Genomic DNA, 144,179 nt, shown 5'->3' with positions numbered 1-144,179 from the left:
CTACCAAATGTATACCCATACCTGACCCTGATCTCATCAAATCCTGCTGCCACCATCTGCTGTTTTTAATTCCTCTGCAATATTTGTATTTGCTACCTCCCTCCTACAAAGAGAGGGAGAAAAAAAATGTTCCCTGCTTATGAATGGTGTGATCTGGTTGTACTGGCTGAACGCTGGCCAGGAGGCATCTGTTGCTTATAGTCCTGACAGCATCTGCTACTATTTCTCACTTTTCCCAGCATGCTGTGAGATATGGTTTCTCCCAAAGGTGGCCTTTGTATGCACCATTGTCAATTCCATCATTGTCTGCCACAGCCTGTTCCCACGATGCAGTGGTAGTTATTACCACGCTGCAAAACCTTTTCTTGCAGGCTATCTGTAATCTAAGATATTGTGTGATTGAGTTATGCAGTTAACCCTTTTCCTATGCATCAAACCATTAAAATAAAAAAAAAAACAGCCTGGACCATTTTTGGAAGGAAAACCTTCAGGGCTCGCAAGGGATGGGAAAGTGAAACAGATTTTTTTTTTTGTTGGGTTTTTTTTTTTTGCTTTTAAAATAATGACAGTTTGGCATTAAGTAAACTCGAGGTTTAAAAACAAACAAACAAAAAGACAAAAATCAAAAAATGTCCTAACTAGCAATTTTAATTCCTTTAAAAATGCTATAAAGGATGCATTGTTTTTTCTCCTGATTCCTGATACGGCTATTAAGCATTGTAACCAAATGTGTGTGAATGCTATTATTTATGTGTCTGATCTTTAAATACCCTCTGCTAGTGGGATACAGACTGAGACTTCTGATGGACATAGGCGTCCCAAGCTGTCATCTTGCCTTGTCCTTCTGTCAAACAGTTAGTGTGTCAAGCGCTTCTCCTGGGAACTTTTAGAGTAAGAGACTGTAAGTGCAGAACAGTCCGGTCTCCAGAGAGCCACTTTTAACTCACGACAATATCCTTGGTGTCAGCTCAGAATAGCCCACTATGGGGCAAGGAGAAAGAAAGCGCAACAGATGTTACTAGTAAAACCATGTTTACAATTCTGTAAAGTTATTGCCCTTATGTACCTTCTGACCAAAACCCACTTAAAAGACAGCTAGGTTCGTAGCGGTTGGATTTTTAAGTCAGTTCTGTTCACATAAATCTTCACATAGAGAATTAGTCCGATTAAAATAGACAACACATCTCTCACTTGTATGTGCCACTCCCATTCTCCCAAGATCATTTGTAACAGTGTGGACTTTCAAATAATATCGTTATTAGTTATCACTTCCAGCTGTATTTATGGTAATTTGTATATCTGCATAAGAATTGTAAATATCTCTTCCTAAAATACATAGAGCATGAGTGATGTTTTATCTCACCAAAGGCATTCATACATCTTTTATCCTTTTTTTCCCCTTCTTTTAACTTTTCATTATTTTGGGGCTACTTATTATGTATTGAATCATACCTAAATCCCCTCAGAGGTACTTTCACAGTTTTGTAATAGTTAAAGTAAGGAACGTGGCTGACTCTGGAAGCAATGTTGATAATTAACGGATTTTTTAAATCCATCTCAGAGGAGACCAAAATACTGGAGAGACAGGGGGGAGATGGGAGGGAGAGGGAGGATGGGAACAAACAGGGAACTTGTGAAGAAGGCTTTTAAAATTAAACCACTCCAAAATCCTCATCTCTCCTTCTGCCCAGGCCTGAGGAACTGTCAGGCAGTGCAATAGAGCACTGGTGACAAAGCAAATACCAGGGCAGCATTTATAAGACTACATTTGGCTAATGTTCCCCTATTAGCCTCCTTTGTATTATATTTTGCATCACCTACATTACAGTTACCCCAGAAGAGGGCTTCTGAGGAAGGGGGAAATTGTGTTATTTTATAATCTCTGTGATTCTTATTTTCAGTGGGGATTCGTGTTGTTTCAACTGTGTTTTTACCTTGTCTGCTCCAATACTGCTGACGGTAGTACTAGCATGGAAGGAATGTAAAGAACAAGTACTGTACAGACTGACTACTCTCTTTGGCACCAGTTCATCTTGCCTTCACACTTTTTCTAGTTATTTAAAGTCCATATTCACTGTTATCATAAATTTAAATGAGGAAGTCTGATTTAAAACTGTTTCACATTCTCTCTGTGCATGTAAAAGGCGAGGGAGAATACGGCATTTTATAGGCTAAGCCAGGTATGATGTTAGACAACAGATCTGCCAAGCTGCTGTTGGTTAAGACCATTAAAAATACATTGCTGAATCCAAGATCAAGTTCCTCTTTGCACTCTGAAATCCTTTTTCCAGAGGCAACAGGTAACAGAAGGAAAACCATGGCTGGGAACTCACTTGCAGCTTTTCTATTGCTAAGACAGGACGAGCTTGGGGAAACAAAGAGTACCTAGAGCTGGACCTCGGTACTTAACAGCACCTGGTCTCCACAATGGCTGCAAAATCTGCACAGGCAGTTTTGCATCGAGAAATTAGTGATTTCTTTGGAAAAAAAAGATGGAAGATGTGCATGTGAAGGAATCCACAGGTGCAAACTCTATGTGACCCACTTTTATAAAGCATTTAATATCCATAGATGGAAAGCAATAAAATTATCCTAGCCGCCACATAACATAACTTGTGACAGAATAATTGAGTGGGATCACAATATACAAATGCTCTGAACAACAGATGTCAAGCTACAGATTCCTCCCAAGTTGGCTGTGGAAGCTCAACTGCTGCAAACTTACCACCATTTCTGAGTCTGTAGTTCCCTGAGGCACCACCGTATCCTTTGCTATTTCCATCACGATACAGGATCCTTTACTGGCAGCTTTTTTGCAGGAGGATCTGTGTGCTTATTTCTTGTGACAAGGTGAACCAAGGTAAGAATTACTACGAAGGGCACTATGACCTTCCTGAGATCTTCAGTAGAATACAGCAGATGTAAGGAGGCACAAAAGCACTGCTTTCAACAGCAAGAGATTTGCACGCTGATGGCATAACATCACTTCAACAAGCCTCACTGGATAGTTCTTCCTATTTCAGGCCGACCATAGGGACTCTGTTGTTGCTCTTCATTTTCACTCCTGTCTGAGGTCTGCCTGAAGTCAGTGAGCAGCTCCTGCAAGAGGTGGTGGGCACACCCTGCCCCTCAGATGCCAACATGGGGCCCAGGCCTCACCAGCGCTGTCAACCAGAGCTAACTTCAAGCCCGCCAGCAGCTTCCCTGGCTGAAAAGCAGCGGTGGCACATTTGCAGACAAGCATGTGTGTAAACATTTTCCTGAATCAGGAAATATTGCAAGGCGGCAGCGATATTTTTTCCCGTTTGTCTCAGCAGCAGCAACAAGTACGGACAAAATTCCTTTATTATGGGCAAGCAGGGTATTTAGGCTAGGATCTGTTGTCTCTTCTCCTCCCTCCAGCATTATTGTCAGCAGACCTGTCTGCAAACCAGAAAAAAACTTCTGCAGGTAGGTTTTGATAGCAAATGTGAGCCGGAGGCTGCCTCTCACTGACCCACTGTTTGGTGGTTTGTTTTTTTTAATTTAGCCAAGCAGCTAGAGCTCCCACCACGCCAAACAGAGATTTAAATAAAGCGAAGCGGTGGCAGGAGAGGCCTGTACTTCGACCGTGAAGGGGTCCCTGGAGGAGGAGGTGGCACGCCAGGGGAGATCGGCCACCCGACCCCACCTCACGGCCACGAGCCACCTCCTGCCCATCGCCCACGAGGCGCCAGCTTGCGGCCTCCGCCCCACCACCCTCCGGCTGGGTTTGCTGGGATCCAATCCCTCCGCCTTCCCCTGTCATCCTGGCCTCCTCCAGCCTCCCGTGGCCCTTCCCCGGCCTTCCCCGGCCTCTTCCCGGCCTTCCTTCCCCGGCAACAGCGGGGCAGCAGCCAATGGGGCCGGGGCGGGTCAGGGCGGCGCGGCGGCGGCGGCGGCGCGGGCCTTTGTGCGGGGTGGCAGGTGACCACGGCGGGGGAACAAAGCGGGGTCAGGGCGGGAGCCGGGTCCCTTTTCTCAGGCCCATGTTCTCCACTCCTCACAATCTGTCTGAATTTAACTTGCCATTGAGGGCCCTGGCTGTAGAAAACAGCTTTATGTCGACTAATCCAGGCAGAAGTAAGGGTAGACACAGAGACAGGTTTGAAGGCGGGGACGTGGCTATTCTGCTGCCTTTTTTTTTTTTTTTTTGGCTTTTTTTTTTCGCTCCCCCTCCCTTCCCCTCTGCCTCCAGTGAAAAGTTTTCTGAACAAAAAAAAAAAAAAAAATGGTGACAAGATTAATCAGCCCGTGGAGCTGAAACACATGCTTGACTTAAACAACCTCTTTGCTGTTATTAACAACTGCTCCAGCATTTCTCTTGTTATGCTAATGGTACAGATTAGAGTAAAATCTATTCCTTCTTTGCTGAACAGGCCAATTGATAGAGGCCGATCTATTTTTCTCCCCCGTTTTAATTCTTTTTTTCTCCAGGCACAAGTGTTTGTGTCAGCAAGAACAACAGAACACAGAAAAAAAAACCAAAACCGCACACAAAAGTGACTAGCCCTCACATACACTAAAATCATTAATAAATACAAATCTATATCGGTCTCCACTACAGCCTCAAAATAATGTCTGGGTGTTGTAAGATAGGCTGACCACAAAAGACAGGAAATTCAACATAGTGGCCGGTGCCCTGCCTTTAACTCATTCATTTTTTTTCCTGCGCAGACACAGAGTGCCTGGCAAAGGACATGGCTTTGATTACTTTTAATACGTTCCTGGGATGAAAAATGAAGGAGAAGGGAGTGTTGCTGCCAAGTCCCCTGGAGGGGAAGAGTGCAACTTGACTCAACACCACATGCTGGAACGTCATTTGGATGGAAGGAGTCAGTCCTGTTGCCATCACAGGACATAGGGCTGTTTGCTTTGTGACAAGAAGGGGAGCAGGAGAGGTGCCTGTGTGTCAGTCTGGGCTTGGTGGTTAGTGCCTCCGGTTAGCCTGGGTCAGACTTTAAATGCTCTTTAGTTTTTCTATATTTTTAGTAATCAAAGACTGGGACCTGTTTCACAGATAACAGCAAAGATGACATTGCAACCTATGAGTTTATGATATGCTAAATATTTAAAAGCTAATATGTCTGCTATCTCAGAGAAGAGCTTTCAACAGGCAATAGCCACTGAGTGAGAGTGAATGCAGCATCAACTTCCATGTGCAGCCTGTATATAGTATTTATATTAAACCCTGTTATCACTTCCTCTGGATTTGAGTTGTTCGTATGTAAATAAGTGGAAACATCACAACCTTGGTGCTTCCTAAGGTTGCTAGGTGCTGCCTAGGTTGACATCCTAAGTCAAGTTAAGTCAGTGAGATTCCTTGCGTTGATTTTGCTGATTTCTAGATTTGGCCATCTCTGTATACAGTCACTGCTTAGTGGCAAACATCTGCTGCTGTTTACCACCTTCGTCAGCCTCCCCAGACCTAATCACAGTTGGTTGGTACTGCAAACTTATGCAAGTTCAATGTTCCATAAATTCAATGAGTTCAATGAGTTCTATGAACTTCCAGGATCCACTTGTGAAGCCTGCAGTAAGAGCAGGCTGATCTGCCTGGGTCCAAAGACGTTAAAGACTCTCCTGGGTCAAGCCTGGATGTGGAGGTCAGCACTTTGCTAGCACTAAATTTGATTGGACAGATTTCATAATTTCACAGAGTCAAAGACCACAGGGATTGTTAGATCATCTGCTCTGACTTTCCGTGTACCATATGCCATCATATTTCACCCAGTTATTCCCATATTGAGCCTAATTACCTGTACTTGATTAAAACAGATCACCCATCCTGTCCTAATGAGATGAAATAAAAAAATGGGTAACTACTACCTCCTGTAGTAGTTTGTGCCAGTATTTTAATGACCTTCACTCTTCAAAAACGTGCATAGTTTCTCATTTGAGTGGGCCTGGCTTCAGTGTTCAGTTTTTGCCTGATTAGGCTCTACTGGAGTAAAAGAGCCTTCCTGAACCTGTTTTTCTCATCTTGTGAAAGTGTGTAGATTTCTTTGCAATCTTTGTGTCTTCATGTCAATTTTTTTGACATTATAAACTGGTTGAACTCCTTAGGGTGTTCACTGGAAGCCACTTCCTTGATCTTTCTTGGCTGTTAAATGGGGATTACCAACTCCCATTTGCTAATCCCATGCAGGCACCCAAGAACTGCTTTGACCCTTTTGCCATAGTCATGCTCAGGCAGCTTGTCCACTGTGAGTGCCAACCCTCTCCAAAACTGATATATTCCAGGAGGTAACCCCACTTTCTCAAGGAGTGGCCTGCCTTCTTTGCTCCTAAGTGTGTACCATTTTGCAGTTTTAAACACATTGTGTTTGTCTGACACATGATCATAGTGCTCCATATGACTGCTGTGTCCTCAACCATTCTACTAATCTTTCTATGTAAATCTATCTTTAGAAGGGCATTTTATTTTTACTCCAAGATGAGCAAGATGAGGCGTGCATCTGGCTGCTGTCAAGCACACTAGGAAAAATCTCATTGAAAGATAACTACCCAGGGACAACTTCTCTTCAATACAGGCCAGCATCTAGCTATTAATCTTTTTATCACACTATCTGGTGGTATTTTAAAGAACTTCAGTCTTAATTAGTGTCCCATAGCATGAATGCTGTATGAAATACATTAAATCTCTGTAGCCACCTTTAAAAGTTGAACTTTGAATCTTATTGAAGAAGGAGTTGCAGTTATTGGATAAGATCAGCTTTTTTTGGTGTCATTAATCCAAAGATATTTCCATCTTCTAATTCTTTATTGATTAGAATCTATATCAGTCTAACCATTATTTCCCCTTAGATAAATGGTAGGCTAATTGAGCCACTGTTACTTGGGTCATCCTACTTGCCCTCTTTGAATATCAGCAGGTCATTTGCACTCTGTACAGCTGGAATATCCTTGGTATTCTGAGATGAATTGAAAATTAATGTCAACAAGCTGAAGATTTCCTCAGTCAATGGTTTCTGAACTTATGATTATAAGTTACTGAGCCCTGGTGGTTTATAAATTATTATCACTAAAAAATGTTGCCTTGCTTTCCTTACAGTGACTCAGTCTCCGAAAGGAGCTTCTATGATCTTCATAAAATAGAAGTACATCAAGAAAAGAAAAAAAAACATAGCTGTGAAATACCTATTTTTCCAGATCCTGGGAATCCTCTTTTGTAATCTCCAACTGCTAATATTTATATCCCTTCCTTAGGATTTCTTTTGTTCCTACAGTAGTTAAAAAATTGCTGTTCATTGTCTTCAGCAACTCCAGATAGGGTTTTACCCAACTTTGGCTTTCCCTTATGAATTTTCTCCATTTCATCCCTTGTTATATCCTTTGTTACCAATTTTAACTTTTTCATTATGCTTTCTTATTTATGACTGCTGCTTTCAATATTTTGCTAATGCTTTGTTGTTTCTTCCTATGATAAGTGCACAATTACAGTAAAATATCACTTCTATCCAGAGAAAATATAAAGATGTACTGCATTTTTAGTACATCAACACTGTGATTGGCTCCCTGAAGGAAATCTAAGAAATTGTAAACAAACTTTTTGTTAGTTTGTGCAAAGAAGTCCTCTTTCCAAGAGGAAAGGAGATATATACCAATATGTCGATAACTTCTGATGCAGTCCCAGGTTAGAGCTGCAGGCTGCATCACTGCATTCTCAGGGCTGTGCCACATTGGCAAGAGCATGCAGAGGAAGCATCAAAACCAGTTCAAGAAATCCCAGGCAGAAATATGGGGGTGTGTGGCACATGGTAGGTGTGCAGTTACCGGCAGGACTGTCTCAGTACACTGTGAGCACACGTGAGCAATGGCCCAACATCCAGCCAGAGGCACTGCTCTGCTTGGGCTGACGGACATTGGGAACCCCCTGTATGTAAAAAAGTATGAGGGAGACAGGACCTACAGAGTGTACTGCAGCTTCTTCTCACCTCAAGTAAATCTGCAGGTAGGCTTAGCTTCCCTGGATAATTCTGTGTGAAATGAGCATCAGAGCGCATATGGTGTTAGCTGTTTCTTAAACAGAGAGAGAAATCCAGGCATTTTGGGCCACCCACTAGGTGAAAGAAGTTCTTACTCTGCACTGAAGGAAGTGTTCCTGCGAGAAATATCCTCTGCTACACTCAAGTAAGAACTCAACAACAAAAAGAAAACAGAATAAATATTTCTGATTTTCACCCATATACCTTAATGATTTTTTTAAATGGGATTTCAATATCTACTTGCAAAACAAATATTTCTCTCAGCGAGAATTCATCTCTACACAGCACAAGGACTGTCAGTCCTACCATAGGGCGCATTTTCCCCCCCTCACTTGGAACATGTAAGGATGTCATTATTTCTTGTTCCAGTTTAGCTGGTGGGGAGCAGTGGGAGAAAAGTGAGAGGAGAAACATGTTGGGCTCTGGTGCCAAATCCCTGAGTCTGAGCTTCATGGAAACAATGCCAAAATACGGATTAGGCAATATAGGAGCCAAGATGCCGTACAGGAACTCATTGCCAAATTTTAAATAAAAATACTGCTCTTAGAGAGGAAATTATTAGATTTTAAAAAAAGTCACCACATTGTCCAGCACTAATGCCTCTTATAGCCAATGTCTGCAACCCAACACAGTATTATACAAAGGGTTGAGGCCAACTATTCTTGCAAATCAGTGAGGAAAGAGCAGAAGTGGTATAATTGCTGCTATATTATTATTATTATTGCATAATTTTCTATTCCTAATACTACAGCCAGAGATACTGAACTTCTTTTGCAGCAGACAGTCAAGAAAGCTGAACAAAAATCTGCAGTTTCCATTTACCAGCATTCACACAATTTGCTTTGGTCCACATACCATGCAATCCCTGGTTTACCCAGAAATATCTTGTAGACAGAAGCTGTGGCTAAAAATAAGCCAGCAAAGGAACTAAACACAGTAATAAAGAGACTTTGTTGATACGTGAAACATTTTCAGAGAATTGCACAACATCTAGCAACTTTTCCAAGCTTTAACTACTCCATCATTGGTTGTGTTGTGCAGTGCCTCTTCTGTTGTTCATATTTCTGCAGCATTACAGAGTCCTATTTGTGGACCCATTCTATTTAGGCATCAGTACTCTGTTGAACAGTACCAGATTTTGTGGTCTTTCAAACCAGCTACTGGTTGAAGAAGATGTGGTACAGAGTCTGGAGACTTTCTCAGTATGGGAGTTATCAGGCTTTCTGGATCAGAGACTTGCGACAGCCATTCTCATTTCTGTCAGTCACGAGGTACCTTAAACATTCACCTTTTAGCTGAGTGCACTCTAAAGGGAAGATTGTTCTATAAACTAGCTCCTTGGACAGCCCATGGTGTACTGCACTCAGGCTGGGAAACAACTGGTTAGACAGTATTTCAGAAAAGCTCCAGGGGCCAGAGTTTCTGAAATGAATCAGAACGTATTAAAGAAATACCTAGACTCTGCATCACTCTCTTAGGGTTTGGCTGCAAAAGCTTTGTAGGCTGACACAAGCTTACTCTGCCCACACTCCAGGCAAGCACAAACTCTTTCCACCCTAGTCAAAACCAAGGAAACTTTGTTCTAGCAGCCATGCAGCTGTGTTAGGGCTGCATGGATCCAAGGTGGTTTCTCCTCCATCTCCCAGCAGGACTTCCTAGCAAAGGCTCAGCACCCCTCTAGCCACAGCTTCCAGTTTGGAGCTGTCATGGGTCCAGCTACCTCACTGAACAAGTAGAGTATCACACAGCCATCGCACCATACAATAATGCGTTTGGTATACTCTGTGTGCATGAGAGATGGGGAAAAACACTCCAAAGTCCATTGCCTGAGACCTCTCAGCAAAAAATATTGCTGTACAACTCATCAGAAACAATCCCATTTCTAGAATTCATTCTAGTTAGACAAAAACAAGGGTCAAAATCTTCTAATACTGGATGTGAATTCTCCAAGGAAAGAGGCAACTTGATTTAGCCTAGAAGTTTGTCAAGGACAGAATAGCATTCTTCCAAAGAAAAACAACTGGCAAAGCCACAGATGTGAGCCCCATGCCCGGATAGTGCCAGACTGCAGTTATTGTATGCTCTTAATGAATTATGCCACTGCTATATTAATTTGGCTTGTATAAATATAAGAATATATTCTAATTTCATAAATATGTGTAATACTATAATATATGTTATAAGCATATATTGACTTTACAGCAGGTATTGTCAGTGTATGACAGTCCTGTACTTGGCTCACCATTGGTGCACCATGCAAATTTGAGTATCACTGTTGAAGCAAGATGCATGGCAATTGGAGGAAGCCCAGAGGAGATGACAGAAGGCTGAACAACTTGGGGTGACCACATTCAGAAAAGTCCGAGGGACACCAGGATGAAGTCTTCAAATACGTGAAAGGCTGCCAGTAAAGAAGAAGAGAATAACCTGCTTTCCTTATCCACAGGTCAGGAGCTCATTCTGACATTAGGAAAACTTTCTGATAGTCGTGACAGTGACCAACTGGGTCAGTGTGAGTGGTTGCAGCGTCTGTGTCACTGAAGGTCTTAAAGAAACTAGAACTTCTTAAAGAATCTCTCAGGAAGGGAGATATATCACATAGGTAGAGCTGATCCTGCCTTCGTGAAATGCTACAGACTTGATGACCTCCAAAGATGCCTTCCAGGACTGTTTTTCTGGGGTCCATGTTTTAAGTATTACCACTTGAATGAAAAGGGCTCAGTCTCAAAAAAGGGAAAGAATTCTCCCTCTAAAGACCCGAAGACCCGTACTAGCCAGATCCAGGTTGTGAGTGGTAAAAGCCTCAGAATAAGGGCTGGTGCCTGCAGACTTCTGTGGGTTAAATGCAAGTGTCTGGAGGAATTAACTACTGCCCATTCCTGGTCTTCAACCATCACCCACATACTGGAAATGCAACAGCAGACATGACAAAGAAGCAATTATCCCAACAAAATCAGTTATTACCAGCGATTCATATGGTAATGATGGTGGTGAGGATGATGATGATACTGCTCAACTGTAGCAAGGATGATAATAACCAGTGTTTTAGGGGATGGATTACAGGTTTAATCAAAATGAATAGTGTATCACAGATAATGAATTTTACAGGGGAATATGGTCCTAGGAAAATGCCTTGTTCTGAATGCCTGAAAATTACATTGATTTAAGTAGTGGGCTACCATATTTGCACTATTCATGTAGGAGAAGAGAGAATGTAGCATTTTTATGTAGATACTCTTTGCCATCCTTAAAAAATGGGTGTTAATGTCATGATCATGGTAAGGAGAGCCATTACAGAGTCCCACATGTTTATTGGTATCATTTTTATAGGCTCTAAAATTTCACTTGCCGCATTTATATCATCGTTGTTTTGTCCCTGGCATAGAAAGAAAAAACTATGCACGTGCTAAAAAGAAACTAAGGTTTGTGAGCATCTTGTGAAATTCATAAGCAACAAAGATCCTAATTCAGGAAAATGTTGAGAGTCCCGTTATTACAGTGGGACTTAAACACAAGCATAGATGAGAGGGAAGCTCTCTCAAACAAAGGATAAATGGAGAAGGTCTGGAACAATAAATTAGCACTAAAAAATTTGTTAAGTATATTCATTTCCCAGTACGTGTCCTTCTTTATAACATAAAAAAAGGGTTATAAACTTCATTAATATGTTGTAGGGAGAGGCTAGAAAACAAAACCTGAGAGAAAAGGATGTGATCAGATAGAATTAAAGAGTTGCACACGTTTTAAAAATGGATAGAGAAATTTCAGACCCAAGAGAACATTACTCTATTCCCCAAAAGAAGAAGATCTGGGCTACCAGTATTTCTCCTTTCCCATTCATTTAACTTTTTCTTGTATAGTTTGCATGTTGAATTCTCTATAAGATCGTTCCTGATACTGTTAATGCTATTTGCTGTCATTCTTGATTTCAAACCAGGCTCTGCTTTACTTCACAAAGTGCCCTCCAAACTCAAACAAGCTGCAGAAATGCTGAAATCAATACATGCCTCTTGAAGGATAGATCTTTTGTAACACAAAGGAGAGAATGACTAATAGATTACTGAAGCCTTAACAAAACCTCAACAGATCCCCATATGGTGCATTGCAATTAAAAGAGTAGAGGATGGATTTATAATTTTTGGGGTGGAGAAAAGAAAAAGAAAAGAAAGACTTTTGGACAAGAAAATGAGTGAGGTGGAGACAGAAGTGATGTGTGACCATACACAAAATAGAAACCCTTCTTTCTGAGCCTTTCATCTCTGGGTCACTGGTTCCAATCGAGCCCAGGTCGATAGCGAACAAAAATCATTTTAATCTGATGGCTGTTTGCTGACCTATGTGAAATGAACTGGTTGTGTCAGTCCACTTCCCAGCTGACAGCTCTCCCCATCATCAAGGCCATTGCTACAAGTGGCAGTAATTGGTACTTTTTTGAGGCCAGCTCAGCTAAAAGGCTGAAGAATGGAAAAAGCAGTAGGGCTGAACCACCTCCTCCTCTTGTCCAGCTGCTCCCTCCAGGTGAGTGCTGGGGGAAGCTGGCACTGCTGTTGCCTGCGCCACATCTGCTCTTTGAACCAACAAAAGACTTCGGGGCAAAGGGGAGTCCTCTGAAGTGGTAAAGACCTCTTGTGAACACAGATTTCTTGGGGAGGATGTGAGGTAATAAGGCCCCAGGCCTGCAGTGCATTGCAGGTGGATACCATTGTTTGTTGGTGGCCCCATGGGAGGGTGTCTGTGCAAGCACGAGTCTCTGAAAGGACCCATCAGGCTACTGAGCCCGGTCTCTGGGGCCTGAGGGTTTATAGCTACAATTCCATCCACAAAACAGGAGCAAGGAGGCCTAAGTCCAACTTCCATTGATGGCAGTGGAAGGACATCTGGCCTCACTCACATGTGCATATGTCCAAAGGACATTTTCAGAGAATTTCAGTTTTTAATGAAGCAAGCTCATGTGAGGGGTGACTTGACACAGTGAGCTGAATCTAAGATGGTAAAATAATAAAGGAAGAAATAAAATATGAACGTCAAGAGGTTAATAAAAACTAATGCCCTAGAGAGGAAAATTTTAATCATGAATTTTATCAGTGTTTCTCTGAGCAGCTGATACCTCCGCTATTGTGAAGAGATAATGTACTGTGAAGATAATATTACGAGGGGGACTTTCAATTACACTTTAAGCCACAGACACCCTGTCTCCCTTGGATGCCCCCTGGGAATGGTGACTTTGCCATGGGAGATCAGAGATGCCAGGATGGTCTAGTTAACAGGGGGCACCAACACGTGCTCCAAAGCCTGCACAAATAGTTCTGGCCAGTGACATTTTCTACAAGGTAAATCTGTGTCTGCCGCTGCAGACAAGAGGGAGAGTGTCCCGAGTGGGTGAAGGAAGTTAGAACCGCTGGCAGAGCTCTGAAACGAAGCCTGAAAGAGTGAGAAATTCACCTTGTGAATATCCATTGCCCCTTTCAGGGATACACACAGGCGCATAAGAGAGTGAGGTCCCATCATGCATTCTCCAGGTAGAAGGATCCATGCTGCAAGTGGATTTCCTGACAACTGAATGAGGTGCTCCCAACACTGCACTTCACAAGCAGATCGTGTTATATTACAACTATGAAACATAGGTGTATGGGATAGGAACAAGAAAGAAAAGAATCCAGAAAATATTAGGAAGAACCTGGGTTTTGCAAGTCATGCCTTGTGCAACTAAGTCTTTGCCATACATGATCTTCTTTCACATATACACAAATGTCCTTTCCAGTACCCAAACCAAGCTGGGTGCTAGGGAAAGCAACACCTCAATTCTCAAAGTAAGGGCAAGAAAAAGGTATGATGCTCTCTCATGTGGTATACTTCTGAGCTGCTGCCGTTGTCAGATAGACCGTGGCCAGAGCTGTGTCAAAGGCTGGCAGTGGTCCTCACCAACACATGTACACTCTAGTCCATTTATCTAGAGCTGGAGAGAAAAAGGTGATGTGTCTGCATGGAATAAATTCCTTTTTAGTTTGCACTGGTGATCCCCCATATCACTGTCAAGAAAAGAAAATTCTAGCAACTTCAGTCTGGGCACTAATGAATATTGACCACTAGTGAAGCTGACTGTGGACACTGAATTCCCTTGTAGCTCAGAACCTGAAGAGTGGGAATACTCAGGGTATCTCCAAAATCCAAAAGGGAGCTGTTGCCTTCCTGTTAGCGGAAATGATTCAGAAGGCAGTGGGAAGAAGTAATGGTCTGACAGGCACTCGTCCCACCTCAGCCTGAGTCAGTCCTCAGGCAGGAGGAGGAAGAGCAAGCACTTAGAGGGCTGCAAGTGGGAGATGTGTGTTATGACAACTGAGCTAGCTGGGTTTTGGATGGAGTCTTACACTCCGTAGGATCCTTTTTCTGTTTAATCCAAGCTAAACTCACTTTTCCCAGAGGTTTACCAGTGGGGTAGGTGCAAGATGAATTCTCTTGCCACATATGAAGAGCTGGGGTCACTGTCCTGTCTTGGGCAAGGAAGAGAAAGGGCAGAGCCGAGATGGAGAACTTGTGGGATGAGCCCATTTCCACCGTATGCTGTGGGATATAAGGTTTGTGATTCTCAGAAGGGTGAGGAATTATATTAAGAGGAAATTCATTCATATAGAGTCAACTGTTAAACTAAAATGCACGTGTGTTATATGATAGTCCTCATCTCTGAGAATACAAACCAGAACAAAATGTTCGGGGGCAGGTAGAAACATGATCCAGAGGTGAATTGCACCTGTGAGGTGTCAGACCTTCCTCTGAAGAATTTGGTCTTTTCGGAGATAAGATCAACACTGGAATAAATAGGCTGCAAACAGAAGAATCCAGAAACTATTTCCATAGTGGCTCAGACTTCTGGTCCGTTTAATTGAGTACCCCAGTGCAGCCACCAGCACATGCTTGTTCAGAAGCTGTTAAGCCCCTGTAATAGACAGTTCTGTGAGGATATACCTGTTTTGAGCTGTTTCTGTCTAAATACTGCAGTATTGTCACCTCCTCAGAATTTGGGTGAGCCTCCATGAATATTCATAACTTGTAAGGTATGGGATTTAGGGGACTGGAGTTTTGCAATAATTGGGAATTACATGAGACCACCTAGTTCATTAAAACAAAATGAAAGACAGAGTCAAAGGCAGGCCTGCAAAGGTAAACAGTGCATGAATTCACTGCCTCCATATTTAAAGCCTTCAAAGCCTTTCACTTAAAATCCTTTTCCGCTCTGGATCTCAGCATGAGTCTGGCTGCCGGGAGGTTTTGTGTGGTGGCCTGTCAGCTTCCATCTCCAACACAGTGAAATTCAACTAATTGTAAGCGCACATTGCTCCAGGCGTACACTGCAGACTGCTGCTCGGGCCACGCACACGCGCCGAGACCCCATCCACCTACTGTAAAATACTGTGTTCTTTCCCCCCACCCACACTCTTCTTTATTGCTACTTGCAATCACTGAAAAGATGACAGGCCAGAGCAAGGAGCAAGAGATCCCCGTTGTGTTTCTGCAAAAATCGGCGCAGAGGGATTTAGTCCCACGACTGCGTTATGTGCCAAGAATTGCAGCAATCGTTGGCCTGTGCCTCCATTAATGAAAAAGGGTTGGCCGGAGAGCAGTGTGGGGCTGCCTCTGCCGTCGGACTTTGATCTTACCTGCTGAAGCTGACCTCACTGCCATATCAGGCTCTCTGCGTTGCAGCTGAGGATCAGAAAGCATCAAGAGGAGTAGAAAAATGGGAAATACCTCACAGTTGAAGATGCTCCGTGACCCAAATAGCCTCTGTAAGTGCTAATCCTCAGTTGCTTGTGAGGTTCTGCAAGGTCAGTAGCCGCACAGGCCTAATTTGCTCCTTAAGCAAAACTGTTTCGTTCCTGAGCTTTCATGGCGATCTTATAGTCACAGATTACTGGCAAACTGTCCCCGGCTGGCTTTTTTTCAGCACATTCCCATTCCTTCAGAATTTTCCACCTGAACTTCACAGAAGTCATCTGAGTTTGGTTTGGTTTCTGGATTGGATAGGCCAGCGTTTACTTCCATCCAAGTAGGTTTTGTTTTCTCAGTCCTTAAACTAGAACTTTTTTAAACTTAATTTTGGCTATCAGCTTGGCCATCACAGATTGAGAGTGATATACTGCTTGCGTGAATGCCATCATCTTCAACTGGACCCTCTTCTGGGGGGACAATACATGAGTACATTCACCTTTGTCCCCCACAAATTTCCTAACTCCCCAGTAAAAAGCCGAGAGGGTTTTTTTGCATCACTTTTTCTGCTGCCAGTTGATCAGCAAGCTACTGTGGCTGCAAACGGTACGTTTCATTCTTCTGCACTCACTTTTTTGTCTAGCTTTGTGCGCTCAGGTGAGCAGCTGCTTGCTCCACCACAGCTAGCACCCTTTCTAAGGGCCTCGATGCTCTTGGGGTGCATTAAGCAGGGTCAAGACACACTGAGAGATCAGCCCTGTCGGTGCACTCAGGCAGAGCATAGGTGTCTCCAAAGTTCCATGAGCTTAGCCTGGACAAATGTCTTTCCTCATGACCATATAGCTCTTGTGGCAATGGAAGTATTTCAGGGAACTTTGTGATCGAAAGCTCAGATGCTAGGAATGATGCTAGGTACCTCCCCAGCAATGGGGAACTGGGTTTCTGAATTAATCTGTTTGTGCCTCAGTCTTGTTTAGCTTTTGTATACGGTGCTGGAAGAGGTGATTTCAGTCTCGCCCTATGCCTTTATTGTGTGTTAGTACCTGATCCTTCATTGGTGACTCAAGGTACTATAATTGAATAAGTCATGTAAATAAGATTAATATTTGGTTAGTTGTTAGCACACCTTTCAGGCTGATCCTCATGAAGTTAAGTTCAGTTCTGAGCAACCTTCCTGATGTGACTAGCTTCGTTTTCATTACTCTACTGCAGAAGTGTTTCTTGTCCTTCAGATCACCTGCTGACTCTGCTCTCATGTTCAGTCGACCTGTGACACTCTATAATTCAATGCTGCTTCAGTGATAATAACACTGAAATTCAGCCACACAAGATCAACAATTTAAATGGTTCTAACTGCTCTCAAAGAACTCATAAACTGAAAGGCTTTCACTGCCATTTACCGCTGAACCTCACCGCTTATGCTCACCTAATTATGCAACACTTTGCTTCCTAAGCCATTGCACCTGAAGTGCTGATTATACTGTACTTGGAGTGCTGTGTGCTCTCTGAAGGGCTGTTTTCGGTCTCTGTGAGGTTGCCACTCGGTTCCTGATAGAAGTGATCCCATTTGCTATTTCCTACTTTGTTTTGGAGGCAATTATTGAAGTGCTAATGTTCAGGGATGCATCCACAACACTGCAAGAAGTAGAAGCACAACGATTCCCTTTTTGGAGATGGGGACGTTGGGGCAAAGCAGTTTGCCAAAAATCTCACCCTGATTTCTGGGCACTGTGAGAACTATGGTCCAGGAGTGCCAGACCCCTCTCCTGACTCTGAGGGCACACTTCTCTGAAAATAAACACTAGGCAGGGGAGGCCTGAGGAAGATAATAACTGCTGTTAGCTGCCTCAGGAATTAATTTGTTAGATAAGACAGTCTCAAAAATATTTGAAGGAACAATTCAGTTTCATTAAATAAAAAAGTCTTAGAGGAGTTAATAGGAAGAAATATAATATGATGTTGTGTGTGGTGTATGTGTGCATGTCTGGAGGCAGAGATAGACATAGAGATAGAGATACAGATAGAGATGATAGACATAGATACAGGTACAGGTACAGATAGATACATACATACCCAAGTGAAGTATTCTCATCAGTTTATTGCTTCATTCCTTTATTTCTAGGTGTTTTAAAAAATAAATTAAAAAAAAAAATAGGTCGTACCAAATACTAGAGTCAAGGAGGGCTTTTTCTTGGACCCTTTGATGTTGATTCAGAATGTACTGGGTTTTTCTAATAGAGCAAAGACAGCCTCTGCACATACAGCCAGAACAAACCAGCGTGCCAATGAAGTCTTGTTTTGAGGACTTAAGTGCTAAGAACCGACAGCTTTTTACTGGTCTTCTGCAAGACATTAATTTCTTCCGCAAGACATGAATTTCATCCACAAGACTTCGCAAGGTAAAAAGTGGCACTACAGCAAACCGGAGACGCATGTATACCTCTTCTCACTTGGCCTTAAATGCCTTACCCATTTGAACTCACATTTACAAGAAAAGATTACAATTAGGAAGAAGCAGATTAGATAGAATTGAGTGGCCCAGTTGATCCTGATATGTATTCTGATAGGTTTTGTGTTTCTGGAAGTAGCTATTCAAGGGAGTTAGAGCTCCTTCCTTTAATGGAGACTCTAAGTCTATAATATCAGATGGGTTGTCTCAGAGCACTTCACCCACCTTGCAGGCAGAGAGCCAGTCTCTAACACCAAAGTGCAGAGGGAAATGTAGGAGGCACAGCCCAAAGGAATGAAGAAAATAAATAGCGCGTCCTCGCATGTCCTTCCTTGCTCAGGGACTCGAGAAGGGCCAGACCCACCATTCTCACAGATTTCTCAGAGTCTTGACTCCCATCTCCTGCTTTCACACTGCTTTCTGCAAAAGAACATTAAATTTTACCAGCCAGGAAACTCGCAGAGGGCAGCTTCTTCTGCCCGCTGAGACAGTGCTGGGGAGCAAAGAGCTTCCCGCACTTTGAATTCACACATCACCTGCCTTTGTAGGGGCCTGGATTTTTCCTTGAGCATTCTGGATATCAAGGCAAAGCATTTTCTCCCAGGAGGGCAATTTTGCTTGCATGTTCTCCCCTGAGTTGCCCTATGGTTTCTCTAAGAAGCCAGAAATCTCTAGAGCAATTGCTAGTATGGTTGATTTTTGCCATGTTGACAGTAGTCATCAGTAGTAAGCAAATACTGAATTCCCCATTGCATCTTTCTCTTGCAGCTTAAAGACATTATTCAACTCTACTTTCTTTCTTACAAAGCTTCTTCTAAGATAACTGTATGGTACAAAACTCACAATTATTTTATGATGCTTTTATTCCTAATCTTAATAAGCAGCAATGGCTGAGGTGTAGGGATTATTTTTGAAGCGTTCCTGACAAGTGAGGAGGAGTTGTTGGTTCGAGGTGCAGCAGAAAATCGTTAACCTTCAGCTAGTCATTAATCCCCAGGAAATGTCCACCCTGCAGTCAGTACTGCTCGTAGGATGAAAAGTGTTATATAAGAGCAGACTATTATTATGAGGTGAGAAAGCGGGGGGGAAAGATGTTTTTCTGAGAGTAAGTGCCCTCCGAATTTTATTTGGTTTTGATTTCCTTTTCCTGACAGTATTGAACTTCAGCAGAATGAGCACTGGGTTGCTTTAAACCATTGCTTCCCTCATACGTAACTCAGTTTGTCCAGGCGTGTATTTTTTTATTTTTTTTGTTTCTCTGAATACTGTTTATTTAAGTAATTGTTGGCTCTTTTCCTGTCCTTTGTTGACCCCAGGAAACAACTTTTTTATGTGTTTCCATTCTGGGATTTCTATTATCTACTGACTTGAGCTGGGTGTACTTCCGTGAAAAGGCCCAAAAGAGAAGGAGAGAGATGAAGTTACTTTTGAACTAAAGTCAACTTGTCTTCCAGTCTGAGGCCCAAGAAAACCATCACTCAAAGCAAAGAACTTAGAAGGTAGTTTACAAGTCTACTTCCCAAGAACAAACCAGGATGCAGTGTTATCACCTTTATGAAGTCAAAAGAGGTGGTTTTACAATTTGGTGGAAAAAAGTCATGCTGTTAATTAGTCACATTAATTTGACAAAAAAGTGGGGGAAGGTGAAAAGGGGAAAGGAAGTTGGGAAAGCAAAACAGAACAGAAGGGAAAAAATCTTTATGGTGAGGTGCTCGGCAGGATGAAGGAACAAAAGGAAGGCTTTCTGCCTGTCTCCTGATATTTTCCAACTCAGCAAAAAAATCCATTGTGTAGCTTAAGGGGAAAAAAAAAAGTTAAAGTTGAAAGCTTAGTGTGTGAAAGCAACTGCTCAACCATTGTGTAATATGGGCTAATGTAATGTCACTGTTTCCCCATGATGTAAGTTGCAATTTTTGTTCCAGTTGCTGTGGTCAATGTTATCGCTTTCACTTTTCAAAAGGGGGCAAAGGGGTGCATGGAGATGGTATTTCTCTTTGCCCCCACCGCCCCTTCCCCACCCCGAAACAAATACTTCTGTTAGGAAATATCAGTGCTGACCAGATGTCACTGACTTTTTTTTTTTTTTGCATGTGTCCCTTAACAGCTGGCAAGAATATCAGCTCAAATTATTCACCACAAGCACACTCTTTCTGTTTGTCTCCAGATAAAGGGATTTGAAATCCTGGTTGTCAGAGAGGGATGCTGAAAACTGTGGAATGGATTTCTTTGGGCAGAGGGAATACTTCTTGAAGATCTTTAAACCAGTCAGGGATGGTCAGGACTAGCATGCAAAACCAAACAGATCCATTAGGGCTGGCACTTTGTGTTCTCAGAAACTGTTTTAGCAAAGGATGTTTTCTTGGAACGACTGTGAAGTGGCTTGTTCATAATAATCAGCAAATCTAAATGTAGAGACAGTTTTTGTTTCAGTCATGTCAGCTGAAAAAAAAAATCTTAGCTGTGGTTACAGATGAGAAATACAGTGGGTGGAAGATAAAAAGAGACTGCTGTGCATGGATGCTCTAGAATTGCTTGGGACCATAGCCATGTGTCTGCGCTACCTTGAACTACTTGAACTCCCTACACCTTGCAAATGGGCTGAAGGCACACGACAGCACTAGGTTTGCAGTGGGACTGCTCACACACAGCCCTGGTGTCGCAGGGCTCAGGAGGTGGCAGTGGTGATGCAGCGAGTGGCACTGCTCCACCTGGAACATCACTCAGTGGTACCCCCATGCACAGTGCAGAACAGGGGCTGGTTTATCCTTATAGCCCATAAGCTAATGGCCCTTGCCACCTATGCCAATAAGGACCATTACCTTCTGCCTAACCAAAACGTTCTTCTCTTCCCCTCATATTTACAATTATATCTGCTTTTCTCTTCAACCTGACACACCTAACTGGTGCTGTACAAAATAGTGCTGTGTTCTTCCCCAGTGATGGCTCCGTTGCAAAGTAAGTTTGTTTTCTTTATATGAGCAAAGATAATTAAGGGGCTCAGTACATGGAAGTCATAGCATGATAGTGTTACTTTTAACATTATCTTCAGATGAATGAAAAACCAAGATCAGATGAAGATAACTCAGAGTTACTGAAAACTCCCAGACAGTGGGGAAGCAACTCTCAACTCTTCGCTTCAGCTCTCTGTCTAAACCAGAGCAAATTTCTGTGTTTATTTAATACTGCATCTTGTCTTTGGCGATTGTTTTAAACAGTCACTTTAAAAGAAAGAGGCAAAGATTTTCAATGAAAAATAAGGACAGCAACTAGCCTTGGAAGAGTATGTAACACAAGACATGTCCCAGGTATGATAATGTTATCCTTCAGTATATAAAGGCTTGTATTCTATTACTTGTGGTCTCTAATGTAACTGTAGAGATCCTCACTATTGATATGAACAACAGTGCTTTTCTAAAGCACGCTAAGCTCATGAAATGACTTCAAAGTTGTTCATAGGCTCTGAATTCCACTGGTGAACTGTAAGTGGTGGTTTCAAGTCCTCTTATTTCGGCCTTTTCCAGCAAGCAAGTAGGAGAAGCCAATTCACTGTTCCATGTTATGTTCCATGTTATGTTCCACCTTTACTTACCCTTTAGTAAGGAAACCCTAGCATTTTATCATGACATGGAAGCCTTTCCATATGCCTCATCACCTCCACTGTTAATCTCTGCAGTCCATTCAGTTTTGAGCCTACCTGTTTTGAAATGGGAACTGACTGTGGCTTTCTGACCATTTTAGGATACAGGAAGGTGGGTCTCTAGACTACTGGAAAGGCAGTCTTGGGTGACCTAGATTTCTGTAAGAAGTCCTGGCTCCATCTGAGTCAATACCAGCATTGCCATTGACTTTGAAGGGGCCAGGATAGCAGCCCCTGTGCCTTCATTTTTGTGCTGAAAAATGGGATATCATGGTACTTGCCATTGTTTCTGAAGTGGGTTTAGATGTATATAAAAATTAAATTATTAAATACAAAATAATTATAATTATTACTGCATTTTCCATATTGTTTTCCATCACACTATTTTGTTTGCTTCTCTGATGGCCCGAAGGCACAGAGCAGATGTTTTCACTGAGCTGTCCTCAATGACTTTTAAATTACTTCATCATTGAAAAATGGCAACAGTGCCAGTCTTTCTTGTAACATTCAATCTCATCATCCCTCATATGCTTACAAAAAGACAACTTCAGGGCCAAATATACATGGCATTGGAACCACTGTCTCCAGTTCAGGCAGACAACAAGAGGGAAATGGAGAGGTAAAGAGAGAAAAAAACAACAGGAAGGGTGAGAGAGCAGAAGATGGGAATGAACAGAATGAAAGAAAGGAAAGAAAGGGAGGAAAGAAAGCAAGCTTATTTGTGCAATTGAAAAGCATTTATATTTTGGATTTTCCTCAACTATTAATGGCCTGAAACTCAATTATTAATTTAGCTTGATTCTTGAATCTGTTCTGCCTTAGAAATAATGGGGAAGCTCTTTATTAGAAAAAGGAAAAAACATTCCTCAAATATCTGACAATGAAGCATTACTGAAAACTTCTGATTCCCCCAACAGAAAACCTATTTAAAAAAAGACAAGTCATTAATCAGTAACAGCTGCTCCCAGCACCTGTTATTTATTCCCGTCATTAACACTTCCTTTAGCATTTCTGACAGAAATGGGTATCTTTTCCATCTGAACACCCTGTGCTCTGTGAAACACCCCCAGAACTCAGTGGCTGTATTTGATCAACAAGGTGTGTTTATGGCTTCCCCCAACATGGTGTCGCAGCTTTTCTTTTTCACTTGTGGGTTCTTTCTTTATTCTAAACATAGGTTTAAAAAGCCCTGAACATCCCATATCTTTTGCTGAATACTTGTGCAGCCTCTAGTCTTTGGTATGCCCTGGTTAATTGGCCACAGGGGCAGGGGCATGCAGTGATTGCGGGGTGTGTACAGGTGCCAAAGGATTACCAACCACCACGTCCCCCCTATGCCCAATTCTCACTGAGGCAAATGGGAACTCGGAGGGCTTACAAGCTGGGATTTCAGTGCTACAGGTGGTGTAATGTTTCTGTGTCAGTTTTGTCTTCTGTCGGAGCCTCCATCTCCCTGCTCAGAGCAAGCCCAGCCAGGGTCCCCTGCAGAGCTGGCGAGGAGGTTCCTCACCCACCTTCCCCCCCCAGCATGTCTAGGTGACCACCACTCCCCCAGCTCCCCACCGCCATCTGGAGGAGGGGGTATCCCCAGGCAAAATCATGCCCAGGTTTACTTACCTCTTCCTGCAACACCCCCTGGCTGCCTCTTGCCCCTTCGTTTCCCAGTGCAGGAGGCACCCAAACCTGTTCTCACGTAGCAGAAGAAAACAGGGGAGATCAAACAGTGATGAGCATCATTTAGAGGCACTTTTCCTTTATATCCATTACCTGTAAGCTCCCAGTGCCAAAGCTTGGTGTGGGAAGTCCTGCTTTCCACCATCATCCAAAACCCTCCTGTGCACGCGCAAAAGTGAGCTCTGAAAGTCCAGCTGGCTCTGGCAATCCTAGTTTGAAAACCTTACGGTAAACGCTAAGGTATAATGTAAAAGTCATGTAGATGTGGTGCTTAGGGACATGATTTAGTGGTGGTCTTGACAGTGTTAGGTTTACAGTTGGACTTGATGATCTTAAGAGTCTTTCCCAACCTACATGATTCTATGATTCAATGATTCTATATTTATGCACATAGTTAAACACAGCAGCAGTGAAGAAATGCAAGCATACTGCTTTGCTTTTCCTGCTTGTTCCCCACACTCACAAAAAGCATTGCTGCTTTTCGTTTCCTTTTTCTTTTTCCAGTTCTCTCTTTTTCATTAATAAGTATCCATTAAATCTGTTTCATGCTTATTCACAGTTTAAACACTGAGATTTGTAGTGGTTTCCTACCACCGTTAGATAATGTTTTTCATCTGAAAGCCGCTGCTTTCATTTAGGACTGGTGAAGTTCTGGTGACATTTCTGTTTGTTAGTCTTGGGGTTTATAACATTGTTTTAGTAAAAAGCGTGCATGGGGTTGGATTTAGGAGAACATTGTTTCTTTAATACAGATAGATAAAGAAAGCAGTGTATTGTATTTATCAAAAGGAAGTGTCAGCAGAACTTTATAGTCTGGTAATTAGATAACGCAGATAAGTCTGCTGAGTTTGTGTGCTCACAACTGCCATTCCAGATAACACTTCCTGAAGTCAATTAGAAGAACTTACACAACATCATACATTTTCCACTGTTCCTTTATTAAACTGATACAGAAAGAAAGGGAGAGAGAAAGGAAGAGAGAAAGAAGGATGGGAGGAAGGAAGGAAGGATGGGAAAAAAAAGAAAGAAAGAAAGAAAGAAAGAAAGAAAGAAAGAAAGAAAGAAAGAAAGAAAGAAAGAAAGAAAGAAAGAAAGAAAAGAAAGAAAGAAAGAAAGAAAGAAAGAAAGAAAGAAAGAAAGAAAGAAAGAAAGAAAGAAAGAAAGAAAGAAAGAAAGAAAGAAAATTAAGATGCACGCTACAAGCAGCATGATACATAGTTGTTCCACGTTAATTTTTGCAGCATGATACGTAGTCATTCCACGTTATTTTTTGCTCTGAACAATCCAGCTCACTTTGAACCAGAGCGCTGGGCATCTGACTTTTCCAAAGACGCCCGCAATCACGGCAGCAGCAGCAGCAGCTGTGCCAAACCATCACCACTGTGGGTCAGTGGAGAATTCCACGGGCCCTTTGATTCAGACCAAGGTAAAACCAGACCCAAGCAAAGAGCTTACATTTTTCAGACAGGTGGCCTTTGTAAACACCCATGTTTGCATTTATGAAAAATCTTGTAAAGGAAAATCTCTTACTGCCTTGATAAGAAAAGCACGCAAGTAATAGTCAAATTATCTTGGATGCGGAATTGCATCCAAGTGTTGGAGGCCCGATTTTCCTATGTACAATTTTTATTTTAAATGCGGATGAGGTATTTTGACTCTATGCCTGATGAAAATGTTCTGAAGCGGTTTAATTTATTTATATTAGTGGTAAAGTATTAACCTTTTATGCTAGGAGTTCATATCTCATAATGCATTGTGCCTCATGTAATTAGTTGTTCTTGAGGATACCAGTTTTTCCTTGTGCAGTTTACCATTAAAAGTATTTTCTGACATATGGTCAAATCCTGAACTTTGCTTGTGTTAAGTACAACCTTCCTCAGGCCACTAAAGTGCTACTTAGGGCCTGAAAATGGGGTGAGAGGGGTGAACATCTTTAAAGATGTTCACATTCTAAAGCAAAATCAGAAGTATAATATACAACTTTTTAATGAGATAAAATTCCCAGATCAATTCTATTTTGGGTAAAAAAAAAAATAAATAAATAAGGAAGTTTTCAGCTAATTTGGTGTTTGTCGGGAAGCACGCATTTGTCATTTTGCTATCTTGCTTCACAAAGAAAGTGAAACTCATGAGAGCTTTTCAAAAGGGTGTTTCAGTTTACCATAGCTGAAAAACAGTTTCCTGACTGAAAACGTCCTTCATAAAAATACTGACATTCAAGTGTTGTAGAAAAATATAATTTTCTGCTAAGTAAAAATTCTGATTAGAAATTATCATCAGCCACCTCCAGCATGAACATCCTGGTAGTGGTGGGACCTGGATGCAGAAATGGCTCTGCAGCACGTATCCTCCCCGCACTAGGGGCTGGTCAGAGTTGTCTATCTCTCTGTCCTTTCCCACAGAAAGTGCTGTCCTTACAAAGTTCCAGTTTCGTGTTACGAAAGAGAACACAGGGCACCCCTGTCCTCATCCTTTCGCTGGCTCAGCCTTCAGCAGCCTGGGAAATCACCCTGTGGAAGACACACGCACTAACCAGCAATCCTGACCCTGCGCGGCTGTGAGCGCTCAAGCCTTGTCTGAACAGACACGTATTTTCTGAATTATACCTGTGTCTTTATAGCTGCATGGCCATGCTCTGGAGAACACAGTGGTATTAAGTTGCTTTTACTAGCGTGGTTTAGATATACAAAAAAAGGAAGGGAAGGTATCTGCACTGATGTATGTGACCTTTCTTTCAGTGTAGCTGCATCCACACTGGCTGTTCAGCTGGTATAGTTTTATATAATAAAAAAATCACCCTGGTCATATATAACCCATGCATAGAGTGGACTTTAAAGTAAGCAATTCCAGTTTATATAGCTGCCCCAGCAGGTGATGTGACTCTGCACTGAGCTTCACGGTTATCCCCACAGCTGACACAGCATTCCTCGTCCAGGCCAAGGAGTAAGGCATTCCTGAAAATGGCACTAAGATGCTCTGGATACACCTGTGCTGAGAAATTAAGCAGCTCCTGGTCTCTGGAGTTCAATCATGTGTATAGTTGCATTGCTACAGTGGTCCCTGCCATGCTTTTGCCCCCACAGTTAGCAGCGTCCCAGGCTGTTCCCAGGCACAAAGCAGGAGCCGTTCCCCACAGGTGGTGTGGATGTAAGAAGTCGGTTCAGGACAGTAAGGCAGTTTAACACCATGGATGCAGACGGGTCCCTACTGACTGGATGCAGGGCCAGAGAGCAGCCCCAGCAGTGCTGAATTTATTGGTGCAGGAGATGAGGCCGTAGCAGCGGGAGAAAAGACCGGGATGTTTCTTCTGTTTCTTCCCTGTCACAAGGGTGCTGTGGCCTCCAGCCTCATCTCCCCCGCCTGCCTGCCCCGCTGACCAGGCAGCAGCCCCCGCGCAGCAGTGGGTCTGTCGTCCACCTCTGCCTCACCACGAGCAGCAGGGTTGGCCGCCACGTTTTCACAACAGCAGGCCCCATGTTTCATCTGAAAATTTGCCTCGTAGTGCATATTGGGTCTTTTCCGGCCGGGCTCTTGATTTCTCTGACTTGCATAGTAGGTAGCAGAGACACAGGTCTTAACAGCCAGGTGAAAAAAGTGGCTCCCCAGGAGGGAAGAGAATGGAGAGTCTCCCCATTCATCTGACACAAGTAGATCTCCGGCATCATAACAGATCACTATTCAGTTTGGGATTTGGCCTACGAGAAGTAGTTCTCAGGTCATTTTCTATGAAATATATGACTTTGGATGTTACACCATAACAATAGGGAGGTTTCCCATGGTCTGTCATCAGAGAATTCCCATCTGTATCATTCCTGCAGCTTTCCTGTTTGCCCCCCACAGTCCCAAGCCAAATTTAACCTGTACCTCTACCTGCAAAATGGTTTTGCTGGAAGAGAGCCTGCTACAGCAGAGAGCCAGCTGCAGACGTTGGTTGCAGGTGCCGATCTGTGAGAGGAGGCTGATGGCACTGTGGTCCCCCCACATTAACACAGCCGTGAGTGGCATCCTTTCTGGCCCATGGGCACGCAGCTGCATCACGTTACCCCTGCACAACGCTGCACACACGCTTCTACCACCGCAGCTGCATCCATCCCCCCGCCAGTCTGTCTCCTTGCTGCCAGTGCAGGGTTTACGTATCCTCTCTGAGATGATGGATGTGTCAATTGTGACAGGGGTCTTTATTCCATGCAAGAATCTCCAAGCGCTTTACAAAAATAGCTCGCCACCTCGCAGACAAGCACTCTGACATGCAGAGATAGGAAATAGCCTTACTTGCCTTGGAGGGTATTTTAACATTCCCCACCACTGCAGCATCCTCTCAGAAGCACAGATGACCTTCTCCCTCTTAGCACAACCAGGAGGCCCCCATTTTCCTAAGGCCCTGGAAAGATTAAGTGACACAGGTCCAAGGTTGCACAGGAAGTCTGGAGGGAGCACTGGAAATAGAAGGGGGCCCTCCTGAGTCCCTCCGCAGTGCCTTGACCACAAGACCATCCTTCCTCTCCCAAGGTTACACATCTAGTCTGCGGCCGAGACAGGAATAGTACCCAAGTTTCCTGACGCCCAAAGCCGTCCTCCCGCACTGTGTGCACAGTAAGCACAAATATCGATTTAAAGCAACTTATAACCCCATGTCTTGCCATTAAACCCGAGACATGCCGTCTGAACCCAGAGCTTCTTACGTTTCGAAAGCTGTGACACGCCTCGCTTAAACAGACCCCTTGCACAGACAGGGCAGCTAATACCTCCCTGCATCTAACCTCTCCTGCTCTCTCAGTGCCTTTGAGCCTCTGACGTGTCCTATCCATGCCAGCCCTGCAAAATACGTTGCTGATTGCCACAGAGAAACAGGTTTGCAGGCAGAGGCACAGGCTGAGGGGTGTCCTCTCCGCCCACTCTGTTGAGACCTGGCACCGAACAGGGCCAAGCCCTCCCTGGGCGGAGGGGAGGGGAAGGTGCAGGTCGAGGTGGGGACATGAAGGGATGGTGCCACAGCGATGGCCTGAGGAGGGACCCCAGGCCCCCAAGGTCCTGGCATTGGGGGGATGAGCCAGCTAGACCGGGAATGGGCTTTCACGTCCCCTCCTGCAGGGACACGCGCTGCATCGGTGCGTGCAGCTTCCCCGGGGAGAGCTGGAGATGTGCTGTGTCAGGAGGGGCACGGTGCCACGTGTCCCTGCAGCTCGTTGGAGCCGTTCCATTAATTTTAATGGACTTTGGATCAGGCCCTGAATTCTCAGCTGTCCTGGCTAAACGGCCTCCCCAGGCAGGCTGTCCTCTCGTTTTAGACCGAGGAGGCCTTTCGGAGACCCTGCTGACAGGCAGGTTCCTGCCGCTTTTTGGCAGCAGCGCTCCCAAACCCGGGCAAGCGCTGCCCTGGCAGGGCCAGGGAGGGCAGGCACCATGGCTGCCCCTCATCACAGCCTGCATCACCTGCACACACGGCTGGGCCTGCCGGGGCCACCCGCTCCCGCCCAAGCAAATGCATACAACACTTCCACCCCCTGCCCAGATCGTCCCCTTTCTTTTCCCAGAAAGGCCCTGGAACTAGAGGTGAGGAGCATGGATCCAGTGCTCCACACTACACACCTCAACCTGCTCCAGTCACCAAGAGCCCCAGTAAACGCACACACACTCAGGTTTTGGGGGACTTAGTATTCCTGTACAAGAAATAAATGCTACATGTGGTGGTAGCCCCAACACTGCTCAAGGCAGAAACAGAAGATGCCATTGGGCTCATATGCACAGCCATCATTTCAGAAGGTGCTTCAGAAGGACAAGACCATGCCCTTCTCTTTGCCCATAGTACATTTTCCTTCGCTCATCAAGCTCAGCACTTCTGGTAATTAGCACACTTGGACAAACTGAGCTTTCTGAAGCTGTTTTATTTTTAAGCGAAGTTAGGTAGACGCCAGTGCTGTGCCTCTTTACAAGAGCAAGGAGCTGTGTGCTTTTCCAGACCTTTATCTGACACCATATTAAAGTAGTACTTGCTGCAGCTCTAAAGACCTGACATTACAGAGGCACTCAGCCATCAATGACCTTCCGTTAGTGATTGCTATTTCTACAGAAGCAGCATTAAGAGGGCCCAGCTGAGACCATGGCACTGACTGTGCAGTACGTCGTAAGAGACAAACCTGCTCCAAAAAGCTTGGGAAGAAGAGGAAACAGAGAGAAATAAAGTGATTTGCCCAAGGTTGAAGAGCAAGTCAGCAACAGAGGTGGCAATAAAACCTACCAGGGCTCACTTGTTTGCCTAATCTGTGAAATTATGTTGCTCTGAACACCTGGTGCCATACACACCTTCATGCCTCCTTTAATATATGATGCATTGACTGGTTATTGGCAGGTTGTTATGTTACTGCTCAGATTGAAAATGCTCTTCGGACCATCGCTGACACTCTGGTTTTTAATACCTCCCATCACTCTCCTCATGCAAACTCTCCCTAAAAAGACACTTTGGGATAAATGAAGAGGATTACCCTGGTGAGCCACTTCATGAGAAGTGAGTGAGTAGATCTTGTCTAAATTTTGGCTTAGCAAGGATCTGTAAGGGCGGACAAGCCCCTGCTGTCAGCGTGATTTTTCTATTGATCTCCCACCAACTACAGTTCCAGTGGTTCACATACTTATGTACACTAAAACAAGGGGAGCACCTATATACTTTACAGTTATAGATCACCAGCTGCGATAATCGCTTGATCATATCTTCTAACCCATTCTTTGTGTTTAGGATTGCATCCCCCTCCCCTGAAGGGAATGAAAACAGCATATTTTCTTCAGGTCCCAGAAGACGCAGGAGGTGGCCCACAATGATTGGGGTGGGTTCAGCTTTAATGAATCAAAAAGTAAATTATTTATTTCCTAGATTTTCCTTTTCTTCCTGAAGCGGAAGAACACTTCTCCTGTTTCTGTTTTAACATGCAGCACAACCTGAAGGAGAGCTAGTTGGGGCAAGTTAAACTGGGGAAATTGCCTGAGCATTCGGGGCCAAGCCAGGGGATGGGATCACACCCTGCCCCAGTATGAAGGCAGCAGGGACCAGGGGCAGAGTTGAAACCAGAGGTGCAACTAATACTTCAGGCAGGTATCACAGACAGGAAAGCTGTGGCCACCGGTCAATTCAGTGTCACCCTTTCCCAGGGAGGAAAGTGCCATCCCCCAGCAGGTGTGACTGGGGGACCTCACAACCCATGGGTGTGCAGCAAAGGCCTGAGCCGGGGGGCCCTTGCTGACATGCCCTGAGTGTCCCAGACTCCCCTGGGCTCCAGGCAAGTGAGAGAAATGAAGAGCTGAGTCACGACAAGCCCCATGTCTGGATTGCAATGCACTGCGCTCATGTTGCTCTTCCTCGGGAAGTGATGCCGAATGTGTTTATATATACACAGTCCAACATGACTGAGCAAACATTATTCGAGGTTTTGACCGGCACTTGCATTTGGGGTAAGAGTGAGTACAACCATGCAGTCAACAGTTCAGAAGCTTAGGAGGGGAAAGAGTCCGGGGGGGGGTCTACACAGAACAAGTTGTTCCCCAGTCTTTGTGATAGGTCTCAGACCTACTCCATCCACCCATGAGCCCACAGAAGCCTGTCAGATGCCTGGCTGCAAGGTTCAGTCAGTTTATCATTGGTAACAGAATAAACATAGCACTCTGATCATCATTAATAATATTTATTTTGGAAAAATATTTTAAAAATGAATTTCTTCATTAACAAAACGGTAAAAAAAACTCAAATAACATTTGCACAATATTCCATAAATACATTTATATACAAAAAAATATAGTCACATAGACCCGAAGTGCCTTTGTACATATTTACCAAAAAATTTAAATTATAAAAAAAATGAACATCACAAAATACTCAAGCTTTACAATTATCATGAAAATATTTTTACAGATTCAAAAAAATAACACACTTTTTCTCACCTAGTAAAAACACATTTTAGTATCAAAAAAGACAATAAAGGCAGTGTTTGTGTCTCTAATTCAAGAAAAGACTGGCTCATAAGAATCCAAAATATACACTTCAGGCAGTGCATGCTTCTTATGTAGTAATTAAGTCCATTCATTTAAATATATATAGAAAAGCAACTGACCATAGTGCAATGATAAAATTCGTAAAAGGCAGTGCAACAGTAATCCTTGAACACAGACCCTTGCCTGGTGTCCATCTGGTTTCTTTATTTTGCAGTCACTTTGCTAACTTCAGTAGAGAACCAGCTCAAGCCTGAATTTAGTTTCTCAGCAGCAGTCAGTGAAGGAATCTATCTCCCATTCCTCTTTCAGCAGCATTCATCGGGGCACGTCTCCTCTGAAATTGTTCTGAACAACCACCTTGCCATATCGCCTCTGGTTTACACCTGGTGAGAGAAAACATGAGCAGAGATCAGGAGAGGTTAACGGAAAGTAAGAAGAGGGCTATAAAGCTGCAGAGGGTTGGGACTCTCTCTTTACACCAGGCAAGAACGGGCTCTCCATGAAGGACACTAAGGGGTAAGTCTGCAGACCACAACCACACTATCATTGTACCCTTGTGTGCAAAGGTCATCGTACCCATAACTGCCAGTGCAGCAAGTCACTGAGCTTGTCTTTACAGTATCCACAGCACGACAAGCTCGAGCTGGCTGGATTTCAGCAGGTACAAATCACCGCGGCACCAAGGAAAACAGTTTAGCTGCCCTGACGTGTGTTAGATGAGGGTTGCGCATCGAGACTTTTCTCTGCTGCTCCAACTGCCAGGCAGTATACTAACCTCAGTTGCTATGATGCACTCATCTTTCTCTTCTGATATGACATACACCGACTGGTACTTTGTGTCCTTTGACGTGGAATATACTGAATCTGGTCGTTTTCTTTCAGAAGTATCACTATGGAGGACAAAAAAGAGACAACATAGGTCACATGGCTGTTGCTTAATGCTACACACACACACCCTTCAGAGTCAAGCTGCCCCCCGCGCTTGGATGTGAGAGATACCTCTTTAGTTGTACTGCACTTTTCTCCTCTGCCTCTGAATCATACGTTTCACACTTGGCTTCACATTTGCTGTGCTCCTCTTTAACAGAGTCCTCATTCTTGAGTTCATGCACCAAATTGTAATCCACTGATGGGTATCTGACTTTGTAGCCATTTTTATCAGAGTTATCGCTGTGAAAGTCTACTTTCTTGTTTGTGTTTTTAATCTGAGTGGCACCAATGACACTTATGGAAATGTCCTTCTCGCGCTGGCAGTTCGCTAGGTTGTTCATGGTCTCCGTCTCGCTCCTGCAGGCATCAGGCTGGTGGTGCCTCTTTTGCACCCTGAGCCTGACGCAGACGACCACAGCTGCACACCCCAGCAGCAGCATGAGCACCAGAATAATCCCGGCGCAGACAGCGATCCAGGGGAACTGGGCGTTCTGGCCTTCCGTGTACTTCTCAGTGAAGTCAACAATGACCGGTCCCTGAGGCGGCTCGGGGAGCAAAAACTGGCAGTTGAGCCCGCCGTACCCCCGGGCGCACTCACAGACATAGCGGTTGTTTCTTTCGTGGCAGGTGGCCCCGTTGTGGCAAGGGTTGTGTTCACATCTGCTCACCGGGGTGCTGCAGTTCTTCCCATTGTATCCCGGGGGGCAGGTGCAGGAATAGTCATTGACGCCATCCTGGCAGGTCCCTCCATTGACGCAGGGAAAGGAGGCGCAGTCGTCCACGTTATCATCACAGTGTCTCCCAGTGAAGCCAGCCTGGCACTGGCATATGTAAGAGTTCCCCAGATCGACGCACTGGGCTCCTGCAAGACATCAAAGGGGATGAGCACTGAGTGGTGGACAGGCAGACCCGACAGCCTCCCACCTGTTGCTCTCAGGACAACCATCGCAACCGGCAGCTGAGAAAAGTTTTCTTTTTGAGAGGTTAGCTCAACCTTTGACAAGTCCACTCCACCATAAAAAGTATGGGTTTTTTTTAAGGAAGATATTTGTTAATCAGTTCTATTTTTCATTCTCCATCCTATTCCCTTTTTGACATTTCACTCAGCTTGGACAACAAAGCTAGTCCAGATCAGGTTAATACCACAACTTCATGTTACAGAGTTTGAGTGATGATGAATAAGGAGGACTGCAGTAAAGAAAGTCTTCACTAGTTTATTCAAAACAGGAAGATTACTGTTACCAGATTGCTAGTAATAATATTTAGCACTCGTATGGCATTTTGCATCCACAGACCTCAAAGAGTCTTTGCAGAACATTTTTAAATACAATCCTCCACGTTTTTATGCATGAAGCTTCAGGCCAAGTTACCTGGCCACAGTCACGCCTTGAGAAAATGCAATCTGCAGCAGTGGCCCAAACCACACCATTACTTTTTAAGTACAGTTCCTCCACCAAGTCAACTATTGACATCACATAGACCATGATTGATCAGTGGGCCTTGCTATGAACAGACCAGAAGCCAAAGTAACTGGATGGTCTCATTTTAGAAGCTCACTGTAGCATCTTTGGCCTTACCATTAGCACAAGGGCTGGAACTGCAGTAATCGATTTTCTTTTCACAGTTGAACCCAGAATAACCCAGTGGGCAGCGGCAGCTGTATCCCCCATCAGGGTTGTCAGTGCATCTCCCACCATTGAAGCATGGTCCATCAGCACAAGTCATTGCGCTCAGCTCACAGTTTTTACCATAGAAGCCCGGGGGGCAGGTACAGGAATAGCTGTTCTCGAGATCCTGGGGGGAAGAAATGAGAAACGGTCAAAATATTTATCTGAAGTTGCTTTGAAATCCAAAAAAGGATTTTGGAAAAAAAAATAAATCGGTAAAACTGACATTGACTCCACCCTTGTGGTTTCAAATGGCACAAGCAACTCAAACTTACAGTGCAGCTTCCACCATTCTTGCAAGGGTTGGCGTCACATTCATTGATTTCAATCTCACAGTTGGAGCCTGTGTACCCGGGTCGGCAAGAACAAGTGTAGCTCCCCTGACCAGTGTTGGTGCATGTGGCACCATTCTTGCAGGGCTTGTGGTGGGTGCAGTAGTTCAGGTCTGCAAAAGATTTTTTTTAAAAAAGAGGGCGGTCAAGGTACTTGCTACTTTGCAAGGCTAGCACAGGGTGGGTGAGCTGGAAATAGCCGCTTGCTTTCTGCGTTTTAAAACAGACGCTCAGACAAGGACTGAGAACTCACCCTGGTTGCAGAAAAGGCCACCCCAGCCTTCCTGGCAGTTGCACTGCCACGGCTGCTGACAGGTACCGTGAAGGCAGCCTGGGTATCGGATGCACTCATCACAATATCGCCCCTGCCAACCCACTCTGCATCTGAAAAAAAAAAACCAACAACAAAGTCTCGTCAGATTTAGACTTCTCACAGTTGGAAACCCTATCGCAAACTCTGCAAACACACTGATGCCAGGGATCAAGTTTCCTAAAAGCCCTCAGTGATCCTTCATGTGAGAAAGTCACCGAGTCCAACCGTAGCATCAGCTTTCATCGGTCCCAGCTATTTCTTCCACTTCCTTAGATAGAGCCATGGTTCCAGGTAGTTAATTTGTTTACTCTGGTAACAAACAGCTAAACCTTACACACAGCACTGTAAACTCATTAGGTTAATATTAATGGCACTGATGTTTGACTTGTAGATTTATACTTTGATCTGGCATCACCTGGATTTCTCAAATTACCATCTAATATGAAGAAAAGGCATTTAAACTGACCCTTCCAATGACCAATGGTTTACTTAACACCAGAGCATCAACGTTAAAGACAAAGAAGGGAGCAGGAGGAGAGCTGGAAAACTTACTTGCATTCCCCAGGTTTGTCGCAAAAGCCGTGTTGCTCATCGCATCCAGGCAAACAAATCGCTGTAAACAAACCAAGCAGAGAGAGACATCAGCGCTGGGGCCGAACGCTTCCCTTTTACAAGTCCGATCCCGAGAGCACCTTGCGGGTGGGGAGCAAGCCCTTTTTACTAGGTCGGGGCAGTTAAGCGCAGCTGAGTTAATCTCTGGAGTCTGCAGGAGTATTGATCTCACCCCGTAACTGGGCACTTTACTTATCGCCAGGGATGAGCATTCTTCTTAATACAGTTGCACACAGACAAAAGAGGGCTCACAATTGCTCCCTTCCCCACAGCCCCTCACCCCCCCACCCCCCCCTTCCCTTCCCAGTGAGGGTCAGAAGTCCTTTTTTCCAATTCTATGCACACAGCTCCACCTCTTAATATCCCCCGAAAGTGTGTGTGCAGATAAGAGTGGACAGCTGGTGTGCAGGGTGCCAGTGCAAGACAGCTGCTCTATTGTCTATTCTCTCCCAGCAGCTGCCCCACTGCAACAATACCCCGGCCCCGGAGCCAATGGGGCCGGCGGCCGGCGGCCGGGCAGCCTATCCCTGCCCACAGCTAATCTATGGCACGCGCGTGATTTCGCTGCAAAAAAACTTTTTTTTTTCTTATTCAAATAAATAAGTCTAAAGTTCTTCCTCCCTCCTTCCCCCCACAGCCCCCCGCCTCTCCATCCTGCTCCGAAAAGGGGCGGGCGGGTGGGTGCAGCCCTGGTAAAAGAGGTAAGCGGGCCAGCGGGAGGGAGGATGAGGGAAGGGAAAAAAGGGACTTCTGCTCATTACTTCGCCTGGTTATGGAACTCATTAAGCAGGCACTGCAAAGTTTTAATTCAACAAAGCCAGCCGGAGACAATGGCATGCGAGGGGAAGGGGAGGGGGGGAAGAAAAAGAAAGAAAGAATCGGCGCTGATAATCAGATCGCCTCCAAGTTGGAAAGAATGGAGCTGGGGGCAAGGCGACGGGAAGCAATCTGCGACTGGCAGCTCCGCTCGCTAACGGCAAAACATTCTTTTTGCATGCACACATAAACACATCTCCCCTGCCTAGTAGGTTTGCCTCGCTGTTATAAGCTTTTTTTTTCTGAGAGGGAAAGCAGAGCGAAGAGCATACGTAACAAGTCAAGAAAGACGGACAGCCTTCTACTTTGCTATGGGAAGAGCAGCGATGTACAGGCATCCAAAAGTGCTGACAGCCCCAAAAGAGCTCATTATCAAAATGCTTCCTTTTTCCCCACCCCTTGACACAACTGGGCTAGGCACTTTTGATCATGGGAAAGGTTGTAGTTCCTATTTAAAACACTATCAAAGGAAATGCGAGCCCCTCTGCCTGCTGTTTATTGTGCAACATTGTACCATGAACTGCTAAAAGCATCCTAGCAGTCACTAACAGTCTGAATAATCAATCTGGGGTCATTTGGTAGCAGCTCAGCTGAGACCACAGTGTAGGTGGGCTTTAAGAAAAACAAAAACACAAGAAGAAGAAAACCAAGAGGCTGCTTTGTAGCCTGTAACTGTTTTCTCCCTGCCTGCCTGGCACTTTGATGACTGGGGAGGCGCACTCACCCAGTTCGTCATCTGCCAGCTACTTCAGATCCGTGTCTACACACAAACAGAGAATGCCATCACATGCTGCTGCAGGAGCAATGTGTGCATGTTTGGGTGTACACTGCTATGGATCTACAAAGGGCAGTAATCTTGTACAAAGCTGGAGGCATCTGACATCTCTGACCATCCTCTCTCTGATCTGCTTACTGTCCCAGCTTTTCCTGCTGTATCAACACACCCCATTCCTCAACAACTTCAAGCTCAGGTGTACTTTAAAACTCATGTCCTTCACTACTTTATTAGTGGTAATGATCTTGACAATGGCACAGAAGAGAGATGGGGAAGAAGCTGAATGTTCTTGTGGAACAATCTCTGTTACTGGCAGTTTATGAGTACCCCAAATGAGAAACATATGGTCTAGAGGCCACAAAGAATTATCTTGTACCTCCCAATACTTTTCTCAGTGCAAGGTGGCAAGACATCAGACCATAATGAGCCTACCAATAGGCCTGCCACATGGATGCTGCCAAAGCCTAGCTCCCTCTCCTGAAGCCGTGCATCATGTAGATGATGATATCAATATACTCTGTTTGAAGGGGTGGCTAGGTATAAAAAGCAGTCCCGATGTATTTTAATAAATCTTCAAGCAACTACTGAACATTTTTCTATCAGATTTGATGTGTACAGCAAATGAGTAAAGAGTGTAATGTTGACACTGACATTTTATTAGCTTGAGAAGGGACTGTCTGCATTAAGTTTCTCTGGCAATGCTGAAGACCTCCTGTCCCTGACATCAGTAAAGCTTGTACACAGCACCAGACCTCCACCCACTGTAGTTCCCCCTCTCCCATGGGGCCTGATGTCAGAGAAACGTGTGTCATCCCCCCTCCCCGAGAGCTCAGGGGACACTGCTGCAACCGGGGCCCAAGGAGACAAGAAGGTGGACACTTACGCTCAGTGCAGTACTGGCCTTTCCAGCCCGGGTTGCAGACTTTCTCGCCACGCTCTCCGCAAGTGAAGTGACCAAAGGCATCGTCCCGGGGGCGACAGAAGACAGAGCAGCCTTCTCCGTAGTAGTGCTCATCGCACACGAAGCGATAGGAGTACTTGAGGTCAGTGCGGCCACTGCTGTGCAGGTCCTGGGACCACTCTTCACCCACCGCCAAGTGCCTCTGGGTGGCCAGGCGGCTGATGAGGCGCTCGGGGTTTTCTGTATGAAAGTGGAGAGGGGAAGTGTTGTCAGAGAGCCCGAAGCCAGCAGGGGTGTAGGAAGATGCTCAACGGGGGATTTCTGGTGGGACGGGAACCACAGGGACAGGATGATAGGGCTGTGTGCCAACAGGTTGGCCTCTCTTCCCATGGTCTCCCAAAGAGGAGCAGGGATGGGATGGGGCAAACACACTGCACACTGCAGAGAGAGGGGTTGAGTGGGGCCACGGGGTTGGGTTTATTCCGGGGAAGGGTCTGTTTCAGGACAGTTACCTGTGGTGAGGTCGTCAGGTGAGTCCGTATGCAGAGCCTCGATGATGAGCGAGAAGGTGCCCTGGGGAAAGAAGGAGCAGAGACAACCCACCGGGAGAGCGTGAGAGTGGGCAGGGCCGGGAGGCAGCTCCCCCAGCCCTCCAGGGGTTAGTCATACACACATTCCCCCAAGAGACCCTCGGGGGCTTGGCGGCCCCTCGGGTGGGCGTTCGCCCGGCTGGGGCGGCTGGAGGGTGTGGGATGGGATGGGATGGGATGGGACAGGACGGGTCGAGGGTCGCCCCCCCACAACCCTTGCTGCTCCCCCACTTACGGGCCAGGTGAAGCCGAAGGGGAAGCGGATGGGGTTGCTGAAGGCGGGGTCGGCGCCGCCCGCGCCGTCGGGGACGCTGAAGGAGTTGGCGCCGAGGACGGGGGTGATGGCGCTGCCGTAGGTGCAGGGCGGCTCGGGGGAGACGCTGGCCTGGTAGTGCTTGAGGCAGACGCGGAAGAAGGTCTTGCAGTCGCACTGCTGGAGCCCGCCGCCGCCGGGGCCGCCCCCGCGGCAGCAGTTGCGGTTGCTGAGCAGCCCCTTCTTATTGACAAACTCCTGCAGCTTCAGCTCGAAGACCCCGGAGCAGCCGACCTGCGGGGAGGGGACAGCGGCCGTCAGCCCGCCGGGCAGCCCGCTCCCCCGGCCCGACCCCAGCCCCGCCGGGCGTCCGCGGGACTGACACCCCCCTCCCCGAGCCCCCTCCCTGCTTCTCCCGGCTGCAACAGGCAGCGACAGTCCCCGGCACCCCCGCGGGACCCCCAGGTGCAGGGACCACCGCAGGTCTTTCTGCCCCCAACCCCGCGGGCACTTACCTGGCAGTGGCTCAGCAGCACCGAGAGGAGGGCGAGCGTCAGCAGAAACCGACCTCCCATTTTGGAGGGGCAGCTCTGGTGCCCTCGCTTTCCTCCCCCTTGTCTTCTCGTCCGAGGGGAAAGGGGAAAGTGTCTCTCGGGGGAAGAGAAAAAACACAGCGGCCAAAGCCGCTCGCCCCAGCAGAGCTGGAAGAGTTAGTGTCACGGTCTCCTTCTTTCAGGAGTGTCTCTGACTTTTTTTTTCTCCCTCTGTCGATGCCTTTAGGTGTAGCCTGTCGGCGACTGACAGCTCTTTCGGATGGCAAAAGGAAAAAGAAAGGGAAAAAAGAAAAAAAAGAAGGAAAAAAAAAAGAAAAGGTTAAGATTAATCTGCTAAACTCTTTTTCTTTCCCAATCCACGGTGCTCCTCCTTTTCTCCAGGAACAAAAACTTAAAAAAAAAAAAAAATAAAAGCAACTTAATTCCCAACAGAGGCAGAGAAAAGGCTTCCCAAGGAAGATTAAAAATCGTCGATCTGGCAATCCCTGCAGAGGCAGCGGCGGACGCGGCGGCAGCGGCGATAATTCCCGGTGCGGTGAGATGCGGGAGCGGCTCTGCGCGGCTCTGCGCGGCTGCGCTCGCCCTGCGCACGTCGGGGCTGGTGGGTGTCAAACGGCAGCGGCGGCGGGCAGGTCACGTCGGAGCCTTGATCCCCTTTCTTTTCCCTTTTTTTTTTTTTTTTTTTTTTTTTTTTGCAAAAGAAGCGAAGCTCTCTTCCCTTGTTGTGGGCTTACTTTTGTTTTTAGAGGAATCCCAGCCAACAAAAATAAGCTCGTGTCTCAATAGCGGCGCACTGAGCGTGTCCGGGTGTGCTCCGACGGGGGAGGGGGGTGCCTGCTCTGCTCTGCTCTGCCCTGCCCTGCTCCGCTCCGCGGCTCGGCGGCTCTCTCCGAGGGTGAAGCGCTAAGGATCTGCCTCTCCTTGGGCGCCTGCCTCCCTTATATCCCGCCGGCCGCCTGCATGCCTAATGAGATGCAAATGAGCAGCCCCCCAATCTGGCTAGAGCTGTCACAAAGGAGCCACTTTTCCAAACCCTCCTCTCAATGGATCGCCAAATGGTCAGTGAGCTGTAAAATGTGCAACCCTCCTCCCCCTCCCCTCCGCGCTCACAAAACGTGCTCATTTACATTCCTGCAAATTTGGTAACCGCAAGAATCCCCCTTCTGCTCCGGGGAGAGGGTAACACCCCCTCTGCACCGGGGAGAAGGCAGCGCAACACGCTCCGGCGAGAAAACAACCCCGGGGACGGCGGTCTGTAATTACCTCTTGAAACGTGCAAAAGCAACCGCCGTGCCCCCCAAAAAAGTGACTCGGTGATCATGACAACTTCCAAGGGGCATCTTCGGCTTTAAAGGGACGAGGGAGGTGGGAGCCAGCGAGCCACAACAAGGGGAATCCGATCCCTTGAAATTCACACCGCGTTTCCCCTTGGCGTAACCGGGATAACTGGGGAAGGGGGGGGATGAATTTGCGCGCACCGAGCCGAGGCTCGCCCTTCCCTCGGCTCTGCTTGCCGCGCTCATCCCGCCGGCGGAGGGAAGCGGGGTCCCCGGGGGTCCCGGCGGAGGGAAGCGGGGGGGGTGTCCCCGGGGGTCCCGGCGGCGGGGCAGGGCGCGGGCGGGTTCGCGGAGGGGACCTGTGGAGGGGACCCGTGTGCGGGGCTCCGCGGGTCCCGTCCCCGCCACCACCGCTGCCGGAGAGAGTCACCCGCTCCGCCCGGGTCCCGCACCGCTCTATGATTATTATCATCATCACCAGCAACCTCTCCCTCTCTCTCTCTCTCTTTTTTTTTTTCCTCCTTCAGTTTAGTAAAAAGTGAGTTTGGTGTGTGTCGTTCGCGTGGCTGTCATTAAGGCCGTTTGTTATTGTGTGAGGGCTGAATCAGTTAGCTCTTTGTGCTCTCAGCTGTATGGTAATGTAGACAGCACCTGCTCCCTGCACAATGCGAGGGAGAGAAAGAGCTCCCCTCGGCGCACGCTACTGCCTCTACAACAATGTCCGCACATTTTTTAAAGAAATCCCTTCCAGCACTTCCCCCCTCCGTAAAGAAAAAAAAAAAATCCACCACCACAACCCAACTTTACACCAACCGTCACCTTATTATTTTTTTTTACATATCCATCAGACACTAGAACTTTTGTTTTGATCTTAAAAACATGGAAAGGAGTTTACTGGTGTGGTGAAAGAGGGATAGAGATGATTACCATTTGAGCAGTTTCTTAATGATGGATGGAAGCGGGGGATAAAAGTTGGAGGCTGACTCTGGCATGTCACTCGAAGCGGGGTTTTCCACTTTGTTCGGGCCCTCTGTTTAAACACCTTCGGTAGGCGCAGGCGGATTCATTAGGATGCAAGGTGTAACTGTCTCTGTAAATGTCATTTTAATTGTAACAGATCATTTCAGCACAGATTAAGCTTGTGTGCGAAAGGAGAGGATTTGGCTACAATAACCTCACTGTAGGTATGCCGTGCTAAAAGCCTTATTATGGCGACTTTATTGGGTTGAAACGTGCATTTGCATGGCAAAATGTGACTTTCATTGAAGCAGATGTCTAGATCACAAATTATCTTACAATGCGCTAGGAAAAAAAAATCTTAAAGACTTCTTAAAGTAAAAGCATTGGGTAATACCAATTAAAAGAAAATCACTAATGAGTTCATTCAGCCCAGCACTTCTTGACTGTTCCAAGACTGTGGCTGCCCACGTTCATTTACTGGGGACTTGTGGCACCTACCCCAAATCCAGGCAGGTACCCTCGGTACTTAAACAAGCATCCAGACTGTAGCAACGTTTCGCCACTCAACGTGTGCGTTCTTTACATCTACTTTTGGTCGAACGAGCCACCTACATCCAGGTACTCTTCTTCTCCCTGCCCCTCGACGCTTAAGCGAAAGCTTAAATGTACAGGAATGTTTGGGGGTTTGGTATTTTTTTTTACCCCGGGGTTATCTCTGGGCAGAGAGGGGAGCAGCGATCCCGCATGCACGGTGCGAGGGCGCAGGGAAGGCGGCCGGGGAGGGAGCGGAGCGGGCGGCGGGTCCCCAGAGGACCGGCCGCCCCCCCGCCCCGGAGGTGCCCGGCCTCTGCGGCGGGGAGCGGGGAAGCGGGGGCGGGGGGGACCGCCCCGCAGCCACCCCGGGTTTAACTGTACATTACTTTTGCCACCTAGCGTCAACATCTTTTCAAGTGGCTTGCCGCTGCTTCGCAAACTTTGATTCGGCGTTACCCTCGGGAAACGGAGAAAGAGGCGGGGGAGAAATCATTTCGTATCGGGTTTACTAAGCGAGTGGGTCGGGGGGCGGGGGGGGGCAATATATGTCTTGAAATTTGGGGGTAGCCCGTGGGTGGAGGCGAGAAGTGATATATCACCGCGGATCTTTTAATCTACGAGAGACAGAAAGTTGGTCCATGAGCATCCCCTTGCTTAAAAAACTGGAAATAAAAAGTTACACGCGCGAGGGCTTTAACCTAGCGATAGGGAGAGAAAAAAAAAAAAGACCCGAAAAAACTTGCCCCCAAATCCTTAACAACCCCCCTTCGGTACCGGGTATTTGTTAAATTGACGTGGCACAGATTTCTCGATTACCGCTGCTGAGCGTGACTGAAAGGCGCCGTGAGAGCCGGCAGGATCCTGCCCACGGCGCTCATTCTTCTCCGGCTTAATTTATGCCACGCGATTCTGTATTGGGGAAATCAAGCAGAAAGCTCCTTTTTCTGCTTTTTTCCCCCCTCTCCCTCTCTCTTTCAGATGCTGGGCTAACGGGGAGACTGTTTAACTTAAGTGTTTCTATAGGAGGCTGTTGTAGTTTAACTCCTGCCCACCAGTAGCTGAGGCGAACAAAGGAGGGACTCGAGGTCTAACTATTCATCCATTCTCTGCACTTTAATTTTCATTGATTTCGAAGACAAGGGGAGCCCTTAGGGATTCTCGCTGAAGGGGGATGACACGCCTTTAGACGCGATCAGCCCCCCAGCCAGCCATCTGCTCCCAACCAAATGGCGCTTTTTCGCTCCCAACCGCGTGTCTCCGCACCGCGCTCGCCCGCCGCCCCCCGCCGCCCCCCGCGCCCGCCCCCGCGCTGCTCACCGCGCCCGCGCACCGGGCCCCACCGCCCCCGACGGGCGCCCGCGCCCGCTCCCGCCCGACGCTCTGCCCACCCCGACGGGGCGAGCCGGCGGCGGATCGCCCCCCCCCGGGGGCGGGCGCTGTGCCCGGGACCCCGCCGGGGCGCGGCGGCGACCCCGCACGGCCGGGACGCGGCGGGCCCTGTCCCGCCTGCCAGCGGCTTGCCGGAGCTGGTGGGGTATTGTGCTCCCCCCTCCCTCGCCCCTAATTGATACCCTTCCCGCAACGCCGCCCCCCCCCCCCGCTCCTGCCCCGGCGAGGATTTACGGTCCCGCCGCGCAGCAGCGCGGACGAGAGCTCCCCATCAGCCGCCAGATGATGGGAAAAGTCACTTCAAAGCGGGGGGGGGCTGTTAATTAGGGCGACGCGCTGCCATCGCTGGCGCGCAACCCTGAATTTTCCCGGGACGGCCGGCTCCGGGCATATGGCGAACGGTGCGTCGGCGGAGGGACGTGTACGTGTGTAGCTATGTGTAGCCGAGTGTGCATAATATTTTAATTAGGTCTATAGTCCCTACGGAGGTATGTGTTCGCGGCTGCCCCTCCGCCGCAGCCCTCCCCGCAGGCCCCCTTCACCTGTCCGTGCGGGATGGGATGGATTGGGATGGGATGAGAAGGAGATGGGAAGGGGAGGGGAGGGCAATGCTGGGCGCCGCCGGGCCGGAGCTCTGGCTGCCCCGCTGGCCCCGGGCTCGGCGGCGTGACCGGGGTGCTGGCGGCTGCCCGGATCCCCGCCGCCGGGCGCCCCGACCCAAGGCGGGTGGGCGGCGGGCGCGGAGGTGCCGGAGGGGCGCTCCGCCGCCCTTGCCGTGTGCGGGGAGGGGGATTAAGAAGTTTAGCGTGTAGGTTAGCCCAAAGTTGCAAAGGCATGTGCTGATTAGAATAAGAAAGGGCAGTCGCGTGGCTCAGCTGGCACACAGCGAGGCCAGATGATAGATAAGCAGCTCTGGGCCTTCCCTCCCCCCAAGCCCCCTTTTTCAAATCGCAAATCATCTGCTCCGGCCCTATCCTAGCCCCTCATTTTCATGACAATGGTTGTGTGTTTACCTGTGATCCTGGGACGGGGCATTCCTTTGTCTCCCGAGGAGATTACCGCAGCCAGCTGCTCTCCAACCCTTCCCTGGGCAAATCCCGAAGTGGCCCCTATATGTGTTTTACTGATTGCACACGAGGAGAAAGCGAGCCCCCCCCTCCCCCCCTCCCCGCCCCGCTCCCTTGCGCTTCTTGTTTGTTTGGGTTTGCTCCCTGGCTTGCTTCCGACGGGATTTTGCTTATGGGAAACTATGAGGGATAAAATTGGTCACTCGTGTGCGTAAACTGTCGCTGCTCCCAAAGTGAAGGGAAAGGCGAAGGGCTGCGTAGCCCTGCCAGGGAGCACACCGCCCACCCGGAGGGCAGAGCCGCGGGGCCTTCCGGGGACGAGGGGCCCGGGGGAAGGAGGCTTCCCCCTGCCTTGGTCTCCCCGGGCCCTCGGGCTCCCCCCGGGCGCAGAGAGCACCTTCCCCCGAACCTTCCCGCGGGTGCCGCGGGCCGGGCGGGTCCCGCTGCCTCCCCTGGTCACAGCTCGGGGACACCCCGTGTCCCACTGGGGAGCAGCTCGGCCTCGCATTCGGAGAACTGGCCTCTTTGCCCCCCTTTAACTCCATGGAGACGCTCACGATCTTTGCCACACTAGAAACCACGGATCGCGTTTGTACTAGATGACCTTCTGAGGTCCCTTCCCACACGAAATATTCCGTGATCCTGAGATTTCCCCTGTGCACCAGCACCCGTCTGCCCCACCAGGCAAGCCCGGTGTAACCCCACACAGCACCGAGGCCTGGCTTGTCTTGGTGGAGTGTCGCAGAGTGGTGAGGGCGAGCGATTGGTCTCAGATCATGTACACGGGGTAAAAAACATGACAGCACTTCTCAGAAAAATGTTTTTGCATTCCGGCTACGAGGTTTCACTGGATGGCTGGAAATATTCCCTTCTGATATCGAATTCATCAGCAATATTCGCTGCTTTCACCAGTTCTCATAGGGAAAACCCCTCTTCTCTTTTCCCCAGTTTCATTAAGCCAGCAGTCTAAATAGTAACGGCAAACTACCGCTCCAGAGTAGTTGCCCAGACTGCTCTTCCCCTATGACAGCCAGCGCAGCGTGCTGCTGTACTGTACTGCGTTTCATGCATGAAGGGTTTTTCTGTTCCCCTGTGGCCTGCAGACCCCTTTGCCCGGTGTGCACATCTTGTCCATTGTCTGCTGGCTGCGGCGCAAAACCTGCTGCTAATAAACTTTGGAAGGGGGGGGGCAGTTCGATCGTATGTTTCCAGGGCTTTCCGAGCCACTTCCAATTTGCGTCGTTTTTATTTCTTTCCACATCTCTCCATGTGCAGGGAAAAGCAGGGGGGGAGGAGGGAGAAGGGGGCAGAAGCTTCCTCTGCAGAAGGTGATTATGAGAAAGAGGATGGGTATGGATGGGGCGGGCCGGAGCTTTTGGAAATGCTCTCCCCTTTTCTGAGAGCATCTGCCCGGAGACGAACAGATGTGGGCACCTGCGGTGACAGGCCACATATGCTCCGTCCTATTCACAGGCATTCAGACACAGCTACAATGGTGAGCCTTTGTGCGCATGGAGTCACCAAATATATTAATCTGTGCTCCCCAGAGCACCACTCTGTTTAATTTTTTCACCGGCAATAACATCTGATCTAATCCTCCCACCGGCTCCCCCATGTCCCTCTTTACCTCCCCCTCCCTCCGCGAAAAGATGTGAAGTTATTCAGGTCCCCACCTGTTGCCGGCAGGGTGGGAGCAGGTCGTGTTGCCATCAGGCCTGCAGCCAGGCCCTTAACCCGGGCTGTGCCCCGGGGGAAACGGGGGTTCCCCCCAACCGGCAAGCGCCGACCAATGCAAAGCAAACTCGGCCCCCTCCCCACTCCGGGACGGGTCCTGCCCAGCCGCCCGCCATGCTGCCCCAGGCCGCTTTGTTCCCCCACGGCCAGCGGCCCTCAGGGGCCACATAAATCTCCCGTGCACGACTCGGGCGTTTTCAAGCAATTTCGGTGCGCGAAGCTTTCATCTCCCCACGTCCCGGTCCCCCGCCCCCGTCCCGGCTGGGTTTGTTCGGGGGCACAATGGCCCCTCCGGCCCCATTGTGGCCGTACAAAGCCGAGGGACACCAGGCCGCGGGCGGGGACAGCCGCTGTTCAAACCAGCCCGGCCCCCCGCCGCTGTCATGCGAAGGACCCCGCTGCAGCCGGCTGTCCCCGGCAGAGCGGGCAGGGAGGACGCTACCAGCGGGTACGGCAGGGGCGGGCAAGGACAAGGACAGGGACAGGGACAGGGACGGCGAAGATGACGCGGCCGCTCGTGCGGCCGCTCCCGCAGGGCCGGCCCGGCCGGGCCGAGCCGCCGGGCGCACGCGCAACCCCGCCCCGCGGGAAGCGGAAGCGCAGGCTCGGGTCAGTGCTGGGGTGCCGTTAGGAGGGGGCGGGCGGCCGTTTAACGGCCACGCCGCGCGGGGGCGGGGGAACGGGGCGGGTAGGGGGAACTCGTTGCGGGTGAGAGGGGATAGAGCTGCGTTTCTGGTCGGCGGCGTGGCCTGGGCGCTGTACGGCCTCCCGAGGCCTTCCCGGGGATGAAGGCAGCGGCCCTCCCAGGTCGCCCGGTGCAAGTCCCGGCCCTCCCCTCAGCGGCGGGAAGATGCCGCCGGCCCTTGGCCTGCCCGCGGCCTCCCGCTGCCCTGCCTCGGGGACAGGCTCCGGCCTTTCAAGGCGGCGGGGGGCTGCGGGCCTGTCCCGGCGCTGCTGCACGTCGGAGGACTTTGCTCCTAGTTCCTTGTGCTGTGGGCCTCTGGGCTGTTGCTGGAGTGGTTATTGCGAACGTTTCTCCTAACAACCCGTTGCAATGCTGTGTGTTACTGTGGGCATAATAAAATTTGTATCGTGGTGGTTGCTTGCAGGCAGGATGAAGTTTAGTGGTATCAGCTGTTATAGGGGTCATCTCTCTGAATTTTTGTGTCTGTATAAAATGGCTTGAAAACGTTTTTTGGTTATTTTAGTTTGTGGAGAAAACTTTTTTTTTTTTCACCTTGCAGATTCATGCAGTTGATAGTAATGCAGTTGAGATCCTATGGTAACCCGAGGTCTCCATTTCACACAAGTGACATCAGAAATAAGCATTCAGTCTTAAATTGTTTGTCTGTAGCACAGAATGTGCATGTTTTCCACTCTTGGGAAACTTAGCATTACAACATAAACCATTTTAGTCTTGATTCTGCCAACATTATTGAGGTGCTTCTGGTGAAAGTACTTCTCAAGACAGTAGATAGATCTTACTTGTTCTCTTTTCTGTTACTCTGATGGATTAGAGAGCGATTTCCTTAACATGACTGTTACTGTTTAGTAGTGAAACAGGACGGTTGACAGAATATAAACTGCATTTTTTATCATGCTTTCAACGAATGTGTTTGATAGTAATATGAAAATGCTAGAAGCGGCCAAGGTGCTTGCTTATGTGTTTGGCTGTGAACTTGCTATTGATTAAGCTAAACTAACACTGGAAAATTTTCTGAGAAACTCTGTATTGTAGACTTGGTTAAATTGTTAGGCAAGAGGAATGCTTCAAAATACAGGTGTGAGGAGGTGGGGAAATTTTGTTTCCATTTGTTATAGTACAGTATAGCTAGTAAGTTGCTACTTACTAGCACTTCTTGCTCTAGGCTACTGTGTAGCCACTATCTGAACAGTGTAGCCACTGTACTGACTCATAACTAAAACTTGCTTGGACGCAATGCATTTTTGCAGAGGTAAGACCTGCCACGATATACTGCGTCTGTGTAGCAACCTCATATCATTTAGTCTGACCGCACGTGTTAGTGATTGAAAGATAAAGACCTTCACAGACACATTGCTCGGTCTCCATGGAAAGTAACAAAAACCGGTAACCTCCCAGTGACCAAACCGTTTGGAATCAGAGATGCGTCTTTCCTGGAAAAGCAAATGGCTGGAGTCTTAAGGGCAGCCAGGTAACACTGGAAGTAGCATCATAGAGAGAGCAGTGTCCTACCTTGTATCCATGTGCAGCAATGAAGCAGATTTATACACATTTATTTCTGATTTTATAACAATGTGGTCTACTGTATGCACTTAGCTTTATTTTGTATGTATTTCATATTACATTATATAAGAAAGACATTTTTTACAATGAGGGTGGTGAAACACTGGACCAGGTTACCCAGAGAGGTGGTAGATGCCCCATCTTTGGAAACATTCAAGGTCAGGTTGCACGGGGCTCTGAGCAATGTGATCTAGTTGAAGATGTCCCTGCTCATTGCAGGGGCATTGGACTAGATGACTTTTAAAAGTCCCTTCCAACCCAAAACATTCTATGATTAAAGAGGATGCTATTCAAAACCTGTATCTGGAGGGTATTAGATATTTAAACTCTGAGGCTGCAGGAATACTTTTAAAAGCTGTCAATTCACAGTACTTCTGTGAATTCAACTTCCTTTTTTTCTTTTTGTATACCATAAGCATGTATATTGTAATGTAACACCCCTGAGACAGTCAGTAATTGAAATGTCAGAAATCAGCAGTGTGAAAAACAGGAAAAATTGTACCTGTTTAATTAAAACATAGTGAATTTCTTCACTGTTTAACTGAGAAGGGATTTAACTGTCAAGTAAAATCAAAATAAAAACAAAACAGATTTTCTGAGAATAAAAAAGAAAACAAAGCTTAATGGAGCTTGTTACATCCATTCGTCATTAGAAGGTCCTTTAAAATAAAATGATGCTAAGGTAGAGGAAATTGATGCTGTCGTAGGGGAAAGAGCACTTCTGTCCTACAGGCTATGCCAAAATTCTTTGCATTGAGACTTCCAGAAATAAAAATGGAGGTCATCAATGGTTTTCATTTTATCCCACAACTCTCTCTCTAAGGAATATGTAAATTGTTTCATTTGGTATGCTATAAAGTTCTGCCACAGAATGTGGAGACTGTCTTCTTCAATATTTTGGTATTTCCTAAACTGAAAATAGACTTATACCATTTTAATTATTTAATGTCTAGTTTATGTTTGCATGTGTGTCTTCTAAAACTGACTGGTTCAAAATTGCAGTGCATGTTAGAAATGCCATTTAGTTTATTAACTTCACTATTAATGATGGTCAGATTTGTAGATTCACAAAATATAGGTAAACCTCTAATTCTTTAAACAAGTCTTGAAAATTATGTCTTCAAATGACAGGAGGGTAAAATGGATTGAATTTCTGATTCAAAGCAGAACTGATACTACCAGAAGCATTGCAACTGTTGCCCTATCAATGAACTATTGTCTATAAACTCAGATGGTAACTGAACCATTCACACAATCAAGGTGCAAGATTGATTTCCAAAGTTATTACGTATTTTTTTCTGCTGATTTCAATTAAAGACGTTCATATACTTTTAGTGTGAAAATCAAGCCATTCATTCCTGTGTTGTACACTAAGAAGTTATAAAGCTTGTACAGCTAAGATGTTATAAAGCTTTTAATTAGGTCTATACTTGTTTATCTAGCAATGTGTACTTTTCTATATGTTATGCTATTAACCAGAAATTTTTAAAGTCATATTCATGAAAACCTTTTGATATTTACAGTTTTCACTGATATAAAAAGCAGAAGTGGAAGGCAAAGTGAATGGGCACTTATTTTCAGTTTGTTGATGGGAAGAAAACTGGTTCAAACTGTATAAAGGCCAGGACAATACAACAAGCTCTCAGCAAAAGCAGAAAAATAACAGTTCCGTTCCCAAGCTGCTTTTTTTTTTTTTTCCTGATTGTAGAATTTCATTACTTTTCTCAGTATTGCATTTTAGAATGCTGTTTTTCTTTTTCTTCTTTCAGACTGCTGTGGGTTTCAGAGATCAGCCATGGGCATTAAAGGTTTGCAGGGATTTGTGGCAACAGTTTGCCCTGATGTATGCAGAATGGTAGATCTGAGAGAAATAGCAGAAAAACATCGCATCGATCACCCTGATTTCCCACCTGTTATCGTAGTAGATGCCATGAGTTGTGTTAGATACTGGTACACACCAGAATCCTGGGTATGTGGTGGACAGTGGCGGGAGTACCTTGCCATTTTAGAGGATTTTATTAAAGCTTTTATGGCAGCTGGTATCAAGTTGGTGTTTTACTTTGATGGAGTGGTGGAAGAGAAAAAGAGAGATGAATGGATCAAACGGAGGTTTCAGAATAACAAGGAAATAGCCAGAATTTTTCAATTTATCAAGACTCACAGGAAACAACCAGGGAGAGGAATGTTTGTTGTTCCCTCAGCTTTGCCTACTTTTACGCGTTTTGCCCTAAAGTCGCTTGGTCAAAAAACAGTATGCACGTTGCAAGAGGCAGACTTTGAGGTGGCTGCATATGGTTTGGAACATAACTGCATAGGAATTCTTGGCCAAGATAGCGACTACCTCATCTATAACACATGCCCCTACTTTTCCATTGAGAAGCTCCGTTTGGACAGACTGGTCACTCTTATGTACTCTCGAGAACATCTTTGCCATGCATTGGGTCTTAGTTTGACACACCTCCCTCTCTTTGCTTGCTTGCTTGGCAATGATGTTGTTCCAGAAAGATTGTTGGAAGGCTTTTGGCATAAATGTTTAGTCACCAGTCCCCACAAGAATAACAGCTACAGCAGAAGAGCAAATGTAATTCTAGCCGTAGCAAATTACATCTCAAAAGTTCCATGCTCATACAGCAGCCTGGAACACTTGAAAGAGGTGCTACCTTTGGGATCAGACATGACATTACTTTACAGAGGAGTGCAGTCCTATCTTTTGCCCGGGCAGCGGTCTCCATGGATTCCTCCCAACGTAACAAATTGCCAAACGTTCTCCCTTCAAGAACAAACAGCCATGTGTCAAGATAAGGAAATCCTTCAGGTACCTTGTTTTTTAAAGCTTAATGGTCACTTTATTGCTATGACTGCTTAATGGAAGTTGGTAATGAGTACACTGAACCTATTGATTTAAATTTGCTTGAGCAAAATCTTTTGTCTGTTAAGTACAGCCATGGTTAGGACTATTACATGCATCACGAAGAGGGCCAATGCAGCACATTTAATTAAAAGCAGTTCCTCTCTTGCTGAAGCATCAGGCAGGTCAAATAATGGGGAGCAGCTCCTGTATATGCCCATAGCTGGGCATACAGATGTAATTCCTGTGTATTGCATGGTGTAATTACTTGGGGTTTGCTTTGAGAGCACGCAGGTCAGCTACAGCTATTTAGCGGTGTGCTTGGCTGTGCCTGGCACATGCAGTCGAGGTATCAAAGGGAGCTGTGCTAATGCAGAAATTGAAATTGCTCTTGTGGAGGAGATGAAGAAATTTCCTATAAATCTGTATCTCGTGGGTTTTGGATCAGGTTAATTATCCTTCAGATTCATTGTCCCTGGAGGAACCAAAAGCACTTCAAGTGGCTTGTTAATTCTTAAGGGCAGGGCTGCACTAGCTAGTTTCACTCACAGTTTCCCACATGGGCAGGGATGCGCTAGTGTTGGGGTGAGAAACAGTACTGTCAGATTGGGTCACTCTGGGGATGTATTAGCTAGGGTAGCCTACCTGGCTAATAGAAAACTGAGCTACCTTACATCAGAGTTTATACAATAGTAGCAAGTCCGGAGTACAATTCTGTAAATTTGTGGCAAGTAAGATAATGCATTGAGATTTGATTAAAAAAAAGTATATACAAGGTAGTGTGTTTTAGACCCTATATTAGCCATCTGTTACTCCCTATTTTATTAAGCACCTACAGACTTCAAATAGTCTTTTTTTGTCTCTCTTACTTATCTTGAGCATTTTCTTTAAAACTATTTTTCTGTTTCCTCATATTACTCTAAATTAATAATGTAATTTATATTTTCCTTTCCTAAAAAGACTCTAAAACATTTAAAAACTACATTGTAACCTGTGCAATTCTCATTTCAGCTAAACTGCAGATACGTTTGTGTTTTTTAATTAACCACACATAGATACAATACGTGTCACTTTTGACTGTAGTAGTTAAATAGAATATATTATTTAAAAAAAACCAACCACCCTACATCCTAACAAAGTGTTGAAAAATATTGTTTATGCTTGAAGTGCAAGTTAAAATTAACCAGAATGTAATTATCTTGGTTGGATTATGGCCAGGACAATAGTGGTAATATCCTTGCTCCTTAAGAGAATGTACCATGCGGTCTTTATGACAAGTGGTCATTATTTCTTGGCTAGATCTTTCATTTGAAGGCTTGCAGTTCTCTAGCGTCATGCTGAGCTACTGCTGTAATAAAATAATAATGTTTAGAAACACTATTGAAGAATGCCTCACTGTTGCTGAATAAATCCTATGTTAAGCCAGTCCCAGGGCCAAGGAAATTACAGTCAAAGTTGTAGAAATGTTAACTTGTCTTTTGGTTTTGTAAAAGGTGTTTAAATATTTGTATGTGTAATGTGTGTGCTTTGTGTCGTATTTTGAAACCTACACGTATTTCCGCTTACCTTGCACATAATGTAAACTGCACATAAATGACATACACAGCTCACTTCCAACCTTGAGGACATAGCCTCAGGTTGCTGCTTCTCTAGAAAAGGAGCATAACTTTCTAGCTGACTGTATGTGTAAATCAGAAATATTTTTAAAGATACAGCACTGAATACAGCAATGCTTCTAGAAATAGCTTGTGTCTTTTTCAGGATGTAAGGATGTACAGATTATTGTCAAATTGCAAGAAACTAGTATTTTCAAATTATCTCATATCTGTGATAGTGGTTTGTATGAAATAGTTCAATGCTTCATTCAAATCATGCTTAGAAATATTTAACTCTTTGCTTTTGTATTATACAAAAGTAGATTTGGGGAATTACATTGTTTACGTATATTAGGGGATATTGAAGTATTTCTTTCCGGGCAACTATTAATTTATTGCTGTAAGAAAATACTCTGTTGATAGGCATCGTACACAGAAGCCTATCATTGATTTTATGCTCATGTGAGAATTTCTTCTGAAAGTATGACATTTCAGTAGAATTAGTTTTGATCAGTAATGACCTACTGATTGACTGCAGCTTTGACCTGTTGAGTTCCCAGGTTTGCGGATACTGGAATTCTGCAGAACTGGCGAATTTGGCTCTGGCCAGTGGTCTGGTAATTCCTAGTGAAAAAGGCTGAGATAGCTGCATGGATAGCACAATCCAAATCATGCAGATAGCGTGGCACGTGTAGGGAATGCAGAGCAGAGAAACATCAGTGCCTCCTCACCATACAGCATGGAGAGCCCAGGAGAATTATTATTAGTGGCATCTCGTGGAAATAATTGGCTCTGCTCAGCTGTTTGAACACCCCCACAGTTTTGGTCTGATGTTGTGAAGTAGAAAGTCTGTCTGGTTTTGCCCTTGGCCAGTCTAGGTTACAGGTGTTACTGGTTGAAATTCTGTGCTGCCTGAGAGCAGCTTGGTTGCTTCTGCATCTAAGCGGCTCCAGACTGGCTGTCCCTGTTGGTACTGAAGCTGCTTATAGCCTGCTGCTGTAGCCAGGTGCGTCTGCATACAGTGCATGGTTAGTATGCAGCCTGGGTGATGCTGTGATTCTACTTTTCAGCAACAGCCTGCAGACCCCTCACTAGAGTAGACTGTATTTCTTTTCTTGAGGAAGAGCTATTGCAAAGTAAAAGTGTGGTGAATTTAAGTATTCTAATTTCACCACAATGTAAACTATGCAAAGTCAGCTCCTGAAAGAAATGGAGCTGTCTTATGTAGCTCATCTTGCAATAAAATTAGAAGTTTGGGGTTTGTCATGCCTTCACTCACTATTTAAAAAGGGAAGGTATGTTTTCAGGTGACTAAAGGAGGGCAGCTCATTTTTCTATTTCTGAATTCAGAATTCATTTTTAAGAATAATTACTCCCTAAAAACTGTCATTAAAAATGCCAAGTTTTAAGAATGCAAGGAGGGGCTAAAAAAGGCAATGATCCCCAGGGTTTCCTGGGGATTCCTGTCCACAAAAAAGATAGATGTCTGAAAGTATGCCATACTACTGTTATTTGAACAGGCACTTTTTCTCTCCCTGGCTATTCCCTCCATTTCCACTGATAGGGAAAGTGCCATTTCCTTGAACAGGTTGTTGCTTTATGATCCTTTTTAATTTTGGAGATAATGCCCTCTTCCTTCTTTGAACAAACAGGTAGCTAAAGAACAGCATATCCGATCTGAGAATTATACAATCTTCAATATCCTGAGCAGTGGAGAGACTGAGTGCAGCAACTCTTTGGAAGATGACCGTGATACAGAGATTCCCGGACAGGCACTTATCTACCGTCCTGCTCGTCAGCATATTTATTCTGTCCTGTTGGAATCTGGAAAAGGTAAGGATTAAACTACTTACACCATTATTCAAGTATGCTTTCAATTTTGAAATATGAAATTTTGAATTAATTGTTTCAGTGGCTACATCAGCATGACATTTAGGATAAAAACTGTGGGCAGCTGAAGTGTACTTCTTAAGGAATCAGGAGAAAATGTGACAATGAAATTGCAGTTTTTCTACATGCTGTTTGATTTCAGTGCTTTTAAAGAGATTTTCTAAAAATTGGGGTTTTTTTTCCTTGTTAAGTTGTGAAAGTTGTTAATGATCAAAGGGTAGAGCAAAGCGATAACATTTAGAAGATTTTAAAAGTTTGAGAGGATGTGAAACCTTATGTTACTTTGCTAAGTCTAGCTCCTGATGAATTAGTGAGTTGTAACACAGTGTAATGCACTGTTACAGTTTTACCTTCTGTTGGTTTTAAGTCTGCAATTTTAAGAACAGTGGATAGTCAAATATGGTTATAGTAGTAATACAAATGTAAGTAGTCATGCCAGTGATTGTTAGTTCTTTCATCAAAGTGCAAGAAAATATGATTTCTTTATCCAGTGGTGTAAACAGATTCTGTAGCAGGTATAAGTATCTATGCTTACATTCTTCTGTTTTAAGACAGGTAATTCTTTATTCACATCCTTGGACAAATTTTATGTTCTAAAGACTTCCAGTAGTTAAAAGTTTTCTTTAGCTACAGTGTCTTCTAGGCAGTGAGTTGAAAATTAAAAATGTACTGAACTTTTATTCCTTTTAATATGTTGATTTTTCCTTGGTAAAAAGGAAATCTTTACTGATGAAAGTGCACCGCCATCAAACCTAATATTGAACCTATGTGCTTAGAAGGGCACAGAAAGGTAATTAAGTACCTGACTTCTTTCAGCAACTAGAAGCTGAAGTTGTGCCATAATAGGAAAAAAGAAATAGGAAAAACTGAATCAGAGTTTACGTAGTCATTTGGAGAGAGTAACAAAAATCTCAGCAGTAATTATGCACATCTGTCATTTTTCATTTTTTCGGCCTACTGCCTCTAAGTTTTGTAGACAATTATAACTTGGTTGGGGTTTGTTTATTCCTCTAAGCAGCAGGATATTCATTGATGTTTTCAGAAACACCCAGACCAAAACTTCTAATTAACAATTGTTGCTGCAAGATGGCAGGGTAGTAGGCAGATTTGCATTTGTGTTACAGTGTTTGTAGTACTCAGATGAAAAAGATTAGAAATGAAATCAGAAACATTAATTTATAATCTTATTGAAAATGAAATTTGGACGTGAAAGAGGTCTTCTTTTAAGAAAGTGATTTTAGAATAAAATCACAGATAACATGTATTATTTATTCTCAGTTCATGTTTCAAATTTCAGAGATAATTTTCTAAAGTAAATCATAGTGCATCCTCAGTCCTTAACCCTTCCAGAAAGGTAGGTAGAGTGTGTCTGCGTGGGCACCCCTATTAAATCTGCATTTTTAGTGCATGTGTCTACCTCTAACTGCTTTAACCACGTCTTTTCCTAGTAGTTCATGGGTTGGTATTTTATCCTAGCATATAGTTGCTTCTAAATCAAGAGTGTAGACCATTAATCACAGTCTGTATGGGAATTCATAAGTAAGTGTCAGCATTATTTTTTATGAATTTGTTGCTAGACCTACAAGGAAGTTTTGTTCTTTACAAAGTAAGTAGAATCCTATGCCAGTTTCCCTCAGATGAGGTCAAGTTGACTGTTTTTTGCAATTTGATGAGGGGTAGGATAGGAAGAAGTAACCTACACTGTATGTGGGTTGTAGGATAACGTAGAATTAATGCGCCTAAGAGACCCAAGAATCCATAGGAGCTGGATTTTGTCATATCCTTTGAAATCACCTGCATAGACCATGCCACTTTGCCTGAAGCTATAGTGTGACCAGTGTTTCTTTTGCTGTCAGTGCCAGTTTAGGTAATTCTCTTGCAGAGCCACTCATTTCAGTCCCTGTGCAACCTCTCAGTTGTGCTGGTGCAGCAGTTTGTGCAGCTGCTTGGTGGCCTAGTTTGAGATACTGAAAATAGCCCTCTCTCTTCCTTCCCTTTCTTGCAGTCAGGTAACTAACCTGGTTCTGTTTCTCCACCTGACTCTTTGTGTAGCCACAAACAGCTGTGGCGAAACAGCCCAAGGGAATGGCAGGGAGTGGCAATGAGCAAATCCATGGTCGCCTGTAAAAGTTCGCAGTGCTGCTGAAAGCTCATGCAGCTATGCCTTTGGCATAGTTTGGTATACGGCGAGCATGTGCGTACCTTTACTCATGGAAATGTTACTAGAATCACAGCCTATTTTTGACCCTGCAAAAATATATAGAGGGTTGATGGTGGTCCTGAAAACATGGCATTTGTTGCCTGTGTATTTTAAAAGCATTTTTATAATTAATTGAACCGTTTCTGATCATTAAGTGGAGTATCGCCTCTAGTGACATATAAATTGTTAACTTTTAGCATCTTTCCTAGAAAAACAGTACTATTGGAAAAATTCAAGAAGGAGGGGAAAATAACAGTAATGCAGCTTGATAGGCCAGCCAAGCTCTCTTTTGTGTGCTAAGATTTCAGAACAAAGCTGGCAGGTTTTGGCACTAGCACAGTCCATGGAAATACCTGCACCTGCGTGACTGTTGCCAATTAGGAGGTTGTGTAATGTAGCCTAAGCCTGTGGCCAGCTCCTGGAAGTCCTGGCATCACTCCCAGTTCTAACATTAGCAGGCCAGACTGACCCTCGCTTTGACTCTCTCAAAAAAAGTCCATTAGCAGAATTTTTGCCAGTTATCACCAGTGACCACTCAGGAGGGCTGGCATTGTTGCAGGCATAGAGGAGCACACATAACAGCATTTCCAACTGTCTCGTGTTTTGGGTGTTTTGTACATAGTTGAAATTTTCCTTAGGCTGCCTAGGTTGTTCAGGTTGTTCCACAGGTTGTTTGGAATCTATTGAAACAAAGGAACTGCTATATTTCGAATTTGACTGATGATATTCTGTATGTGCATTGTGGGGAAAAAAGTTTGAAAAGTTACTGGTTTTTTCCAGAGACATTTCCATGCAAGGAGGGTTGGCATTTAGTAATTGTGTCTCCATTTTTTTCTTGGTATGTTAATGTGCTGTCAGTTTGCAGGATCTTGCTTTCAGCTATATTTGTTTGGCTACTTATATGAATAGTCATATACTTTTGTTGCTAATGGATTATAATAGTGAAAAGTACTGATGTGGTGCTACGTCCTGTACTAACATTCACATAGATTAAAAGAAAAAAAACTAGAGGTTTCCTATTGACTTCTCTCTTTACTGTGCTTGAGCCTGATGGGTGATGTAAAGGTAGTGTTTCACTGCCATTTGGAATCAAGTGACATTTTGATAAGTTGTTCTGTGAACTGTGGAACTCGGAAAGAGTGATTCTCCTCGCCAGCTTCCCCTCAGCAAAGCTTTTATATTTCCAGGCTCCTTCCTAGCAGCTCTTAACTTCTTCCCATGTCCTTCACAACTCCTGCCTGCAATATATGGTGTTTTCAAGTATGTTTCCTATTGCCTTCTGCTCTCCCCACGTCCTGGCTACCTTTTTATTCAGCTCTAGCTCTTCCATAGCTACTTGTGTATTGACTTGCCATCCAGTGTGTTCAGATACAACAGGTAACTTGAACTTTCATGTCTGTCTTTCAGTTGGTGCCCTAATAGCATCCCTCTGTCAGCTGAGTCACTAGTTTCACAAACTGTTTAGGAATTTAATACATTTGAAATCTCTTCTCCTCTGTCAGATTTAGTTGAAACAGAGCAGTGCATCCATGAATTACTTATGACAGATGTCCTAATTGTATTAGGCTTTCTTCCTTAAGAAGCCAGGCTAAAATTTGGGAGGCTGAGCTGAATAGATTGAATAAAGCAGAGTAATTTACATAATAAATCTTAAAACAGAATGCTAAAACATCAGAAGCTTTCTGAAAGTGACTTTGGGATATTAAATTGGTGGGTTTTATTCATGAAATAGCATTATCATAGGCAATGATTTATAATCAAGATGTGAGACTATTCAGCTACTGGAACGTGCAGTTTAAGGTTTGGTTTTTTTTTCCCTAGTATAGGCATTTTTCATTTTGTTCATAATGTCACCTGTTTATGAACAGTGAAGCATGGCAAGGCAACTGTAATGCTGTCCCGCATAGTCCAGCTGTTGGTTCTTTAGTCCCTCACCTTTATTGGGAGTTTGTGCTGTAGGTCCATGGGTAAGGAAGGAAGAAGAAGCAGGGCTGTAAAACAGATATTGTCATGTTCTTTTCCCCCGCTCTTATCGCTGACACTAGCATCTGAGGAATTTCTGCCATTGCACCATAGCACACTACTTGTTCATTCGTGCCAACAGTCGTTTGCAGCGTTGAGCTATGAGTGTGATCAGGAAATTAATGTGACCAAACGGTTTGGCGTGGTATAGGGAAGGGAAGGGGAGCATTGGAGAGATCTGATTGGTTTGTTTTAAGCTAGATGAAGTTTTTGATTAGGGTTCATAATGTGGCATCAGAAATACTTGTGCAGTAAAGTGCAGGGTGATTGGAATTGATGACAAAAGGTAGGAATTTTTAAGAACAGTGGCTTCAGCCACTGGCTGAGAGCTGGAAGGAATTAGAGATGCAATTCTGTGAATCTGGAAAGGGACAAAGGAAGGAAAAAAAAGCTTTGAGATTTGCCTGGAAAAGATTTGAAAACACTATTCCAAGCGCCCAGGACTGGCTAAATCTGTTTACTTCATACTGTTTACCAGACTGCAGAGGGTGGAAATTTAGGGCACTATGACATGGTTACCATAAGCAAAATCTGGACAGAATGCAGAAGCACCAGGTATAACAATAACGAAGGAGGTTTTTTAAGACTTGCATTGGAATGATTATGAGCTGATTATTGGAAATTGGATAGACTGCATTTCAAAAATTCTGAAATGCTTGAGTTTTTTCTGAGGGCATTTTCATTTTTAGTTTGTTTGTTTGTTTGTTTTGAAGCATCAAGTAGTTATATGCTAACTCAAGTAGTACAATTTTTAATTTAAGCTCTTTACTGGGAGGCGGGGCGGAGTTGAGGTTAGAGGGTAGGAAGCCACTTGAGCTATTATGCATAAACAATCCCTTTATACTAGATAAAAGGTCTGGAACAATGGGCTGTAAAAGCTCTGCATCTGATGGTGGGATGACTCCATTGCTGTCAGCTTTCAAATAGCCATCAAGGCCTCCTTATAAAGATTTTGCCTCAAACCCTGACACAGGAAATGTCAGGGCAAGTTGGGAGGAGAATCATATTAAGGACTGCCTGCATATGTGGCAGTGTGACAGCCCTGAGAGACTGAGGTAGCTCATGTAGGTCCCTAAGCTATGCCAGATGCCTCCACAGCTTCCTGAACTGCCTTGGAATGGGAAGGCCTAAAATTGGCTGAAAGCCATTTTAGAACGCTTTCCACAGGCACTTGTACTTACATTTTTGGCTGCAATTCCCGACTGCAAACTCATGTTTATAGTACATAATTCAAACTCTTCTCATTTGTTCTGATGATTTGTCATAAAGATACTAAAACTAATTTTTCTTGGTTGGTTTTAAAGAAGCTGAGCAAACAAGTCATTATGAAGTGCCTTCTATTACTTTACAGTCCTGATCACCACTGCTTCCAACTTTTACACTACTGTCAATGCTTGCATTTGACTTACTGATGCAATTCTGTCTTTTTTTAGGTGGAGCCTATCCTTTGGTAAAAGAGTGGTTTGTCTATTTTGGCAATCCTCTCCAGCAGCCAGAGCTGATACAACCTGTACAACCTTCTGTTCCAGGTAGAATAAAAATGTGTTTAAATCTGAACTGAAATAATGACATCACTAAAATCAGGTTAGACAATCCATCATCACATATTTGATATGGAATGCAAAACAAGTGTGGAGAACAAGGAGCTCAAGTAGAAATGCTGCATGCTTGTGACTTCTTTTTTTAATTACCCCATGTAATTATAATAGGATTCAGCTTTGAGCTACATGTTATTACTATGTCTTGTTAAACCCAGTGCTAATTCAGACATCAGTTCTAAAATGCAAACAATTTCTTAGAGGTTCTAAATATTGCTAAATACTGCTCTGAGGCCAGGATAAGTGGTTGTGTAGGGCCATACTAAAATTCTTCTATTAAACTGTTTGAGAGAATGCGTTAACGAGATTTGTGGACAATATAAAAAAGGACCATTTTTAGATCACCTGTGACAACCCAAAAAGAGAATCCAGCTTTCAATAAAAAATAAGTAGGCTGTCTGTTTCTGTGAAGCTGTTTCTACTGTCTTAAGCATCAAGTGTTTTGTGTGAATTTTATCTTCTTTCCTTTGGTAAAGGACGCATTCGTGAACGCTTTTAGTGAAATTAGTGTTACAAGGAATGTGTTACATTTACACGGAAGTATCATAGACTTTAGTGAAAAGATTGGGCACTGTATATGTCACTCATCTCTTTATCACTAAATTATATCATGCAATGTAAGTTTAAGATAGGGACCAAACAGTACTGTATCAATGATGTTATTTCAGAGGGTTTATTTGTCCATGCTATTGTAGTCATAACCCCTCTATCTTTACTCTCACAGCTCACTCTCTGTCTAGCATCTGCTGTCATGTGGATCAAGAGCTCAGAGGTTTTTTTAGTCTTTCATATGAAATGACTTATATGCAATACTGTTGATATCTTATTAAGAAAAATTATTATCTACCTGATTTTTCAGAGTAATTACCAGTTCTTCTTCCCTGGAGCTTTCTGTAGCAGTCCTTGTTCTGATCTCATCTAAGTCCAGATTCAGACGATGAAAAACATGCACATATTTTTTATATTTTTATTTTGGTTAGGGATTGCTTTAGAACCTACTTGTTTTTAATTTTCTAGGGTTACAGTAAATTTTCTTTTAAGGTATCCTAAGATTGTACATTTATCTTCATATTTGAAACTCACATATTTAATAAGAGTCTTCAAATTCAAGGACGAAGGAAAAACAGTTGCTCTTTAGAATCAGCCTTTTCAAAGTCCTTTTGAAAGGAACTGTTTGGAAAGAAATGAGTTACATAGACAAAGTACAAACAAGGTTTCATTTGATATACAGTAGTTGCACTGTCCAGTACCCCGATATAATATTAGGAGAGTGATTATCTGATTGACTTGATGATAGCATGAAATTGCTGTGAAATTTTCCAAATGGATATGAGTATGCAGGGTAAAAATTGATTGTACTGTACAGCTGTTTTACTTCAGCATACAATGGTCTGGGAACATGCATTTGTAAAACAAGCAAACAAAACTCAATGAAGTATAAACCAAACCTAGGTAGTTAATTTCAGTTTGCATGGCAAATACACTGCATTTATTGTTATGAAATTTTCCTTCCCAGATAGTATAGTACCTTACTCCCTTTCTGGAGAGGAATCCACTTAATCTCATGTACTCTGGTTCTACTGCTCTGCAAACATGCTACACATAGAACCCATCTTCGTATTGACGATAAACAGGATTTAAAATCACTGTGTGTGTTTGTTTATAGCAACTGTACAAGAGGAGTTTATAAAAACAGCATCTTCTCAGCCATAATCTTTACTAACTCAGTAATGAAAGGCTGTTCAAGCAGACTATTAAAAAGGGGGAGGAGGACTTCTAGTGTTTATTTTTAGTGCTCTGTTGTCATTCCTTCAGCGAACAAATATTTTTCTAAAATTTTTGCAGTCCATATTTGTATGCCTTACATTCGCTCATGCATCTTTTATTTTCCACCGCATGACTTTCTAATTCACCAAATAAGGTTCTCAACAGCGCATCACATTTTTCAGACAGGGATCATACTTAGAGCTAAATTTAAAGAAGTAGTTATAGGAAGTTAAAGTTCAAAGCTGTCAATCAAGATCAGGTTACTCAAAAAAGAGAAAAAAACCTTACCAGAAATTATTTGAAAAATCACAGGTGCAATTAATCTGGAAAGGTTCTTTGTTTTATCTTTTTTTTTGAAAAAATAACCTCATCATCACAACTACTTTAGAAGTGTACTGAGAATATATGGGAAATCCTGACTCTTGAAAGTGATTTAGATTAAAAAGTCTGAAGAAAAAACATTTGATATGAACTTTGAACTGTAATGTGCGTAACCATAAATGTTTCAGATTTCACATTGATATTAAATAAATTAAAAAAAGTAGAATTCCCACTGATTTTTTTGTGGGTGTATAGAACAGCAGAATTGTCATGCATCTGAAAAGCTTGCAGGTAACTTATTGAATGTTAGCTTTTTTTAAAAAATGAAATACTGAATCCTAAAGGCTGTAAGATGATAGCTTAAAATATATTTAAAATATAGTGTATGTTATGTATATGTATTTTTCTTGAGAGGCAGTCTTCTGAATTAGCATCTGCGCTTGCTCACATTCTCTGTCTCTCTTTCTCCCTTCTGGAATGTTTCCTTTCAGTTGAATGAATGTGAACGTGATGTTTCCCACACACTGACAGAGCAGCACTTAAATTGATAAAAAATGTCTCTGAGAAATGAATTTTGTTACAAGATCTGTGATCCAAGAAAATGCTGTTTAACATCCATATCTTGTGAACATTGCTGATCTATTTGGTGTGTGTGTGCAGTTCGTATGGAACAGAGGAAGTTTTAAAGTCTTTACTGGAAATGTATGGATTCTGCTTTTCATTTTATTTCTGAAAATGTGTAGGATATTGTAGCTTCATACCACAGGAAAGGTTGTTGAGGAATGCCTGAATGCATTCCTGTCCAGCCTGCTCTATGTGAACCTGCTTTGGACTAGATGATCTCCGAAGGTCCCTTCCAACCCCTACCATTCTGTGATTCTGTAATATTAGTGTATTAGTGTATTCCACAACTTTTGTGTGCATTGCATATTCATAAATCAGTTATTGAAGTTCAAACAAATGGGAAAAAAAAATATGTATTCCCTTGAAGTGCTCTTGTTTATCATGATGCATTCTACATGGCAATGTCTTTAAATGTGTGAGTGAAAAGGAAAAAAGAAAAAATAACACAATCAATGCTTTTTCTCTTAACTTGTTGGTTGTCCATTTTTGTGCTTAGGCAAGTAGTACATCGACCTCCGTGGAGGTCTTTGTGATGATCCTCTTCTTGGACTTCCCAAGGACTACAGTTTACATGGTACTGAATATGGTTTTCACACAGTTTTGTGCATGTTGAGAATAACCATAAGCATATGTAGTGTTTGAGTATCTCTCTATAATTCACGGGAACGTGTAGTTCCTACGACCCCAGTAGGATAGATCATTTTCTCGTGACTAATCTTTACAGTAAAGATGTATCAATTGTATATATCTAAGTATGTTTTGGTGTGTTTCCCTTTTGTTACTCAGTTTTGGGGTTTTTTTAGGTTAATTTAGCAAATATTTAGATGTGTTCAGAAATTAAAATATTTCTCCCTCCTATCCCAGAAAACTTCTGTTTTTCAGGAATGTTTTCTAGTTGCTGTGAAGTATGTTGTGAGGATTAACTAGAGCAGAGAACAGTTTTGTAGGTCTGCTGTATATGAATCTTAGGTCCGTTGACAGGGGGATTGGAACTAGATGATCTTTAAGGTCCCTTTCGACATGAACCATTCTATGATTCTGTCACTGTATGCATGATGAGAGAGTCATTAAATTTCAGTGTGTTTGTTTTCTTTGTTTTACTTATCTTTCATTTAAGGGTTAATATAACGGCTCACTCTTGGGTATCACATGGAATTTAATTACTTATAGAAGAGATCCTTTCAGAAAAATTATGCTTTTGGTTGGCATGTTTTACAAGGAGATAGCGTCAAGTTTTCTTTCCCAGAGTGAATAACTCATAATTCATCAGTACCTCTTTTTTTTTTTTCCCAGGCGCAAGTAGATGTTGTTTCTGAAAGTGTAAGAAAGTGTTTATGGAAGAGATGTCTTGAATTTTTTGTTCAGCTCTCTCAATATAGATATGCAATCTTGATTATTGATGTAGTTCATGGTTTTACTCTGAAGAAAGAAGGATTTCTATTATTGGATATACCCCTGGATGCAATTCATTTAAAAAAACTTTACAGATGGAAAGACTACTTTCCTTTAACTGATTCTTGGCATATCTGTTCATATGCAGCTGATTGGGAACCTTCTAGAAAGCAGAAACCATCAAAACTATTTGAGTTTACCTATGTAAAAATTGTCTCACACATTAAAGTTGCTTAGCCTTGGTAGGAAAAGTTGACTTTGTTTTGGTTTTATGCATATTATCTTTGCTTTTCTTCCTGGAAGTCAGTCTCTGCTGTTCTGTTTTTTACTTAAGGCAGCAATTACCAGCATGCAAACCAGTAATCCAAGTCTTATTGTGCTGTCTGTACTGGTCGGCTCACTGCCAGCATTTGTGTTATCGTTAATTTGCATTTCTAACTCCAATCAAGAAACTGGCATTTTTTCTTAATATATATATATATTTCCCTACAAACTAAAGTTAGAAACTTACAGATTGTATGACGGGAGTTCTTTACATGGTTAAAACTTTTGATGGCAGTTAGTCTTAAAAATAGTAAAAGAAACATCCATCAGGGAGATGAAGAAAGAAAATACTAACTTCTCTTCCAGTTTCCCCCTCTCCAAAGAGTTAGTACCATTTGGTTAATGGGCTTTCTTGGTTAAATAAACATTGTCTATGTAGATTTCGGCACCGTGTCACTTTAACCATTTATTATCACCAAGTGTTCCTGACTGGACTACAGCTGCTGCATGTCACACAAAAAAGAGGTGTTACCAAATGTAGCTTAATTAGTCCACATTTAAAATTCACACCTCGTTCTATTTAACTACAGAAGCAGCAGTACTTTATGGGAGGATTCTGTTTTTAATTGGGATTCTTAGGCATAACCAGTTAGCTGTTCTGTTATTTCACGTGCATTAGTGTTTATTTTGATAATGGATTAAATGTAATTTCAATGGGGAGCAAATTCTACATTAGTTCACACGTGTCACAAGTAGGGAGATGGCAACATGAGGTAAATATTAAGGATTTAGAGACCAGAGTGGAAGATACTATAGAAAGTCTGGGAAGATACATTATACATAACTGATGGCAGTTCTTTTGTGTGTGTTTGCAACAGCGTTTCATACAGTAGTCTAAGGAGTGCAAAATACTAGATAGCCTTGATTTTTGTTCCCAACCTGGAACCTACTGCAGAGGAGTCATACCAGCACAGTGTTTTGTGGAGAATGCATTTGCCAGTAAATGGCAGAGGTGACCGGTTTGTTCACTGAAACAGATGATTATATGGGAGGCAATGCGAGGATCCCTCAAGGACTCCTGATACGCTAGCTCTAAGAGAGAGAGAAGAAACAGGTATGGTTGTTTTCTGCTAAATCGCTATTTTATGACGAAGCTAACTTCATCTAATGCTGTGGATTCCCAAGGGAAAGGACACACTTGTAGGCAAACTTTGTTCTTGCAAAGGGTAAAAGCCTGATGTCTCAAAGTTGTCTATATTGTTGTAACAGTTGAATTCAGTCCACTCTGCTTAAACATGCCTGTATTCCATGCAATTTGTTTAAATTATAGGCCTTAATTTTTTTTTTTGTTAATTTTTTTTCAAATGCCAAGTTTTGTCAAATACTTTTTTTTTTCAACTCTGTGGTCCTTGCAAGTGCCAAGAGCAGATCAGTTGTTTCCTTTCAGATTGTAATGAGGTAGGCATGTTTTATCTTGTTGCTGCCAAGATAAAATAATGGATTTCTTTTCTAGGTGGAACACCTGATTTGAAAACACTGTGGTTTGCCAAAGGCCCTGATGTGGAAAAGCAACGGTATAGTACATTTCTGGCATGCTTTCACCTTCAGGACGGAATGGAAGAGCTCCAAGCTCTAGAAGCACCTGTTGCAGCATTCTGCTGCTTGCTGGCCTATCTTATGATGCAGGTAATTCAGACAGTTGCTTTTTCTTCCGCTGTCAGCCCTGATAGGTGTGGTGGACTAATAAAATGTTTCTTGCTAGACTGGGCTGGATTTTTGTCTTAATCTTTACTGTAGGCATAGTTGATCAAATACAATAGCACTGCATTACAGTATTTTTAATTACTCCACTTAACATGCGTCATCCTGTTCAAGAAACGCTTGGGATTTTTTTAGTAGTTAATCATAACTCTCGCATGCCCATGACAAAACCCCTTGGGCAGTTTAACAGAATATAAACTGAGGGTTTTCCCCCCCACGTTTTGGGACCTGTTTGCAAATTAAAGCTACTCTTTTTGTGTTTCCTTTTTGTTGTTAAAAGAAAACATTCCCTCAGGTGACTATGCAGGCTGTGCAAACAGACAATATAAATATTTAGTCAGCTCTCACTACTCTTTCATGCCATCTTGTCAATCTACTCGGTTTCAAGCCAGAACTGAGGATATGGCCCTTCTCATTAAATTCTGAGTAATAGGTGATCATTAGGTAGCAGTTCTGTTATAATTCCAAACGTTTGGCAGCCTGCAATCTACCTTAATTGTAATAAAAAGGAACACAAGATTAAATACAATGTTGCTTCATTGTTTACATTTCTCTTAGGTGTTTAGTATATTGTCTGTACTTGCCACCTTTCAAACGCTGATCTTGGAAGCAGATTTTCCTCTCTAAGAATGGGGAAATTATAATGCCCTTATCTAATCTGATAAGCTCTGTTGCATTTTTACTTACACCGAACTACATTTTGTCTTTCATTTTGCTTTTTCAGATTTCACTTGCCTCAATAACAGATTTATACTGGTGTGTGATAACACGAAAACAAGTTCTCCCTGACTTTTCCTTTCTTTTTGCTTCATATGTGTTTGTTTGAACTTAGATGACGCATTGAAGGAGTACATATGGGAATTATACAAATGATCCATATAGCTATTTTTTTTCTTTAATTTTTGTATAGCAAAGGAAATGGAAAGGTTTTTGAAGATGAAACTCATGAAACATCATTTTATACCTTGTGGTTTCTATTCAGCAAGATACATATCATGTACTTAGCTTTAAACAAACTTTTAAGTGTTTTTCATATTTGGATATGAAATCACCTTTTGATTTATCTGTCTGTTTCCAGTTTCATTCATTTATTGTGCTATATAATTTATTTATTGTGCACCCTTCCATAGCATGGTTACTAAATTATTTGAGAAGTGTTTCTTTAGTGGGATTAAGAAGAGGAATAACAGAACACCTACAGAAATGTGGATTTACTGAGTCTTGATCACAGCGTATTAATAAAATGAAAAAAAAATTCCTTGTTAGGGATATGGTTTTAAGAATTTATTATCCAATGGCTAGTGTTAAAAACAGAGATGAAAAGAGTTTTGCAGCTCATGTTTTCAACAAGAATAATAGCAGAGAGATCGTGCAACGGGCTTTGTTTGATAGAAGGTTTTTCATGGCAGTTTTTCTCAACACGTGTCCTGTTTTCCAGGTTCTCTTCTGCCCTCTGAGTTGCAATGATAAATCTACTCTGTGAACCAGACTAGGGAATTTATTTGCATTAAAATGTTTTTCATTGCTGAGTTCTTCTAAACTTTGTTAGTTGTCTGATATTATCCATTTGTTTTCTTGGAGCGTTTGAGAGGAAAAAATGAGAACTAGAGTGTCAGCAACCATGCTTTGAGCTGCCATACTGCTTCCATTTGTTTTGTAGCTGGGAAAACAATGCTTGTCTAACTGTGGCCTAATTTAGTCTTACATTTGTATTAGAGAGGGAAAGTGGATTGTTACCCTAAAGGTAACGTTAAGTTGAGCAATTGGAGGTTGCCTCGAAGCAGACTGACATAATTTCCTTCAGGGAAGGAGGGAGAAATATGCTTCTTAAAAATTTCGTTACTTATCATTTAATCTAACCTAAAACTTAGGTTTTTGCAGGAACCAGCATAATGGACAACCCATCTGGTTTCCTCAAAATTTATATGCAAGTATTTAATGAAAACTTCAGATGCAATTTTTTTTTTAAAGTGAGAAAAAATTTCCAATAAGCAAATCTTGACTATATAAAGAAAGTATTGATTTGAAGAGTAATCTTTTGGGTGAGGGTACTTTTCAAATATCCTCCATATTTAAGAATAAAAATAGTGAAAAAACCCAAAAATAATAGGTTAGGGAAAGAAGTAGATGAGTTCAAATATCAACTTGTGGAGCCTCCATAGAAAGGGGGAATTTCTTTTTCAAGATCTTACAGTTTTGGAAGTCTAACAGTGGATGTGTGATAACTCACCAAGTTTGGTTACTAAATAAAGTATTTTTCTTAAAAGTGTTTTGACATTCATAAGCATGTTGGCTGATCTGCTCTGTTGGGGGCATTTCCTTGCTCTTGTACTTGCAAGTGATCTTTGACTTACTTGTCTCAGTCCAAAATTCTGCAAGTATTAAGAATTGTTTTGTAGATGAAAGTCTCTTTTTCTGTTACTGCAATGTATGAAATATGCAGGTTTAGTAAATCTATCTTGTTGCCATCTGCACAAAGGCGACACCTGACTTGAAATACAGGGTAAAGTAGGGCCATTATCAGATCTTAACAGCCAGGCGGAGTTAATGAATACCAAGGAGCATTTTGAAAGCTTAAAACTTTTCTGATACCCCTCACATTCTTGTACTTTATGCAAGTTTTAACAGAGACATAGGGGGCAAAGTATTTTACAGTGGGACAAGCAGCAAGGCCTGATTCTAAAACAAAAAAAAAAAAAGGGGGAAAGAAAAGAAAAGAAATTCTCAGTAGTGGCTGAATAATTTTTATCTTGAGGAGGAAAGAATGGTTTACTCCTCCTAAGCAAATAAATAAATGAAGTAATTATAAACGGTTTCTTAGTGGTGTTTTTTTTTTTTTCTCTCCTTCATTTTTATGTCACTTCTTGATTTTTAGTAGCCTTAATAGAAACTCTTAATGGATTGAACACAACATTCCCCGAAAATCAAGGTGTTAAAAGAAAGGCAATGCAGAGTTCTAGGTGGCCTTTTAACTGTACCGTAAGCCCACAATGCGCATTTCCATGCTTTGCAGGAGACATCTTCCCTCCAATTCCAATTCATAACAAATTGTAATGCTTTATGGGTCTCACTTAGAGCCCTCTTTACAGCATCAACATTTGTAATAGGTATTTGGTCTTGGTGCGGGTGTATAATCAGTAGTGTTCTTGTAAGAGGAAGCAAGTGATCAGAACTGCACTGGTACTGTCAGGGAATCAGCCCAGCTGGTTTAGAGACACTGTTTTTCTCCTGAGGTGACCATGTGCCTCTACAGAATCTCAGAATACTTTTTCACAACAGTAAATGCCCCCATTCTCCCTTTTCTGATAGAAGTATTAGAGTGAACTGTTACACAAATGTAAAATTTTCCTTTATGTTTTCCCAGGCTTAGTTTTCATATAGTTTTGAGTTCTTCACACTTCAATATGTAACCTAAAAAACTAAAAGAATACAAACGTGTTTTGTTAGATCCTACAATTTAGCTTAAAATAGGTAGTTAAACTATTTTAGATTGTTTTTAAAGTTTCCAACAGATAACTGTGTAAACATTTGAAAGAAATCCTAATGGTCATCACATCTGTGGCTCATTGAGGTGGGTTTTTATTCTAGGTCTTGATTGTAAAGCGATTTATATTTTTTATAAATGCTTTTTACTGTGCTTAGTACTATAGACATGAAGAAATTTCCTGTTATTAAGAAACAAAAAGGGAAGAGGAAAAGGGAATACATGAAGGGTGGGCATTTTGTTTGGTGTGTGAAAATCCATGTATATACACTATATACGGGTATTGGGATATGCACTTCATTCAAGTTGTGAAAGTAAGTATTTTTTTTCCCTTTAATGTCTTTTCCTAGATGATACATTCACGGTGGTTGTAACATCTCAACATCATTGATTTAAGTTTGATGTGTTTGAGCAAGAGAAGCCAATTTTCAGAAAGTTTCTCTTCAGAGTCTTCAGATAATGTGTTATTTCTTCATCTATTTTAGGTCAGCAGCCTTTCTCTGGAGGACTTAAATGCATTTGTGGCAGTCATTCTCTGCCTCAAAGGGAAGTCAGCTGCTCAACTAGCCGGTTTGCAGGTATGGACTGGAATAATTGAGTAACATAAAATGTTCATAGTAACTTTGGAATAAATATTTTTGGGTAAAATTCTTCTACATTAAGTTTTTTCAGTTACGGGAACTGAGGGTCATGGTAAATATATGCCATTATATACCATATGGTATACCAATATATACCATACCAAATTTTAATGTGCTGCAGTTCATATGGATACTTAAATTTGTTAATAACTTTAAAAAAAAATAAAATAGAAAGGACATATTCTAGTGGTTGCAGTCCTAGGGTGAGCGAATTAGTCTCAAATTTCTTCCTGGCTTGGCTTCCAGACTTCCAGCTGATGGAAAATTTGTAATGGTGAATCCTGTCTTGCAACATTGCTTCATTCTTTTTTCCTGAGGAGGATAGTGTTTTGGGACATAAGTTTTATGAAAATCACTACATTAAATGAAGTTTAGTATTACTGCCTACGGGAGACCATAAACATAACATGAACCTAACCAGAAAAAAAAAGTCTTGTTACCTAATGTGGCCCACTGTAATGAAGACTTTTTGGATCACACTATTCTGTACTTCTTCAGGAGTTTTTTTAAAAAATTTTATATACTCTGTGCAAATCTGGTTTTTTTTTTTCCTTTCCTATCTTCTTGAATCCGCATGTGGAAAAGCAGGTTCCCTGGTGGTTATTGCAGTAGAACCATCTAAATAGTTTGTGTGCTTCACTTGTGTTGTGGTTCTATGAAGCTATAGATGAGTGTTGCATCCAAACACATAATATTAATCAATGTATACTACTTATCATCAGCCATTCTACTAATTCAAAGCTGTTCACAAAATTTTGTAACATTCCCACAAAGCTTATGGCAGATCAGATATTGTCTGCTCTTCCACTGTTGACATAAAAGTATGTCTGGGGTATACTGTGTCATGTATCACCCCAGAAAGTGGACAGTATGTTGTTGGAATCGACTTGTGTGTGCTATTGGCAGGTTCTTTCCAAAGTTACATCACTCTGCCACTTGTGTAAGCCCTTCACGCGCTGACACATAATGCTTTCTGCTGTGCTAAAAACCAAAAAAAAGATTCGTATAATGCAGTTGAAATTTTTGTACCAGCCTATTTTGTAGAGCACTTCCTTGTCTTATTCTATTGAAATTCATGGTAGTGCCTTTGTTAGTAGTTTGAGCCAGAATAAATCCCTCTGAAGAGAATAGTGAGGAAAGATTTTGGCCTCTTTCCCTTCCGAGGTTGTGAATAGGTGAGTTCCACAATTTTCCCTTCTTACCTTCCAGTTAACCTCCCTTCCTCTGTTTTAATGACTTGGATCTCCCAGTGGCAAATAGTTGCTGTTTCTCAGTTTGTTGTGTATCTCTGACTGGTCAAGCTATATCAAGAGAGGATGTTATGTTGTATTAATTGCCATAGAAGTACTTTTTTTTTTCTTCATATATAAGCCACCTGTAATTTTTTGGTAGCACCAGGATCAATTTGAAGATTCATATGAGGTTAATCTTTCTTCACAGGAAGAGCGTAAAATGGTCTGTTTCTCGTTTCTGTGCTTATGAAATGGGGTGTGTGGATGAACTTAATGTCCTGTGAATTTTCTCTTGTAAGGGCAGGGGACTGAACTAATAGAATATCTTATATGAATATTCTAAAAATAACGATCAATAAAGCAAACATACTGAGCATTTTAATTCAAGTATCTTATTTTCAAGATTCCATTTCAAATAGTTTAAAATGGTTTTACTCATTACTGTGTTAATTTAATAGTTTTACAAAATTGAGTTATGATGTTAAGTTATTTTAATAGGTAGTAAGTAGGTTATCAATAGATATTTAATAGCTTAATTTTCTAGGTATTTGTATTTTAAATCAGTGGAGAATCCAAGTGCAATGAATTACACTAGTATGTAGCTAATTAATATATGGGTTTTATAGTAGGAAAACAGAGGAACAGAGTTTTTTTCTTCTCTACTGAGAAGTCAAACATGATCCCCAGAAATAATTTAATAACAGAGCTTTCAAGGAAGTTATGTTAACTGTAGCGTCTGCCAAATTTTATGAAAATGGTCATTTGCAATTTTGGACTTAACACCGTATTGTTATTTTAAATGTAGAAGTGTTTACTCCTTGTAAACAGTTCTGTGAAGAACACTGATTTGATTAAAAAAATAAATTGCTCTGTTTCTGCAAGAGAGTCAATTAGCAAATGTGTTTTATCAGAAGAAAACTTAACTTCCACTGTGAAGTATGAGAGAAAATGGAAATAGAGCCTGTTCTTCTCATAGGATGAAGAGTTCTTTTCAGCCTTCACTTTCAAATCTGCTTTCTGATATGCTATCCACATTTCATAGTTAATGATCCATAAACCTGCAAATTTATGAAACAGAAACGTCCATGGTTTGAATAAAGTGGATTAAATCCATAAAAAATATAGTTTGTCTCATGCTGAAAGAAAACGGGCTGTGGACATATAACTTAAATGCACATTAAGTAGTTACTTTCTGAGAATAACATAATGTTTATACATGAAGATTTGATTATTTTTCAAGACCGTAGGTTTCAAAATACCAAAATGTGCACACGATAGAGAAGAGATTTTATACATTGGGCTTTTTTTTTTCCCCTATAAGTTTTTTTTCTAGTTTCCTTTTGCCCCCCCCCTTATATGGTAGATTAACATTCTGCTTTGCCCAAACCTCCCATAGAACTTATACATAAGGTCAGAATTAAATTTTGGACCCCAGGTTGCCTGTTTCCCTTCTTTCTATTTTAATCTGGTGTGTGGTTTTGGCAAAAAGCCCGGAGAGCCATCAGTCTAACTTTGAGGCCATTGTAGAGAAAGAGGCACCAGCAGTCATGCTTGCAGTCTTGTTTCTTATGTTGTCCTGGCCTCTGTTGTTTACAATTGCAATTATAGATCATCTTTCACCTGTAATGCATGTAAAATGCTGTCCAAACAGGAGAGGCCATAGTGAATTATAAACAGAAATATACCTCTTCTAAGATTTTTCTAAGTGTGTGAATATATGAAAAATTTATATTTATTTGAGGTGTAAAGTTGTGAATCATATCTTTTTCGAACATTGTAGCCAAAGATAAGATAGAAAAATTTGGTTAAAGAGGAAATACACCTGGAAAATGGTAGATGAAATTTGGATCCTGTTAAATGCTTTTAAAAGTGAAATGTATGTCAGAAAATATGAACTCAAAGTTTGTAGCAGATGCATGGCTGGACATACACATCACCTACTGCTGGAATTCACGGCATTTGCAAGCTCTTTATAGCTTTGCCATAAAATATCCAGTTATGCCAGAATACCTGCTTTGAAATAATTATATCTTTTGTGCCACTTGTAAAAGGAAGAGTTTGACTGTGTATGAGGTGTAAGAAAGTCAAGCGCTGAATTGTATTCCTTCAATTTTTCAAGTGCATCCAGTTACTTAAAAAGTATTACTGATATGAAATGAGCACAGTCATTTTAGATCTTAAATGATAAGCTCCAGAGAGTCTTTGCAATTTGATTGCAAATGAACTTCCACAAAATGCATATTAAGTATTACTTAATTAGCTTTTGGAATAATAAAAAAATATTCACCAAACTAGTTAACTAGTTTGGCAGGCAGAAGTAGCTTTAGCAAGAATTGTAGTTGCATGGAACCTTTGAATGTTTTCCATTGTCATTGAAGAGTCACAGGGTCATAGAAGCAGAATTAGCTTGGTAATAGTATTATACCAATATTACACAAGATATTTTTCTCTGAATATTTTCCTGAGGGATAGATAGCTTCATGCATGCAAAAACACGATATGTTTTAGTGTGTAGGTATCTTGGTTAGGGTCTCGCAACTTTCAGAAGGATGTTGCTAAATCTATTCTGTATTTTTAAACTCAGTATTTTTTCTCCCTTGCCATGCAGACAGAAAAGCATAAATAATATCCAGATTCTGAACATTCCAGAATTTCAATCTTCTGACCTATTTGGCAAGCCTAGATATGTTTGTCAACACCATTAGATATGATGCTTTTCAGACAGACTCCGAACAGGCTTTATGAGCTCTCTCTGTTTTTCAAAATATAATTGTTTAAAAAAAAATCCTTTCTCTCCCAGGGGGTGTATGCTTATTGTGCCTGTGTGACTGTTTCCTAGTAAATATTAGCTTGAAGTCTAATTGGATTGAGGAAAACATAAAATACAAGTAAGAATATTGTAAAGATCTTAAAGATAAACTTCTCTTACATACTTGGGACCTGCTTCTGTGATGTACATTGATACTAACTAAAGCGGAATTTGAGTGTATTCCCAAATGCTTTACTGAATCAGGGTTTTATATTCCCTCAAAATTTGCATCTGTCAAAAGTGGTTTTAAAATGATAGGTGAGATTGTAACTGGCAGGGAATGGGGAATGTGGGGGTTTGAGATGGGTTACTGATCTTGGCTTTGCTTCCCAGCCCATTCTCTCATCCACAGTCTTCGGGTTTTCCCAGTGTTCTGGGCTAATCTGGAACAAAAGTCAGCAGTAAGAGATGTGATTGCAAGATGAGATTGGTTTAGTCCCTGTTCAACCTCAGAAATATAACTTTCCTGTCATTTCCTCAAGATAGTCTTAAATGAACTAATCCAAATAGAAACAGTTAAAGTCCTCGAGCAGCTAAATTACTTCTGGTTTAAAACATTAAAAAAAAATTACATGATTAATCAAGAGGAAGTTGCATCAAATGAACCTGCTTATATTAAATCTGTTCATTAAGGCTGAATGTATTCAGGCTTCCATACTCTGCTTGTCTCTTAATAACTGTGTTTTGGCCTCCCAGGCCTCCATGCCTAGTTCAGTATCGCAGCATCTATTTAGTTTCTCTGATGACTTTGAAGTGGTGGGTATGGCTCCCCCATTGTGTTACTGAAAGTAAAGTATTGCATTTGCATGGATCAAGCATTGCAAATACAATTATATCTCTGGAGCTGAAGTTAGTCACTGTTTACAGTATTTTTTTTTAAGTCCCATCTCTAAATCTGTTGCTATTTTCATAATAACCTTCTGAAGTTCTGAAGAAATTCGAGTTTTCTTGGTCCTGCTGCATGGACAGCTGGCTCTATCTTTCCTTGCTGCTGTTGGTTCATAAATATATAAAAAAGACTTTCTTAGGCTAACATATTCAACTTCCAGACGAGATTGCTCTTCTGCCTCGCTCTCCCCCATTTTCTTCTTTATCAAATTGGGTATATTTATTAGTATTATTAGAGTCTGTTTCCCTGAACGTTTTTTACATTGGCATCAGCTCACGTATCAGAATTCACATAACCGTGCATTCTGTTATGTGTCACTGGCAAAAATACAAACCCCAGCACGACTAGATCAGCTCTTCTACCTTCTGAGAAAAATGCATTCATTTCATTGGGCACAGTTTGCTTATGGAGAAAATCTTAAGCAAGATTTTGAGCAAGGGCCTTAAACCAGAGGATTCATATTCTTTTTTTGTGGAAGATGATCTTGCATTTTTCTCCATAACTGTATGAGTTTGCTCTGCTTTTCTGTGAGTTTTCCCCTTTACTGCCATGTAGCTCATTATTAGCAAGGTTTCAACAGCAAGGAAACAGCAGCAATGTTTCAGTTATAAATTCCTTTTAGACTTCATATAGCATAAAGAATTTTTCACGACGTTTAAGGTAAAAGACACTCTGGAATTTCAGATAACAAAATTACTGTTAATTTTTAATCCATGCTCCATAATACTGCAGAAGGTGAAATGTAGTTATTGGTAGTGACAGTAATAAACCTCTCCCAAAATATTAAGCAAATTGATAGCTTTGAAAAAGTCAGTGATAAGTTATTAGAGAGGGAAAATAATAATTTCTGGTATCAACTGACATTTTCCTGCTAAGCTGATGTTGGTCAAAGTGTACGTTTACTAACGAGATAAATAGTTTTCACTTCCTTGCATATTGTATGTTAGAAGGGACAGGCAGTACGTGAGGGTTGGAGGTGTGTTTGTGTGGCGTAGGTGGGGTTGCTCTCCATTGCCTTTAAGGGCTGACCTGTGTACCCACAGGGCAGGTGACATGGAGGGGCTGGAGCCGGGGAAGGAAGGGAGCGTGCCATCAGGAAGAGATGGCATGTGTGCACCTGCCTGTCATCTGCTCAGGGCTGCCTGCACCTGCCTGCCTGCCCCTGTCACCCCTGAGCAGGAATGCAAGCTGCACATCTGTCTAGGCTTTCCCTGGAGAAGCAGATGGCTGTGTGTAACTTTGGAGAAGCAAAAATGTTTTCTGAAATGGCCTCTAATGAGCCATTTATAGGTGGATTGAGAAAGAAGATAAAACAAGCCTTTAGGCATATGGTTACAGTGCTTTGCAGGATGTAGTGGAATTTTTCGAATTACAATAGTTGAAATGTTCATCTTGCAGATACCAGAAACAGCAAAGCTAACCAAGAACTGATTTGTTCCCTTTCTTCTCAAGTGTATTCTTGATTGACATTATCATTGTCCAGGGGTTAAAAGTCAAGACTGTGCCCAGTTCCTATCTGTTGCTTCCTCTATGACTTTGGTCAAATTGTTCAGTTCTTTCTCATATTTTAGTTCTTAGTCGTAACACTCATGAACCAGTAGTCTCAATAATACAAGTTCTTTAGTCAAAAGTGCTGTATAAATGTGAATTTTTAATATATTCTTATCACTAATACTGATGTCAAGTATATTCTCCTCCCTTTCACCTTTATTTTGGCATTATTTCATTTGATGTCCACTGAACGTCATGTGCTGACATGTGGTTAACGGAGCTTTCTGTAAAGAAATGGAGCTGTGTTAAGAGAAAATTGATACATGTACATTCTAACATCCCATACCAGTGTTATATCTCAGTACCTCAAGACATCATCACTCGTTAAGACAATTCTATCCCAGTGTTATAAGCGAGAAAACAACACACAGGGACAGTAAACACCAGATGTGTAAATGTGGTTGTGTGTTAACAAAATTAGTGATATATGGGGGAGGTTTAGTTAATTGTTTAGGAATCTAATCAGTGTGTCTAGTGTCTCACCAGAACTAGTTGGAAGTATATGCACAGGAACTACAAAGGTATATTACATTCAGCTAGGCTGCTATATATTCCCCTGATAGATTTAAAAGAAGAGACGTTCAGTTCCTTGACAAATATGAAATTATGTATGTATTGGTTTCAGCAAGAGCAGTTAATGCATACCTAAGTATCGTTTCCTATTTAGCAATAGTTTTCTATTTACTTTCTGCATATAGGATACAGAAATACATCTTGGCAGAAAATATTTCTATGCTAGGCCTGAAGTTCCATAAGTTCCTACTAAAGTGAATGAGAGCTTTACTACTGAATTTAATAAAAGCAGAGCTATGCCAATACGCTTTTGAAAAAAACATCCCTCAATCTGCTCAGTGTTTTTTACTTTTTAGCAAAATTATACAATTGTATGTTGTATTTGTACAGTGAGGCTTCAATACAACAGAGAGCATACTTCAGTCTAGCAACAATGGCAAGTAATATTTTTTCAAATATAGGAGGCTGAAAGCATAGTGGTTCTGCAGGAAGTTTATTTTGGCACAGACCCTTGTGCCAAAAAAAATAGGTACCTTTTGTTTTAAAATGGCTGTGGATCAGTTCCTGAGGCTGGAATGTCAGTGAACACTTATTTCATCAGCAAAGTGCCTGCAGACTCCAATGCTGGCTGAAGTGCTGAAATCCCAACATTTGGCTTATTACAGAGCATTCTTCTCCATGTTAAGTACACCTTTAAAAATGGCCAAGTTACTCTCACATAAACTGTTTCCCTATTTGTATTCAATTTGCTCTGACATAGTGCTGATACAAGAAAATGTAGACTATTACATGTAAGTAATGTTACTTTCTTTAAAACTTTTATTTGTAGCCAGTTCTTGAATAGCTCAGAAGACCATCTTCATGCAACAGCTGTGTGCACCAAACAAAGATTCTCTGATTTAACTGTATGTGTTCATCTAAACTACAGCATGGGGTTGATGTTCTTGTGCCAAAAGGTAGCAGCTTTCAAGCCATGTATGGCAGTTTTCCATTCCAAAAGAAATAGGTGCTCTGGAAGTGAATACCCTATTGCAGCTTAATTACAAATCAGTTCCTAGTATCTCGAACATACCTGATCACAGGCTGCAGGTTGCCGGTTCCTTTCATAGGTCATCTGAGATACTGCTGCATTGATTCGTAGTTTGATTTGTCTTGGACCTCGGGATTGTCATGAAATAGAAGCAGACCAGTTCTTTTCTTCCTCAACCTGTGGACTTAACACCTGGAAAATTCCTTAGCCGGGGCTGTTTACCTTGGACCATATCACTTCAAAAGGTGAACCGTAGTATCAACAATCTTATTGTGCAGCTGCTTTGCAATACAAAGAAACCCTAGGAGGAGAAAAAAAAAAAAAGGCAAAAAACCCCCCGAGAAAACCTATATTGCACTGGCAAACAGTATTTGTTCTCCTGGAATTCTCTATACTAACCATACTGGTTCAATGACAGTTTTATTTTAAAAGCTCATATACCAGACATGACATTAGTAACAGTTGTCATAATATTTCTGGAAGCTACAGAGCTTCGGGCATACTAAATTTTGCCTAATCTAATTCTGCTGAAGTTCACTGGTCTTTCTGTTGGTTTCAGTGGGAAATATATCGGGCCCCTAAAAAGTATATACTCAAAACAGTTTAAGAGAGGGAATGGCCATACATTAGGACAATTAAATAGATCTTAAACATCTACTCCAACTCTGGGGAGGAAAAAAAACAAAACTAATTTTTAAGCTTGGCTAATTAATCCTTGGACAGTTTTAGAAGTGAACTCCCACCTATCAAAATTTCTTTGCAGTCACAATGATGTCTTAATCCATGGCAATGGTTTCACAGTACACTGCAAAAAATGTCCACAAGATAGGCCACCAGACAGCAGCCCACTGAGCAGCTGCATGCCAAACCAGCTGTCCTTTGCCAGTATAATGTGTGGCTGTGGAAGGACACACTGTGTTAGCAAAGGCAGCCAAGCACACTCTGCCCAGGAGTTGTGTTGGTGGCAGAATTTTTACTCCAAAAAACTTTGTTCCGTGAACCAGTCCCTATGATTAAACAAAGGGAAAAGGCTGGGGTAAGGCGTGGATAAGGACTTTAGGAGTATGGTCAAGATGCAGGTAGTGGCAAATGAAGCCCCTCATTTTAAAGATTTTGGTAAAGGAGCTAGGCGGTGTGGAGTAGAATACAGAAATATATAGCTACTGTCAGAAAGTAAGGGAGTGGAAGAAGTATGATCTTTGAAGGCTTACAATGGAAAGTTACTGGAACTAAGAGAGGGAGGTGACCTTTTGTTATGTTCTTTAATTTTTTCTCTGTGTCCCCTAATAACTTCTGAATATGTTGGCTAATTTCAGCCACATTTGACAGAGATGTAGGAGTCTCTGAGAGAAATAAATTACTACTGATTGCTTTAAATGGACAGCTGGGGAGAAGGGGAAGGCTCTCTAAATTGCCCAACAGGAGGATGCTTTAATGTGACATCACATTATTAGGGCATCCATGTGAGAGGGAGACATTGCTACAGGCATGGGAAAAAATTTCAAATAATTACTGAACCATTTCAGATGCCAGTGACATAGCACATAGAGGAGCCCATCGGTTCCTGCTGCGGATGTACCAAGAGTCTGTCAGCATTTTGTCCCCCAGCAGGGCCAAACTTTATTAGTTGCAAGACAGATGGAGCTACCAATACTTCCCCTTCTCATAATTCCACAACATTTAACTAATATATGAAAACAAAAAAAAGGGTAAAAAATGTGGTCATAAGAGTTTTCAGAGTCACAAACAAATAAAATATATATTGCTACCAAATAAATCCTACATGAGGGAAAGGTGTGGAGGTTCAAAGATAAGTATGTCACCAAAAACACAAGCACGTATTTAAGACAGTAAGAATTAAAATCCTAATGAATCGATTCACTTTAATAGAAAGGATGAGGCCGCTGGCTGGGCTACACTCAGATGGTTAGCCTGATGACTATAACTCAAAATTTATGTGAATGTTCTGTCAATGTCACATGTATTATGGACTGCCATTAGCCCAGTAATCTTTTAGATCTGAGTCAAGCAGATGTGGCTAAAATAAGAAAAGTAATGTTATTTTAATCTTTTTTGTAGGTGCTAGTGCGCTGTCTATTACATAACCATGTACGAATAAGCTGAAGGGGCGAAACTTTTTAACTGGTGATATTCATCATCACAGAAATGTCATTTATGCTGAGTTTTGTTGTAGGTATGGCTAAGAGCTCTGATAAAGGCCAATATTTTTGAAAATTAAACAAGAAATGAGAAGCAATCTATTTGGAACTGCAGGAGATTTTGATCTGATTGCAGATTGGTTAGCAGTAGTACTTTTGTGGTATTATTTTGTAGGGTGCTTGAAGGTAAAAGCAATTTTGAACCTTTTTTTAGGTTGACTTCACTGGAGGTTTCAGCTTAATGTAAATAACAGTGTTGTTCCACAGAGGTATCGTTTTACATCAAACTTCTGATAAAACCCAGTAAATAAACTTTTCTCAACATATAAACACTAAACAATTGGGTTGTTTACTGCTAAATATTTACTGCAAAGCCCTAGAATTGTTTAAAAACTGGTTTTTCTAGTTTCTGTTGCAGCAGATGCCCTCATAGGATCTCTTTTCAATCCCCATTTTTCTTTGCACACGCCTTGTTTAAGCAGGAAGAGCTTAATTTAAGCCGTAATCTTTTATCAGAATAAACCTTTGTCATGTTTTCAAAATACTGCTGCTCCTCTCCCTGCCCAATTTGACAGGTCAAGGAAACCGGTGATGTACTACGTTCCAGCAGCCTATTGCTTAAAGCTGACGGATGGCAAGTAAACTTACTGTTTCACCAGCCGTCTCTGTAGGATAACGCTCCTTAAATTCACAACCATTGCACCAGTTTAGGACATCTTTGCTCAAGAACAGAGCATAAAACTCCAGTGCACAGAGGTTTTAGTGTCTTTTGACAACTCACACTGGGAATTTCTACTAATGGTTGGAGGCAGGAAGATCTGAAATTCAGGAAAGCACTCTGTCTTTTGATCGAAATAAGTTGTTTCGTGATACTTTCCATTGCAGAGAATTTAACTTCAGTGAAGTTGTCATCAGTTGACAGTTTACGTATTTGGAACACAATGTGCCTTGCCTCTCCTAGGCAAAGCTAAGCCTTACTGTTTTAATGACAATTTCCTGAGATAGGATCTACCTGCTGCCTTTATTGCTCAAGCATAAATTGCCTATGGTTAAATATTTGATCATTTAAGATACAGGTGGGTTTGGGGGAGGTAATGTAAGAAGTAGTATACTGATAATATACTGACTGAGTTCAAATGGATCTAAAAAGAACCGGTTAAACTAGGAAAGTACTCAGATTTTGATCACCATCACTTGAATTCCCGCAGTTTATTGCTTGGGTCAAATTTAATTGATTTTTAATTGGTGTTCTGCAATTGATTAATTTTAACTAGGAATTAGCAAATACTAAACTGTACTTGAGTGTTGTGTTTTCATAACAGAAACAAGTATGCTCTTTTGAGGGTGGGTGGGGTGGAGAAGGGGGGAGGGGAGGGAAAAATGCCTTATATAATTTTCAAGTTATTTCTTTTTAAATTTATATTTCAAAATGTTAGCCATGCCATATATTCTGTATTCAGCTCAACCACAGGAAGAAGGCAGCAGATTAGGGAAAAAAATGAAATGCATAAGAACAACTTACCTGAATAACAATTATTAATACCATTTTTTTGCATTGAAAAAGTGCATCCCCAGAATGTTGAAAATCCTACTAAAGGAACCAGTTCTTAAATGAAATGTAGTATTTAGTGCATTGAGATACAGATGACGTGTTAAGTAGCACAAGTAAAGAATTGTAAAATTATTATCATATCTTTACCTTTCTCCTTGGTTTCTACAAATGAAGACAGTGACACGCTTTGCCGGTGGGTACACTTCTGGCATTCATTTCTGTCTGCTGACATCTGGCATGTTCAGATACTTGCCCTCACATTTCAAGTGCGGTAGAACCTATTTGTTTTCTATGGAGTTTAGAGGGTTCAAATTCTATTAAAAGGATGACGGAGTTGTGGGGTTTTTTTAGTATGTTCCTGAAAATAGCTTGTGCAGCTATCAAAGTGTATAGGATAAAGTTTACACCTCTATCAAAAAATCACTTGTGAATCCACAAAGAAGCCTCAGAGGACTAGTAGTATTTCCTTAAAACATAAAGGTACTTTTAGATCCTGATTATTTTTTAATTATTATTTAATTAGATGTAATTTGAACTGGAAATTTGTGTTTCATATACAAGATCCACGTATTTTTCTTCCTGTAAGTAAAAACTCTTCAGCAGGATGTACAGTCTCTGGGTGTAAGATTTGCAAACCGCTCCTGTGAGCAAACACTTGCCTTCTTGCAAAGCCTCTTTGTGTGGTTAGCAAGGATGAACACAAGCACAGAGATCAGCCTGAACTTGTGGTCCACAGGCTATAGCCCTGTGTTTGTAGAGCAGAAAAAGGCGTGATATGAGATGAGTCTATGATGATGGCTCTTCTAGCAAAGACATTTCCCAAATTGTTAGAAAAAACATTATTCATTAGTGATGTGGGTGCTATAGCACTTCTCTCGCTCTTTTCAAGTGGGCTTACCCAGTTTAGCTCAGGCCTTCTAAGCACAATATCAGTAACCTCTGCTGCAATGATACCAGAGGACCGTGGGCATTCAGTTCTGTTCTCAGTCCTCAGTTAATGTTGGCAAATAGGAAAAGTAATCTTTTCCCCCAGACCCTGAGAGGGTGGGGAGCTGCTTGTTGGTAGGAGCAGCAGCAGGGGCACAGGGCAGGCAGCTGGTGCAGGAGGAGCAGTTCTCACGCACTCCCCGTCTCTCACACACAAATGTCATCAGCTGGTGGTAGAAGTAGCAGCAGCGAGATCACAGGGGTGTATCTCACATGATTCACTGGGGTCCTGAGTTTATAAAAATAGTAAAAAGAACAGACACAATTTCCAATAAGAAGTAATCTCTAGGGTGAAATGCCCTGGAAGCAAGCCGTCTTTTCTTTTGGAATTTTCCACTTCTCCTCGCCGTGATGTCTTTGCATTGCAGGCACCAAGCAGTTGTAAGCATTCCCATGGCAAAGCAAGTCTGTGGTTTGCCATGTGCACAGGCTTATTGTTACAGACTCACTGTGCTTTCATTTTCCTTGTTTTTCAATGCCGGACATGGAAAAGAAATCACTGTTAATAGTTCTTGCCTTGGTCTTGCTGATATTGATTTCCATTAAAAAAACAAGCCTGACCTGATATCCACCCCCGATACTTCAGTGTTTTAGGAAAGTTCTGCATTGATATCCCTAGTCAGTGAAGTCTTCTACCTGTGAAACCTGTCACCAGCAATATTATTTTATCTTTTTAACCAGTATGTGTCCAGTGGAGTTGAAAAGAGCACAACTAGGGTTGTATCGGTGGCTCAGACTTCATGCTCACTTAGGCAGTAAGTAACAATTACCATTAGTGACAGTACTGCACTGATCTCCAGATTGAGACAGCACTCAAGGTCCTCTTCTATATTTTACTGTTTTGTGCGTCACCATCAAAAGCAAAATTTTTCAAATTCTCATTTAGACACTTTTTCTGCAAATACGTATGCATTTGTTTTGCACTAACTTGAATAACGTCACTGAAGAAAATCGCATATTCGTGTTGGGGTATATGCTTAGAGTTTTCAAAATAAAATAAAGATATAAAAGCTTTATTTTAAGATTTATGTCCCAGATGGCATCCAGCTTCCACAATAGTATTAGTAATCTGTTCTAACAGCTGTTTTACATCCTTGGTACCAGTGGGATTAAAAAGGACAGTAAAAGCAGTTTTGTCAATAAATGACAAAAAGGTATGAATTAATAGTCATAAGGTACACAGCCATTAAATTAGAAGATGGAAACTGCTTGCTGCAGATGCCAGCATTTACTGTTTTCTTTTCAGCAGGTTAAGTACTTGTTTTCATTATTCTTAATGGAAGTTTGTTTTCAGCAATTAAATCTTTTGACGTTATCAGTACTTACTGATAGTTCAGTGACAGAAAATACTGATTTGTATGACAGGGAATTTGTGTTGATCTATAATAAAGAGACTATTGATGGTATAAATCACATTCATATAAATTTGACCAAGTTGGATTCAGCTGGTTGGTGTGCTACTGTCACTCTTGGACTCTACTGCTAATTGTAGCTTAACACATCCATTTTCCTTACACCTTTAAGAGCAAAACTTTACCTACATTTAGTGCTTGTCAAAGTGTTCTAAAGTATTTTATTGAAGTTATTTAAAGTTCAATTTATTGTTGCATTGAGAAAGAGACCAGGGTGTATAAATTATGAAAGAATTCCCTAGCTGGATTAGTTTATTAAAAAAAGGAGTTCTGAATATTCCCAGCAGTTCTTACTCTTCTGCTCAAAAAGTCTTTCTTTGTGATCACAAACCAAGCAGATTTCGTCGTAAAACTTTTGATGATGTGGACTCATTTCCTTAGCAGGTCTTGAGATTTGATCAGGTGATCAGAAACAATCTGGTTAGTGCGATACAAGAAACATGATAACGGGCTGTGTGCAGTCTTACACTCTACTTTATTACAAATAATACTGGTTTACTTAAACCACATTCCTCTTTCAAGTACCTTTCAGCATTGTTCAGTGGTTTGCAAAAACCTGCTTTACTTGCCAGAGCAAGAGTTATGAGTGTGCTTGTAGTTACTAGTCTCAGCTGGCAAAATGATAGCTTACATCTGGAGACAATAACTAAATAGCTTGATCCCATACTGAAAATACGTTTATTTTAAAGGGAGGGAAGAAGGAGGTCTCCCTTACTCAAGCACGAGTGTCACAGTCAGAAAATGATGGGCCTTTCATTTTCTAAATGACTGCTCAAATTGACTTGTGTTTTCTGCATTTTTCTGGAGGTCAGTGATTGTCTTCAGTTATCTGAACTGGGGGGTGAATTTAAAATACTGAATGTCATGTTGGGTCAGTGCCCTGGTGGCCAGCTTGATGCCTTTCCAGGAATCACTAGAGGCAGAAGAATGTCTTCAAAGAGGGCGCTGGCCCACCCTGCCTCATATTTTTTGCCTGCATCAGCATCTCGAGGTCCTCTTTTGCTTTTACACTGTAGAAAAAACAGCCAGTAGAGGTACACCTCATATCTTCAAGTCGGCTTCACAGAACCCTACTGCCCCTTGCCTCTGGTTAGGGGGAACCCTATCACGGAAGCCATTTTCATGTAGTTAAATTGTACAACAGACTTCATCTCATTGCATAATAATACAGAAAACCTAAGTCCTTGACCAGGTTCTAGCAATATTGTCGAAATTATTTATTGTGGTTTTTCTCTTTTGGAAGAAGTTTTGTAGATCCGTGTTGCTAGCAAAGGGTTCCTGATTTTGTTATGTGGACCTTATGGGGGTAAAAGTTCTGATCCATTAGTACAACATTTCGTGTTGTCTGCTGCTACTTGTCATTTTTTAAAATAGGACACTAATGGTGTATGTTCATACCTTTAAGTCTTTTGGGGATCTCTCAAGATGTAACATGTTATTATTGTACATATAGTAATAATGGGCCAACCCCTTCCATTGCATTTCAAACAAAAAATTTACAGCTCTTCAGGAGCTAGGGCTAAGACAAATTTGAGCCACATATTTGTCCTTTCTGTTCTGGACTATTTCAGGTGAAATTCCATTCCTGGTATAACTTAGACTGTAAGGAAAACTACTGTAAGGGTACAGCAGCTGCCATGGGTTACAGTGCTGATGGCTGCATTGTTATGAATCCCACCTGATCCTGACAGACTGCTTCAGTACAGACTGTGGAAGAGGCATTCCCCACTGAGGAGCTTTGTACTGTTTACACAATACTTAAAATCACAGTTTTTCCCATATCGAATTCAAGGCTTTTATAGTTTGCTATGTTCTGCCACAGCAGGATGTTAAATTCACCCATCAAGTTTATTTTGGCCATAAGTTTTAATTGTCTTGTTGAGTTTCTCATTTTGCATTTTCTGGATGTTGTCATACCATTCCGGTATTTCTTCTGGAGACATCTATGTTGAAATGAAATAATTTGACTTTCAGACTACAGTCAGAGGAAATTTCAGAGTGTTTAAAATAAAGGTCTGGGCACAATAAACTTTGTTTTGTGAAATCTTATAATTTAAATGGTTTCTAAGTGCTGTAACATTTCCCAGTTGATCAAACTGCGGAAGGTCAATGGATCACTGTACACATCATTTTATACTCCCAGTTCATGTTTTGCATTCCACTAACATTTTTTTCCAGGGGACTGCTAATGTTTGAGAAGTACTATGGAGAACAGCCATTTGTTTTGTATTTACATTTTCATTTTGAATTTATCTGTATTACAAACTTGAGTGAGATGCTGTATTTGTTTAAATGAACTTCACTTCTTTCACTTACTGAATTAAGACAAATACAGAATCCTTTGATGAATCCTACTGTGCAATAGAGGACCATCATTGTCACAGCTTTGGGACTGTTTATCATTTGCTCTGTTGTTCTCATGGTTATATATGATGGTAAGGTTGCTTATATTCCCTGATTTGTGAGGCCTACTTTTTTTTTTTTTTTTTAATTTTAACAGCTTCCGCAAGTGGACTCCAGAGCTGTACATCTTGGTGCTGTGTTTGTTCGTGGCCTTACAACTTTGCTCTTGGCCAATAGTGCCTGTGGCTTTCCATTCAGGATGGATGATTTGATGCCTTGGGAAATGTTTGATGGGAAACTTTTTCAAGAAAAATACCAGCAGTCGCACCGAGGTTGCTCTTTGGAAGGGCTTTTGGAAGGCAATGTGAGTAATTGCATCTTCTTAGATAGTTCTGTATTCTTTATAAAATATAGCTGGCCATGTTTGTTGGGTTTTTTTAATATTCATGTTTACACTGGTCCCCTTTCTTTGTATTTTCCCTCTCTTCCTTATTCCTCTTTCATTCTCTCCACCGAAAAAAAGGTAGAAATACTGAGACCATGAAGGAAGCTATAATGTTACCTTTTATTTTGTTTCCACTAGTCAGAAAATAATATAAAGAAGTGTCAAAATGGTTCAGTTTCAAAAAATGAAAATGCCTGTAATGGTTTTCTAGTACTAAGATATTAATGAGATCTTTTTCCTGTAGGATTTTAGGCAAAATATTAAGAATGCCTTTAAATAAGCGTACTGGGTGTAATTTTTAAAGTGTTTAAGAATGATGGTTTTAAAGGTATTAAGGAACCTGAAGTTTGAGATGAAGGTTTGGTGAATTCAAAGAGGAACAGGAAATCAGAGGAAGGCATATATGTAGGTATTTTTTTAGAATCTCACCAAGTACCTTCCTGTGCCTTTAAGTATTTATTTAGCTCTCAGTCCCACTTTTAAGAAGCTGGGGATTTGTACAATTTGCATGTTATGTTACCAAAAAACCAGTATGACTTAAAACATGTCTGCCCAGGCAATGGCAGGGAGATATCAGCAGAGTCTTGCTGGGTATGTGCCATATCTGGCGTACTTGGGTGGCATCATGTCCAGGCTCAGAGGTAGCGTCTGCTAGGCTGGGTACAAGGCTCTACTAATGCACCAGTGAAGCCTCAGACCAGACCTGGCTCGTGCCCCACCAGCACAGAATATGTAAAGAGATGCTTGGATAGGTCTATACTCATCTATGTAGATAGCTCTTAAGGCCTTCAATTAATGTGTCTCTTTTTCAATGTGGAACTGAAAATCCTGTATTGTTTAATTACTCTTGAAAATTTTACCTTTGAAATGTTTTTACCTGCTGCTACATATATCACTTGAGGTTAAAATAAATAGAATTGATTACAGAGAAAAAAGGGTTTGGGTTTGAATGATTTTAATCTCATGCATTCAATATCAGTTGTTGTATAATTAGTTTTCTTTTCTAATTTTGTGTCCAATTACATACTGTCCTGATCTGGAGTGATGAGTGGAACGCTTGTGGGTGGGTGGAATGTATGTGTTTTCAGCATAGAAAAGGATGATAATCCTTTCCATATGGAATCAATCATATGATTAGGACTATAGCCTCTATCCAAATCCTGTGGTTCCCATTAATTGCTCCATTGATTTCAGTAGATTTTTGCATTGGGCCAGTGGTTCATCCAGTTTTTCATGTAGGACTTTTGCAGAACAATAGTGTCTAAAAAATAAATGGAACAAAATAAACTATACAAATCTATGTGAAACTGATACTTATTTTCCATTTGTGTAGAATTCAGGTTAATGAATAACTTTTACAATATGTATCTAAATCTGTACAAAATTTGTATTGGCTGAGAAGTATTTTTAAACATGTTAGGTAGTATGTTTTAGCTAACATTTGAAAATCTTGAAGTGGTCAAGTTAAAGTTATATTTTAACCTGTCTTGAAAGATGCTTAGATCCCTAGAACAGAGTTGGAAATTTGCTTGATCAACTAAAATATCTAGGTTAGGGTTTTTAAAATCCTGATACTCTAGTTTAACCGAACCTCAGATAAACTGTTCTGTTGTGGGGAAAAATAGTCTAGTCCCTGTGAACTTTTAGAGTAGATTAAATATCTTTTTCTTTTTTAGGTATGTTTTTATGGTACATATAACTTTCCAGCTTATCAGTTTAAGGCAAGAATCTGTTTTTGGGAGAATTGCCAAGAGATGCCAGTTTAGTTGGGGACACTGGCAAGGCAACAAGCATATGTGATTGGTTTTTCCTATTATTATAAGTTCAACTTTAATAAATAAAACTGGTACTTAGTTCCTGGCAGAGCTTAATGTACCACTGGAAGCCAAGATCTTTCAGCGCTTCTTTGTTAACAACCTACCCTTGAGCACCATAAATCTAATCTGATAACTGCAACAGCACTGTATTCAGAAAAAAAAAGGTTATTCTAGATGGGATGTTTTGTCATAGAAAAGGTAAGTAATAGGAAAAAGTTACTCCTTTTGGTGTTTGATGCTTGTCTCCTAACTCCTAAGGTCCCTTCTCTATGATCTGGACGGTTACGTTACTTGAGGGAGTTCAGGACATCTCAGAATCAGCGTTGTTTTGATTATGATGGGCTTAAATACAGTTAATAGCTTTATGAAAATTACAGTAGAAATGGCATCTCAGTTAAATATTTACATGTATACTGGAAATTTTGAACATTTTAGGGTTGCTTCCCACAGATTCTTGTACCAACAAGAAGAAAATGTATAAATAAAATGCAGTTGATATATTTGTGGGCAAGTTTTTTTCTGTAGCTCAGCTCTTTGTAGCCTAGCAGCTGTTAAAGATAAAAAATGGAAAGCTTCTGATAAGAATCAAAAATAGAGGCATCTTGATTTTTTTTAAAAAATATGCTAAGCTCATATTATGCTAGTTATCTGTTTTTCATAACGGTAATCATATTAGTTTGTTTATCCACACAGAAAATTGGATATAATAGTCTCATAAAGCAGTGAGGCAATGATATTATCACTTTATTAGCCTTTTTATTGTGCTTCTTACTAATGAGTATGTTCATGATCAATTTTTTTAAATTAAAACCAAATTACCTAATGGGGTCAGCATAACTGGTATGTTTTGTCCTTTTCTGATCATGCCTTTCATCCAGCCTTCATCAATACATTCTGAATTTATTCTCCCAAGAATATAATGAAAAGTTATTGAGTGTTCTTCACAGAATGTACTCATTTGTGTGAAAAAAAAGAAATATCTGTGAGTTTTGCTTAAGGTTCTATAAAGAGGTTTGTTAACTTAAAAAATGTACTAGGAAAGTTCGTGGGAGGGTTCAGGGATTCAGATTCTGCCTCTAATTTAAGAAACCTCTCTAGTTGCTGTAGTCTTGCCACCTATTGGATTTTTACCTTATCCTGTAATCTTCTCCCCTCCTTCCTGCTCAACCTCCACCTTGGTCGTTACAAAAAGGAATTGTCATCCTGTAAAAATTGGTTCAGTTTTATGAAAATCACAAATTATGCTATTGCTCTAAAATCTGTCTTTTCATAATTCTTTTTAATGTGTGCTATTACACATATGCCCAGTAAAAATCAATAAAAAATAAATAGATTCTAAGATCTGATACTTCAAAGCTCACTGAAATCAGTGAAAGTTAAGGGTATACAACATCTCTTAGTATTGTGTCTTTAAATAGCTTCAGCTTGTCCTTTTTATAGTAGAACTTGTCATCACACCACAAGGTAAACTTTTCTATTTAATTCCCCATTTCTCTTTAGACTTCATTATATTTTATCAGTCAGGAGTTGGGGCTGATGTATTGTTAAGTTTTGTTAACTGTATGTTAAGTTTTGTTTTAATGTATGAGATTAAGGTACTTTGATTTTCACTGGTGTGTTTTCCATGATTTCATCAGGCCTTATCTGGAGGCTTTAACCATCTCTGCCTGAGGTATTGCTGAGAGAAGTCTAGTTAAGTATATCTACAAGTGCGAGGTAATAGAATAGGAAAAGCAAGTGATTTACAGATGTGAGCAGAGAAGAAAACCAAACTTCACTGAGAAAGGGGAGAACATTCCTTTTGCCCCCTACTCATCCCTCCTAGGATCCACTTGTAATATGAAATTTTTGAACATTGCTTCCCAAAAAAATGCGAACCAGATCTACCACCTTCATATATGTATGAGTGTGGGCTAAGAAAATTCTTTTTGTTGTTGTATATGCGGTTGATTTGTGCTACGCCTGAAGAGAGAAAAGCAGAGCAGTCATTGCTTTTTAACCCTATTGTCTGCAGGAGTCTTTGTATGCACCCTTCCACAATCTGAAGTCTTTCATTTGCAAGGCCTGCACGGCGAAGAAGAGAACAATACAGAGCAGACCAAGAGGGGATGGATTTATCACAGGTTGGCATTGCGTTAGTTTTTTCAATAAAGTCAATATATTGATGAGGTCTATTATCCTTCAACAGCAGCAGCATTTACATAGGCAGCCCATCAAGCTAAGTAAATCGTAAGTCTTTCTCCAAGAAACCAAAGGAGGCATCTAAGAAAACATTTCCTGGTTTTTGGAATTCATGTGAATTTGATTACCCAAGTTTGGATAAAAGTATATTTCCATCTAGCTACATAGTTAGTGAGATATATGCAGTAAATAAAATACATTCACCGACAGAAACATCACTGCTATTTACTCAGTGACTAAAGTTATTTTTATTGGAGGAATTAGATGACTCAGAGATTTTTTTCTTCCTTTCCCTCAGGGGAGTTATTTTAACTTTGATGGTTGAAGGTCTGAGTGAGGCATTGAAGAGAGAGTGCTCCTTATTGGACTGATTGATACAGTTCAAAATAAAAGAAAGCTTTTGGGCAACCTGGAGAACGGCCTTTTTTTGCCTAAGACCTTGAGCTTTTTTGCCCCAACTTTATGCCTCAGTTTAACTACAGACATTGGTTTTCCCACCTGATCTCCCTGACTTCCAGGGGAAAAAAAAAATCTAAAAGGTTTTCAGCACCATTCACAGACCAGCCTCAAAGTTGAGGCTTTTGAGGCTTTGAAATAATTCACACTGAATCTCAATGTTTATGCTGGTATTATTACCTGCTTAATACTTGATCACAGTTATAATGTCTGTAAGGATAAAAAAAACACCCCTTCAAAATTCCTTGAGCAAATTACAAGAGACAGAAATTATTTTCTGCTACTTCAGTACTTTGCATTATGTGACAGCAAAACTTCTGATGTGTTACTGCACCGTATTGGTGCTGGACATTCAAAACTAAGGGTATCTGTTGGTGATTTATGACACCAGACCTTGTTAGCATCTGCTGTTGCTTGAGAGCTGTACATTTAAATTATGATTAGTGATTCCAATTTGAACAGAGATTTCTGTTTTGTTTTAATGACTGCAGTCTCCAAATCTGTGTCATAAAATTTTGATCTGGTTTCTAAATACTCTTGTTAACAGCTTGTAATCATGATGTGCATAGATGGAAATGAGGAGAAGAACCATGCTTATTAGGCTGACTTTAGTGTGGAAAAAATCATAATTGTGCATAAGTATTTTGGCATAAAACTAAGAAATGTTGTTTCCCAAAAAAGAATATGGCGTCTCTCTTTTTCTTCATTTAATCTTATATACAGTCAGAGTTGCTTAGGAAATACTGTTTTTCAGGAACACAACAAAGAGAATTTAATCCCAGGTTCCAACAAACACACAGAAGTTCTTTTGTTCCTCCATATCATAACCAGATGAGGGGCTTCTTATGGAGAAATCCTCAACCACAAGGTAAAAAATACATGCGTATTTGGAATCGTCTTTATCGGCAGTATAACAGCTCTGTGTCTATATGCAGTTTGCATTTGTATGTGTGCAGTTACCCTGTGGCCACAGCAGTCAGTAACAAAACTTGTATCAGTTCTGGTTGCGTACTACCGTTAGCAAAAACTAACTCTGCAAGGTGGGGTAGAGTGTAGCATTATAATCTGGAGTCATCTTTTACTCACAGTGTTCCAGGGAAAAGCTTTCATGTGATATTTGAACTTTCCATGCTTGGACTCAGCTGAACTGTGTTTAAAATTGTAATAGTTCTAAAACAAATTGGCACAGCTGCACAGAAATGTCTGTCTGAAGTCTTTAGCTGCAGATCTTAGTTCATACTTCAACAAAACACTTAAGCCTATGAATAAAGTTAAAGACATTCTTAAGTGGTTTTCTAGGTCAGGGTCTCAGTTTCCAGATCATTGCCTAAGTAATATAAATGCAAGTTCTATCTTGTCTTGGCTTTAATCTTAAGTAATTCAACGACCTCACTTCCTGAACAGAACAGACATTTCAATGAAGCGTCACTGTGGATAACGCTGTTGAACTAACATAATTCAGGTTTTTTTCCTTATTATTACGAGTTACAGCATATACAAGTAGATTGAAGAAAATAAGGAAAAGGAAGGTAAGTGTCTAAGAAAGATCAATTATTAAGTCTGCAGAGCCTAAATTTCTTCTGTGTTTTCAGGTGAGGTTTTCAAAGAAGACTGATGATGTGATTAGGGAGGATAAATAATAAATAAATACAGTAAAGTCTTTAATGTGTTTCAGCTGCCACTGTTCTATGCTTGAGAGTGAGATACTTTCATTTGATTCACAGATAAGACTGATTTTGTACACAAAATGTAAAGCTAAAATACAGAGCGTGCATGCTGACTGTGAGCAGAACCAAATCCGGTCATTGTTACTGTGACCATCTCTAGAAGCCTGCAGTTCAGGGCTTGGGTCATCTCTGACCAACTCCAGAGATCTTACGACTAGATGTATTCCACAAAGTGTGTTCCTCAGTAACTGTGCTGAACTGTGTCATAAATGTGTTTCAGTAGCATTATTAATTCATCTTGGCTTCTTCTACTCTAGCCCTATTTACTACCCTCCGGATGCTCTTAAAACATGATCCCATAAGTGCAGTGAAATTGTCTCTCTTATAAGTAAAAAAGATTTATTGGAAAAATATATCTGTCCTTACAAAAGAGCCCTGCAATATTTTAGAAGTCCTTTTGAACTGATCTGCTAAGATGACTCATTTTGACAAAGTTTCTTTTTCCGAAGTTTGCTAATATTTAGAGAGGTATTTGGGTTGCTTCATTATGTAGCCTGTGGAGGAAAGAGTGCCTCCACCCAGAAAGCATAAACCTAAGAAGCACTGCTGTTTCTCTGAGGTGATGGTTTGAATCCCCTCAGGCGGAACGTGAAATGAATTTAGGCATCCCTCATTTTATGGTGAATGCTAACCACTGATCTGTTGTAATTAACAGCTCATCCTCTAGCTGTATTTTGAGAGAAGGGAATTCAGCTGTGGGTGTTTTGGATTTTCAGGGGGTTGTGGTTTTTTTGTTTTGTTTTGATTTTTTATATTTATTTATTTAAAATTCTCTTCATAAATTTCTTGGCTGTGTGTCACAAATGGAGAGTGCATCCATGTAACTCAGAGCAGGACATCTAAGCGTCACAGTGAAGTAGATTTTTCCTTAGTGTTTCTTGTTTGTTAATTTAGAAGGCTTCCTATTTAGCACGCTGACTTTTGTGTATCCCAGTCTGAGTGTCCGTCTGTTCTGATGCTTGTTAAACAGATCATAAGTATCTAATTTAAAACTAAGGTTGGGCTTCTGTTATTGAGATATAAAACTTTGCATTGCAGTACTTCATAATATTTATGCTTTGAGTTTAAAAGTCTTGCCTGAGGTAGCAAGCCTATATATGTATAGGTGTAAATGTATTTTTTCTTGCAGCCTATCTGAATAAGCTTTTGTTGTCCTGCTTTAATGTTAATTAAAAATATTTAATTCTTCTCCTGCTCCCTCCAGGTAGAGAATATAGATCGGGACATCCAGACCGGAGGAGAAGATTCCACCATCCTCCTCAGTAAAGAATACACGTATACAGGTAGCAAACTGAGATGATGGGATACTTACCATTGAGATAATTTTTGTCTATGAGAGCCTCTTTTTATGAACTGTACAGTGTAACTGTGACTTTATGAACTTTACAGAGTAAAATGTGACTGTGGAGGAAATCACTCAAAGCTGAGGGTATTCAGCCTGTTAATGACTGGTCATGTTAGGTCTAAGGTTGCTATGAGACCAGAATCACTAAAACTTAGGTTAAAGATACCAGTTGAAGCATAGTAGCATCCCAGTATAGCTAGATTGTTTTGTCCCTTTGACACTGGAAGGTATGAAGTGCTTTTGCAACATAGATACTCCTGACTGTAACTTTTAAGACTTAAACTATAAGTTTTGCCTATTTTTGTTATAGTTGTGTATATTACAAGAGTTTGCTTACCATGAATAATGTGCATATCCATGCTGAATTGTGATTTGTGTTTTGATTGTGGATTATATCTTTATTTTAAGGGTTATACCATTGTTACTGAAATCTGTTGAAAAGTCTGAAACATGACATCACTCGTGTAAATATCATCTGCCAGTGAAATAAACTGACCTTCCTGTAAAATGCAGCACTTTCTTTCAAGAGCCAAAAATTGCTATTACTTTTGGAACTTCTAATTAAGCAACTTTTTCTACCCGTCTCAGCTGACTGTGTGGAGTAAACCCACATCCCTGCTGAGGAGAGAAAGAGTCTGAGTCTTGTCATGCTTTACTTCTGTAATAAATGGTATTATGAGAACTAAGTATTATTTCTTATCCAGAATTGTAATTTAAACACTTATCTTCAGAACTATTTATTAAAAATTTATATATTTCACTTTGTGAATCAATTTCAGTGATGTATGTATTTCTTTAAATATAAAATTAATTCATGTTATATAGAGTTATTGTAAATAGTACCAAAGAAACATAAAATAACAGCACATGCGATTTTTAACAGCATCATAGGATCATATATTGATAAACTGATATCATGAAAGCCCTTCTTCAAGTCATTACTTGTGGTTTTTAAGAAACTGTTTCAGAGATTACAGCAACTTTCTTATGTCTTACATTTGCATACCCATTCAGTTAAAAATAATCTTTACTTAATTAATTTACTTAATCGATGTCTTCAGGCAAGAAAAATTAGACAGTTATGTAGAAATCCCATTTTAAATCACAAAGTGTAAAAATTGTAGCAGAATAAAAAAGTGTCAACAATACTTATGTCACATAGAAAGTGAGTGACACACTTAGAACCATGGTTATCTCTTTACTGATCTGCATCTTAACCTAAGTGAAAATTTTCTTCATCTATGTAATCTTCAACAATTGTATGCTTTTCTTAGGTTTCTAGCAATCTTTGAATTGGGTTGACTGAAGTGGATGTTTATGGAACTGATGGGTTTTTGTCTACTTATGTGCTTTGGAATCATAGTATCTTTAGTTTTGTATTTCAGCATTTTCAGTACTTTAAGTTATATAATAACCTCTCCTCTCATACGGGAGGTATATGATGAAAGAATGAAAGCCTGTTGTCTGTTCCTGCTCCCAAAAAAAGACTGCGCAGCAGAAAAAGGGGATATCCAAAGATAGAGGCAAAATGTTAAGAGCAAGCTTAGAAATCTGATACAGTTTGCAAATTTTCGTAAGAGTGTGTTTAGTTGTTGCGGATGGTGACTATTCCAAACAGTAAAGTCAGTGGTGTTGCACACGGACAAAACTTTGTATTTATGCAGAAAACTGTGACCTTAATGTTTATTATGTTGGAAAGTCCACTCTTTTGGATTATTTTTCTTTTTTGTTTTCAATAATATGGATTAGTATTCTGTTAGTGTAGTTTTCATAATCATTGTTCTAGATTTTACTGTTACAAAAACTGATCTCAGTCTTAGGCTTCTTATTGTATTACTGCCAGGATTATTTATTTTTATAAGCATTGGAAAATTGGATTTATATCTGAAAACTATCAATCTCCTGACCCATACTAACAGTGAGTAGCAGACGCTATAAAACTTAATGCTTGCATTGAGACTTGCAGAACTTAAGGTTCAAAACATAGGTGCTATATATAGTGATATATTAGGTGCTATATAGTGATATATAAAACATATATCACTAAACCCAGAATGCATTGTTGTGGTAGTTTAATTACCTATGTAATACGGACCACAAAATCTTACCCTGCAACAGGCTGTAACTTCTAAAGTTGTTTTCATTGTTGATGTTCATGTGTTTTAATTGTCTCCTCACAAGTGTTTGTATTTTAGATCATCCAGATGACCCAATTCATACTGGAAATGGATGAAAATGGATAAGAGAACAAGATACACCTTAATGAAATGCCGTATGGTGAAGATCATAAGAACTTCATCAGTATTTCTAGAATGGGGTGGGAAGACTCTAATCAGAAATTTATCATGCCTCATTTTTAGTTCCATTTTATTTTGTATACCTTTTTTTTCTAGCCTATAGCATAGAGAAGTAAATTATGGAATGTTGTGAAACAATTATTATATAATTTAGGTTCTAGATAGTACTGTTTGGAGCGCTTTACAAAAACTTTGTTGACACAGTTATGAATAATGAACATTAAAAAATTATGTCTAAAAAAGAGAGGCCAGTCTGAAGTGTTGAAGAAGGCTGCAAGAATTTAAGAATTCATCTGCCTGTGTCGTCAAAACTATCATGTCTTTTCTGTTAGACCTTTATGCTATAGGACACTGAAAGTGCCCGGTCTTGGACAAAAATGGGTACTTCTAAAGTGTTTACAATGATGTCATGGTTAAAAAAATGATACTTTTCTGTCATATGTCTTACTTTCATAGTTCCTCAGTGTCAGAGAATGAGAAAAGGGTAGCTAAAATATTCCAGAGAGATATAAAATTGGTTTCTATGTACAAAACTGCCACAGCTTTAATGTCCTATTATTTGGGGGTCTTTCAGAGCTGCATCAAATGCATAGTCCTCTTCTGGAATACATAGAATTCTCCTCCATATCTAATGAGTCATTTACAAAACATTTAAGGTTTATGCCAGACCTTACATCTGCCTTTAGCCTCAAAGTAAAGGTTTGAGTGTGAGCCTCTGGACAGTATAATTTTGGAGGAAATTCTAAATCACGGGGAAACTAACAGACATTTTGAATGCTTGCTTTTTTTTTTCCTAAGTGGCAGTTGTTCGAAGTACACAGGGTAAAACTTATTCCCTGTTGACATCACTGTTGCTTCTTTTGCAGATACTAGTGGCACCATGAGTTCACTCTATACTGGTAAGGTAATCCCAAGAGGTCTAAGTAAATGGACAGAGTACAGGTAGGGCAATCAGGTGTTAATTTTCATTGGTCTATTACTCGTCACACAGACTGTTACTACTTTGGGGATATGTATGTTTTTAGAATAGTACGTAAGTACATTTGAAATTACATGTCCCTAGAAGTGTTTAGCATAAGGAAGAAGCATTATTTTTATATTCCAAAGAGAAAATTTAGCTCTAATTTTGAAATCTATTTTCAGAAGAAGCACTATAGCTACTGTACAACATAAACTTATCTTTAAGGTACAATGATTACTGATTTAAACTCTGTTGGTTTTAGTCCATTATTGTTGTGTTAACGTTGTTGCTTAGGCTTTGTGCAGGTAACTCCTTTGAGTCAACTGTCAGTGGAACTTAGTTCCTATTTAGTATACAGGTTAAGTCAAAGTGAATAGTATTGTCAGACATACACAACTCAATACTGTAATCTCCTCACATGTATTTTTCTGTTTGTAACCCAATAAATATATTCTTTCATACTCTGCATGTAGCAACAGTCCAGCTAAACAAATACATTAGCAGCAAGACAGGATTCGAGTTGTTAAAAGTCTGAACAGACACAATTTTTACACAACACTGATTTGCGTTCCAGGGGTCCTGTCATGATAGGGGCATTCCTGCATCCTTTTTCTATTGATTCTCATTACAGTACTGACTGTAATTGTACTACCACTTTTTTCTTTTTTCTTTTTTTCCCAAACCTTTTGGAATAATGTGGTCTGAGTTTTATGGAAAGTTCTCTAGTTTCAGGAATCTCATGATGTATAATAGTGTATTTGAAAAGAATGTAACTGTGTGCCAGAATTTGTTGGTAATTCTCCCTTCAGGCTTTGATATGAGAAAAGATTTCTGTTGGCCTCAATAAACAAAGTTAAATACAGTTAGAGTGGGAGTTTTGCTGTGCTAGTTGTGGTATGTTATGAATTGTTGGTAATAATTATCCTGACTACTGAAGAACTGTTAGCTTCTCTGTGAGTTTTTTTTTCCTCCTAATGTTAGACCATAAGCAGAAGCTGCTTATTATTATTTCCAAGCCAAAAGATTTTTATTTTTTTTTCCCACCAGTAATCATAGAGTGAAAGCAGAAGCATGAAGTTGAAACATAGAGGTGCTACTTTCCTGTCTCACTGAACTTTAAATTGGTCAGAGTACCATAAAGCTTAGGGGCTGTAGAAGTCATGCTTGAGCGTGTAGGGATACCATGGCACTGTGTGAGTCTGGTGTGGCTGCCCTCCTAGGTACATTTTGATGACCTGGGAAGGTTCCTCCTGAATGTAGGTCATTCAGACTTGCTGGGGTTGCTCAGGACAGGGCTCAATGGGCGCAAGTATACAAGCTCTAGTGTTTGCTAGTGTCTCAGGGGCAGAGGTGCCTGCCAGCCACGTGGTACTCTGCACCCTGAATGTTCTACCAGGCTCTCCTCCTGACCCCCAAGGGGTTTGGCTGCCTGCAGCTGGGTGACCTTGGGTCCAGCTGGTGTGTGAGAAAGACCTGTGTGAGAAAGCTGTGAAAAGTCTCATGGGAGGCCTCTGCCCCTCGGCTCAAGGCATGCATTTAAGCTCAGGTCCTCGCCCTTGGTCCTTGCCTAATCTACTTTGCAGACATGCCTGTGTTGAGCCTGGTACCTTGCTGATTCTGCCCTTGCCTTGCTGACTTCCTGCTTTGACCTGGGACGTGCATCACCACCATGGACTTGCCCAGCGATCACAGGACTGTTGTGTGAACCTGATTACCATCATCAGACCTACTCTGCTCTTGCTCAGGTACTGTGGGGCTGCACCCTTACCAGTGCAGTCACTGCCCTACCTGTGTTGTCACTGGCAGCTGCTGCCTTGCTTCCCTTGTGGAGGAGCCCACCCTTGCTGTTCCATGACAGTGGGCTTTAAGGCCCAGACAGCACAGGTGGTCAGAAAGTTTGCCTGTAGCTACCATAGTGATTGGACAGTGTCAAAACAGTGCCTATGGCCTGTGGGATTACTTGCTGCTGAAAAAGTGAAAAGAGCGGCAACCAGTAAAATGCCTTTTTTTATCTCTATACAATTAGGAGCTTGCACTCATTGCTTTCTTAGACCTTGCAGCTGACATCCAGACCTTTCTCATTCATAATCAGGCTACTGAGTACACTGTGTTTCAACGTTACATGCCACAAAAGTGAAGCTGGTTCAGAACATGGAATCTCATTTGTTAAAGAGTACGTTCCTGCAACTGATACTCCTAGAGCCCTGCTGGCCTGTACTGCTTTTGAAGTCCTAGGTAAGACATTAGGTGTTAAGTTTAACCTACAGTGTCTTGGCTAGGATTTTTTACCTGGAAGTGTGTATTTTTTGGGGGGCTCTGCAGTTGAGACAACACATGATGAGTTGAAGAGTTGTCTGTAAAAGACAAAAAGGGAACTAGCAGGGTATTCTGCCTTCGTACTCACCAGCCTATGTGTGTTATTTGATCTTACTACAAAATTAAGGATTAATGTTTGGTTTTGCTTGTGCCAACTGGCTAAACATATCTTTATTGTATTAAAAAAAAACAACCCTACAGTTTTGAATGCTTGTTTGTTCAGGTGAGGAATCAAAACCAAGAACTGCTCCTGATCTTGTATTAAGCACTGCTCATTGCATGAATAGGAATTACGGTAGTGCACAACTGAAAACTCTTTAATGCACTTGAAATCAGAGTGCAGGCGGGACTTCAGGTGCAGTAATTTCTGTCTCCCATATCTCTATATACTACAAATAGGGAGGTAGACATTTAATTGGGGCCAAAGAACTGCTCTGACTGCAGAATTTATCACAGAGTGTTGCATTCTGCCCTGGGTGTTCATATTTGACATCAAAATTGTGTTTCATCAGTAAGCATCACCAAAAGACTCTCCTCTCCTTGTTGACTACATTTGCAACTACTGCTCACCAGTCCTTCAGAGATGAAGGACTTGATTTGCTAATCTAATACAATCACAAACATGAAAATTACATGGTCTAGGAAGCAAGGAAGAGACATAGAATACAAGAGACGCATACAACATTTAATATTTTTAGCCTTTTATCTTTGTGTTGGTTCTTTTTATTCTCCCACAGTTAGTCATGAGATCACTTATTGAATGACCTATTATTAGTAGTGATCACATAGATAAAAAGGGATATATTTAATGTTAATATACTTAATCTAGGTATGAATTTTGTTATGAAATATGTTGATATTTCAAATGTATTCATCTTCTCTTTTTCATGCCAGAAGACACAAGAAATACTAGGCACAGAAACCAATCCTGTATATAAGCCCTCTGAAAATGCTTGATAACTGAAGGCTTTTTAATAGAGAATGGTGCCCCCTGTCTCAAAAGTTAGGTAGCCAAGTATGCGGCTGGCCTTTGGACTCTTATTAAAGAGCAAAACTGTACTGTAAGAACTGTTCTGATCTCAGATGTGATTTCTAAATATACTGTAGGTAGCTCAAAAAGACAGTGTTCAGTGAAAGCAATCATAATTTTTAGAAAAGTGATGAGAAACTTTCACGTCATTTATGGCATTTGGAAAATTTAAGTTAAGGTAACCATTCAGGAGTTAGCTTTATCAGATCAAGCTTTATTTTAGTCAACGGTTTGTTTGTTTGTTTGTTAATAGGAGAGCCCCAGCAGGCTCTGCATTTACTTTCTGAGAATACTTTTAATTTTCATTTGTGATGATGATGCAGCTCATCTAAAAGGATGTAAATGTATAATGTGATGCCTTTTGATAATCATCTTTGCCCTCTGGTTTAATTACCCATCAGATCCTTTAGTCCTTCTGATCTACATTCTGCTGGAGGGTTTTCAAACTGAGTAAAGTTTACCCAGGTTTGAGGCACGCTGGTGATAAAGCTAAACCTCTTGTTATGTAATACGCATATGAAAGATCATCGCATTTAAATATGGTGATAAGGCTGGCTCAGAACCTTAACCATCTTTGGGCAAATTGCAATACTTCTCTCCTTAACAAAGCCTTCATTTTGTAGGTGTGATTTAATTTCTACTCTGCCTTTCCTATGCAGAGGGGTGACTCCACAAAGGAGCAAATAAGAGAGGTTCAAAAAAATCCACTAGCGACGTTTCATTTCCAAACAAAAGAGGGGGGGCAGCTACACAGTTGATGCACAGCAGCAGAGTATTAAGAAGGTGGCTAGTGCTGCTAGGCCAAAAGTTCTAGGTTTTAAAAACAATTCAGAAACCTAGGGCATACTTCCATGATGGTTGCAATACACATAATCTAGTTATATTTTTTTAATTGACTCTCTGCATATCTAGGCTCATTTTGCAGCTGTAAGTGACCCATCTGCAAGCCTAGACACTGATTGTGGTTTATGCTTTACATAAAGGTTACATTTTGAATGATTTCCTGAAGTGGTCAAACAAAAAGTAATTAATAACCTGCAAATTCATCCTCCTTTTACTCTGAGAATGAACTTTTCCTTATTTGCATTAGTGATTACTATATTAATTCTTGGCAACAAATAGGGCTGTGAGAAACTTGCTCCGAGCAAATTAAAAAAAAAAAAGCATCAAAGAAAGAAAGTATTAAGTGCTAATAGAAGCCAGTTTGTGTGTCCTAACACTTACTTGTTTGGAGTAGGAAAGAAATCCCAAATTTGTGATTGTGCATTTGTTTACACTAATGTGTTATTGCTTCATCAGTCCACCATCCCCCTCCCTGATAAATGCCCCCATCTGTCTGTAGAGAGCTACCTAGCAAGGCTGGTAGCTTGTTGTTTTAGAAATTAGGATCGGGGCGAGGCGGGGGGGGGGGGGGGAAGCTTCTCTTCTGTTGCTTGTGCTCCAGGAGTGCAGTGATTCAAGGGGTTGTTAACTGCCCTCTGTAGTGCTCATTTAGGGGCTACAGCTGGTGCCTGCCCACAGCATTTAGATTTTGAGAGGATGAGTGTCCAGCCTGCTGGAGAATAAGATGCATTTGCCTTTCTGTGTGCTGGATATGATCTGTCCTTCAAGAGTGGGTAGTTTGAAGCCTAAAACAGTTGTACTTCTAGGTATGTGAGGGTAGCGCGTGTGAATTTTCTGTAAGAGACTCTGTAGCGTTTTTCTCCCATACAAAAAGTTACCTTACTCTTTTTTCTGAGTTTGGTTAAGTCTTTGAAGGGCCAGAGGGAATATTTTCCCCTGGATTCTGTTGGTTTTAAATTGGGCCAGAAGAGGAGGTAAATCAGTTTAAAGGTAACTTTACAGAAGAAGATTAAGAGAATATGAAGCCAGAATTGCTTGAAAAATAGAAATTAAGGGCTAGGTTTTGTCTTAGATGGCTTGTACAACTGTGTTGAGATTAACTGCACCCTTTTAGATATGTTAGTCTGACAGTGCTGGGAAATTAGCCCAGGCCTTCTGACTTCTGGTAGCTTTCCTGACTGCTGGACTACAAACTCGCATGACAGATTGCATCCAGCACAGTAGGCTGCAGAAAGTAGTTAATGGAAAATAGACTGCTTTGATGTTCACTTCTGGTGGGCTGATCCTCTGGTTTAAAGGCTAAACATCTATTGTCCTCAGTAGGAGTTTTCTTTATGAAAAACTTTCACAAAATCTGTAATTTCCCACTTTGTTTTCTGAGACTGTGGTTTGCTCTATTTCTACATTCAGTAGCCAGCAAATATTTTCAAGAGCGATTTGTAATTTTCGAGTCTCTAACTTCAGATGCCACAGACAGGACCTTATTTCTCAGAAATTGCTAAGGATCTGTCTCCTTCTGCTAAAGCAGATGTCTCTAAAGTATTTCCATTAGAGCACCAGAAACGAAGGCACCTAAACACACTGCCTACTTTCCTGAAAAATGAGGCTAAGCACTGCAGAGATGCACCTTAGAAAACAAGCTCGGCTAGAATTAAAATGGTGGGGGGAGGGTGAGGAGAGCGAGAGCAAATACAGTAACAGCCTATGATTAGAAATCTTAACAATGACAGTGAGTTCTGTTTAATTTCTAACTGCTTAAAAGCAGGCCTGGGGAAATGCTCTGCTTAGAAATGTCACGGAAAGTGCAGCTGGTCCACGGGCTTTCTCTTGAAAAGCAAAGGATCTTTCCCATTTTGCAGTAACACTGCCATTTACTGGGCCATACCACTAGCAATTTGCAACAATGGGAGGGAAAAAAGCTGCCATTTGACCTAGAATGCAATTTTCAACTAATTAATAAAGTGACCATTAGTGCCCGAGGGGATAATAACAGGAATAAGAACAAATTACTATGGGGTGCAAAGGAGGCTTGGGCATTGTATTGCAAATTTCTTATGGCACTATTCTTCTTTTTTTCCTCACTAATACTTTTAAAGTGCCCCCACTCAACACTTGCTCCTTGTAGGACCCTTGCAAACCACATAAGAATTAGCCCTTCAAAGATCAATCAGGATCTAATTGTTGTTAACAAAGTGCCACCTGGAGAGAAATGTTACAATATACCTTCATTACAAAGCATTCAATCTCTCTCACACTCACAAGTCCTGGCTACAGTACAGACAAAAAGAAGCGGTTGCTAGCATTAAGATCAGGCACCTGCAATTGCTTGCCCGTCTCTGCACAAATATGCTCCTAACATTGCATGAGCCTCGTTAGAACTGCTCTGTTTATGCTTCCTCACAGCAAATTTTGCTGGGGTCTCTCTATTTGCGGTGCTTTAACATATTACTGAAGCCCTCAGATTGATAGGGATGTTAGGCAAAGCAACTACACCATTTGCTGTGCTCATTCATAGGCTCCAGGATCTGCTCTTAGTAAGGACTATTCTGTATTTTATGACCCCTACTTTCCGTGTCCCAAAGGCAAATGTTCAGGAAGCTCACAGTGAAGTGTTTTCTAATGCCCTGGTTTCGTTTCTCTATCCTGTCAGAGATTTTACTTGTAAGTATGGCGTATTTGCTGTGGGTCCTGTCTGTGCTAGTACTTTGCAGCTTCAATGGTTAAAATTCAAGACAGGGCCCACATTGGTCAGTGTCTGCCATTTAATTCTTGGACATCTCTGTGGCTTCATGTCCACAGAAGTTGAAGTCGACTGATGTTACTGTTGTCTGTCCTGAAAATTTCCAGTGGACTGCTTTATAGCAAATTGAAAACTGCTGTCCACAGACTTGCTTTGCTCATGCCTTGTTTACAAAGTCAGGGAGTTGGCTTGACTGAAAGCTAACCTGCTTAAGGAACTAAAAATAAATACTAGGTTTTGATCAGTTACTCGATCTGTCTGCTGTGGCTGCACAAAAGCTAGTGCCAGCACAATGGAGGGGCAGAAACCGGTAGCTGGGAGCAGGTGAGGGAACACAGGGCCTTCCCTTTAGTGGAAGGACTTGCTCCATATTAAAGTGAACCCAGACTCTTCCCAAAAGCCTTTTGTAAAACTTTATTAAGCAGTGGGAGATACAGAATCATAGAACAGTCGAGGTTGGAAAAGATGTCCAAACATAATCTCATCCAACCTTTCATGGGAAAGGGAGCCTAGATAAGATTATCTGTCACCCTTTCCAATGATATCGTGAAAACCTCCAGTGATGACTCTACCACATCCCTGGGGAGGTTGTTGTGAATGATTTTTCTCACTGCAAAGGATTTATTTTTTATATCAGGATGAAAGCTCTCCCAGAGCAACTTGTAACCATTGCCCGTTGTCTTCTCCATGTGGCTCCTTATGAATATAGAGCCTCTGTCCTCTTTGTAGCTGTCCTTTTATAGTAGTAGAATACTGTGGTGAGGTCCCCTCTGAGCCTTCTCTTCTCCAGAGAGAAAAGACCTTAATCCTGTGAGGTCTTTTCTCACGGGACAGGTTCTCCAGCCCTTTGATCATCTTTGTGGCCTTCTTTTGCACAGGATGTCCGTGCCTTTCTTGAATTACGGGGACCAGAGCTGGACGCAGTACTCCACATGTGGCCTGACAAGCACTGAGTAGAGTGGGATCATCATGCCTCTGTCTCTGATAGTAATGCCTCTGCCAATGCAGCCCGGGGTATAATTTGGTTTTGTTGCTGCAGCAGCACACTGCTGACTTATGTTCAGCTTGTTGTCTACCAGGACCCCAGGTCCCTTTCAGAAAGGCTGCTCCCCAGCCATAGAAATCCTGGACTGTGCTGGGCTCTTCGGTTATGTCATCCCAGGTGCAGGACTTTGCTCTTGTCTCTGTTAAACTTCATGCTATTCTTGCTAGCCCAGTCTTCCAGCCTATCCAGGTCTTTCTGTAAGATGGCTCTCCCTTCTGACGTGTCCATCTCACCACCCAGTTTAATGTCATCAGCAATATAGATTAACCTTTGGCAAGTGGGTGCCTTACATTATGAATAGTGGCTGCAGTGAATCAGAATGAAGGCAGTGAACAGGAGAAAGGAATAACCTTTATTTTAATAAACATAGAATCATAGAATAGTTTGGGTTGGAGGGGACCTTTAAAGGTCGTCTAGAATCATAGAACCATTACGGTTGGAAGAGACTTTTTAGATCATCTAGTCCAATGCCCCTGCAATGAGCAGGGACATCTTCAACTAGATCGGGTTGCTCAGAGCCCCGTCCAACCTGACCTTGAATGTTTCCAGGGATGGGGCATCTTCCACCTCTCTGGGCAACCTGTGCCAGTGTTTCACCACCCTCATGGTGAAAATTTTTTTCCTTATATCTAGTCTAAATCTTCCCTCTTTTAGTTAAGCTGTAACGCTTTGTCCTGTCACAACAGGCCCTGATGAAAAGTTTGTCCTGTAGGCCCCCTTTAAGAACTGAATGGCTACAATAAAGTCTCCCCAGAGCCTTCTTTTCTCCACTCTGAACAACCCCAGTTCTCTCAGCCTGTCCTCATAGGAGAGGTGCCCTCTGGACCTGCTCCAACAGGTTCATGTCTTTTCTGTGCTGAGGGCTCAGACTCCAGGTAGGGTCTCACCAGAGAGGAGCAGAGGGACAGAATCACCTCCCTCGACCTGCTGGCCACACTTCTTTTGATGCAGACTGGGATACGGTTGGCTTTATGGGTGTGAGCACACGTTGTTGGCTCATGTCCAGCTTTTCATCCAGCAGTACCCGCAAGTCCTCCTCGACAGGGCTGCTTTCAATCCCTTCATCCCCCATCCTGTATTGGTACTGGGGGTTGCCCCAACCCAGGTGCAGAACCCTGTACTTGGCCTTATTGAACCTCATGAGGTTCACATGGCCCCATTTCTTGAGCCTGTCCACATCCCTCCCATTCCTCAGGCATGTCAACCACCCCACGCAGCTTGGTGTCATCTGCAAACTTGCTGAGGGTACACTCAGTCACACTCTCTGTGTCATTGATGAAGATATTGAATAGTGCTGGTCCCAAAACGTGAAGATGCTTCTTGTTCTGGGAATGAGGAAGTTGGAAAGTGAAGGAGAGGTGGAAGCAATCATCTCCTCTCTTCCTGTTTCTTGCTCAGGTTAGCCAGCTGTCCAAGCCCTTATCCATACTGCTTCAGAGAACTGAGGGAATTACTGGAAGGGGGTGCTCAGGTACGTTGGCCAGATTGATTCTTTGATGGATGTACGTGGAGGCAGGAATGTTCTGAAGATCTAAACAATGTTAACAACCTTAGGCTGCCAATTTTACTAGAGAGATTATCTCTGTCCAGACCCTGTCTCATACAGTTATATACATGGGGGGAAATGGCACGCTCCGTGCCTGTTTTGTTGGATAACTAATCCAGATGTCCTATTTGCCTCATATTTTAGAACATACATAGTGCAAATAAAGATACAGAAGATACTTTTTCTGATAAAGAGCATATTATACAAAACCAGGCCAATCCTTCTGGATCCTAAAAGTCTTCATTTGTTAAATGTCATTCCAAATGGCAGATACTGGTCGTATGTGCTCACCCTGCAGTAAACAGTCAGCGTTATTGCTGCAATTAAAAGACATGCTTTGGATTTTTCATTTTGACTTTGTGTATCTTTGACCATCTTAAATTTCCATGTAAGAACCACGTTGATCAATAAAGGATCCATGCTGCTTTAACCTCGGTGAAGATTTGTCAAAGAACTAAGTATCATTGGTGTAATGGGGATGGTGAAGCTGCACCAAACTAGTAAGTATGCACAAGCATTACTCATGTGTGGTGGAGGAAAGGAAAAGAAACATCCCCTATGACTGGAAAAGCGTCCCCCAAATGACACTGAAGAAGGTGAGCTTCTGACAGGACAGTCCCAGACTTCCAGGGTGCCTTGCAGATAGGCTAAAAGTCATTGATTGCATAAAGCAGCCCAGAGCATAAAAATGGGCACATCTCAGCAGCCTGGCATCCTTGTGCTTGAAATGAATCAGAAATGGTTCAGCTACTCAGTCTTTTCAGGTTAAAAGCATTCTTAAATGTTTTTACTAGAGTTACACTGAGTGTCTCTGGAGGTCAGCAACAAGAGCGCGTGCTTGGGATGCCTTGCTTGCGATTTCTTGCATAAGCAGAAATCTGTAGTTTGTGTGTGATTGTCTGTTTGGTTGTTGGCATACATGCTTCATTAGGGAGTTCTCATTGAACACATGTTTTCAGAGTTGATGAGCATCTAACTTGGTCTCCCGTAAGAGGATTCTGTCTAATCAGTAGGATATGGGACAGAGTTAGAAAACCTGATTAATTCCTCTGCTCCTTCCTAGACCTGTCATTTACTTACTCTATGACCTTGGTCAAGACATACCAACATCTTGTGCTACCCATTGTCGTCTGCTGGAGCACAGCCCGCTATCTCTAGAGTTCTCTATGAAGCTTAAATCCATTGGGCACTGATTGCTGTAGCGGATGGCCACTAAATGTGTGGAATATTACCCCTAATAACTCTGTAACGCTGGGGCGAGATACCGAGGTGTGCAAAACTAGAAGACACTTGAAAATATGGGCAATTGACTCCCTGTGCTGCTTTTTTTTTAAAGAGGGCTGATGATATTCACCTTTCAGAGAGATTATAGCTGGAGGAACGGCAGGAGATCTTTATGTGAGTGGGCTATAGGACTGCATAGTATCTGGGTAAAGCTTCAGAGAAGAAACTCTGTTAATAAATAGGGGGGTGTACACAGGGTTATCCAAACTGCAAATCTCTGATCAAATCTGTGCTCACCAAAGAAAGGCACAAGGAACAGGGTTGTGAGGGTTTGCCATCCCCAAAACAGCTTGGCAGTCCCCCAGGACTGTAGACTGGCTTCACTGGAGGGTCTGTTCTTCTGCTCACACAAGAGATGGATGTACATACAAGTCCCATTAGCATTGGAGGGAGGTGCCTGCTAAACTTTCCCACGCGTTAGCAGAGGAAAAGACTTCTAAAGGTATCTCACGAGGTAACAGAAGGTTGTTGCTGCGCATGTTGCATTTCTTTAATATCTGCCTGCGATACAGCTGTACGCTTACATCATTTGGATGTATCTACTTGACATCTTGCTGTCTGTCACAAAGAGGCATTTTGGAGCCGGCCAGCGTGCTTTCCCATTATCCTCAATGCCAAGTCTATAAATATACAACTTGTGTGTAACCTGTTTGCATACTGATTCCCTGTGTCTCCGATCAATCTGTTGTTGATTTCCAAGGACTATAGTCTCCTTTGATTCCTAGTTGTTATTGAATGCTCATCAGCAGGGATATATGCTTGATTATTATTTTTTTTATTTCTGGCTGTTTTTCTGTCTTTGGTAGCAACCATTAAAGTTTATTTGTGGGCTGAGGAAAGTTATACCCTTTGTGACAATGTGTTGTGGGGGTTTATTTAATCCTGTGGGGTATTTGGGTGCATTCTGTTGGAGGAGGGATGGAAGGAGTAAAAGAAAAAGCTGTAGAAATCAGTGGAACTGGAGATCTAGGGTCCTAGAAGGTGGCAATCTGTTAATTAGTGTTCTTGGGAAAACCCGCCTGTGATGAAAATAAAGCCCCATCGTTAAAACCCACTGCATTTTCCTTTTCTGCCCCTGAATGTTGTTAACAATGTTGCACTCTGGTTAAGTAAAAATCTAAAACTGCAGTGAAGTGTTAGTAATCGGTTCCTGAGCAGATTCCCTAATGCTATTCACTTTTCCCTGCTAATCTTCCTGTGTGAGTTATAACAATGCAGCACCAAATGAGAAGGAAATGTCAGGTTATGTTTCAGGGCCAGCCTCCTGCCCACCCTCCATCTGTGCTGATGTCAGTGCTTATTGGAACATATGCTGCCTGTTGCTCACTGACCATCTGTTAGCTGAGCTGATGAAGTGTTCCCGTTGCTGGGACAACCCGGCCCTTGATTGCCAGTGGCACCGCAAACATTTTCCGCTCAGGTTTCACTTTTATCTGTGCTCTGGAATGGCAGCCCCGCTGCGGTACAGGGGTTGCCCCATCCCTGCCTTTTCCCTCGACTTGCTGGGGGAGTGCAGTCAAAATTCAAGTTACAAGTTTTAGGGCAAATGTGAAAGGCTGCAGCAGAGCTAACATGCCCCTGATAAACTGTTGGCATTACAGGCTGGGATGTAAGGGCAGGCACGCTTTCCCATGGGAGCCCAGGGTTGGGGGAGGATGTTTGGTGGTGGTTAGAAGGTTTGTGTGGTAAGAAGAAACTGTGACTGGCAGAGCACAGAAAAACCTATAGCCCCGAAGCTATAGCAAAGCTACGGAGGGATTTTTAGAGCCAAGCGAAAGGCAAGAGATGGGCAACTTTTCTCTTGGTTAAGAGTCACTGGTTCTGTAATTGCTGTGCGTTGTAGCTGTGCCTGACAGCCAAATCTTTCAGGCACAACTGAATCCAAATTTACATTTACATTCCTTTACGGTGCAGACCTCTGTTTGTGGAGTGAAAGCCACGTTAAGCCGTAGCAGTGATAATAAAACCGTTTGCCCTCACGCAGCCTTTTTGCAGCTCTGTCTGGTGAGCTTTCCCCCGCTCTTAAAAATGTCTACAAACCTTAATCAATCCTCATGACAAGGCTGTGGGGCTGGCAGGTGGTATTCCCATTTTAAAGAGGGAGAAGCAAAGTGTGAGAGCTGGCACCAGAAGTGCGGCATGCCCACCTCCCAGCCCTCGCCTGCTGAGATCACCAGACCATATTGCCCTTCATTACACACCAAGAGCCCCAGCTCAGCCCTGGTGCCAACGGGAGCTGCATACCAGACACGAGGGCCAAGTAGGCTGCGTCCTGTAGTTCTTTCTATGTTATATGTGAAGGGAAAAGAGCAGCGTCTGATAAATGAACTTTGTTGGTGAATCTGACCATGATAACAAAGGTAAAAAGGAATGGCCTTTAGGATGTGGAAAGTCTAGGTGTTCGACAGTGTTAAACACTCGGAAGCTGTGAAATGTCTTGGCCTCTTGTTTGCTGTTTTGGTATTCCTCGGTGTTTTCCCTGCTGACCGTGGGGTTTTGGTCCCTGGATGACAGCAGTCACCTCCAGGATCTGTCAGCCCCAGCCTCGGGGACAAAGACTTTCCCATCGTCCTTCCATTCCTCTCCTTTCCCTTCTGTCCAGCGTTGCCTCTCTCCTGTTTTCCCAAAATATTTTCTGAGATATGTTATCCCTTTGCAGTCCCTACATAGCAAAAGTGAACTTTTTAGCCTTTCTGTCCTCCAAACTATCCTTTCTGTCTGCTACCACAGTCCTCTGTCAAAGGTACCTGTAGCCTGGCCGATCAGTTGTACTCTGGCTGGCCTTTCTGCCAGCTCCCCTCGCTTCTCGTGTTTCTAAAGTCCTCTTTTCTTCTGTTCCTAGCACAAAATTCCCCTTGCCATTTTTTCATGCATCCTGTCAGATATCTGTACCATCTTTTCATAAGCCTAAGCTCTTCAGAAAAAGGGCTATTTATTTTTCACCCTGTACATCAATTATTGTTTTAATTAAATGACTGAATAGTACAATAATGCTGTGTGCTCAGAGACTACATGATGTGTGTGGTACAGCAGGATAAGATATGATACATACTGACATAATTCTAGGTGTTAATAATAATGTGCAGCTTCAGCATATGTTGCTATTTCAGGATGTTCTGGCACAACAGCCTGGTTTTATTCACCCCGGGGACGAGTTCACGAACAAATTACCGCAAGGCCAGCAAGGGTGGGGATTTACATTGCCTCATCTGCTTTGTGGTGAGTGCCTGAGTGTTGGGTCTTATTCCGTGGCGCGTGTGAGGTAGTGCTCTGCGCTTTTTTTGAGTGGCAAGCTGGGTCTCTTACCTTGCCTTTGTTGTGGTTATGATAAAAGCATTTATCTGCAGTTTATCACAATTACCGCAATGGAGCCTCAGCACTCTAAATTTATACCCTCTCTTGTGGCAACTCGTGTGGTGCCGGTCTGTTTTCAAATCCACTTTGGTGTCCTTATTTGTTGCCAGAATGGTGCAAATGTGCCAGGACATAGATGAAAATTGGGCCAAACTTTTCTCCCCTCCAAGAATGTCATAGAGCTTGGGGGTTTTGCTGGCTTTACACGCCTGGACTGCTATGCATTTTGAATCAAAACAATGCAGAATTTAACACTTTGCTTTAAGATTTGACAACTTGATTTTCCCTCAGTCAAAAAACATGAAGGAGAACTGGTAGCATGAGCCACCATCTGCCCAGCCTCCAGCAGGATTTGCAGCTCCGAACTGAAAGTACTGTTTTCACGCAGAACAGGACTGCATGTTTTGTTCAGTTTTTAGGCTCAGATTAAATGGTTGCACTGGTTTCTACATGTGGCTGAGAAGATAGATTACAGCGTGGCTTTACTGAGTGGTATTTGAACAGTGAGAATGGTAAATTAAAGAGTTTCGAAGCTTTGAGATGCCACTAACAAGGTGAGGTGAGGCATATGTGTGTACTTAACCAGAAATTTGTAATGTCTGCACGTTTCTAGGAGAGCGTAACAACTAAGGTCATGTTGAAATTACAGATAGCGATGCCCTTGCTGCCTTCAAGGGTAGCAGTTATTGTTGTCATCTTAAGTGGTGGTGGAGGTCCCTGGTGCTGTGTCTGCCTGCAGCAGACACAGCTTGTTTTATTGCAAGCACACGTGCAGGTTTCTGAGATGGTCACACATAGCCTTGGCTTGCAAAAAGCAAAGGGGCGGATATAAATTGCCTGTTTGATGTTGCTTAGACATGGGTATCAGAACCAGTTACAGAAGCACTGTTGGGCTGCTGAGGAAATTCCGCAGCCGGTCGATGTCTGTTGACACCATTAGAGAAATACTGATTTTTAGCAGCCAAGAACCTGATCTCTGCTGTGGCTGGAGCGTTCAGCATTCAGAGATCTGCTCAATCACAGCTTTAACACATTTCCTGAGTCAAGAGGGTTGGATCCTGTAAGAACAAGAAATAGTTGCTTCCACTACTGTACTCTAAGGTTTGCAAAATGGGGCCGTTGAGTGTGCTTTTGTGAAAAAATCCCATCCTCGCCGCAGCGCGGGGGGCAGGCTGCCACTAACATCAGTTGCGCGAGGATTTGCTCTGCACTGCCTGGGTTCTGGAGATCGCTCTCCGCACAAATTAATTAAAAGATGCCTTAGGTAGGTGTCCAGCCGGCACAGAAGGAACCCAGCTCTGTTACTAGTCTGCAATCCCCAGTTTTCCAGCTGTCACTATGTAATATGGTCTCCCCCTCACGTAATTCCTTCCTGTAGTCCAATAGAAGTCCTTTAAAGAAGAAAAAAAGAAAGAGGAACAACAAGCAAGTAATCCTGTCATACGATCTGCCCCAGTAGTTTGGGGCCTGTTTCTCTTTCAGGGGCTGTGAGCATGCTTTGAGGTGCACAATAGAGATGCCTTCTCCATTGACTGGGGAGCTCAATGAGCCAAACTGGGCAGCAGCCCCGGTAACAGCAGCAGCAGCAGCAGTGGTGCAGCACGGTAATGGGCCCAACTGTTAACTGATTTAACACTTTGCCAGCTGCAGTCCCTGAGCTGAGAGAGGAGCGGCGGGCCTTTGAATATTACCTTTCAGCCAATTAGACATATGTCACTTTCATAAAACCTTTCGTGCGCGTGGCCGTTGAGGGGAGGATCTGCTGGGGAGAAGGAGGGAGCTGCGTTACCTGCCTCCCTCCCGGACGCACCGTCCCTCCCTCCAGTAGGAATTTCTTATCGTTTCTGGTATTATTTTCAGCGCTGATGCAAGTGCCCAGAGAGAGGAAGGAGAGAAAGAGAATGACTCCCAGAGCTCCAGGCATTTTTCAGACAGTCTTATAGGCTGCCTGGGATAGGAGGCTGTTACAGCAAAGGTGGGTTTGGGTCATTAGATTGAAATGAGACCCCTTTCATCACCTGAACACCGAGAAGGTTAACACCATCATCTGAACTGGCATGAGTGTTTTTTCACACACAAAACCCCCTGATCTCAAAGAAACTTTGGATTCCGGTGAAGTAAATGAGCATGCAGATGCCAGAGGGACTGGTGCTGAATGGAAAAGTTTTGGCCCAACAATCAATTTCACAAAAAAGTACAAGGAAAATTGTTGCTAGTGAGCTGCAGCTCAGGGCGAAGTGTTTTTTTTATAGCAATGTGAAAAATGGAGGCATCCTGGGGTAGGGGGCTGATGGACAGAAAAACATTTATTTTAAAATCCTGTCTGAAGGCTTTCAAGCTGGCACTTGCTGCCGACACCGTTGATGAGCAGAAATAAGTGATCAGAGCTGTGTGAAGTCTGCTTGTTTTTCCCACCGGAGGTGAGAGACCTGCACAGGTTTTGCACACTATCAGATATGGACAACAGACTGTGTGTGCTGTGAGAGGAAAGAGGGAAATGGGTAATGGTTGTCACTTCCGTAGCTTGGGGAGAGGAGTGCTGAAGCTACATTAGTCAGCCACGAGGGCAAAATGGTCTATGAATATGCCCGATGGATTTATTCAGTTTTGGCTTTCACAAGTTTATTCTGGGTTTTCCTTCTCAGTCCCTTCAGCTGTCTTCCCAATAGAATGTTCTCTGATTTAGACTTTGGGTGCTGGGTAATTGGGAAGTCATGCTTGTCAAGGGCAGAGGCAAGATATTTTGGGGTGAGGAATCACGTTGGATCTAGATGTGCAGGAGTAGCCTTCAGGTATTCAGTCCTTTTGACACCTGAAGAAAGGCTAGAGTTTAGTTTTTGAAAAAGAAACTCTCTTTTCCAAAAACTCTTCCCTTGCAGTGTTTTGACCAGCTCCAGGCGGTGATGACAGGATTATGAAGTGGTAATATATAAGCTGAAATGAGATGCCATTTAGAAGATCCCAGGATTGTAGTCAGATAAATACTTTAAGCCAACATAAGTTGTCAGTGTTGATAAAAGCAGTAGTTCCACACTTCCTCTGCTTGTGGCTGCTTGTTCTCACCCTTGTATTATTCTCTTCCTTTTACCACGCTTTTCTTTTTGCAGCCTAATGGTGAACTGGAGCAGATTCAGCTGGAAATAACCTTCTCAGATTACTTCAGAGTTTGGGGTGGGAGGATGGAGGGAACATAGGTGGATCCATTTTTCCCAGTCAAGTTCACTGCAGGACTACACAAATCCTTGTGTCAGTAGATAGCACGTGTACCACCAAGAACAGAACTGAGCACCCAGGCCAGAAAAAGAGCAGGAGCACTTTTTTTTTTTTTTTTTTCTGTTAGCACTAGCTTATTGTCTGTTTTCCCATTTGGTAAATTTGACCATTTTTAGCAGCTGGATCATCTTCCAAAAGAAGCCACTTGAGGAGATCTTACAAAGTAAAGTGAGTGTCTTGTCCAGCCAACAGCTGGTGAAGGCAAGGTCATTCATTCCTCTTGCTGATGGTTCCTGTGGTCAAAATTCTTACAAAGTTCCTTGCAGGTGTTTCTACCTCTAGACTCTGGATGTGGTAGCTTTCTCAGTGGCGTAGTTCAGTGCTGCTAAGCGTGTTTTTGATGATGATCCTCAACTTTGATTATATAGTTTGTGAGTAAAAAAGAGACTCTGAACACAAGTAGGGAATTTTCCCTCTATGGAAGCATGTCATATATTTATTTCACAGGTCTTGTATAACACTACGCTTCTTGAACATGGTATTGCAGATAACACAATTATTCTCTTTTTCACCTTCCTCTGCCAAATTTACTGGAGTGATCTTGCAAACTCTGATCTTTTCCACCATCAGTCACTTAGTTGGTATGGCTTGGAACTTGCATATCTTTGTGCATTTGAATCCATTACTAATGCATAAACATTCATCAATTTGGCAGGAATGGACATTACACATCTGTAATTCATAAGCTTCAAGACAGTTTTGGGTGATGATGATTCAGGCATCCACTGAATGTCCAAATTCCCTTTGGCATCAGTTGTCCAGCCATAACTTGTTGGATCCAGCAGAGTGGGTTCACATTGCAGGAATCATCTCCAAATTCCTGCTTAATAGTTTGCATGCAGTTCATGCTGGAATAAGCAATCTTTGCATGGGGGAAGCTGGCTGGAGTCGATTTCATCCCTTTTGGCAGAGAAGGGTTGATAATGGCATCAGTTGTTGCACTTTTAGGGACAAACAGATGGCATGTGAATTCTTGTGATTTCTGAAAGAAGCCTGATGAAAGCTCCCAGGGTTGTCCAAACACTGAAAAGTTATATTGATAATGGCATTTTCTTTGCATGAGTTATAGGGCTCCCAGTTTTCCTTTGTCTGAAAAAAAACACTAACAGCATTGCATCCCAAAAAGACATGCAGGCCAATCAGTACTCCCCATGCGTCAGTCCCGGGGGAGCACACTATTATATTACTGTCAGTGAGCGATGTTTTGTGTCTGTTTTCTGGCTTTCTAATGGATTAGACAAGATCTGTATTACTGCTGGATTTTACCCATCATTTGAGCATGCAGTATGACACACATCTTTTTTCTTCAATGGTACTCTGAGAAGTTCTGTTTTCTTGGGGCGGTCTCTTGTTAGGAAGAAAGAGAGGATCATAGTTGAATTGAGATGCGGTATGCTTTACCTTTGTGATTTACACATACACACACCCCATCTTTTAAGGAAGAATTTGATGCAGTTTGACTTGCTGATGGGACAAGAGAAAAATTTGTCTCTTATTTGGATTTCACAGCCTGCAGTTGTGTCCTTGAAATAAATGCTGGTAGTGGATCCTTTTGGATTTCTCACCACCTTTTGTTGTTATTGTCTGGTAAATGTTTAACAATGTATTAACTTTATGACTTTCTGCACCTTTGCATAGTTCAAATGAGCAGAGATGCCTTGTTAACACCACTCAGCCTTTGGACAAGTCTTTGTTAATAACACAGACAGATGGGATAGTGATGGTTTCAGGGGGGGCTTTGGTGGATCGTTTTTTTTTTCCCCCCATCTGACTAAATAAACTAAGTCTTAGTCAAAGAGGTTTATCCGTTGCTCTGTTCTTGCTGATGGGCTTAAGTCTTCCTTCTATCCTGTTAGCATTGTATGAGGAAGCCATGTGCGTTTGACTTAATTCAGTTCCGAGGGCTGAAAAGGCCACAGCTCACTCTCACTGCATACTTTGATGTCTGCTGTCCTCTGTAAAACTGCTCTGCACAGCACCGTTTGGATGCCTATTGATTTTTACTTGGTTGCTTTCAGCTCTGTGTTCAACACTAAATTATCTTTGGCAAGCATATCCATCAACAAGTTGTCTGGATACGTGATCTGTTTCCCTTTGTCACCCTGGCTGATACATACCTAGTGTCTCCTTCAAACCTGGTCTTTCAGGCTCCAGAAGTTTTGTTTCTCAGTTGAAATATTATTTATTGGTTTACATGTTTTCTTTTTTGATAGAATCACTATTGCATTGAGCTAGAAGTTGCTATCATACCTGGGTTAACAAAGACTATCATAAATGCAAAGATCACTCGGTGTACAAAGGGTTTCTTTCCTGAAGAATATTCAGAATTTGGATTATCCATCTGGTATTCTTCAGCTTTGTTATTTTGGCTGCCTTTTCTTTAACGTACAAATGGCAACATCACCAGTAATTAATGAATGCTTGCACCCACAGTTTCTCTATTGAAAATGTAAAGGTTCCTGGTTCTTTGCAACATTCAGCATATGGTGTATTACATTTTACAGGTGGTTACTAGTCCTTCGTCTTTTCAAGTATTTGGGGGGAGGTGTTTTGGGAGCTGGGTTTTTTAAGTTTTGGGCTTTTTTCTGGTGAAAGACACATTCGTATTCCTTGGATCCTGTTTGTTTTCCTAGAAGTTTCTCCCTTCTCAGTCATTGTTGCCTTACTGCTTTGATCCAATGACATCCCAAAAGACCTATTTTTGGCCATGGTTATTCATACTTCTCATAATCCTGAATCTGTGGTGCTTCATTTTTGTTCAAGCATTTGGCAACATCCTGAAACAGAATCTGGTTGCAGACTTAGCCAGCTTTCAGAAGAGTATTTGCAAATGCATTCTCAGATGTGCCTTTAGATTAGAGCTTGGTCTTGTGAAATTGTATGAAGTGTGTGCATTTTCTGTACTGTTTCAAAGATGTTCGCTCCTTCTCCCTTTACTGCTTACTTTCATTGGTGTGCCACTAATATTTCAAATCTGCAATAAAAGAGGCGTGTGTCAGAGGCAGAAGCAAAGTTCACCATCATGTAAACAGAAACAGAATGAGTATATGTATAATAAAACCTGATATTGTGGCATTCAGTTTTCATTTGGTGACCATCTTGGAAAAGCTAATCATATTGACAGTTGTAATTTGTCATCAAAATGCTAAACCACATAGATAAGTTCTACAACAACAGCCAAACCATAGAGATAATGAAAACTCTGCTGATTCATTCAGATAAATCCATCCTCGCTCAAAATTTGCCCCTTCAAATGGTACTAATTAAATACCCAGAATCATTGATTAAGAAGAAAAGTGCTGTTATCTCCACTTTAGCAAGCACTTGAACAGTAATAGGAGGAGGAAGGCAGATATTCTTTACACTATCCCTGACTTTCCTTAACCAAGCAGAGGGTGTGAAATTTTAGCAAAAGGGCAGAATTCAGCAGCCGGCTAAGATACAACAGCAAAATAATGCAAAGATCGGTTCCTCAGAACAAATTGCTTTCATTCAATGCTTTGTGTTATTCAACTCACATAAATTTCTGATATTACTAATATTTTTCTGGCTGCCCTTCAGAACCAGATAGATAACTCCTTTGTTAGTGGATTTTCATATATATAGCCTTGAAAACTCAACCCTTTCTGTTCATTCTCCACTCTCTCTGTAATAAGAAGTGACTAGAGGGATCTGGACCAGAAAATTGTTGAAATGGATATGTTTCTGGGAAGCATTTCATCCCTAGCAAAACAACATATTTGGCTAAATTTCATGTGGTTGCAAATGCCCCCATCAGCCCTGGCCAGCAGTATTTGGTAGTGCCATAAATGAAATAAATATTACCCTCGGAAAGCAATTGTCCATGCAGAACACTGTTAGCACAGTTCTTCCACTCATCTTTCTTCAATTACCTGCATTTAGATGGTAAGTGGAAGGTGCAGACAAACGAGTGGTAACAGACTAAATAATCTGTGAATTAGGTAGACTGACTGCCCATATAATACTTGGTATTTCTGCTTTGATTTGGATCTTTTAAGCGTACCATACTGACCAAGACAGGGAAACCTGAGAATCATCCACCTGAGAATTTTTAAAAATAATTTAAGATGAGAAGTTCTGTGGCAAGGGTGGAGGAACTGGGGGGGCATGATCTCTGCGGGACTTCTGCTTTGTGTTTGTATAGTGTTGGCTCTAGAAGAGGGTTTTCCCCATGACTGAGACATAATGTCTCCCATATGGATTCCTTGCATCTAGTAAGGTTTAGCTTCTGCTGAAGACTTTTCCTTGGTAAGGGCATGAACAGAACCACCTTCTTCAACCTAGGTGTCCATTTTCATGAGACTTGCAGGAATTTAATATCTTGGAGTGTAATTTCAACCTCCATCAAACTTGGCAGAAACTGGCTATGTAACTCAGAGGCCACTAAGAGAGCTAGGCATACATGCAGATAGGCAAACATGCAGAAAATTATTGAACAAACCTTCTTCTTTCAGTAAACTTGGCTTAAAATGGTTGTTGATCATCAGGCTTTTACCTCTGTGTGGTAATATTCCATCAGCTCTACGTTACGGTTGTGAATCCATGATGCTTTGGGAGCTTTCTTACGTGCTTACGTGTACATTTAGGAATCTCATGTGAAGCTTACTTTTTTTAATGGTTTATGCCCTTTGAAAACGTCGTGAGGTACAAATTTCCTGTGTCCATTCCCAGCCTACTGCAGAGGAACATGGACATAGCTCTTCAAATGTGAGGTTTTGTCCTGTTCAAAACATGCACTGCATGCTTGAAACCATTGATTATTCTTGCCTTTTTTTTTTTTTTAATGCCTTGGAAAACTTGAGAGTCAAACACAGACACCATATCTGTCTTTGAGCAGAACAATTAAGGTAATTAGCCAAGACAACTACTCACTCTATGCAAAGTAGAGCTGAAGAAAATAGGAGGAATTTCTTCCTGTGAAAGCGATACTTGAAGTTACCCCCAGATTCTCAGTAGCTGCTGTCAACTTGAGAATTTAGCTGCCACGCAAACCAAAAGGGACAAAGCCCAAGCACAAGGAAAAGGGAAAACAAGGCACTTAAGACTATCCCAGAGGAGATTAGATGAAGATCCCTCTACAGGAACTCTTGACACTCCAGACACAAGTTTAAGAGTCTGCCCTGAATTAGACGTGTCTGAAAGCAGAGCTAACAATAGCCGCTGCGTCCAGCAGGCTGAGACGCTCTCCCCGGAGGCTCCACTGTCCATCAGAAATTAGTCATTGGGGCAGCAGAGGTGAAAGAAAGGGAGAGTCACAAACAACCACCGTCCTCCTCCTCTTGGGCCCTGCAAGCCGAGTGAGCGACATGAGCAGGAGGTGTTGCTCGATGGCTGTGATAACCTGTGTTCGGAGCAGTGCTGTAAGGTAACTGCTGCCGATAAGGTGTGCGACAACATTTAAGATCTTATCTGCCACGAGAAAACACAGACGTAACACCTGAAATAAATTGTCTGAAGTGCTTACAGGTGGGGAAATATATGCTCAAATTATTTGGCTGTAAGAGAAGCCCTATGGCAACAGGGAAGGGCAGCATCCCTAGCAATACTGCACTTGTCTTTTTTTGGCCCTTCAGTCCCTCAGTATTTCCATTGTGGTGGCATTTGGACCATAGAGGGGCATGCTGGTGCCACACATACTTGACCCTTTCATGGCATCCAAAGCCTGCTGAGACATGGGTGTGATGGCTGTCTTGCCTCATCGCTGCTGCAGCTCAGAGGATGCGTGGACCAGGGTGTGCTCCAACTACGTCTATCATTGCTGGTGTTGAGGAATGGTGGAGATGCTCTCTTACATTTAGAGTCCAAGCTCAGGGAATTCCTGGAGAACTCCTTGTGGGCAGTGTATTGTAACGGTGCTTGTAAAAGCACTTCAAGGTTGTAAGAAGAAGAACGGGAAAATAATCTGGAGCTGCACTATTTCTAAAAGCTTTAGCTTAGCTCCTGAAGCGTACTCTGATGCATTGGTAGTTCATCAGTGTGTTCAGCTGGGAGGATCTATACAGGGAGGCTAGGGCAGGGTTCCTGGTAGAAGGGGTGGCAAAATGCATAACTCAGGAGATTAATGCCATTCTGTTCAACTTGATCTATTCTGTGGAGTGCTTTGTGTCACTCCTCTTAGACACGCCATGATTTAACATTCAGGAGCACGTACCACTTGCCGTTAACTCCATCAGCTACTGGTTTTCTAACCCTTCCCTTCATCTGAGTGTCAGATTTTTCACTTGCAAATATCTCCAGAACAAACCTTCCCATCCAGAGGAAGCAGAAGGAAATTGCCCTCCTTAATGAGCATGGACTAAAAGAGGTGGAAAGCTTCCTGCCCTCTGCGAACGCAGTTCAGGTCCATCATAGATGCTGTTTGATGTGCCTGAACTTCTCCTTCAAATAGACTGTAAAGCCAGGCTCCTGACTCTTTCTTCTTGTTGAATGTCTCCAGGTACTTTTCACAGCTGTCAAGTGCCAACTTGCGCATTGCAGCGAAATTCCAGTTTGGAGCAACGGGACTTCACTTCTCTGTCTTCCTCATGTGGTTTCAGTTCCCTCCTGCATGTATTGACCCAAACTGTTGGGTAGCACTTGTTAGGCTCGACTGCTTCCTTGTGCCACTCCAGCCAAGGGCAGCCTCATTGCCACAACACATCTGTTTTGCACGGCGTTACCTACAGGCTGGACCCAAAGGGGTCCTTACTCCGGCTGGCGCTTCCCTTGATTTCAGTACAAATGTTGCGAGGAGAAGGTTTAAGTAAGGGTTGCAAAATGCCTCTAATCCTAGGTCTAAATTAAAGCAGACTCTGGTGCCAGTATTGAGTTTCGTTCCTTCTCCTCGGCTCTGAGAGGCTGCAAAGGCTGCTCTGTCAGCAGCCAGCTGCAGCGCTGGGGTCTGAATCTGTGCGTCCCTCAGATAAAACGGTGCTGTGGAATTAACGGGGTTAAAATAGCTTGTATATTGATATTGTCATCGTTATACAACATCTTTAATAGGCTAATAGCAAGGCTGGTGAGAAAAATCCTATTGTTTTGGGCGCTTGGTTTGGGGTTTTTTTTATGACTAATAGGTCAGCTTTAAAAAAAATGAGTTTCAAAGGTTTCAGTAAGAGCCCAAAAAGATCCTGGAAACAGGCGAACTTCTAAGAACTCCAAGTGTGAAGCCATAAAGTCTTCGTATGCTAAAAAAAGAATCTTTAACACTTGAGCATTTGTCCCTTATTCAGCTATCTTGCAAGTGTCGCTGCAAATGCAGCAAGAGCTGAAAACAGGCAGCCACTTAACAGTGGCTTTTTTTTCTTTTTTGGCTGTTTAATAAACATACACTAGATACAAATTTAGCCAATAAAAGGTTCGTGTAGTATGTATGTATGTATAATACATGCACAAAAGGGCTATTCAAAATGCATAGCAACCACTCGGCAGGGTTTAATTTTCCTTAACAGTTTTCCATTTTCCTTTAAATTTGGGATGGGAGTGGGGGGTAGCAATCAGAATCCTTGGCATAAATAGGATAATAATAAGGAAGTTCCTGGTATTGTTGATGTTACAGCTCTTAACAAAGCATACAACTGAATTCAGATAAAAGAAAGTTTCTGATTAAAAGGATCTGTATGAATGAAAAAATTGAAAAGTTATTGCAAATTTCTTTTAGTTGTTAATCACTGTCATATGTTAATCATATGAGAAATGAAAAACTAGCCAAGATTTTTTGGAACATGTTTTATTAATTTGGTTAACACTTTTTAAAATGTATTTTAAAAACTATTAGCGTTCTGTATGATAGCACACATAAATTATGTCAGCCAGAGAGTACAGCAGGTTACATCATTGCCTTCTGTGACATTTATGAAGCCAGCATCTGCTGTGCATGATGGGTTGGCTTTTTCCAAAGCCTATCTAAGGGGTTTACAGCTGGCTTTCCAAATATATGCCCTGCCATGTTCTTAAAGTGACACACACCCCCCGAGATCGTTGGCGGGTTGAGATTTTTATCCGGTTTTCTCACTTAGTGGAGCCTGCTGGAGTGTCAGTTCTCCTGTGTGCTGGCAGTGAAGTCCTGAGCGTTAAGCAGTTGTTTGTGTTGCAGTAACACCTAGATGCCCAGATTGACACTGTAATCCCATTTTAGTACAAGTGAAGGAGTAGAAATTATTAATAGCTGCTTGTAGGATAGTACAAGGGTTGAAACTGCTGAGTGCTGTACAACATTAAAGAATACAGAGGCAGGGGTGGGGTTTTTTTAAGTTTTTGATGCCTAATGGCAGAGATAATTGGGGTTTTTTACCTTCCTCCCACCACCCGCCCCTGCCACTCCATCCCCTGAGGAATCTGCCCTTCTAACTCTCACTGAAATCTAGTAGTTAGGTTCCTTCAGACATTTAATGGTCTGGGGTCTGGGCTCTCTGCCTTTTTAGGCACGTATCTTTCTTTGACGATCTAGCCTTTGCATTGTGCAGGGGGAAAGGCTGGAGATTTGCCTGTCGGGTTTTGTGGATGCATAGAAGATAGGATTTTGCAGAACGTGGGATCTAGGCAGATGCAAAACCAGCAGTGGTGATAAAACAGCATCAGACCTGCCAACTTCAGCGCAATACTGTGCAAGTTGGTCTGCCTGGTTTACTTTGACCTGTTAGTTTTTTGTTTTGTTTTGCTCTCTGTGTTGAACAGCACAAGCCTCCTGCATTACTGAAATAGGTGAAAAAACCTCACAGTCGTCTGTTTACTTCTTTACCTTCCCCTGCTACAAAAATAACTTTTTCCTGTCTAAATGGACAGAACAATCTTGTGATATATGGGTGAAGACGTGTGTGTGTGTATGTGCGTGCATATATGTATATGAACGGTTCCACCCGTAAGTCCTGAAATCAAACAAAGCCTGAAGCCCCTGCAGTGCACCAAATCCCCTTGCAGTTCTGATACATGCATAAAGCAGGCAACTAGTACGTATTCCCTAAAAAGCTTTTCCGTGCCTCTCTGTTTATCTGGCTTTTGAGAAGCAAGCAGTGGTGAAATCCATGTGACCAAGAGGCATCTCGGTTTCTCTCACCTGATTGAAGGGATCGGCTTCAGATTCCCCCGCAGAACCCACCAGCAAAACGCAAAGCTGTTACTGAGCCTTTTTTCCCCCTAAGCTCTTCAGTGGCCCGAGATACCTTTCCTTGGGGCAGCAGTTCTGCTTGCAAAAAGCCAATCATTTCATCAAAGCCCCAGACTCTGGAGAACATGGGCTGTGCCATCACAGGGCTGCTTTTCAAGGAGGCATCTGTGCTTAGCATATGGCAACTATTTATTATAGCTGTTGCATTGAGAAACAACAATTCCCATGATAATTGTTTCTCGTATATCAAGATGCTTCAATCTCTGTTTCCCACAACATTCTGCTTGTCTGGTATGTGTGTGCCAATGTCACCACAGTCCTAGCAGACAGTTGTCTACGTTTTGTCATTACTGAGGGTAAACAGACATGACTTGAGTGGGAAGGAGAGCGGGGGAAGTGGACTGCTAATTTAGTCTGGCTTTAATACTGCACTGTGAAAGAAGTACTGAATGATTTGTGGGCAATATTTACAAACCTCCCCTCCCTCAATCCATCTATCTTTTTCTTCTTCAAGCACACATTGTTTAAGGGCATTAATGCTTATTATTTGCCAGAATGCAGTACAGACGATGCTCGGTTTTGCAAGGGGATGGGGGGGACTTTTCAGTCCCCTCACCAACTAGTACTCTGTTCATCATTCAAAAAAGAAACACCCGTGTGTTCCCTTGAAAATATATAACATGTATTGTACATTTACTCACACATGCACGCATACACTTTCAGCACCTGCACTAGAAGTGCACAATATATACCCTTTCTGCTTCTGCATACAGTAATCACACACATACCTTTCATATGCTAGATGTCAAAATCCCTAAACACACAGGTTAATCAAAAAAAAAAAAAGGAAAAAAAAAGAAGAAAGTAAAACACACTATAAGGTAGCCTCCTACTGTCTTGTTACCAGCAAGACTTTGACTACGTCTGCCTGATCTGGCTCCGATGTTTCCTTGTGGGCCTTGAGTTTTGGAGTACTTTGCAGGGACCGATTTTGAGACTGGGCAGGCCATCGCTGCAGTTCAGCTTCCAGGCTCTTTGCGTACATTGGTGCAAGTCCATAGACTTTCAGCGTCAGTGTTTTGGCCCATGCCAGGTGAGATTTGGATCCATGACATATGATGATGTTTTCTTTTTTCAGTTCTTTTTTTTTTTTTTTTTGCTTTGTATGGTTGTTTGGGGGAGATAAGGGATAGGATGCACCTTTTATTAATTAATGAAAGTATATTATACCTGGAGATGGATGAGCAAAACCAGTATCTGGGAGTGTTGTGCAAGAGATAAACATTGCACTCATTTCCTCACACAGACAGAGCCACTCCTGAGAAGCTCTAAGCATTAAAAATCACAATTTAATTTAAAAAAATAAAACTCAGGATTTAAACTAAAAATCAGGATCTAAGTTTGATGCAGCAATCAAGGTTTAGGTAGGAAGGGGCCGATTCTTACAATGTTTTAACACAGGTCATGCTACAGCAAAACTCTGTTTTGATCTCGGCTCATTCTGTGTGTACTAAAGCAGAGAGAAGAGTCTATTAGTTTTTGAGAAATTAGGTCCTGTTCAAAACATGGCATTACTCCTTCACAAAGGACCCAACCTCTTCATGCCATGATGAGAGCCTCGATGGTACTCACCATTTGTGAATCTGACTCATTCTTTTGTGTGGCACTGATGTGTTTACACTAACCAGAGGATGTTCGCATGTACCATATTATTCATAAGTTCATCTGATTTTAACCAATTTGTCTGCTTTCGTGTTAAAACCTGAGATGAAACAGTTCTGGTTCTGTGAGGTGGTGCAGCTCTTAGTGAAGTTACATGACTCTGCTGCTTTATACCCTGGGTAACTGGGTCCTGTATTTGCATGTAAAAGTCTGACTTCATAATGCTGCTTTATTTTTGGCTGTGTGCAAGCTGTTTCTAGTTGAATCAATAGTAAAACTGCTCCTTAAGGCAGATAAATATGTAATTAGTAGAAATAATGGAGCAGTAGTCAGTCAGCTGCAAAACTGATGCTTCATCTAAATGTGTGTAAGGCACTTTATTTAGTTGGCATGTTGCTAACGTCTATTAAGTTAAATTATGAGAAGTGTTTTGAGGCCTTTCACACAGAATGTGAAGCTTTTCATTCCTTATTTACATGTGTGAATATATATGCATGGAGATTTCAACCCATGAATTAACTCCAGAGGAAAACAAACCACCAGATAAACACAAAGCCTGGGTTTGTGTTTGGGTTTATTATTTTTTCCCCTTTAGAAAGCAAAGAAGCATCCTTACAGAATTTTCCGATTAATTTATTCAAAGAACTTAATTAATGTATCACAACACAGCGGTATAATTTACATGGCATTAAAAAATGGAATTGCTTAGTTCTTCGCACTGACGGCAGCCAGCTGAGAGAGTAACGAGAAGTCAATCTTTGATGGTCATTTTTATGACTTTGAAACATGTGCTTTTATTTAAATCTCACCTCATGCTGTTGGGTTTTCTAAATACTGAAATATTGTGAAGTGTTTTATTAACACCAGTTAATGCTGGTAGCTCTGGGTTGACGGATGGATGGATGGATAGATAGATAGATAGTTCATTCTAGATCCTGTTGGAAGTTACCGTACATCCCAGAGCTTTAACAGAAATGCAGAACCCGTGCAAAGCAACCTCTGGATTGGATAATTAAATGTTAGCAATCAGAAACCTGTTTGGTAGCCTGCTTCAGGGAAGCAGCTATGGAAAGTGGTAGTTTATCACAGTATAGAAGCGCAACAAGACATATAGAGGTATGTAAGGGCTGAGTGTCCCCAGGGGAACAGGTTTTTTTAGGTTAGTCTGCCTGATCCTTCGGGTTTTGGATCTGGGGACCTCTACAAGCAGGCTAAACGGTGTAGCTTGGGGCACAGCTGAGACATGCCCAAGCCCCGTGAAGTGTTCTCTCTCAAATAAGGGATGTCTCTGCTCTGCAGCCCAAGGTCCTACTCTGCCAGGAACTGGGAGGGAGATGAGAGGAGAGAGACGAGTAGGTGGGTGAGAGGAGCGTATCTCCACGTACAAGGGTGTTTTACTAGTAGCATAAGAAAAGCTGGAAAAAATTACAAATCTTTGGTTTTCCGTCTCCTGACAAGCAAAAAGTACCTTGTCACACTGTCTCATAAAGATTTTGAAGATGGTTTCAATATTTGAAACTTCCTCCATCTTCAAAGAACAACAAGACTTCGAGAGAGATATGTGGGAATTCACTTAGCTAAGTATTGCAATTTTAATTCTTCTGCAGTGATCTGAAAACCACAGACTCTGAAATGAGCAAGGGGTTATGTGAATGTTCCGTATAAGTATTTATTTTTATTTTCTTTAGCAGAAGCTGTCAAATAAAGCATCTCCTGCCCTTCAGAGCTTTTTGCAGTCTGTGCAGAGCTTCTGCAAGCCAGGGCTTTGCTCAGAACACTTAATTAGAGTTTGCTTATTATAACAGTGCAAAAATACAAGCTGGTTTTACTCTGGGAATTAAATTTTGCTGCATTCTATTCTTGGTTAGCATCAGTTGCTTCCTAGTATTGGCAAGGATGCTCATGAAATCTGGGCATGTCTGGTGCAGGAAAGGTTAGAATATTTAACAAGGAGGCATTCAAAATTGATTTAATAGAGTAGCAGCCTGGACTTCAGTGTGTAGCATAATTTCAGCATTGCTCTGGGGTAAGTATTCAATTTTGACTTTTTTTTTTGATGAAACAGATGCCTCTCGATACACTTCTTTGGTAAACACACTTTGAGAATCCTCCATCCAATTGTAAGTGATTATATGGCTAAAAATGCAGTCTGTAATAGAGAAAACAGATGCAGTGATAATTATCCCAGTGCCCTGCATATTAAAAACATTAACTATTGGTGGTGGAAAAAAAAGAGGCTGAAATAAAAACAAAGTGGGATTTGCTGCACCAGATCAGACTATCAGTCCAGGTTGCCTTATGCTATATTCAGATATGGGCTGAGCCTGACGATTGATAAAAGATCTTCTTTGTAAGACTGCAAATAATGTATAATGCCTCTTAGGTTCACCGTCAGTTGTCTGCACGTGATTCTTGCGAGTCAGGCATTGAACTCAGAAGGTCTTGGGGCTTCTAACAATAATTATTTGAGTATTTTAAATCTCCAACCTGAATTTTCCATGCAGTTTTACTGCCCCCAAAAGCTGTAGCCAGCTGTGCTCTGTCTTCAGTAATACGGGAATTGAAATGCCTTGATAGGAAGTTTGAGGTTGGATCACTGAATTAAATTTTGCCTGTGGCTGTTGCGGAAAATTCCATGTGGATGTGCAAGCTTATCATCTGATCTTCCAAGATGCTGGTGAGTATAGCGCTAGCCAGAGTGACCAGTGTGTATGCACGATCTTAGCCCAGGCTGGAAGGATTAGTCCTTTGACTCAAATCATTGCAGCTGTTTCTGATTGCTCTTGTTTTGCCCTCACGTAGCTGAAGATGATTCAGTTTTAAAATATAAGTGTCCAATAAATAGCCTGCAATATGATCTAATATCTTCTGCTATTTTATTCCTGATTCTTTTTAGAAGGGTTTCGATACCGAAGATCTGAAACTCCTCTCTGAAGCTGACAAACATATTTGGCCCAGATTCCCATCAGCTAACTGGAGGCATCTAACCAATGATGCCTGAAGGTGCTGACCCAGCAAAAGCTGTCTGAAAGCTGGGCTGCTGCAGATCCAACCTGATTGTCTTCCTTCTCTTGCCAGTCAGGACACCACAGGTATTTTCAGAGGGCAGTTCAGCCCCTCCTAAAATAGGTGGGAAAATTGTCTCCTGCAGGTGCCTGTTTTGTCTCTGACTCTAAAGGGAGCCTGAAATGGTGATCTGAAAGGTCCCTTACAACCTAGGCAATTCTATGATTCTATGGTGCTAACAGGAGCTGGAAACCTGATTTTTGGTGGCTTGGTTACCTGCGGTGAGTGTTACCCCCATTAGCCTCATTGCTCCCTTCACTTCTGCTCAAGACAGAGGAAAGACAGTCGCTTCCAGAGGGTTACTCAGTTCACCTGAGACCCGAATCTGCCCTTGGGAAGTGCTGGTTTTCCTTTGACTATTAGAAATGGGCAGCTCAGAGAGATAGTGTTAGAATGAAACCAGATTGCCTTCCTTCAGTCTTATTCTGGAGGAGGGGGAGAGAGGACCTGTTGCAGAGCCCCAGAGCTCTGCCAGTTCACTGGAAATCTCTCTCTGGGACCTGTTGCTCTTCCGAATATGGAAGTCTGTAAGCGTTACCATCTATGGGACACAAATGCCTTACCAAAAGCTTTTTACTTACCAAGCTGGTTTTCTTCATGAAGTGAAGATATATGCTATATTGATTAGAAAACAGTCTGCTGTGGCATCTGAACACAGGCAGTCACACCTGTAGACTTAACAAAGTGGCTGTTTTTATTTTGAAAATGAAATATAATAATAAATTGTGACTTGCCAACACATTACTCCATGAAAGTGGCCTTGCTCACGTTAGTCCTAGTCATATTAACACGTTAGAATTATGTGCCATCGTCTTCTGATGAATGTGTTCTTCTCTTTCAGTTGTCCTAAAAGGTTGCACAATAACATCAAGCTGCTGTGCTAGGCCTGTTACTTCAGTTTCTCCTCATCTGGTCCAGCTTTGGTCAGAAGCACGCTTGTGGGATGGGCTCGCTGATCTGGAGTAGAGAAGCATGACCCTGTGACACAAGGCAGCCAGAGGCTGGTGGCTAAACCAGGAAACTAATGTAAACTGCTTATCATTGACAGGTAGGTAAACTTAAGAAACTGGGTGAACTCACCTGTGTGAAATGTATGAGAAATAGGTCAAGGCCGTGCTGTCTGTTTACCTGCTTTTAATCTCCACCAGGGCATAGCAATTTATCATCTTTCCAAAGTGAAAGCCCTCCTCAGTACAGAGGAATGGGCTGAAATTCCATGGCTGAGGACACTTAGGGCACACACGTGTTCAAGTCAGAAAAATCTAATGGGCTTTCTGGGTTTTAAATATGCCTATCTAGATACAGTTTGTTCTGATTGTATTTGGCTGTCGTTGCACATATGTCAAATACACTTACAGGATGGTCTCCTAAGGGATGTTGTGGGAGCAGAAGAGGCTTGCTTTTTTGCAAAACTTTCCTCAAATTGGACAAAACGTTTAGAAATAACCCACATGTGTACTCATCCAGGAGAAAGGTGTGATATGTTAATGCGAAAAGCCATGTGCCCTGCTCTAATTATAGAGTGGAGACATGAGAGAGAGGGGTTTTTGGAAGCTGAAGGCAGCTCCTGGGGCACAACTGAAACCAGGTAAGGCTGGACCCAAACACAAGACCCTTCTCTGCGTTCTCCTGCACCGTGCACTGAGCAGCAGCAGGAACAGCCCCTGTTTTGGTTCAGCAGTAATCACTGGGCTAGCCTTTCATTAATGTCTGACACTAATTAATATGCCATGTGCTCTTTCAAGAGCACCAGATAAGTACTCACAGCTTTTGCCAGGCAGATGGTAACTTTCATTACTTGACCAGATTTGCTGATCTCCTGTTAGATATCTCACCCCTTGCACAGCTCTGCAGCCACACTCTGTCAGGCTGCCGAGCGCTGTCAGCCACAAACGAGAAGGATCCTGTTTGATTTTGAAAGCCATGGCCTGGGTAAAAACCCATTGCTCTTTTCTGATGCATCTCCTCTGACATCAACTTTTTGTCTGAATTTTGTCTGAACACAGAAGAAAAAGCAGCAGGTTTAAGCTCACTGTGGGCAGCAAATTCCCTCCCTTATCTTAAAAGCCATTTGTTTTTCCCCAACTTTGTAGCATCTTTTAGGTCTCAGGAGGGGAATTACAAGTTGTAAATTTCTTTAGGTGTCCTCCTTTCACACTCCTAGGAGTGAAAAATAAAATGCTGCTTCTGAATAAACATTTGTGCGAGGGTTCCCATTCTTGCCAAGGTGTTAGGATAACATTCTCATGCTGATTCCTCTGCCCTCCTTCAGCATCCCAGTGCTGGAGGTCCATTTCCGAGGCTTTGAAATGGCCATGCTCTCACCTCATCTCATACACATGGAAATCAGATCACCAGAAGGAGCATGTAAATCCCATGGGGAAGGCAACAGGGCTGGTTAGGAAATTATGACCTTCAGTATATTAACAGTTAAAAGCTCTGTGCAGCCAAAGATGCTGCAATGAAAATGGAGGAGGTAGGGTTGGTGGGTGGGTGAGGGAACTGCTGAAGGGCTTGGGCCTCCTTCCTTCGAAGTCCACTGACCATTTTGCCATTATTTCAGCAAAAAACAGAGCTGAGCATTTACAACTTTTAACTGTTAGCTTATTTTAATACGCTCCTCAGTGTATTAAAAGGATCAAAGTGTATCAAAGGACCTCTTATCCATTAGCAACTGCTTGTGTAAGGGTTCAGAAACCACAGCTGATAGATAGGGGAGCCATGTCGTACCGGGCTCCACACATGCCCAGATTGTTCTTGCCACAAACTTGACAGAGAGTGGAAGGGCTCAGCATACGAGTACCGTGGGTATTGCAGCAACACACTTCTGGTGAGACAGGCCAGTGCCACCAACGACAAGACCAACTTGTCTCCTTAGTAGTTGTGTAAGACACAGAGGGGGCTTGACTGGGTGTACAAACATCTCCTGCTTATGCTGCTTCTAACTAACCAGAGGAACTTACTGCCATGTGATGTCAGGGAGGCAGATAGCTCCTGCGACTGCGCAGCGAGGAGAACAAGGCTTTGTCTGTGCTTCAGAGGGGATCTTGGTGTAGTTATTCCCTGAACCGTGTTGGCAAGCCCTCCAGCTACCAGGCGTCACATCCTCTGTCCAGTATCGATCCTGCTCATTTTCTGAGCAGAATTAGCAATGAACCCTTCTGCTGATTTAGTTGTACCTAAACAAAGGCTTTTCCTGGCAAAATGAATGGTGGTAAGAGAATTAATATTCTCCAACCCCTGGCTGCCATAGCTGATCTGAGAGGAGTTTCCAGTGCAGACCTGGAAATGGGTCTGCAGGCAGGAGGAGGGTTGTCAGTACTCATGTTTCACATCTGGGATCCAGAAACAATTTTTCTCTTCATTATCAAATTGCACAGGTAGCTTAATTTGTGGAGGGGATCTTTCTTTTGAATTTTGTTTACTTGTGTACTCCAGCCATGTCCAGGGAAGCACCTAGACTTTGGTTTGTTTGCACTGTCATTGCCGCCATTTTGTTTTCCATAGATATGAAGCAGTTCAGAAGGAGCTTATGTGGGAACAGGTAAGTGTCTTCCTAAACCCACACCTCTGAGAGCTGAACTGAATTCTTCTGCTCACTCCTGACCGTAAGCCAGAGTGAGTAACTGGGTTAGGCTTGAAGTGTCTCTCTGGTGACAGTAGATAAGGTCAACAGCTGCTTGTTTAGGGTAAGGCAAATGAGGTACAGGGAAAGGCCTGAAGGGAAGGAGGGAAGGCAATTGTGACAAAGACAATGAATGCATCCAGTATTGTTCTGTCCCTGTAAAAGAGAAAGGGGGCAGCGACCAAAGCCCCCATCTAGATTAGATCTAGAGGTCTTGTTGGGACTGCAATAAGATCATCTTCAAAACTGGCTTAAATATTCGTTTTCTGATCTTGAGTAGGAGTTGGTTTGGGGATATTGCTTCAGGCACATCTTGAATGCAAAATACTGTGAAATTCATATTTGTCTGTGATCAAAGAGGCAGACAGAAATGAACTGTTTGGGAGATGAGAACTTTAATCTACACTGAAAGAAATTATACAGAAATACCCAAATTAGTCAAATAGAGTACCTTAACATATTTTAACATGGTTAAATGCCTATTAGTGTGGGCCTTTAGACCAAGTATCTTTTGATACATTGGAAAAAATCATCAGAAGAACAGTTATCACGGTTCTTTGAAAAACTCCTGTTTTTTTAAACTGAAGAGTTGAATTTCGGCCTGAAGTCCTGTATTACAGATTGTGCCTCCCAGGTGAAACTCTGTGTTCAAAAATAAACATGTGCACACCTTCGCTATACCCAAGCTCTTTATTGCTATGGATTATTTCTTTTAGAGGTCCCCAAGGACTTTCAAGTAGTTTTCTTATAATCAGGGGGACACAGTGAGGCACGCACAACGGCACTCGAAATGGGAATGTTCCTCATTCTGTGTTAACTGGCACACTCCTTCTGAGAGGTGTCTGGTTTGGGCTGTAGGTTTTTCTACTTTGTGGTTGTAGAGCTGTCTGAAATCAAAAGGGAACCAAGAGAAAAGGGAACAAAATCTTAAAACTGTTCCCTTTCCTCTGCCACTACTGTGAAATATGCTCCCAAGAATGAGAGCAGGTCAAATTATTCAGCGTTGGTACATGAGTGCTTTGGAAGGGTTAGTAGGGCATTTCCATTATTTGCTGTGGCTGTTTGGTGGTTGTGACATTTAGAGGGTACTTTGAAGAAAATAGCCCGGCTGGTAAATGACAGCAGAGAAAGGGGAAGGAAAGCAAATGGAGAGGAGGGAAGTTCACAGAGATTTCCTGACAAGATGAAAGGGTGAAGAAAACCCAGTGAGTTCTTATTCAAAAAACCATTTTGGTGGCCTCTGTTTGAATGAAAGAACAGTGTCTTAGCACACTTAACAACTACTTGGTCCTGTCCAGGAGTACACTTCACCAAATGTCAGCTGTGTTTAACACCACAGTCAACTTTGTAATGTGTGATGAGAATTATTTTTACAGCTGAGCTTCTTAAGAGAGGCCCACATGCGGTGTGTAAACCCCGGTGGGTTTTAACACACCTCAGTTGCACTGAAGAGGGAAATGCTGGCCTTTACCAAGATTAATAAGGTACACAAAAGTATTGGCATCCAATGTTTAAACCAAATGAAATGCAGCCTGGGAACCTGGTGTCCTCTACAAGGAACCCAGCGTGTGCATATGGGTGGGTGGGGACGATGACAGGACTTTCCCCACCAATTCTCAGCACAGTTTTGGTCATGTCATCTTTCCCATATGTCCTACAGTGTCACAACCTGCAGAGGAGACAAAATAGTGGTGGCTGCTCCAGGCAGACACTGTGAGAATTTAGTGTTTGTACACAGCTTTAATGAAAGGTTCAATAAGTCTCAGTGCTCCAATATCAGGTGATGGCATAAATATTGCTAGGTACTTCACTAAAAATGATGAGCTTGAGGATAAACTATTAGTCTGTCATGAGAGGGAGTCTTACGGGGGAGCACATTCCAATTTTGAGTGTAGCCTTGGGAAAATTGCTTAACCTGTCCTCTGTGTCTTTAATGCCCAACTCTAAACCTGGGTTGATATGTCGTTGCCTTCTTTGCAGGATTGCTTGAGCAAATTAATCAACCTCTGAGACACTCAGCTACTACATTGGTGTAAATAGAGCTCGTCAGGAAACTCTTCTCAGATCCTTCAACATCATTGCACATCAAGATAAAACAATCTTTCAGAGGTTGTTTGGTGGATTGGTAATGGAAACAAATATGTACATAGAACAAACATAATTTTGGTGGCAAGCATTCATATTCACATCTCTGTTACTTGATTTCATAGACGGACTTGAACATGGGGCTTTCCTTTCCTGGAAAACTGTTCAGAATTGAGGTGTCTAGTTAAAAAAAAAAACCAAACAAAGCTGTTGTTTGAGTTTAAAAAGACTTTGCACATAGTAAGAACAGGAGGAATGCGATGAAAAAGTGCAAAATTTAAATATGGACCAACCCTTAGAGAGAAAGCAAGGCATGAGGGGAGAGAACAAAAAAGAAAGAGAATATAAAAAGGACTGCATATCTGTCACCAAATGTGTCTTTTCCAAAGCCTGTGGAAAAAAGCATCATGAAGAGTGCAGCACAGCAGGCTAGGTGTAGACTGAATACATAAACCTGTCCCCAAAACACTGAATAGTGCAACAGTATGGGATAGTGAGGTGTGAAACAGGGCAAATTTAGAGAAAGGAGAGCTATGTCAGCAGCAGCGAAACATAGAGACTGATATAGCCTTGTTTAAGAGAAATTAGAGGCTGGGAGAGAGGGGAGGGAGAAAGTGTTGATGCACTATAAGATTATCACACATTTCTAAAGAGGTCTGAAAGAGCTGACTTCCTGCTGTGGGGTTCCTCTCATATTGGTGTGAACAAGCATCGAGCTATCACCTGCAAAGTCTTTAAGTGCAAGTGGTGACACTTCAGTATTCACAGCCTGCCTTAGAAAATCCAAGGGAAGCAAAAGAAAGATGAAAACCATGCAAGTCAAAAGGGTGCTGCTCCCATTGTTCTTCTTGCTGCTTGGTTAGCTGAGAATCCCTTTGAGCAACAGAGAGGTCACATCTCCCCACATGTGCTCTGCCCACATCCTAGGGCAGTGCAGTGCTGCCAGTGTGGAAGCAGCTCCCTACAAACACCTTTCATGGTAACATTACAATGAAATCACCCTGCTAGGCAGGACACAAGCTCTCACCATGAAAGCACAGTTTTAGCAGAATAAATGCCTGTGAGCACAACTGTCAGTAGAAAATGATTACCCTGGGACATGGCAGCACAGCCCCTATTACAGAATCACAGAATGGTTAGAGTTGGAAGTGACCTTAAAGATCACCTAGTTCCAAGCCCCCTGCCATGGGCAGGGACACCTCCCACTAGACCAGGCTGCTCAAAGCCCCATCCAGCCTGGCCTTGAACACTTCCAGGGATGGGGCATCCACAGCTTCTCTGGGCAACCTCTTCCAGTGCCTCACCACCCTCATAGTGAAAAACTTCTTCCTAATATCTAATCTAAATCTACACTCTTCCAGTTTGAAGCTGTTATGCCTCATCCTATCACCACATGCCCTTGTAAGAAGTCCCTCTCTATCTTTCCTGTAGGCCCCTTTAGGTACTGGAAGGCCGCTATAAGGTCTCCCTGGAGTCTTCCCTTCTCCAGACTGAACAACCCCAACTCTCTCAGCCTGTCTTCATAGGAGAGGTGCTCCAGCCACCACACAGGACTGAAACCACTTGGGACTGTCTTGGACCGAACTAGGATTTTATGGGCATCTGAGACTGGGTCTGAGTTACCAAAGATAAGAATGGGTGCATCTAGACTCACTCCAGCTCGGACCTTGGGGATGAGTTGGGGATCTCCGGCCGTGAGCTCCTGCTGGTCCCAGCCCACTTGCTTGAGGACTGAATGTGCTGTCAAGTACATGAAGACCTGAAGCTGAAGGAAGCCACTGTAGCTGTGACAGGAAGGAGCAGGAGCTTCACAGACAAGTATAACAGCAAGGAACAGGTCATGCACCAGAAACTGAGGGGAAAGGAAAATTATCCCGAGTTTTTGACACCAGGTATAACAGTTGATCAATGGGGTCACTGGAGGACCATGCTGAACTCAAGAAAGATGTTAGGCATGTCCATGTGGTTTGCTACATGCGTTTTATACCTTGTAGACCATGTAGCACCACCAAGCTCTCCCGAGAAGAGACTCGGGCTTCCAAGGGGCACTCTGCTATCTCCACCATGAAGCAACAGATTGCCAGTGCAGCCTTGTTATTGTATCTGGATTAAGCAGGGCTAATCAAAGTCCTTTATTTAGACAATACAATAGGAATAACAAAGCCTGTCTTATTTTCCAGGAAGGGATACGTGGGAGGGTTTCTTTTGGAGGTAGGGAGACTATGTTCTGAGTGTGCTTTTCTAGTTTTAATACTTATTTCTGGTTTGGACAACCTCATTGATTTAACGTCCAATCCTATAGAAAGGACACAAATAGGGGTGAGAACTAACTTTGTGATCTGCAACCCTACAACATCCCACAGCCATTTTCAGCAAGGAAGAAGCTGTTCATGTTGTTGATTCTTTGTAGTAGACAAGTCTTTGCCTATAAGCACCACAAAAAAAAAATCAAGCAAACTGAAATGCTTTATTCGTCACTTTATTAACCTGTCCCCAGCAAGTCAATCCATTTCTCTTTTGAAACAGTGAGATAGTGTGCCTGGCTGACACTTACTAGAGAGCCATTTGAGCTTGCCTTCCCCGCATTTCAAGAAAAAGGTTTGGGTTTTTTTCCCTCCTTTTAATGAAAATTCACTTTTTTTGGTCCTGCTTTATTCATCTATTTTTGAGGCCTTCCACCTCTCTTAACTGTGGGAAAAGACTTCACTTTGCCAGGGTGCAGCACACATTGTAAAAGTAATTCAATTTTACACCATAGCAATGACATGATCAAGGGAACTTTGAGCAGGCTTTGTGACCAAGAGCATTTAACGAGTATGTGAAAAGCTTCCAAAGGGCCTTCATGAAAGAAAGGAAGGTTATAACAATAGGCGAGGTGGTTTGATAGTGGTAAATTAAGAGTCATAGGAGTGACTCTAATCAGGTTAGACTTTAAAGAAAGAGAAGCACCTTTATATCTCTTGGGTATAGGCCTGAGTGCGTTAAGAACTGCTGGATTTGTGTTGGGAAGTACACAAGTAAATCCCTGTGGCACTCAACACTTCCTCCTCCGTGGGCTAAAGAATTCAGGCCTGCAAGGACAAAGACTTTCTAGGCAAAATAAGTAAAACTGCACATTTGGACCAAGTACCTTGGAAGAATGCATTGAATCTTTGCTGGGTTTAGCCGATATCTAGACCTCTTTAGAGGTTGTTATCTTCCATTCTGTTCCAAGTGTGGCAACAGTCTTGTCTATAAAAGCAATAACGAACTATTCACACGTGTTACTAGTTTATAAAGTCTGTGCAGCCTGAGCCAGATTCTGTCCTGAGCAAAACCCCAGTGAAGTACATCAAGTACCACATGTAAGAAAGGCCATGTAGATGACAAATAATTACATATACTGGGTGTAGTCGTATGCACATTAGGGAGACTGGTTCTGGGCATATCATTAAAACTTAGGGTCGGTAAGGAACATGTATAGAGGTGTATGCTTTAAAGGAGAATTCAGCTATCTAAAAAGATAACATACACAAACAGCCTATCAAGCCGTTAGGGCTAGTTTTGTTGTTTCTCACAAGTGGCTTAATCAACACCTTTTATATATGTGTTACTGTGAAAAACGGTCAGAGTTTATTTTGCACAGGATAAAGGTTATAGCTTGTCTTTTTCTCTGTTAGAGAAAAATAAGCAATGAAAAAATTGGGTCTGACTCGTTTTTGCAATCGACAGGGACACCTACAGGAAGACAAAATTAACACATTGGCATATTGGGTGTTTTCTGCTTTATTTGTTCACAGCTTGAGCCTATTACCTAATAGAGACACAAGAAAATGGCCCATCTGTTTGCAGTGGGCAAATGTGTGAGTACTACTCTCTGGGGCTGCATGGGAGAAGGGTTGCTTTTCAAGAACGTATTTACTTTACTCTCTGTTTTCTCAACGGTGTGTATAACTCAATACTAAAAGGCTAATTTGTTTGAGAAAACCCAACCTGACTTCTTCAGTTAATTGCTTACAGAAAAGCTGTAGGTAGTGCATGGATTCTGTGTGCTTTGCTGAGTGCACTGGAGTGGCCGCCGCTATGCGACCGGCCAGGAGGCAGAAAAGGCGGCTCGACGGCAGCAAACCGCTCATTGTTCCCAGCCTGCCTGCTCTGGCAGGGCTGCAGCTCTTGGAAAAGATCAAGGATGTGTAAGGAGTGGGAAAGGGATGAAAGTCTGTCTATCAAGGAATGGGGATGAGGCAGCTGGGAGGGAAGGAAAGGCTGCGCAGGGGCACGCGGGATTTGAGATATGATTAATGCTTTGGCAACATGTTAACGAGAACAGGATCTGGCAACTGAAGGGAAATGCCTATGTGTTCGCTCGCAACCAGCCTCGAGCCGGAATAGGAGCCTACGCTCACATCCAAGCTTTTGCATGTACATGAGTGGAAACAGGCTGTAATTGAACAACGTGGAATTTGGAGAACCGCATCCTGCGGGGCCTGTTCCACCAGTGGGAGCTGGGTCTGCTTTGTAGCTCCTTTTCTCTCAGAAAGAGACCTTTCTGCTCCTGGTAAACAGCAGCACGCTCTCAAAACAAAGTCAGCAGTCGATGCATCTTCTCCCCAGCTCCTTTGACACTCAGGCTTTTAAAACAATTTTTAAAGCTCCTGGAGTCAAACCCACTGATGACAGAGGTAGCTTTTACTTCTCTGTAGTCTGCAGAGACAGAACTGCTTGAAGGTATTAGCTATGCTAAGCCTCTTAAATAACTATTAAACACATAAAACTCTTAAATGCACGCAAATCCTGTGTAACAAATGGCAAACAATAAGGAAAAGCTGATCAAGCATTATACAGCAATTTAATCTATGCAATTTGCATAATTTTGTCTAACAGAAGGAGGCTATAGCAGAATTGCTTTCTGAAGAAAGGCAGAAATGCTGTACAAAACAGGTAAACAATCAGGAATGAGGATTTTGCAAGTCCTGGGCAAATTCTTGGCATACAGACAAAGGGAGTGTGATATAATTGCAAGGGATGTGATGTAGATGGACTGGAAGAGACAAAAGGCAAGTTGGGAGCATGAAAAAAAAGTCAGTTTTGCAATCAAGTTGGGAAATTTAGGACAAAGGTTGAATATGTACCTTTAACTCTGTCCCTCTGTATCATTGCAGTAGACGTACGTGTTGGCAGCCTGTACCTGAGTTATGGTATCCATAACTACAACAGGCAAACTGCAGCTACCTGCAACATTTCTGCCTGTGTAGCACCTTCACGTTTGGAGAGACGGAAGAGCGGTGACTTCTGAACAGCCCATTTTACAGATGGCCATATGGCAAATGAGCCACTGGTACCAGGACTCGGAGCCACTCTGAGAAATAGCTTGTGCCTCCTCTGGGGCTCCTACAGAAACCGTTTTTTCTGGTTTACAGTCTGTAAGGTGGGTCCATATTTCTAGAAATATGCCCAGCACATTGCGGACTCTGTAACACTAATCTAAGCATGCGTACTGAGCATGCAGATGTTTCAGGGACAGGAGCTGTGCAACCTGGTCATAACCAGATATCTGGGGGCTGCTTGACACTACAGAGCCACCTGCTTAGGTACAGCCCCTACACCCTACGAATTTACACCAGGAGCTCATTAACAACTTAGTGCTGGGCTGCAAAGCACCTTGTTTTTTTCAGGAATGTCTTCTATTATGTTCCCAGCAATCTGGTGGCCATCAACACCTTGCTGATAAACTGGAAATCTTCACCTTCTTCCATCCTCACCTCTCAAACGACCCATGAAAGAGTCTTGGAGATCAAAGAAATCCTCTTCCATCCTTATCCTTCTGACAGAGAGACTGATGGGATTTAGCACCCATGTGGGAATATGAGCATTGGTAACTGGGGAGTGGTAGGGGTGGAAGATGATTGGGGGGTGGTGGTGGAAGAGCCCAAAAGATGAATTACCTGGGGAGGAGGTGCATACTGAACTGTGGTCTCCATAGCAAGTGTGAGAAGACAGAAGAGAAATTACTTCCTCTGCCCCAAATAAAGATCAAGGAGTATTTGCATTCAAAGGGGTTGGGTTTCGCACATATCTCATCTCTTCAGTCACTTTCTTTTAACTGGAAATCCTCACAAATTAATTGTTCTGCAAATTCTGCTCCCACACACTGTATACCTGAAGAGCTTGCTTGTTTCTCCAGTGCTGACTGCATGTGTTCCTTGCCCTTGTGTTTTGCTGCCCAAAGTCAAATAAAAAGCATAAAGGAGTTAGATGACAGAACTAGGGGATTCTATAGAGATTTTTAAAAGATCCTGCAATTCCAATACTTTAAGGTATAGGCCTATGTGCTAGAGATAACAAAAAAAAAAATGTTCAGTAAGAGTTATGCATTATTTATCCTATTTTTTTTCCAGCATTTTTTCAGCATTCAAATTTTAGGCTTTATCTTGAATTCACGTTAGCAAACTCAGCAACCTGGGGGCTTTTCACAGCACCTTAGGCAGACTAAAGTGGAGCTGATGAATAATCAGTGATGGAACAGCTGTTATCCAGAGATAACAGAGGACTTCAGGCTGCAGATGTGCATGGGGTCAAGGGAGACAATGTTGTGCATGAAAAAGTCATACAATGGAGTTCCGTGTATTTTCTTCAGATTTGAAGAACAAAGAAGCAACGACCTTTTGTCTGCTGCTGTCATTCCCTGCTTCACCATTAAGGTAGTTTTCTTTTTTTTTTTTTTTCCTCCTAATGGGAGGTATTTTGAAATAGACCCCTGTCAATCACGCACTGAAAAAGATGAGCCCATCCATGAGCAGAATCCTTTTTAAAAGTTTAAATACTCTGAATGTCAGAACATGTAGCAGTCAGGTTAACATAGCACTTTGGTTACCTATGATTTGGATGTATTTGTTTCAAAGGTTAATTTTTAATCACTGAGTATGCCAAGTTTCAAAGGACAAATGAAAAATAGAAGAAAACAAGACTATACTCTTGGGTTCAGTAAAGATCTTTCCAGCCTCCAACAGTGGTCAATAGCGCTGTGTAAGAATAGGGCTAGCAGAGAGAGACAATTCTTTTTGTCTGTCCTCCTGGTATCTGGCAGTCTGTGATTTAAGGACTTTTTGAGTTGAGGTTGTATCCATGTCTCTGTGTTGAATTGCATTTATGGACTATTCTTATCTAGATCTGTCTTTTCTTTTTGTTGTTGTTAATCTATCCAAAGTTTCATAATTGATACTTTATAGAAAGAGGTGCTTCCTCTGTGTTTTGACCTTGCTGTGATACCATTTCAGGTGAAGCCCATTAATACTTGTATTGTGAGAAATGGTGAATAGCCGTTCCCTTGTCGCCTCTCCATGTCCATCACAATGTTACATGTCACTGTTGTCCCTCAATTAGAGTCTTTGCTTAATCTCTCCTTCCTCAAAAATCATCTCCTGCTTTTAAGAGCCTTTGAGCACTTCCAGCGCGGCCGGGAGAGCAAGCGTGGAGCAAGCGCTGTGCTGTCCTCCAGCACGTGCTTAGCTCACTGTGGCCATGGGCATCTGGAGGGGAGCGGGCAACTTCTCCCAGCCCCTGCTCCAGAAGTGCCCAAACCTCTGAAATGCTGCCATGCCAGGGGAGGGCGGGCAGCAAAAAACTTTATATAATGGTGTGCCGTGGGGCCAGCTTGCCAGGAAAGTCAGCCTGCCTCGCTTGAGGCTGAGCATAAACCTCTCTCTTCCTCCTGGCAGGAGCACAGCTGTGAGAGGACAGGAGGCCCGGAGCAGAGCTCTGTGCCAGCCGTGCCCAGGAGCAGGATGTGCTGCTGCCTGCAACTGCCCCAGCCTAAACATCTCCCCCAGAGCTGGCCACAGCAGGTGGTGTGTGTTTGTCCCTCTCCCATATGCCCACCATCCTGCTATGGGGCCATTCTTTATTCCTCACCCGAGAGCATTAATGAACTGGTTATGTTCTAACTGTTGGGATGTTTTTTTAAGGAAGGTGAGTGCTCACAGATGATCTCCCCAGCTAGGCAGGTGTGCACGCATCCTCTGTGGAGCATCCCTCGTATTCAATAGAGAGAGAGTTGTGTTGGCTTTAGTTGAGAAATGCGAATGAGAGCACACAGCAGTTACGTTCCCAGCCCAGCTTGTTACTTTTTATGGTTCCCATCCCCAACAGAGGACAATGGCTTCTGTTGCTCTTACAGTCCATGGGAAGCTGGTGTTCAACAGTACACTCCCAACACTTCTGTTTTGTTTTTCTGTTTGGGTTTTTGTTTTACTGTTGAAGTTAGGATTTTAGCTCATTTTTTTGTTTGTTTTGTTTTTGTTTTTTTTTAATCGCTTCCTCCCCTCCTCCACACTTCATTCTTTCGGCATAGGGCTGTCACTCACCAGCTGTTCACAATTCCTTCAGTCCTCCTGTTTTTCAGTACCACCCTACTCCAACATACACTCAAAGGACATTTTCCTCCTTGCAGGAGGCTTCCCATGCCCACTGAACGCATTTAATAAAAATACTTTTCTCTCTCTTTCCTACCTTCAAGGAAAGTTATTATATCTGTATTCCTCACATCATTCAGATTGGCTGATCTGTCATCCTCAAATTGCGTGAGTTTGATTTCTTGACCTTTTTCAGATTTTGATATTCCTCTCTCCTTGACAGAGCAAGCTCATCCACAAAGTGAGTGCTCAATAATTACTTTTCAACAGAAAGTTTGCTC

General features: G+C 42.2%; 2 protein-coding genes across 6 annotated transcripts; one reads left to right on the top strand and one right to left on the bottom strand.

Moving 5' to 3' along the window:
- Nucleotides 1–31,272: 31,272 nt before the first annotated feature.
- DLL1 (delta like canonical Notch ligand 1) lies at nt 31,273–44,431 on the bottom strand. 2 transcript variants are annotated; one of them, XM_054195092.1, is made up of 12 exons: nt 44,367–44,431; nt 39,155–39,445; nt 38,622–38,933; nt 38,309–38,369; nt 37,779–38,036; nt 35,245–35,305; nt 34,633–34,763; nt 34,323–34,492; nt 33,958–34,174; nt 32,450–33,242; nt 32,226–32,340; nt 31,273–31,833 (listed from the first exon to the last, which is right to left on the bottom strand). In XM_054195092.1, exons 2-12 carry the CDS (start codon nt 39,212–39,214, stop codon nt 31,828–31,830), a joined length of 2,184 nt encoding a protein of 727 aa, XP_054051067.1. In that variant the 5' UTR covers nt 39,215–39,445; nt 44,367–44,431; the 3' UTR covers nt 31,273–31,827. The 2 variants fall into 2 exon arrangements, with proteins under 2 accessions (XP_054051067.1, XP_054051066.1); XM_054195091.1 differs by lacking the exon at nt 44,367–44,431 and adding an exon at nt 39,928–40,241.
- A 2,218-nt stretch (nt 44,432–46,649) lies between these two features.
- Nucleotides 46,650–112,404, top strand: FAM120B (family with sequence similarity 120B). 4 transcript variants are annotated; one of them, XR_008465374.1, is made up of 12 exons: nt 46,650–46,763; nt 50,190–51,235; nt 54,516–54,696; nt 60,409–60,504; nt 66,455–66,627; nt 70,672–70,764; nt 87,462–87,668; nt 91,581–91,689; nt 92,958–93,071; nt 95,135–95,213; nt 97,471–100,768; nt 107,906–112,404. XR_008465374.1 is itself a non-coding variant. In XM_054195093.1 (11 exons), the coding sequence occupies exons 2-10, from the start codon at nt 50,216–50,218 to the stop codon at nt 95,194–95,196; spliced, it is 2,055 nt and encodes a 684-aa protein (XP_054051068.1). In that variant the 5' UTR covers nt 46,650–46,763; nt 50,190–50,215; the 3' UTR covers nt 95,197–95,213; nt 97,471–103,200. The 4 variants fall into 4 exon arrangements, 2 of the variants coding, with proteins under 2 accessions (XP_054051068.1, XP_054051069.1); XR_008465375.1 differs by lacking the exon at nt 107,906–112,404 and having other exon boundaries at nt 97,471–100,278; nt 100,626–103,200; XM_054195093.1 differs by lacking the exon at nt 107,906–112,404 and having other exon boundaries at nt 97,471–103,200.
- Nucleotides 112,405–144,179: the final 31,775 nt, after the last annotated feature.

This window comes from Rissa tridactyla, chromosome 3, assembly GCF_028500815.1.
Source record: "Rissa tridactyla isolate bRisTri1 chromosome 3, bRisTri1.patW.cur.20221130, whole genome shotgun sequence".
NCBI lineage: Eukaryota > Metazoa > Chordata > Aves > Charadriiformes > Laridae > Rissa > Rissa tridactyla.
Note: the sequence above shows the minus strand (reverse complement) of the source record. Positions and strands in the feature narration are given on the sequence as shown.

Coding starts and splice junctions, on each gene's coding strand:
- DLL1 (XM_054195092.1), bottom strand. CDS start 39,214: ATGGGAGGTCGGTTTCTGCTGACGCTCGCCCTCCTCTCGGTGCTGCTG. Junction 34,764..35,244: donor GACAAACCTGGGGAATGCAA/GTAAGTTTTCCA, acceptor TTTTTTTTTCAG/ATGCAGAGTGGGTTGGCAGG. Junction 33,243..33,957: donor TTCCAGCCCTTGTGCTAATG/GTAAGGCCAAAG, acceptor GATGTCTTGCAG/GAGCCCAGTGCGTCGATCTG.
- FAM120B (XM_054195093.1), top strand. CDS start 50,216: ATGGGCATTAAAGGTTTGCAGGGATTTGTGGCAACAGTTTGCCCTGAT. Junction 70,765..87,461: donor CTCAACTAGCCGGTTTGCAG/GTATGGACTGGA, acceptor TAATTTTAACAG/CTTCCGCAAGTGGACTCCAG. Junction 87,669..91,580: donor AAGGGCTTTTGGAAGGCAAT/GTGAGTAATTGC, acceptor TATTGTCTGCAG/GAGTCTTTGTATGCACCCTT.